Genomic DNA, 144,179 nt, shown 5'->3' on the forward strand with positions numbered 1-144,179 from the left:
ATAACCATGCTTGAGTTCTCGGCGCAGAAATTGGCGGTGAAAACTACTTAGCCTTATCGTTGGTATATCTGCCTTTAATATTTCGTATTCCGATGCAATTCAGGTGGACGCATGTTATGCATATAGGTGCGAGTATATTGGTCCATTTAATCTCTTGCAAGTTTTAACGTGTATAAAAAATAAATGTACCTTAAAGCATTCTCTATCCACAGATATGGTACGCCTAGACCAGCGATATTTCAATTCTTCTATTAAATATTTAGTTAAATAGTTAATAAATACATATATATGTATGTGTATATATACATATATATATATATATATATATATATATATATATATATATATATATATATAGTAAGTAAGACTCCTACTTGAAGAAGGCCTCGGAGAAGGCCGAAAGCTCAAACAATCTACAATGCGAGTGTTCTTTTAAGTGTTATCTATTTTACTTTTGTTCTATTTTGTCGTCCAAATATTATACTGCTCGTGTGTGTTTCTATTTCATGGATACATCAAGCTACCTAGCTACTGTTCCTGTCTCTTCTGTGTTCGTCGTGGGATCCAGCACCAAGTCTTGCGCTGCGGATTCTGCTCTATTTTGAATGTTCTATCCTTTCCCTCACCACTGTCTTCCTACGTTTCCTATTTCTTTTCCATAACCGTCTCAATCGCTCTGACATGAACCACTCTTATCCCATTTCATTTTGTACCCGATATTTTCGCCTTCACGCCTATAGTTCGCCAAATACACCAGCCACACCGAGTTCCTCACCTCATGCCTGTCCTTAGGAATCGTTCCCAACAGACTAGTCATTTCCCTACCACTATCTGCTACTCTTCCTGATATCCACCCCCAGTTTAATGCATTTAATTACCAAAATGTTTTAGAATGTAACGCACCTTATCCTTATGCAATACCAATGCATTCGTGAACAACAGATATCAACCTTATTTTCCCTCTTTAAAATAATCTCCTTGGCTGCTGCTCACCTAATTCCACAACTCAACGCCATAATTACATCTGCCCTACAATCCCTCCAACTCAAACTCTCCTTAAAAAGCTGTCGAATTAATGTATTACCTTCTTCTGAGTAGGTCTCAAAATTCTACACTCTTACCCTTTCCCACCACCTCCTCCTAAACCACCCCAACTCTTTCAATATAAGCCTGACTAACGTAGTATTTACACCCTCCCCCCTACTCCCGTGCCTCCCGAAAGGCCGCTCGGTTTTTCCAATGAACAATCACTGGTACTCCTGCAATTATGCCTCACTCCCTTCGTATCCCTACACACGCAAATTCCCACCACCTTTCCATTGACCAGTGTTTTCAGCATCCTAGAATCCCTACCCGATTTAGCCACCAACATAAAGGTGAGAACTCGTGAATCCGCCTACATATTAGCTTTCCGTTCTTTCAAAATTCCCACCCTTAACCGCCATCTTTAACATCCCTCCCAGCATTCCCTGAGCTTCACCTCCCCCCCCGCCTAGACCCCTTACCCCTCTCCGGCAAATTTTCTGTCTTACGTGAAGAAGGCCTCAGAAAAGGCCGAAAGGTTAAATAATTTACCATGGAGTGGCCTTTTAAGTGTTACTATTTAATTGTGTTCTATTGTGCCGTACAAATATTATACTGTTCGTGTGTTTCCGTGCAATCGAAACGTGTCTATACACACACACACACACACACACACACACACACATATATATATATATATATATATATAATATAATATATATACCTGTATATATATATTTATTTATTTATATATATATATATATATATATATATATTATTGGGTAATCTACCGGTTAAGGTAGGTTTTTGATGGACACGGCTCCTAAATAAAATGTTGTGACTCCTAGCAAAAAGCAACATCCTACTCTACATCAGGTCCCTCTTCATCTCTGAGTACCTTCTTCCTCCCTTCATCCCGTCCAACATCCCTATCCGTTTCCTTCCCTTTCCTCGTTTGCCGAGCATTCTCCCCTCTATCACAGTCTTCAACATCCCACTGCCGGTCAATACCCCCTTCATCCACTTTTCCTGCCTCCTTGGATTTCTCCCAACAATCCCCTCTCCTTGCCCATCATACCAAGTACTTCCTCATTTGTTTTCTGCTCTGTACATTTAACCTTCTCCATTCTTCTCCACACCCACATTTCAAAAGCCTCCAGTCTACCTCTATCCTCCTGCTTCAATGACCACGTTTCCACACCGTAAATAGCTACGCTCCATATCAAAGTTTTTGCGAGTTTTTTCTTAATATCCTTACTCCCTGTCCCTGTTTCTTAACATCCGTCCCTGTCATCAACTCCCTCATCCTTGCCTCTTTGCCTAGCGCAATTCTTCTCCTTACGTCCCTAAACCTTTGACCATGTTGGTCCAAAACACTTCCAAGAAACGTAAACTGTTCTACCTGCTCTAGTTTCTGCCCTCCTATTTTAATGTTTATCTTAGCCTTTTTCTTTCTAAACAATCGCATAACCTTTGCTTTATTAATATTGATTCTCACCCCATCCATACCTGTCGCACTGAATTTCCAATTCTTGCAACCCCTTGGCTGACTGACAAACTAAAGCTTGGTTATCAGCGAAACTAACTAATTTTACGAATTCCCCGTCCACTTTCATTCCTACCTCGAGTTCTTCCCATGCCTCTTTAATCATTTCCTCTTCATACAGGGTGAACAGCAACGGTGATAATGGGAACCCCGCCTTACACCTCTTCCTAAAACTGCCCATCCGGACTCCCCGTTCCAACCCGCACCTGAGCAGTCTGAGACATGTAAATGTTGCGGATTAGTCTCCTTTCCCTCCAATCTATTCATATTTTCTACGCTTTTTCGAAATCTACGAAACAGGCAAATGCCTCCTGGTTGTATTCTATATTCCTTTCGATTAAAAATCTCATTACTGTAATGGCATCACGCGTACCTCTCCCCTTCCTAAACTCAAACTGACCATCACCTAAATAATCATTTGCCCTACTCTCTATCCTTTTGTTTATAATCCTGAGAACAACTTTAGCTGCGTGGGATATCAAACTTTTTCTCCTGTAGTCCTCACATGATGTAGCTTTTACCTTTTTCGGAATATTAACTAAAACTGATATATCACACTGAGTCTTCCGGCCAGATTCCTTCCTCATAGATACTACGAATGAGCCCATATAGCCTCTTCCTCCCACTTTATCCTAAACATTTCAATATTATCCACTCCCACGGCCTTACTTAGCTTCATCTCCCTTAATGCCCTTTCTATCTTATCGTCGAGTATACCTGGACCTAGGCTATCTTCCCCTACGTCATATTCTTTCTCTATTCTATCTTTGTTGGTTTAAGCTCTTTACTATACAGTTCTTCTATATACTCCTTCCATCTCTCTTGGATCTTTCCTGCATCAACTATTACCTTACCCGCCTTATCTCTAACTGTTAGCATATATCTCCCGTTCTTACTACCAGATAAAGAGTTAACTTTGCTGTACAGCGCACCAATTTCACCCTTCCTCTGCAGACTTTCAATTTCCTCGCACTGCGTCTTCCGCCATGCTTCTTTTGTTTTATTTGTCACCCGCCTCAATTTATTGTTTAATTCTTTGTACTCCATTTTGTCTAACTCTGTATTTACATTCTTCCATTTTCTCCGCTCACCCATCTTTGTAATCTTCTCATCCGTGATCCATGGTTTCCTAGTCCTTTTCGCATTAACGGTTCCAATAGTGACTTTTGCGGCTTTGGATAACCCTTTCTTGATACTTTCCCATTTTTCTTCGATTGTACGAAGCCCTTTACCATCCCCCATGATTTCCTCTACCGCCTGCTTGTACTCCTTCCTTTTCGAACCATTTAATGCCTCTACGTTCCATTTTCTAACCCCTGCCTTATCTTTTTGAAACGGACGCTACATTTCATAACAACTAAATTGCGGTCAGAGTCCGCATCCGCTCCCGGGAAGCTGTGCGAATTTATCACACTGTTCCTAAACCTTTGTCTAACCAGGATATAATCTAGCTGATACCTTTCTGAGTCACGTGGCATTTTCTATGTGTACCTGCGTCTTTTGTAGTGTCTAAACCAAGTGTTGGTGATGACTAGCTCCCGTCTTCTGCAGAACTCAACTGCTTTCTCCCCGTGGTAATTCCTCGTGCCTAAGCCGTAGTCCCCCACCTCATCACCATCTCTTCCTTCGCCTACCGTTGCATTCCAATCCCCCATCACTATCAAATATTTCTCTGCAGGAACACACGCGATTATGTCCTCTAACTGATCGTATATCCTATCGACCTCTTCTTCCTCATGGTTGCTCAGTGGCATATACACATGAATAATAACCAAGTTCGTCGGTTCTGCTTTTATCTCTACTAGTAGTATTCTATCCATTACCTGCTCTTTGTTGACTACGCTTCTTCCTACCTCTTCATTTAATACTATGGCAGCCCCTTGTATTTACTCGTCCCCGCCGCTGTTTATTATTCTATACTGATCACTCCAATAATCCCCGCTATTCTTCCATCTCTTCCTTACGTATGGAGGTACGGACCCAAATGGATTTTGGGTGCCTTTAGGGACCTAAAATCCGAAGTGGATCGTGTGTGGGAGGCATCTGGTGTGGACTTACGGTTGTCCATATGCAGCATTGTCCCGCGGACTGACTGCGGTGCTTACGTTTGGAGTCGTATTGAGTCTCTAAGCGGAAGGCTGTGGAAATTCTGTCGGGACATGGGGGCCGAGTTTGTGGTGCTCGGGTCTTGTCGCGCTCCCTTGAACCGCTCTGGGGTCCACTAAACCCCTGAGGCGTCGGTTCGGGTGGCTCATAGGATCTTCGAGCACTCTGCATATTTTTTAGGCAAATGAGTAGGTTAGGTAGTGGAGTAAATTTTAATTGAAAGATAAATTTCCCTGATAACGATATTATAAAGTGTAGGTCAATTAGTGGGTCTCACAATACTAGGTTGCCTAAAGAAATTTCTCGAAGAACGTACAGTGCTAATGAGACAAAAGAAAGAACCACTTATCAGAATATGGACCGATCGTGTATTAAGACACCCAAAAGACTTCTAAATAGCATCACCAGAAAGCAGACAGCAACGAATACAAAGAAGGTTCTAGACGAAGAAATAGTTTCCGTAGTAGTAGTTAACTGCCGAAGTTTGAAAAATAAGATACCGGAATTTCACCACCTCATTCATAGCACAGCGTCAGATATCATTAAAGGAACTGAAATTTGGTTAACAGATGATATTGCAGACAGCGAAATATTTCCCAAGTCCTTCACAGTTTATAGAAACGACAGATAGAATAGAGCCGGAAGAGGAGTGTTTATCGCGGTTAAAAACTCTACCATCAGTAGAGCTGAGTTATTTCCTGATAACTGTATAGAAAGTGTCTGGTGCTCAGTAAAAATACCCAGTGCGAAAAGAATATATGTATGTGCTTATTATAGACCACCCCATGCTGGCGTTAACTCAATACTAGACCTAGAAAGGCAGATAAAAAGCTTTGCATCCCACAACAATGAGCATAGATTAATAATCGGTGGCGATTTTAATGTTCCCACAGTAGATTGAGATTCGAACAGTTTTATAAATGGAGGTAAAGACAAGGATTTATGCGAGTCCCTCTTAGTGACGTTCACCTCAAATTCCCTACATAAATTAATCACTTCTCCAACAAGGGGAAAGAACATTCTTGATCTATTAGCTACTAATACTAGTATACCCGAAAGGGTCTTAAATGTAGGAGTTATTGATGGAATCAGTGATCACAGGGCTGTAAACGTTAAATTTTCCCTAAGCGTAGAAAAAGGTAACAAACCTAAGAGAAAAATTTATTTATCCAATAAAGCTGACTATGATGGCTTAAAACGTGAGTTAAACTGTTCCTTTCTTAGATTTGACGATTGAAGCAAAACTAGGAGTGTCGAGGATACCTGGAATAAATTTCTTGCGATAACACGTTCAGCAATACAGAGATTCATACCTAGTAAATATATAAGAGAGAATAAGGAACCCAGTTGGTACAACTCTGAAGTTCGGAAATCACTAAGACGGCAAAGGGCGTGCCATGCCAGAATGAAAAACGCGGTTAAAGATTCCTCCCCTGATAAAATCAACGGAACCTTACAGAATTACGAAGCATCTAGGTCCACTGCCAAGAAGGCCTTCCGGAAGGCGTTAGCGGAATTCAAAAGGAAAGAAATTAGCTGAGTATTTAAACGATAACCCAAAGATGTTTTGGTCCTACGTCAGGGAAGTGCAGGGAAAAAAGTCCACAGTAAACTCATTGAACAACGAAAAAGGGGATGAAGTAACAAGTAGTTTAGATAAAGCCAACATATTAAACTCATTCTTCCACAGTGTTTTCAACAAATGCTTCCAGAATATACCAGAGAACCTTTCGAAAACATTTCTACAGCCAATGCATGCAATCGACTATTCCACCCGCGGAAGAGAGTTACTCCTTAAAAACATCGACCCCAACAAATCTCCGGGACCTGATGTGATACCGGCTCGCGTGTATAAAGAACTATCGTCTGAAATTGCTCCTTACCTTAATATAATATTTAAGAAATCATTAGCAGAAGAAAGCGTGCCAAGCGGCTGGTAGATAGCTTCTGTGACACCCATATTTAAAAATGGAGACCGAGAGGACCCCAGTAATTATAGGCCAATATCGCTCACCTCCATCTCCTGCAAGATTTTTGAGCACATCATTGTTAGTTCAATGATGAGGTACCTCGATAGCCAAGGTTTATTGATTAACAACCAACACGGATTCCGTAAAGGTAGATCCTGCGAAACTCAACTCGCACTCTTTGTTCATGATATAATGCATTCCGGTGAAAACAATAATCCAGTTGATGCGATATTTCTAGATTTTAAAAAAGCTTTTGATAAAGTCCCTCATTGCAAGTTACTCGCGAAGTTGGAAACTTATGGAATACACGGGAGTGTTATATGCTGGATTAGACAATTTTTAAAAAATCGCGTTCAAACAGTCGTCCTGGACGGTGTATCATCCGATACTGTTAAGGTCACGTCGGGTGTACCACAGGGAAGTGTCATAGGTCCCCTCTTGTTTCTAATTTACATAAATGACCTCAGCGCCGTGGTTAATAGTCCCTCGCCCCTTTCTTTAAACACGTTTCTTCACTGCTGCTCACCCAACTGATGATAGTCTAAAAGTTTAGTTTATTATTATTTGTCCATGCAAGCCAGTATTCTGTGGCACTAAAATTGCTTGCCTAACCCTGTGAAAATATGTTTTCAATTCACCGAAAATATAAGTGCATCCGTTTGAAATGAGGAATTTTTTTCTCTTAATATAGACCATGTCTTAATTGCCTCATCTAATTGTGAAGATCTAAAAAACCCGTCCTTTTTAAATTCCGTGAATGGTAATAGACAATGCAAAAACAGATTTCAAAAAATATATTAATTTTTAAGAAATGGATTTTAATCAGCTCTCTTCATTTTACCTTGGTCTTCTGCTAATATCAATTTTTCTCTTTCCTAATTTATTTCCAAAGTTTCAATTTTAGTAGCAGGGCCATACAACGTATGTTCCCCATATCACTACGAAGTACTTTCAAACTTCCCCCTTCCCAATGATTATCATTTTCCTTACCGTTCAACAATAAAAATGTAATAATATATTCATATGAATTCTGGTTTGACAATTCCTTCCTCTCCTGAACTCAACATCGCTACCATATCCTTTTTTGGCTAAGTTTATTCATATGGCGGGCTATTGATAGCTAAAATCGCTATCCATTGGGGTCCAAAGGGATAGATGGGTAATTTGGTATATATAGGACTTTTCAGGCAATGGGGATGGGTTGAGAGAAACGCGGACTAGGTGGCGGCTTTTAACGAAAGACGACTTGAGATCACAAGTTCTAACGTCCAATCCGACGGACGGCACACTTCACACTGTGCTCCCGACAGCGCATCCAAGTCTCAGTCGCAAAGCCTCTGAACATTTTTTGATCGCCTGGGTCCGAACCAGGACTAATAGAGTAGAAACTCAGGCTCCAAACCAAACCGATTCCCTTATTTGTTCGCATTTCAAAGATTTCGTCAATCTCTAGACTCCCAAAATAACTTTCTGATTGTGAGATCACACTGCTAGGATTTTAAGCAGTGACAGCTGCAAAGGACATTCTGAGCATCTGCCAGAAATAAGTCCACCTTGATGGACTGATTAACTGACTCTTTTGTATAAAATAGGGTGATACAAAGTCAGACGCCACGTCTTAGTATTTGCTGGGCTCATGACGAGCGATTAATGTCATGCGATTGACTCCAGCCGGGGAAATAATTACAAATCCCGCCCCTGATGGGACGGGCGCCACTGGCACCAAGCCATGCATTTCGTGGTTCAGGAAAGAGACAAGATGGCAGAATGTACAAAAATTTAAATGCTAACTAAAAATTTGCTGTGATCATTCATTATGTGGTGAATATTTATCAGAAATTATTCAATATACGTCGGCTGGCATTTTTTACATTTATTTTGTTAGCTTCTCCAGTCAACTCCCTATTTTGAAATCCCACTCTGGGAATGCGATTATTGAGTTTTCAAATCTCAATCTAGATATGGGGAAATTTTGAGAGACTCTTCCAAGCTAACCACAAAAAATGTGATTCCTGAGATTGGGGAAGGGGGTTCTGGTTTTGGGGGGGGGTTATGCAGGGGGAGGCGCGATAAAATCTCGGAGGAGGGGAAGGGAGGGGGCGCGCGAGCGACCGAGAGGATCATGGGTAAGAGGGGAGTGGTGTGGGGAGGCGAAATTGATATTGAAGGGGATCGGGGCGGGAGAGACTGTGTGGAAGGGGGTGGGGTTGGGAAGAGGGGTGTGGGACTTGGAGGGGTGTGTGGCTTGGAGGAGGCGAGGGCTGCCGAGCTAGAATCTGGGAATGTGGCATCGTGAGAAGAGAGAGAAAATAATGGAGGGCAAATAGGAGTGCATCGATAGACAGGATGATAGATGAGGGCCTTTGGTTTGGGGGGAAATGGAGATATTTTGGCCCCCTCTCCCACCGAACCACTTTTCTAGGTGAGGATTATATAATAGCTAATTGCAATTTATAATAAATTGAAAATACAGATTTTATGAAATACAAGAATTATAATAGTTGCGTAAGTCTATAATAACTAAAAAGTATATTAAAAAAGCATATAAAAATTTCGATCAAGTGGTCAATATTTACTCAAAGGCGGAAAAATAAACATGGCACATGGCCGTACAATATTTGTAAATTAAATAATAATTGAACAATAATTTAGCGGCATCCTACTTCGATAAGGGCGCTAAGTTTTCATAACAATCCTATACGCAAGGATTTTATGCGCGTAGTAACTTAAACGTAATGGTTGAAAATAGAATAAAACGGCACAGGTCGTCTATGAACAGGTGTCAAGCAGAGGTCAATAGATTTCGAAACTCATCTTTAATTAGAGAACTATTCATACAAATGTTTATTATCAGCAGCTCTTCTAATACAAGGGCAAATAAATTAAGTAATTTCCATTTCATATGGCGCAACGTGAAGTAGGGATGGGAGTTCCACCTTCAAGAAGAATCTTCCAAGTCTACGTTCTACGAAGGCGGCATCACAATCGAAAAAAGTTCCTTTTTTAATTTTGCCCTGGAAAACCTGATGACAAGTTCATAGCTTCACAGAATTCCCAAGGTCAATAAAAACCAATGGAGGCTTCCAGATGGCCATGGACAAATTTCGTCCCATCGTTATTGTAAAATATATATAGCGCTCTTCAAATTTTAACTTTATTCTATTTTTAATTTCCATTCGAGAATGATTTTATCACTGTGATGCCTGCTTCAGTAATATGTTCCTCCGTCGGAACGCCAAAAAAACCCACAGTGTTAGATTTAAGTGCGTATTAATAGCCGTGGTAATGATTGAATAAACCAAGAACCCACGACCTCTGGGTCAAGTATAATCTGAAGCAGTCCATGTTCACTGCAAGACAGCCAAGTACGATGACATAATCACTGCACTACGGTATTGAAAACACGCTGGTTCCGATCCCGAATATATAAACACTAAATAGGGGAATGGGAGCGTTTCCGAACATCTTTACGCCGGTGAAAGTCAATTTCGTCCATTTCTGTCTTTCTGCATTCGCCAACTCCTTTCGAGCGCGCCCTCGACATGAATCAGAACTTTTACCGCGCTTTTAAATCACAACACCTTTCAGCGACAGTAAAAACCCACGGGAGAGGGATGGTCTTTGGGATGAAGGGGAGAGGAGAGGAGAGAGAGGGAGGGGGTGGGTCTGGGGTGGAAAGTGGAAAATGGGGGTAGCGTCGCGGAGTTTGGGTGGGGGGGAAGGGGGAGAAGGCAAGCAGCCCGCGAAGGGGCCGTTCGAGGGTAGGGTGAGATGAGAGATGCAAAGCATTTCGGGAAGAATGGAAGGGGAGGAGGAGGGAGTCGGGGTGGGAAATGGAGCCGGGAATTGAAAAGGCGCGATGGTTTCGTAGAAAACGGGAGGGCGGGGCTCCAAGGAGGGAGGGTGCAGGATGGGGGGGAAGAAATATGATGTAGAGAGAAGAGAGTGATATGCGGGTTCGGGGGGGGGGGGGTCCCTCGGGAGTGAGAATGGGTGGAGGGGACCCCGGTAAGGCGGGAGGTGAGAATGGAGAGAATTAATGGGAGGAACCAAAACGGTGCATCTCACACAATCAAAGAAAGCACGGCGCAGTGAATGAATGAGGTGCCGGAATACTCGTCACAGTTCCCACAATACCATTTAAAGTTTTGGAGATTTCTTGAACTCAGCATAATTATATTCACCAGGATTTTATAGTCATTTTTCACGGAAAAATAAAAATCGTATCCCAGGGAGTGAAACCAAACCAGACGAGCAACATCAGAATTCCATTTGCATGGACGTTAGTTGCCTATGAAATATCAAAGAATTAGAATAATGGTAATTGTTTTCATAGCAGATTATGAGCTATTTTTCATCTGCGTTTTCATTAATTCCGCCCAAATGCGAGACTAGCTCCTAGCAAGGAATAATAATTTAAATAGAATTTGAGGAAAATGATGAAATCCTAACCGACTTCAAATAAAACATTTATTTCCCAGTTATTTGGCAACATAATTTATGGAGGAGTACGATATTGACAAAATATCTGTTCGACTGCATCTTTAATTCATTTTTTATAGACCCCTGCCGCAGTGCCACTTTCGGTTAAAATGTAATAATAGCTCGCAGGTAAAAGAGACCTGCTCCCAGATTTTGCAAAAGATTAAATGTTAATTAATTCATCGATTCACGAGTGATTGCATGCCTAGTCATCTTATAACCTGGGATGCATTACTAAGGTTTTCGCAATGATTTATCCACCTATCCTTTCCTCTCAGGATATTTCCTAATTCCACCTTCACACGGACTTCGGGGGGACTTCCTTGGTTTTTGAGGCGAATTCCTAATTGAACATGCTACAATGATCGAAAGAAGAGATAAGTTAATTCAGTCCTACATATTCCTTTGCCCACTAGTATGTTATTGCCAATCTACATCACACTCCAAGAGGCGGTCTTTGGTGCTGCAGTTCGGTGATTCGCTGCTGAGTGTAAAACATTTTTGTATTGCCTTATTGAAGACATTATTTATTCACAAGGTTTTGGCGTGAGGCTACATCTTAAATTGAAAATAAAATGAATTAAGTTTTCAATACAACAATTTCAGAGTGTAAAAATCATTCACCTTGACCGGGATTCGAACCTGGATCCCTCAATGTCCGGTTGAGTACTTAAGCCAGGTAAGCTATCGAGGTCTCCTCTTAAATTTGAGGGATTGAGGTTTGAATCCCAGTCTAGGCGAATGATTTTTGTACTCTGAAATTGTTGCATTGAAATGCATATTAGCGGATGACTCCGTTAAAAATTACTCTTACAACACCTCCCGCAGTTTCTTGGGAATTATTTTTTGACATGTATGCCACCTTCAAGGGTTTGATGAGGATTTTTTTTGCAAGAGAGAAGAGACAAGGTTTAAGGAGTCTAGTAGAATACCGTCACCAGCCTCATTCCGAAGAATATACGTATAAATCCAAAACTTTTCTGTAGTTTACGACAGGTGTCGATGCTTAGCTTAGAGCGACGTACACTTGGAAAATGTGGAAATACGAGCATAGCGTGGCATATAAGCCACTGAATTTTTCCCTCCATTGAAATTCCGCAATCTTATTTCTTTCTTTATGATGGCTCTATTATTAAAATGAAATCCATTTTTCCATATCACCTAGAGTTGCCGCGGCAAATGCCGATTTATTCAAGCATATAAAAAGCTTTCGTCGAAGGGGATTTGAGACTCGCAGACTTCAGATAATCCGAACGCATTGCTACCCAACTCCTGCGGTTTTTATACCTTTATCGGATTTTCAATAACTGGGAATGGATACCGCACGACAATGTTTACGTTTTGCCAGTATTACATTTTTTTATGCGTTCGTCGAACATATTTTGGGTTCACATGGTGCAGAGCGCCGTATCCAGTCACTTAAAGAGTGTTTATTCTGGAGCCGTACAACAACAGTTCTTCAAACATGACCCCGTCAACTGGTTGGATTTGTTTACGAAAGAAAGATCAAAAGGTAACGTGAATAATAAGTTAATCATTTTCTCCAATCGGTGTTCCTGGCTTTTCTTCAAATTGAAATGCGAATTCCTTGCTCGAATCAATTATAGGATCGATTTTTGCAGCTCAATTTTTTCCTGATTTACTTCTGCATTATCAAAGTTTTTCAAAAAATGCTTCGCTTTGCTCGCTGAGATAGCCCTTAGGGGAGGACGCCACTTAGAATTACCAGCCTTGTTAGTGTGTAAAACCCTAAGAGCTTCTTATAAATAAAAAACAGCTGAATCGCAGAACAGTCAGTACTGACATCTTGGATAAGATAGCGAATGGCCGTGATTACGACCGTTCTACCCAGATAACTAATTCGAAGGATACCCATACTTACGAACGTCATAAGAGGAATTAGAATGTGAGCGAGCATTTTGAAAATTTTCGACAATGATTCAGTCTTCAATGGGCAATTGACCGGATGCCAGAACCTTTAGAAAGATTGAAACTGTTGTGACACTGAAGTAAGGACATTTCAAAAAACGGATGCATAGTAGAATTTCCATTTCTTCTTCTTGCATATGAAACACGAGCTGTTACAGAATTGCACGGATATTACAGAATAAAAACTTATTCTCTTGATGAGAAAAGTGATGTCCTCATCGAAATTAAAAGTATTCCAAAAAGTTGAATAGAATATATTACTTAAGTCCATAGAGAAAAGGTAGAAAAACAGAATGATCACAAAGAGATATTAACGTAAAAACGAAGGTTATAATAATAACAAATGAGTTTAATCTAGAGTTTGGAAAATAATGAGCGGAATCCTTTACTGTCTTAGCATGACTTTTAGGACCGACTACTTTCCCTGAAAAGATCGTCAATTGAGTTCCAGTTATTGAACCGAATAGGAAATATGATATATTATTTGTGGACTCAAAAATATAATTTCAATAATTCTGAAAAGGAAATCAGCCCGAGGACTCATCAATGAAGGTGGAAAGAAGAGAAGAATGGTTGTTCAGGTGAGGATCAGTTTCAGTAGACGAAGGAACGGAGGGCATGTGATGGCATTAGTATACATTGGGAATATTGATCGAAAAGAATACGGCATGAAATCATGTTGCTATTGTTTGGTTTGCCGAAGGAGAACAACTTGGGCTCTATGCGTTTAAGGCTATAGGAATTACGGGAAAATAAAGCAATTTGGAGAAATTGAATGGACAGTTTTGACAAATGACCATGGGATTGGGAGAAACAGAGCAACTGGAAGCCGATTGAGTTTGATTTGTTGTTGATTAAATCGAGAAGGGGATCGAGATGGTGCGGGGGCTAATGTACTGGCTTCCCACTCAGAGGGCCCGGGTTCAAATCTCGGCGGTGTTGAATATTTTTCAAAGGTATCTCGATCCCTACTTGAGGTGCTTCGTGGAGGGTACTTTGAGTGAGTACGCCGTCCGTCGGATGAGACGTTAAGCTGCGGACCCCTTGGCGGCCGCCGGGTATCTCTCCACCCTTCATCCTTTCCTGTCCATCCCCTATGGTGAAAATGTCTCGGTCACCTCCCCTAAATACTACTACTACTTAAATCGAGAAGGCAAAAGAAGAGCACTACATGAAAGAACCATAGAGAGAGCCTGTAGAGTTTTGGAATGATTACAAGATAGACGTATCAAATAACTAACTGATAGTTATGAGATTCTTAAAAAAGTAGGAATCATATGTTAAAAAGGCAATTTATTTACCATTTAAGTTTTTAAACACAAAAGCCGCCGTAAATTAGCAGAATTGTCTCAGCAAAGATATTATTTTAAAATACTAGTTCTGTCCAGAAACTAACTTACTTTTGCAAGTATCGAGCAAAGAAGTGGGGAAGCCGAATGTTTGCTGTATTTGACACACGCACCAGGGTAGTACGCCTGAAGCTGCAGTGTTTTGAAGGCGTGTTTGTTGTCTGCCTGCAGTAGTGAGTCATAATGAACAATATAATTACAAATCCCACCAAACGTAAAATCAGTTTAGTGATAAGGTTTTTGCTGGCAATAAACTTCAAAGCTGCTTATATTCACCATCGGGGAATTTGTGCAGTGCACCGACTAAGTGATGTGTGACAGTGTTGTACTTAAGTGGTGTTTTTTGTTCAAGAGTGAACGGACTGAAGTCCATTATGTCCAAGAACGGTCCATCCGTCCGGTCATCTGTCACAAGGCTAGGCTGACCACCACTGTGGTCCTCGTCGTTCGGCCATTTTTAAACTGAATGCTGCCTCATTCCGCCTTCACTCATTATTCCGTCTCCGTACACTTCACAAAGTTGCGAATGAATTTCAATTGCCTTGAGGTTTCTTGGCAGTAAAAACCTAATCACAGATCGCAATTCAAAGATCTCGCGGGATTTTCTACTTCTGCGCAAATTTTGACTGCTTGCAATGTGAGCAAAGTATAAAAACCACAGTCCACTCACAGTACCAGAGAAGGACGTGTAATGAGCCTGGGGACGTTTAGGAACCAAGTTGACGGCTCTAGCCCCACCTCCGCTGGACCGCCCTCGAAGAATGAAGACACGGCTGAAACCTTATGTACAGAGGTATAGAAAAGAAAAGTATAGGCTTCTCTGACATGGAGTGCGACGCTTGATGATTATGAAAACTTGGTTTTGAAGGAAGATTATGAAAACAAATTGAAAGGTTTTGAGATGTGGGAAGACAGAGAGGAAAAGGTGAACGGAGAGGAGGAAGGTTAAAAAAGAAGGGGAAAGACATACTATAAGGAGAGAGGTATTCCGGCGGGAAAATACCGAAGGGGCGGAAAATTGGACGAAAGGGAAATTAAAAGGACCCTTGAAGGCCCTGACAGAGGGGGGGAGAGAGAATAAGAAGAATGGGGGGGGGGCATCGGGGCGGAATAAGAATTTTAACCAACGTTTTGGCAGATGTGAAATAGAGGAAGCTTGAAAAACAGTTGGTGCAAATAAAAGGTGACATCCGTGCTGTGAAAGGCTTTAAAAGTGCTAATTTAAAATAAACTAGAAGGCCACGTCATTCAAAATAATGTTGAAGAGACAAGCTGTTGAATGTAAATGACATAATATTTTCAAACATTTCCCTGATTCTGCCTTACATGCTTCATTACCACGTAAATAATGAATTTTTAAGTTTCCTAAAATTTTATTCCATAAAAACCTGTTGAGAAAACCTCTCACTGATTACGCATTAAAATTTCTCTAAGTGTATTCATATTAGTAATGAAATATCCAAAATATCACCGGAGCTTATCGGACCAAGTTGATGAATTAATGAGCCATATACACAAATATGAAATTAGTGTTGTGAGATGGAGTGATAGTTTATAGTAAGAAAACACTTTTCTAAATAATAAAACTGGCTCTATAATTTCCGAATCCTATATATTTCGCATAGAGCTAGGGACATGAGGGACACAACGCAAGCTCTTGTTGGTGTTGTGAAAACGTGAAAACGCTACCGTTCAGGAGTGATATTTATCTGTTCATTTAATCTTTGCGCAGTAATTTTACGGTGAAACATGCCCTTAGGTAATACAGGAACCACTATAAAAGTTATGCGCATTCTCTGGGGAAAATAGATTTATCGATCGTTCTTGTACACATGCTTAAAATTCTTCAAAATACTCTCTCCCCCTTGCATCAATAATACACTTGCTGAGACGTGTCTGCCACACCTAAGAAGGCACCCTGAAATTCCTCTAGACGGGAGGTTCTCTCTCAGGTACGTTGGGGTGACATGCTTTTGGATGTTTTCCACGGTATCCCAATGCTTTCCTTTCAGCTCTCTCTTCAGTCCGGGGAAACAAAAAACCTACCGGCCCTCCTTGAACGCCTTTTGCCACCTCCCGGACTGTGACCTTGAAATGCAGTCGTTCTTGCAGGCCTCTTGAAGCATCTGGAATGTTTCGGTTGAATTCTATCCAAGTTGAACGCTAAACTTGATGTCGTATCGCCCTAACGTAAACTTCAAGCGAACGCTCCGACACGTCGAGTTACGAAGTTGAAAAACACACTTCACGCGGAGGCACGTCTTTCCCCTCAAAGTACTCGGGGCAAACTAGCAACCGGCTACTTTGGAAGGGCAGACCCACCCTATCACATTTCCCGGCCGGTTTAACCGCGCTGACCTGGATGGTCGCGCCACAATAAAATCATGCGCATTACTTTCATAATAGACCATTTATTTATCGCGATTCCTTAAATCGCCATATAATATATTAGGTAAAAATGAATATTCATCAAAGGGAGTTCATTGTGATTGTTTGCAGTTCTGACTATACTCTTTGCATTGCAATGATCCTGATTAGAGTAGGTCTAGTTGAGTTAGGCGTCCCGATACCATGTAATTATTGTTTGATATCTTTCTGATCGTAGACTTAAAATTGGGCTAATTCACTGCATTGGCAACAAATGCAATGCTCCACCAAATTATTCATCATGGCGGTGCTTTAGGTTAGCCGGACTTCATACTCTAGAGCATATTTAAATGCTGATTGAAGTAACAGCAGAGGTGTCAAAATGTTTTTTTATTTTTTTACGGTTGGACCAATAAAAATGCATTATGAGGTATCGCATATTCCAAATAAATTTATGAGAAGGTGAATACAGCAGAATAATGATGCGGAAAAATAGCGTCCTATTGGTTATATAGATTGATGATTCTGCAAGAATCAGGAATGAATAATTTCCTCCTGCCTTTTGTATTGTCAAAGAGACCACGCTCTTTGATGTCAAAGCTGTCCTAATGGAACTTCGAGGAATCAATTGGGTTAACCCAAGCTCGTATTTCATCTCTGATTGGACTACAGATACGATGATATAGAGCTTTTAGCTCCATTAATATGTTCTAAAATTAAAGAGTCTACGTTAATGGCTACAAAAGGAAAAACAATTGTTCTTGCTTCACTTCCCGTGATATTAAATATTACTATTTCCTACGGATATTTCGACATTTATAAAAAGGACATATCTCTGATGCCTCTCGTCGACGAACGCAGAGAACACACGCATATCGACATGGAAATCATTTTTAAATCAAAATTAATTTAAGAGTCCATGCAGATGCCAATGAAGAAAGTAGTGGTAGGAAAGTTCAGGATCTTGGGGAAGATGCAAAGTGGAAAATCCGCATGTATACACTTATTTGTTTAGCGTAATCATTGGGGCGAAATTGAGGCAAGATACTCCCTTCTTCCTCCCAACCCTTTTGTCTTATGGACTGCGGTGATGGAGCATCTCTTTCCCCAGTAAACTTCTTCGATGAACTAAATGAAAACAAGTTAAAGGAATGGTTCTCCATCGATTTCGTCCATCCATGCTCAGTATTTTAGCTCACCACGCTGTGTTAATATCGTAAAAAATACTTATGAAATATATTAAAACCTTATTCAGTTTCAGAAGGTTAGTAAATACAATTCACCTGCTTTTTGTAACAAAGCGAGGGGGCCAACAAATAGTTCACGTGGCCACACGCTCGCGTGTTAAATAAAACCAATCCCCTTCGTTGATATCACGATTTGACTCACCCTTTTCCCAAAAGACTTTTATTTATGGCACGACCTTAAACGCACAGCTGCCAATCGAAAAAAACGGTAAGATCCCTTAGGCTTGGTTAAAGAATAGAAAAAAAATGTTTCCGAGCCAATTTCCAACCTTAAAGATGAATTGGGACGGCGTCGATAAAATCCATATTTCCATATTGCATACGACCCGAGTGACAAAAGACGTTAGCTCGAGTTTCGAGGGAGGAGATATGCGCGTGAGTCCTTTGGAGGGGGGAGTAGACATCGGATTCAATTGTCTGAGGTAATGAGAAAAAACACTCTATTCTTATTTGGGAGTCAATGGGAGAAAGATACGTTCCCTGGAAACAGCGTTAGGCGCCTGGGTGGCGGATAGGGGAAGAGGGAGGAGCCCACGGGCATGGCGGCTATCTAAGAAGGCGTAAACGGATGAGGAGGGTCCAAATTGAAGAGGGGAATAGTTAAGGCTTCACCTTTTTATGTCCGGGGATGTAGATATATATATAGGCAGTCGTTGAGAGGGGAGGCAAATTGGGAAGAAGATTACTTTCGAAGGGAATGACGCCGGGGCTTACATAGGGCGCGGGGGAGAGAAAGTGCAAGGGAAAGCATTATCAAGTAAAGGCGGCTCAGTATCGGAAAATGGCCCAAAACTGGGGATAAAATGAATGTACTCAAGGTCAAGAAGGGGGCAGGCTAAATTGAAAGTGAGGGGCTTAAGAGGAAAAAAAGAAGAAGACGCAAGAAGGATCCAGATTAGAAGATTGCTCTCTTTAAGAGCACGTGGCAATGGTGAGGGCGAAATTTCCACTTGATCGCATTTCCCTCCATCTTTGCTCTCTTCCGCAATCAATGCTTTGCTCTTCCTATTCGCCCCAATGGCCCTTGGTCCTTCCGAGGGGAGGGGTGAGCATGAAGGCCACTGCGCTTGCAGGACATTCGGCACGTGCGTCGTCTCCGTATGGGAACATCTTAGACCTAAAATTAACGTGAACAACTTCGATTATTGTCCTTTCATTTGACCCTAGATTGGAATTCGGTACACTTGAAGGTTTAATATCTCCACGATGCAGTAAACTAGTGAACAGGCTTTCATAAAAAAGCTCTCGATGAGTTCCTCAATTGTTGACTGGGATATTTCCAAGGCTACAGATTTTCACGGTGGCCTAGGAGACTAAAACTAAATAACTTATGCAAACATCTTACTATTTTTGCGAATAAGGACAAAAATTTGCATTTTCAATGCATCTGAGAATAATTTACAATCTAAAACTGTAATCACTAACTTTTTGGCATGCATGAGCAAAAAAGACCGGCAAATTAAGCTCCTGGCTGTAACTGCTAAAATTATGATAGCGTACGAACAGATGTAATCTTATAAAATTAAAAAGAGAAGTTAAAGTCGTTCATAACAACCAATAGGAATTTGACAATTGGAAGTATATGGTCGCTAACAAAAAAAAGAAAGTAGCACAAATTCATTCAATATCAATGCAACATTTTAATTTTCTCTTTCGGGAAATGATTCAATGGATCAAAGGATAAGTGCTCAATAAATATAAAAGTTAGCCTCATGATGAACTGTTTAATGTCGGCCAAGAGGTAATACATCATTATGCATTCTCATGAATTCGTGTTGGGTCAAACTAGTCACCTAACATTGGGGAAAGTTGGAAATGTCACCGCCCAGAAGGAAGCAAGCTGGACCCCGTGTCATTGGCCGATTGGTCTCCGAGTGTGGAGCATATGAAAATATATATTTTATTTCAATCACAGACTTTGGTCAGGCGAGAGAAAATTCCCTAGCACGGTAAATTTTCTGCTCAGTCTCCCAGAGTCAATCCTGTCTCATGATCCGTGATATTCAAGTATCTTTCGAAGGATATCAAATAAAATAAAAGGTGCCTAATGAAGCGCGTCCAGGGATTTTGCGAAATTTGGAGATAGCGTCGAATTCCTGTAATATGATGATAAGATACGAAAGGCGGACGATGGGGAGTGGGAAAAGAAGTGGAAAAGTGAAGATAATCCGAGATAAAAGGGAAGTGAGAAAGGGTGACGTTTGTAGAATGGAAATAGGACGAGGAGGGGATCCGGCGGCCTTCGGGAACACCGAAGAGGTCACCGAAAGGATCCGGAGAAACATACGAGTCAGGCGCCCCTGCAAGGGGCAAACCAGAGTCTCCGAGTAGAACCCCGGCCTCATCACTTACCTACATCTACATAATACCACTCGAGGCGCCGGAAGGGCGTGTGGCAGGGGGTATTAGGCCGCCAGCCATGAATACAAAACCATAATCATGACACATCTACGCAAATATCCCTACGATCATGCACTGTAAAAAAGACAATCGCACTAAAGAGGGTATCTACACTAAAGCATTTTCAATAACAGGATATATTCAAATCATGCGGGAACAATGATGTACAAATGGGTATACATAAAATCTAAATAACATATCGAAAAAATATATACACTTCCAATACTTATTATTCCCTTTACACCCGCAGCCATATCAGCACGAGGAAAACGCAACATTTTAAATTAATCCTTTCTACTATCTATTTCCCTGATTTTGCACACAAAATCCGATCCACTAAAGAAAATCGGGGCCTCTATTATGAATTTAACAACCTCTATTTAACAACCTCTACTATGAATTTAACAACCTCTATAACCTGTATTTCGACCTACGGTAAAATAGTGGCTCCCATTCCAATTCTTCCACTTGCGTCGTGATACTGCTACCTTGTTGATGATAACTTCTCACAAACCTGGCTGATCTACGTTACACTCGATCTATTTCCGAAACTAAGTCCTCTTTGTGAGGATTCCATTTCAGATGCATAGCGCCGATTTGCTTCTTCACCCGAGGAACTAGGCTCTATTTGGCGTCATGTCTGCTTTCCGTACTACACTGTACGTGTGTGTGTACATGCATATTTTATACACTTATACATACCATATTTTACTATGCATACGCCTTTTTATGTATGTGTGTGTATGTATATATATATATATATATATATATATATATATATATATATATATATATATATATATATATATATTCGAAATGGAACGCTCTTCGGCGACGCACAATTCGACGAATGATTCTGAAGACGACAGCCAAGCTGTCGAAACGTCAAATAACAAAACAAATTGTGAGTGCCCTTTCTTTGTGTCTCTATATTCTAAAAATCTACATATGTGTTATATATATATATATATATATATATATATATATATATATATATATATATACATCCCTCCCTGGACTACAACCTTGACGTGGTGGAAGGGCTTGTGCGTTCCGATGACCCCTAGAGCTGTGCTGGCGGGAGTAAAAACAATTGCTCCTGGTAGGGTCATCCATGCCAGATAGGTCGAAGGTTAGAAGCCAGACGAAAGGTAGTCCACGCAGCGTCTATTTCTCATCAAACAACATTGAGGAAGGCAACGGGAAACCACTTCAATTATCATTCCCAAGGTTAACATGATGGACTATACAGAGATTTTGAGTCCTGGCAACTACGGGGCTCGGCCCAATCGGCCGTGTGTCGTGCCCGGCAGCGGGGGAGGCAAGGCTTCCGCGGTCGTCATCCCACGAAGCCCTTGCAAGGGAAAACCAGCAGCAGCAGGACAGAAGACGCAGGAGAAGAAGACCACATAAGTTAGAATAGGAACGTGGAATGTTAGGACAATGATGAGGACAGGGAAATTGGAGAATGTTAAGCGAGAGATGGAAAGGGGAAAAATAGATATTTTAGGTCTATGCGAGGTGGAAAGATAGCGGGGATTACTGGAGTGATAGTTATAGAAACATATACAGCGCCGGGGACGAGGGCCAAGAGGGGTTGTCATAGTATTAAATGAAGAGATAGGAAGAAGCGTTGTCAACATTGAACAGGGAAGGGATAGAATATTACTAGTAGAGATGAAAGCAGAACCGAGGAACTTGGTCTTTGTTCAGGGGTTCGTGCCACCGAGCAACCATACGGAGGAAGAAGTCGATAGGACATAATCGCGTGTGTTCCTGCAGGGAAAAATTTGATAGTGATGGGGGATTGAAATGCGACGGTAGGCGAAGGAAGGCGTGGACTCCACAATTACAACAGGCAGTAAACGAAATTCATCATCCGAGGCCATTTTATAAAATACGCCGCCGTATTTAATTATGAATTTCCACTCCAAATCACGAAAATTGGCAAGGGTGGCATACCTATCATTACATTAATATGAATACCTTTACAGGGACAAGTGACTAAAAATATAATTGCAAAATATGAATGCACCGAAATCGTTTTCTATTCGGGGTTGGAATGATAACTGGTACGGATTTCAAGTACACTCGTTCGCAAGAATAGGCTTAATCTCCAAACACATTTAGCAGATTTTCAGCCGGAGAAAATGACAAAAAATGTTCTTTATATGTATTTAAGGAATAAAATAAGCATAATATACGAGTGTTAAATAAGTTACAGTGAAAACTTACATGATAAAGTAATTTAATTTCATCGAAAACTCTTATTTTTTTATGGAAGTATACTGGTCCATGTTTGACGCATATATTTACGTACTTCAACACGGCCTGCTCCTTTACCCCTCTCCTAATTCGTGGGAACGGGGTTGCTATGAGAGACAAAAGCATGGATGCTCGCTCTCTTCCTCACTGATTTCCCGTTGGACGCCGATACCTCTCTACCCCTCTACATCTAAGTAAATGCCCCGCAAAATCCATTAAAAAGGTTTATGGCAAGGGGTGCAAGCACCAGTTTAGAAGGGTAAAGGATAAGTGAGGATACGGGAGAGGGAGGGAATAGGGAAAAATATGTTTCTTAAGAGAAGACGGAAGATTCCGGAGTTGCGAGGGTCTCCGGAGAGTGAGTGTTACGGAACACCCTTGTACGGGACTGCCAGCACACCGATGATCGCTCGGCGCCTCCTTCCCCGGCGCCACAGCCATTCTGCCTTTACACTTCAGAACTACTACGTCCTCTTACTCTTTCAAAGATTGTATTGGCCCGACGATATTTTGACACATCACCATACTTTTTCTCCGATAAGACAGAGCTCGAGAAGAGATTTAATAATTTCATGTTTCACTGAGAATTCATTTAGCCTGAGCTTTTTCAAAAGAAAAAATATGACAAAAATATATACAAAAAGATATAAACGTACTTAATGACGCCGCTCTCAATTCAAGATAGGGAATAGAATCCGACCCTGGCGAAGGCAGAACACATCGGGAAACGTGGCGCTCTGTAAGACTCCTTCAAATTGAGGTTGGCACAAGGTTCTAATAAGTAATACTTGTTTGAAACTCTGACGTACCAAGGTTGATAAACGCTGTTCATCTGGCTTTGTACGGCTCCAAACACCAAAGCAACAACTAACCGTTGTGACACCATTCATCCAACCTCTGTTCCTCACGACTCCATGGCATTCTCACTGGTTTGAAAGGCAGCCTAAGTTGATTGAGTAATTTCTTGAAAAATGATGAACAGCAACGTCGACGATTGCTACCATCTCGCACGAGGTCGAAGGTTAGAATACGATTCACTTCTCCGCCGCGAGAGGGTCCATGGTTGGGAGGTTGGGATGCCTCGGTGGCGAAGCGGATGTCAAGCGACGAAACGATTCGAGTCCAAAGGGGGAGCACGGAAGCGGTTGTGGGAGGGGGATGTTGGAGGGTGAGGGGGGTGCATGAAAGGGGTGAGTGTTGGGCCTTGAGCGCGGGGTTTATGGAACGGGAAGAGGGCCGCGCTGGGCGATGAAGGTGGAGGAAACATGAATAGGTTGGGAAGGCGCAAAAGAGCGAAATATTTTGATTACAGTTGCGGAAGAGTGTTGAGGAGGGTGGCGGCGGGAGAGGGGTTGGATGGGAGGGGGGTGGAGAGGGGGGAGGAGGCGAGGAAGCGCGAAAAGAAGAAAGGGGAATGCGAGGAATGAAGTGTGAGCGATGGAATCCTCTTCCCGCCGAGCGGGCGACAAAGAGGGAGACGCCTACACTTCGCTCAAAAACAAAAACGTTCCACAAGAGCTGATTTCGATCTTGCTCGTTACTTGTTGTTGCTCGAATTCACGAAGGGCTCGAGGGCCTTGGAAAAAAATACAATTTCTTTTGATCGTAAATCCCTCGTAGTGGAAAAATAAACGACATTGACTAATCAGATCGGAGTCAAATCTGTGAAACTGTCTCCCATGAATGAATCCTGGGTTCATTTTCATTGAGTAGGTTTGGGTTTCGCTGGAAATATGGTGCGTAACTAGGCTTACTAAGGATGATCACATATACGGCTACTTAAATGCGTATCGAGATATGTATCTCTACTGATGAGTGCCACATAAATGGCTGGCATACAAAGGTTCGGGAAACGTTTAGAAAAAATAGGTTTATTTCAGATATTGCTATAATGCCTCAAAATTCTTCAAAGTAAATCCCTTGAGCCTTGACACACTTTTATCAGTGAAATTCTAACGACTCAAAGGCTCCCTGGAAGGCGGATTGCGAAGGGTCATCGAGGGTGCGTGTGCAAGCTTCTTTGACGGCACTAAGGGTCCCATGGTGGTGTCCTTAGAGCGAGGGAGAATTTCACTTTTGGGAATAGTAAATAGTCTGCTGGTGCCAAGTCAGGACTGTAAGGGGGTTGGGGAATCGTCGCAATGCCGTTGCAGAAGGTCTTGGTAAGCAGACACTCGACTCTGTTCTCTTGGTCGTCCATCAACACCTTAACTGAGATCTTTCGCATCGCCAAATTTTCACTGATATAATGGTGTGCACTGTCATGCCATCAATATCAATACGATCTGCAATCATGAACACACTTAACCGAAGGCCTGAATTCAGCACTTCACACACATGTCAGGGAAACATTGTTTATGATACCTCTAATAAAATCCTTGTATAGTTCAGCTTAATAAAAATTTTAAAACCACCACTTTTTATTTCTCTTCACTCAATATAGTCTCTTTCTAGTGAAAATTCCTTAGGAATTGCTGATCGCGTTTCAAATATTCTTCCACAACGAAAAATAAACTTCGTATTTAAAAAAGAGAACTTAGTGTAGTATGGCGAGTGATAAGGAATCCATGCGAAAATTTGTGTCAAATTCGTTAATATTCCTTTAATTAAAACCTTTCCAGAGTGATTCATTAATTCAATATTAATTATATCTGTACGACACAGGACTGCTAAAAGTTGTATTCCGCGACAGGCATCCAAACATACTGGCCAAAGTACAGGTAAATGTAAAATTTTAATGTAAAAGTATCTAAAGTACTGGATTAATGAGATGAAAAGGTCAAAGAGAAATGTTATCTTTCGCTGATTATGCCTCATTTATAATATGCTACAGGTATATGGGATCCTCATGAAGTCGGACTGATTACCTAATTGGATCGCATGCAGCGTAGTGGAGCTCTAGATTTGTAAAACAACTTAGTGGCGTATCCAAAATATTAGATCAGCTAGGCAGGGAATCACTCACGGAGCGAAGAAGAAATTACAGATTGAAGCTCTTACTTAAATTGGAAGAGAGTCTCTTTATCAGGGAGTTGAAAATTTATTAATCACCCCCATCGTTCCACAGTAGGTGAGATCATTTAAATAAAGTTAGAGAAGTTAAGTATACAACGGTTAGATTTAAGATATCATTTTCCCCCGCGGACGATGAGGGATCTTAATAGCATTTGTCTGAACGCAGTAGGGGTTAAAACTTTTTAGGCCAAAATTAGTCTGGTGTATATTCACCCCCTGACACACCCTATCTGTGGCTTTCAGGATAAAACAGTATTTAAAAAATATAAAAATATGAAATATCAAAAACCTTAAATATCAAAGTTTGAAAAAGTATCCATGTGAAACAAATTTCTTCTATCATACCCCAGCTGAAAATAGCAAGGATCGAGTAGTGAAAGGAGTACGTAGATATCTTGCACCCTACCTATCACTATCTATCCCGATTCTACCTCCTCTTCACTTTACTTACCACGGACCTCATTTGAAGAATTCCAAATAGTCGCATCGCCCCCCGCTTTACTCCTAAACCTGCAGCGCTTTCTTCATCTGTCCATTCCAAGCTGTCAATTGACTTCTCAGAACACACAAAGAACATTTAAGGCAGTCGGACTGCATTTCATATGTTCCATTCCACCCTTTTAGTACTCTCGATACTGCAATAAACTCACTTCATTCACAGCAATTCATGAAATCAACTGATATTCTTCTGGAATGGTGTCGGAATTAATAAATATAATTCAATCGGTAATTCTAGCGTGTACATGAAATAAATTTATTGCTCCATAGTCTTCACAGTCTGCCGTTTAATTATCATCGGGATGGGAATTTACACTCAACTATTGTGATTATCCGTACAGACTTATTCCTGACGAATCTTAGGTGACCAGTGAAGGCAATTATCATTGCCCGTGGTGGAACAGCTCAGTAGTTACTGTAACGGATGCTTTCTACTTCCACCACAACGGATTCTTAGTCCACAAAAACAGACGTGTATATTCGACAACTGCCGACAAACATTATACCGTAACCTGAGTAACCAGGCTTTCACGTAAAAAAACTTGGATGTAAAAAAAGTCCTATACGTCCTCATTAAACACCGTTAGACTGGCAATTAAAGCCGCCATTTATTAAAATAATACTTTCAAGAGTATTCAAGTTTTCTAGTTAAATATAAACTGGCAGTTAAATTTACAGCCCTTATAAAAAAATATACGATATTCTTTCCAACGAGCGTAACCGTGAGCCAATATTTTCTAGATTAATTAGCTAACAATTTCGGTTAAACCTTGGGAATTTCCTCCAAAATAATGGAAATTTATCATGTGTCCATTTTTTTGCATGAGAATAAGCGCCTTGGCAAATATTAATATTGATACATCACTCATAAAGCTCTATCCCTCAGCAGGGTGGATGCATAGGCGCTTGACCCCAGCAGAGCGGCCTTGCAAATGAAGGTTTTTTTAAAAAAACGTAAAGCAAGGGAAACGACCGAAACTATTTATTCAGCTCTAGGCCCTTCTGCCTGTGGCCTTGGAGTTGAATGAGTTGCCCGATAACAGGGATCCACGACGGGGATCACACAAAATCCTCGAACAACTTAGCCAAACGAAATCCTCAAACAACCGAGCTAAAAATCAGTGAAAATGAACACCTAGAATAGTCTTGCAACCTATAGTTGCATGGGACGTTCTGATGAGGATGAGGACAGGGAAGTTAGAAAAAATACGCAAGGGAAGAAAGGAGGTTATTTTACGCTAGTTGGTTTGAGGAGGGACGAAGAGGCAGTGGGGATTAGTGGAGGGATGTGTGCGGAGTCAAGGGAGAGGAGTTAGGGTGGTGTGGTCGTAGTGCATAGTGGGTGGCCTGTACAGGAAACTCGGGAGAAGGTGATATAGAGCAGGTGGGTGATTTAACTTTATCGTGAGAGATAAAAGCAGACCAGAAGAATTTCAAGTGTACTTGCGAAAAAGCAGCCACCGTGAGGAAGAAGTAGACAGTTTCTACCGTCAATAAGAAGAAACATTTGGGAACGTGTCTCAGGTAGGAAGCATTTAATAGACAGCATTTAAAGGAAAAGGCGAGTTACGTGGCATAATGAGAAGAATTGCGTTCGGGAATGAAGTATTTAAAAGAACAAATACGTTTTTAAACGGCGTTAAAATCTCAACGATTATACTTATAAGATCCATCAATAATTACAAAGATAGCCAGCCAATCGAGTTCCGTAGTAGCTGAATTCTTTGCATAAATCTTTCTATAAGTTTGAAAATAAAATTATGAAGCTTTTAAAAATATTTTAATGGCTGAGAAATTTACTTCAAAATAAACACCATATAATAAGATAGACTGTGCTAGTCTATGAAGTAGATTTGACGTAATTTAGTGGTAAGTGATGAAAAGCGCTCTGAATTGAAATATCGTTTTGTTACCAGTCAACAAAAATTATCCTCATCTGCCTTTTTGACCGTGCCTCCGAGACGGCGAATTCGTCCCAGGGATAAGATGATTGGGGACGTAAATATTGCAAAATGGACGCTCCAATTACATACACAATCAGCTATATGATGCCATCATACAGCATACACACACACATCTCCATTACGCCGAAATGCCACTCCAGCATCAATGCCTCGCGCGGCATCGATTTTGCCATTGGAAAGCTTCAAATTTGCATAGCCATGCGTAATGGACGAAGCGAGGTGTACTCCTCTCAGCCGATCTGCTTTGTATCCGTCAGTCAAAGTGGGGAGCGCGACTGAAATACGAGTTACGAGTGTTTTCACGACTAATGCCGAGGTTTCATCGGGAGGACCCATGCACATAATTATGTAAATATACACATTTTAAAGATTCCAGACGCATTATTATAAGGGCCTAAACAAAGAGAATGTCCCCGGATACGACTACGCTCAGATTTCCATTCGGTCGATAGTAATGCATCGAAATGTACATTTAAAAAATCCCTCGTGAACATAATTGTGCTGTGGAAAAAATATAGTGTAAAGCGGTGATTTGATTTCCCGTGCAAATTGAATCGACAGAGATTTTTCTCTTCGAAACGTGAGATAACTTCGAAATCACCTGATAAAATAAAAAGCTCTAGGTATGACTGAATTAAATAAGAAATCATCATTTAAATAAAGAAGGACTCATCGGATGGAGATCAACCACTGCGTTTAGATACAGCTGATTTTTCTTAATAGTTAAGGCGAACATTAAAACGTTTGAGATGACGTTTTCAATTGGGTTTAGCATGTTTTGAAGGCTTATATAATGAGTATTTATCAAAAAGTAAATATTTCATCAAAAAATAAACTTAAGATTGCTCATTTCCTCGTGGAGTATTGCACTAGTTTCAAACAGCATACCCTTTCCTTAACGTTTAAGTAACATGAATTTCAAAAAATAAACGCCAACTTTTGGTAAAACAGGGAATAAATTATTTAAGCATCAAGAGAAGTATGAGCCTCGATAATTTTCCGTAACGCTGTTTTTTTAACTTTATGATTAGCGCCTTCTTTCCACTCATATCCTCGCAGGCGTACCCTACCGAAGTCAGTCGACTCCAAAAATGTGTATTACTCAATCTTATTACACATTCCCTTCCCACAATCGCATGAAAACATGCAATAATCCAGTTGCCAGAACGAATGGGAAGTGGGCTTGAGTGGGATCATGGTTGGAGAGTTTTGTTTTTCAAAAGATATAGGTAATATAAATCAGAAATCAACGTTAGGGACGAAGACTTTGCGTAGTAAATTTTTAAATTTCGAGGGTGGAAATTTACTCAAGACTGAAAACATAAACTTTTCCACTCCACCAATAACACAGTTATAAAACTGGGGGTTGTGTTGATAGAAGAGGGATCACAAGGCACTAAGACCTGCAGCGTGTGACATTCACACATTGGCAGGGCAATAAGGGGGGGCAGTACCTTTTTCCTGTGCCACCTATGACCCGGAAGTTCTGGCACCCAAAATCCACACAGCCCGGGTGAAGCTGAGGGTGCCAAGAGCGGCATGCCTGGGAATCCGACCCGGGCCCACTGGTCAGTCCAATCAGTCACAAGATACCAAAACGTTTCAGTGACAATTTCTCTACCTCTCCTAACAAAACAGGACCCAACGTCCAACACTACAATTAGCCCCTAATACATCGTGAATACTTCCTTCCTCCCTCCATTCCGTCCAACATTCCAATTCTATTCCAACCCCTTTCTCCCTTGCCCAACACTCTCCCCTCTATCACAGTCTTCAAAATACCCATCGCCTATCAAAATGCTTTACCTCTCTTTCATTCACCTTGCCTGCCTCTTTTTCTCTCCCAATTTCTCCCAACAAACCCCTCTCCTCGCCCACCATACCCTGCACCTCCTCATTGGTTTCCCTTTCTGTCCATTTCACCTTCTCCATCCTTCTCCACATCCACATTTCAAAGGCCTCCAATCCACAACTATCATCCTGCTTCAAAGACCATGTTTCCGGGCCGTATAAAACTACGCTCTATATCAAAGTTTTAGCGAGCCTTTTGTTAACATCCTTACCCAAAGCCCTTGCCATCGACTCCCACCTCATTTTGAAAGATTTTTTACCTAACACCATTCTACCCCACTACTTTCATTATTTTGGTACAAAACACTACCGAGATAGGTAAGCTGTCCCACCTGCTCTATTTTTTAGGTTCCTTTTTTTAATATTTAGCTTGTCCTTTTACTTTCTAGAAAACCGCATGAGAATTGTTACAATTACATATATGCTCATCCCAAACCAATCGATCGCACTGACTTTTCAATGCACTCAGGGCAGTTTGAAACCCCTTGGCATACTGATTAATTATATATTGATCAGCAGGAAATCTAATTGATTTTAACTTAAACTGGAGATGGATATGTAGGTGGGTGATTCCCCACCGACCGAAAGAAATGATTTCCCACCGACTTTCAATCTTACCTCAAGTTTAACCATTTCCTCCACATAAACGGTGAACATTACCGGTGATAAAGGACACCCCTATCTTATTACTATTCTTAAAAATACCCATCCTCGGTCGGCATACGCACCAGAACTATCTGGGAAATTGACAGATTGCTGGCATCTCCTTTCCTTCAAATCTACCCCTTTTTTGTGCGATTCATTCATCAATTTTACTTCATTCACTCTTTATATTGCCCTCTCGAAATCTGCGAAGCAAGCATATATGTACATCTTATCATTCTTTCTGTTCCTCCCTATCAGTGACCATATTACTGCTATGGTATCATGCGTTTCTGTCAACCTCCCGAATCCGTACTGATCATCCCCTTAGTAATCGTTTTCCCTGCCCTCTATTCGTCAACTAGACTTTCGTTGCTCTTTCACAACTTTTTCACCCTGACTATGCAGTTTATGAGCTATACGATGAAACAAGAAAACCTTATACTCCTTAAACTTCATGAAATATGATTTAATCGATCTTCTCGCCAAGTTTCACATCGATAGCATCCGGGATATGAAGATGAAAATGAAATTTTTTGCCGACTAAGGAACATATGAAAGTACTAGATACGGTTTCTTTCTACAGGAATTTGCAAATGTGAAATAATGTAATTTTTGTTCATGGCTCGTGAACAAGTTAATATGGCATGGAAAGTTTTGCAATTATTTTAAACACCATCTGTATGTTTAATTAAACGACAATAATGCATTTCCTCTTGCGTTAATAATTTGATTATATCAAATTTTGGCGTGCAATAAATAATTTAGATTTCCTCAAGAGTTTTCTATGATAGAGTGGATTAAAATAGGTAGATCAAGAGCGGAAGCATAGAATAAGCATAGTTTTGGAGAGAGAGAGAAAGAGAGAGAGAGAGAGAGAGAGAAAGAGAGAGAGAGAAAGAGAGAGAGAAAGAGAGAGAGATAAAGAGAGAGAGAGAAAGAGAGAGAGAGAAAGATAGAGAGAAAGAGAGAGAGAGAAAGAGAGAGAGAGAAAGAGAGAGAGAGAGAAAGAAGAAAGGTGGTTAGGATAACATGTACACTAAAAGTAAATAAATTTATTGGGAAAGTTTTTACACAAAATAGTTCCTTCAAGGCAAAAAAAACCGGATAATACGAATTAACCCGGTGCATAAAAACATAAAATATCCTATAAAAAGTCATAAAATAGAATAAATTTGAGCACAGATGAAATCAGACGACAATAATTTAGTGTTTCACCTAAACAACACGAGATGAAGCGACTGAAGATATTAACCCAAATCGATAGGGGAAAGAACTTTTTCAAGATCTGTCTGTCACTGAGCATAGGTGCACGATAAACCACTCTCTCAAGCACCAAATGCCCACTGAATGAACTGCATGTAATAAGGGTGAGAGTCACTCTGGCAAAAACGCAGCACAGACCTCTTTCGGCACGGTTGCCTGGGAGACGGATGCTGGAAGGATTCGATCATTAAAATCTCTCGGGGAGCTGGGAATTTCAAAGCGAAGGAAGATGAAGCGTGCGTGGCGGGAGAGGAGGAACTCGAGGGCAATCACGCCGAAGACGAAAGGGAGAGGAAAAGAAAGGGCGAGACGGAAGGGAGGGAGGGAAGGGCCGATATCGGCTGGAGGGCGAGGACTCCCGGCATTTTTTTCTGAAACGACGAGATACGGAACGGAATGGGCGGGAGGTAGAAGCGGAAAGGAAGGGATGTGAGGCGGAGGGGAGAAGGGGTCGGGAGGCGGTGGAAAAGGAAGACCCACTTCCCCTCGTGAAAAAGGAAAAGTATTGAATGATGGAACGGGCAGAGTGTCGAGGATGGTAGTGGCGAAAATGGGGCGAGAAGGGAGGGAGGCGTTGGTGGGTGTCCTCGGGGAAGGAGGGAGGTGTGAGGGGGGTTGGGTGGGTGCCGAGGGGGGAAACGGGAAGGTGTTGAAGTGGATATGTCTCGGGAGAGAGAGGAGGCCTTCTCGTGGGGATTACTGCTCCGTGGAGGGGCGGAATATGGGGGGAAGACGTCACCGGTGGCGGGTGGAAGAGTGCGATGCTGAGCGAAGGATATTCCACACGCCCAACTCGACAAATGTCGACTCTATCCAACCAAAAGTATGGTTTCAACTCCTAGGCTTTAGCAAAAAAATATCACCGCCGCTTAGCAATATACTGAGGCCTTATTCCAAAAAAGCATGATTCAGTCATAGTAGTATATAGCCTAATGAGGTAGACTTTGGACCATTCCCAAGGGCTTCCCAAACCGCTTATCTTTCTAACGAGCTCCCTTTTGTTTGTCCTACATAATTTTTTCTTCATTTCTGCGTAACTTCCGCCTGCCTGCACCCTTTACATACAAGTAAAGGTTCTCTTCCTTCCCTCACCCCACTTTTCCAAAATTCTCCCCGAAATCGCGTGATTCGAAATTCCACTATCTTAAATTATTTCCTCGGATCGCTCTTTCGTTATTTTTCGAATTTTTCTCTTGGTGTCTTATATTTATATTTTTAGTATTTCTGGATTTTTAAAGTTCAAAACATTATGTTCATTCATCGCATACCCGTATTTTGCAAGCCTCTTAACTACGCCCTTCCTCTCGCCTCAAAGACCAGGGTTCAGAACCAGAAGTCGTTCAAAATTGAAATTTTTACCAATTTTTTCTCCATGCCTGCAAACTGAGTACCCATTGTGCTATCAATCAGCTTCATCTTTTAAGCCCCTCTTTCACTCTCACAATTTTTCTCGCTTCAAACTGTCCAAATACATAAACTTCTATGTTAGCGTACTACGTCTAGTTAACTACATATTTCATTGGAGCTGGTATCATTCATGGTATGTCTAAGAAGGAACCAAAATCAGTGTGTTTGATGATTTTACATTTTTGTTTGGTTGAATATAAAAAATCCTGTCTAAAAGGATGTTCTGGTGCCATTTTTTTTATTTTTCACGCGGTTGGACAAATAGTTCATCTCTTCATTCTGGTTTTAATTAATTATAAAATTCTTATTTTCGGTCTTAAGTAGTAGACTTCAGTGCTTCCAACACCGAGCCATATTAAATCAGGACTTTTACGTATTAAGGGAATTTACTTAACCGGTGTGCACTGGTGCGGGATGGACTAATCTGATAAAAAATATACTCAAACTGAAATTTAACAAGGAAGGTATTTGAGAATATTATTCATCTAGGCAAAGAACTTATGTAACTTTATATAAAATAAATCTTTTAGGATAATTTGATTCCTAAAGCATAGCTCAAATTGGGAAACTGAATGTTTGCATGAAAAATCGTCCTCATTTTCAAACGTATTTTGAAGTTATGATAACTGAAGTATAGCCGATTACATTTTATTCTTGAGCAGTTTCATATCATATTAAAATTAAATGAATTCAAATGCGATACTAAACCAGCAATGTTCAAGTATTGATTGAAAAATCGATAAGTCAATTAGAGATTTTAACTAAGTCAGAATAAAAAACTGACAGTTATTATCAGTTTCAAATCGCACACTGAAATGTTCCGCCAAAAATGCAATGCAATTCAATCTATAATTTGATATTTCAAATGATATACCTTGTATCACCTACCTCATCTTTTGTGATAAATAACTGAAATCTGATAAATAATTTGATAGTTGGATTAGATTAAGGTTTAATTGCAAAGGTTTTGGCTTGGCTAGCGGTACAAAGAGAATTCGCCAATTCCTAGAAAACTTGGGAAAGGAAATTCTGCTGCAGTGATAGAATTAGGACGGTGTAGAGCATCAAATACGCCTTTTAATCCTAAATTCTATCCAATCAATCATTTAGGAGATTATTTGAGGCTTATTTTACCAATTCATTCGATATTAAGCTCCCACCCACTTTTGGACAGATTATTGATTCCTCCTCCCCTTTGATATCACATTAAAGATATTTTTGCGGTGGTATATTCGTACATATTTGTAATTGATTCATACAAATTAAATTCTTCAATATTTTCGAATGTCTCAAATGGTCTCTTATAAAAATATTAGGCCATTCTATTATTGTTAGATTTAAATTTATCAGGTAGAATTTTATTGGTAATTAGCAGAATAGTATGCTTTGTGAGCTATATGTCTATGGCCTTCAAATTGTGTACTAGGAACATGATATTACAGTTTCTCCCGACTCATTTTTTCTTCATTTCCGTGATGACGACTGGATGAGAGCTGTATTTGCATAAATGTCATTTTTTTCGATTAGTTTACAGCATCAACCAGTTGTATCCATGGCGGCAGTGATGACGTTTCGAGCTTTGAGAGAAGCTCTAGTCCAAGATGGCGTATTTCCGGAGCGGCTTTCAGATCAGCTCATTCTCTCTGGCCCTGCCCACTCGACCTTCCTCCGCCTTGAGAAGGGCCAGCGGACGTTCCGGCCCCACCCGGTGCAGCCCTCTGGGCCCAGAGAAGTACATTCATGGCAGGGAGGAAGGCGAAAGACGTGCGGGAGAGAAATGTTAAGAGAGCAGACTTGGGTCCGGGGGAGGGGGTGAAGAGGGGTGGATGGGAAAGTCCTGACGCCGGTAAGATTAGAGTCGCGCGGTTTCGGAGAAGTTCCCAGGGGGTAGAGATGCTGTCAGCTGCCGAGGGCGTGGAGGGGATTAGCTGCGGTTACTCTCGAAGGAGAGTGTAGAGAAAAAGTTAACTTTTAATGTGATGAATCTTTGCACTTCTGGCATAGGTTCCTTAGATTTCCCATGTCCTTAACCTTATATCATCGGCTGGAGTGTTGACTCACAAACAAAAGCCAAGTAACGACGATGATATGATTGTGACCTAATGTTATTTTGGTAGATTCGATCATCGAGTTAAAATAAGGTTCCGCCGTCTCTCCCCCGTTGAAGTGCTCTTCCTACTTGGCACAATGCACAGTCATTATGAAATCGAACTCAAGGCCCTAGACGCACGCTTCATTAATTACATGTATGTGTGTATGGTTCCTAAGTTATGATTACAGGTAATCTTCCGGTGTAGATAGATTTTGGATAGAAACAGCTACAAAATAAATATCTTGTCTCTCCTGACTATAAACAATACAACATCCTACTCCACAACAAGCTACTAGTCATTTCTATGTACTTCCTTCCTCCTTTTATTCCGCCCAATCTCCCTATTCTTTTCCTGCCCTTTCCTCGATTGCCTAACATTCTCCCCTCCATTGCAGCAGTCACCAACATCCCATCGCAATCAAAAAGCTTTCCATCCATTTTTCCTGCCTCCTTTTGATTTCTCCCTGCAATCCCCTCTTCTCCCTTTTCATTATTCCCTGCAAACCCTCATTGGTTCTCCTTTCTGTCCACTTCACCTTCTCTATCCATTCTCGAACACACATTTCTAAAATTCTCAAATGTACACCTATCATCCTGCTTCAGTGACCATACAAGTGCTTCCCCGCCGTGCATAACAACGCTCCATATCGAAGTTTTGACGAGCCTTTTCATAACATCCCTGTCATCAACTCCTCTTCTTTGTGAAAGCCTTTTTGCCCAGCGCAATTCTACTCCTTATGCCCCTACTACTTTAACCACTTTGGTCTAAAACACTTCCGAGATATCTAAACTGTTACACCTGCTTTAGTTTTTGTCCTTCTATTTTAAATTTTAACTTAACCTAACATTTAATTGAAATAAATATTTCGTTATCAGAAGCAATATTTTGTTTGGGTAAGAACTTGGTTTCGACGCAAAACCTTATAATTAGGTGAACAGATGAAGACTTAAAACAAGTAAGAAAACACTTGACTTGCGTAATTCGTGTCGGTTAAAAAGTGCACATTATGAATCGGCAAAATCAATCGCCAGTCACAATCAAATATTCGCTCACGCACGGCGCGTGAACACAATTCCCAAACTCCTTCGGATGTAAAGTGATTGTAGGATCTTTCGCGACGAAAAAACAGATTGAGTAGAATCTGCGGAGGGAATGGAAGAGGAATGGGAGCGTAGGAAAATAACCGAATGCGAGCGAGGGCTGGAGACAAGCGGAAAGCAAAGGCGTGTGGAATTGGGAGGGAAAGTTGGAAGAGGAATGGAATTTGGATTGATGTGTGGTTGTAGGGAGGCGCTGCACCATTCCACCCTGGCGTTAGGGGAGGAGGGGCGAGGGAGGTGGAACAACCGGGGGACAGGGGGAGGGGGTCGACGATGATGAAGATGAGATAATATTGGCGGGGATGGAAATGGAAGTTGTTCTATCGAGTGAGCGAGGAAGAGGGAGGGAGGAAACAAAAGATAGTTTTGTTTCCGCAGGAAGTGGGAGGAGAGGGGCTGCCTCCAGGGAAACACGGGGGAGTGGGGGGGGGGAGATGGGAAGGCGAGCACACCCCTTATTCCCTCCCCTCCCACACACACACACACACGCACGCACACACCTCTGGGTCTCGATTTCCTTGGAGACTCGGCAGCCACTGTGGAAGAATGGAGATTGGCAGGGGGGGGGGAAGGCGGTGGGCAGGCAGTCCGTCGATCCGTCGAGAGTGATCGGAAGGTGAGGATGATTTATATTCATTAGGTGCAGGAGGGTGGGCTCTTGAGGGGGGTTAGAGGGTGCATTCACCCTCTCCCCCCACCGCCCCTTCGCTCGGCGTTGCCATGACTACTGCCTGACATCACCGAAGCAACTTCGGACGTAGGCCTCAGTCCACATCTGCAATGCATACAGACATCCATCCGGGCGATCGTGGGGCCGGACGTTTGCGATCAAGCGTCGCAGTGATCACTCCATTTAGGTGTTCAGCCAACACCACAATCTTAATGGAAAATTATGTGGCAAACGATGCAACCGAAGCCAGAAAGGTTTTCACGAGATGTATTCTTTTTTATCACTCGTGTCACAATTTCGCAAATTGATTTCAATATCTCATTTTGGCTCTTTTGCATATTTTCCGTATTTGGCGCTTTTTGATATTATGTAACTTCGTTTAAATAAATTAAATTTTTGATGCAAAAAATACGTAAAAGATTTCCAAATTGCTTCCTTAATATTTTGAACCGTCAATCAGGGAAGAAAGTATTTTGATGGCAATTTTGTAAATAACGATCAACGGCAGAATTTTCTGCTCACTCGGAGAAAATATTCTAAGTTAACATTTCCAAGCATATTCCATGAACAAGGCAAAATAGTTTCCTCCAAATTCAATTGCGAATCTCATTCATATCCTGCTGACATTTTATAGAATAGATATAGCAAAAGTATATTGATGAGAGAATGTTAGGCAAACTGGAATGGGGCAGGAATAGAAAAGAGATGTTGGATGGGATGGAGGGAGGGAGGAAGACCACCGAGATGAAGAGTGGCTCGTTGTTGAGTAGGATGTTGGCTTGTATTTTTTTAGCAGAGACAATATATTTATTTGATGGTTGTTTCCATCCAAAACCTAACTTTACCGGTAGATTTTCAAAAAAATAGAAAATATATATAAGGAAAAGGGGTAGGAACACATGTCCACCTAACCACTGTGCATTATTGATAGAAATGAGCTCTTACGGCTAGTAATACTACCTTGATCAAAAATTTCCCGGAATTTATTCAGAAAATTAAAAATACAAGTTTATTCATCTAAATCTATATTGTCCCCTTCAAAGTAATCCCCATCGACTGCAACACACTTATGCCAGCGCTTGATCCAATCCTCGAAACATTTTTTATATTCGGTTTTCGGTATGTCCATCAGTGCTTCCTGCGATTTTTCCATTACTTCCTCTCGGCTGCTAAAACGCGTTCCCCGTAATGGTTTTTTAACTCGATTGAACAGAAAGAAGTCACAGGGAGCCAAATCAGGTGAATTCGGTGGCTGTTGGATGGTATTTGTTGCATTTTTCGTCAAAAAATTACGAATAATGATAGCACTGTGCGACGGTGCGTTATCATGGTGCAAAATCCACGAGTTTTCTGCCCACATTTCTGGTCTCTTTCGGCGAATTGCTTCACGCAAACGTCTCATAACGCCCAAATAATACTCTTTGTTTACTGTCTGGCCTTCTGGCAAAAATTCATGATGCACTACACCGTTGTAATCCATGAAAACCGTCAGCATTGCCTTCTTTTTTGACTGAAAACGACGTGGTTTTTTTGGTCTCGGCTCATTTGGTGAACGCCATTCACTTGCCTGATGTCTGGATTGCGTGTCGTACTCATAAACCCACGTCTCGTCTCCAGTAATGATCCTTTTGATGAATGTGGGATCGGATTCAGCCTCGCAAATCATGTCTTTTGCGACGTCAACACGGTCTCTTTTTTGCATGAAATTGAGGTCTTTTGGAACCAACTTTGCTGCTACACGACGGAAACCCAAATCATTAACCACAATGTCTTGGGCGGATCCATAGGCAATGTTCAAGTCCTCCGCTATTTCTCTGATGGTTAATTTGCGGTTATTGACCAACATTTCTTTTACTTTATCAATTTTTTCACCGACTTTCGATGTCGATGGTCTGCCACTGCGTTCATCATCTTCGATTGACTCACGACCACTTCTGAACCGCTCGTGCCACTGGTAAACGACCGTTTTTTTTTAGAGAATCGTTGCCGAAACACTTTTCCAACGTCCGTGCGCCACTAAATCCGTTTTTTACGCAAAATTTAATACAAGTTCGTTGTTGCAAATTTAAATCCATTTCTGCAATTGTAAAAAATCGCCAACACACACAGAGATAGATGTACTCTTGGCTACGTAACTTTTGCAAATGTCAAGTTATGACACTAAGATTTAAAGGGAATATCAACAACAGATGTACCAATTTAACAAAAAAAACAGAACTCAAATCGGAACGATGGGAGCGCCACACGGTGGTTATTCCGGGAACTTTTTGATCAAGGTAGTATATAATAAATGTGAAACTCCAATAGCCGTAAACAGTTTACCTTTCTAAACAAAGTAAAAATGAAATTAGTTGGCTAACGCCACAAGTCAAGAAGGGGTAAAAGGTAAAAGGTTTTTTTTTTTAGCTTTTTACCCCTTCTTGACTTGTGGCGCTAGCCAACTAATTTCATTTTTACTTTGTTTAGAAAGGTAAACTGTTTACGGCTATTGGAGTTTCACATTTATTATATACACTGTGCATTACATTTACACTTACAAACACCCGTACCCTAGCTGGAGGAAAACTTACCTCGTCAGGAATCGAACCGGGGGAGTTGACAGGCGAGAGCATTACCCCGCCGCCACCACGACCGTCATAATTTAATGGGATTATCAATGCATTCTTTTAGCATTTTAAATTTAGACAATATATTTGAGCAGCTTGAAAATCTCTCAAGATAATACGAAACTGGTAAACCGTCCTCAGTGTTCAAAAACTTTGCAGAGCTTGAACTGAGGAATACGGACGGCCCTTCGCAGCGAACCGTAAAATAGCCCCCTTCTCGTGAATGCATTGCGTGCTCATCTGTGCGCCATTCAACTCGCGTTTCCCAGCCAAATTCTTATCGCGCTTGCTATAAATAGAGAGCGCCATCTCAGGGTGTGGTCTTCATTTTAATGAACCCTCAGGAAGAGAGAGAGAGACTGTCCTCCGTCCTTTCTTCGACTGCGCCGCGGGCTGCCCCCATCCCGACCGAGAGCACTCGGACGGATTCACTTTGGTCCACCTCCGTGCTTTATTCCGGAAGTTGCATTGGAATGCGGCGGAGTGGCCTAGTTACGACGGCCGTCGCTTGTTGATGAACCTGCGTCGGACCTCGCTCGCACACAACGACCGCGACGCCCCTGGATTCGCTTCGCCGGACTCCCGCCCCCGAAGACAGGCCGGGGACGAAGCGAGGAGACAGTCCACGATTGGGCAGCATCATTCAAGCTCCACTCATCGCTCAACTTAGTTAAACTTAAATTAATTTGGAAATTACCTCTTCAAAGAAATGCTTCCCTAGAGCTCTATAAAACATTAAAAACATGTAAATGGCAGCAGATTCAGAAAATTTCCACTATAGGACATTTACATATGAAAATATAATTGTCTAGCATCTTTGAGAATGAAGTTTAAGTCATTAATTTCACGAGAAATAGAAAGACTAAGTTGAACAGTAAATTTAAGGAAAATAAACGGGAGTAGGTAGAAGGAAGTTTAACTATTTACTGTTGCTACTGAGTAGGTAGAAGTTCAACAATGAGGAGAGAGTTAAAGAGCAAAGTATTAAGGTTATTATAGTACAAGAGTGATAAAAAGAGTGTAAGTATCAGCAGTACAAAACGGCGATATTTCACTATGCAGTAATATTTGAGTTAAGCAATGGTTTTTAATGATCTAATTTGTCGTTGAACCTAAAAACCTATCATTAACTGAGCCAAATATAAAAACGATTTTACCAGACACGAATTTTAAATAAGTAACATTTAGATAGGATTTTATTTCGGCCAAAAGTATTCCTCATGAGGTTCCATGCGCTCCTTCCTTGGACATATCACTGCACGTTTTTGGTCTACAGGAAAAATGGGTTGCAGACCCGAAAATGCGTGCCTACATTGTATCCATGGCACGTTCCGATACATCTTCAGGCAGATATCGACATCTTTTAGCTCTCCATTTGTATCGAATCGGTTGCAAACCAAATATATTTTTTGGCTTAAGTTCAAAATATTCTAACGCCCTTTCTACTGCAGCTACGTAGTTTTATAATTGCATCATAACTCTCTTTCCACAGTAGATACGTATATCACCATATTCAATTAAATATAAATGTAATTTAATTACCAAAATATAATATTTTCTCCAGTCTCCTTGAATAAACGATAAGCGATTCTGGCCAATGCTATATACTAAAAATTACTAGTTATTTCGTTGATGACATAAACTACACGTGATGACCTTTTCTCACACTTTTCAAAATATACAGCAACGAATTTTAACTTAAACTCAATACATAAAATAGCTGAGTAAAATACAAGTAATTCCTTATTTCTCCACAAAATAAGACGTGTGCATAAATCCAAATCTTCATGAATCACAGTATTTTTTTTTGCTTTTCTGTTTCCTCCATTATCAATCGCTGCTTTTTTAATTGTCCTGTCGGGAAACCATTGATTCAATTAACATTAGCCAATTCCTTTCTTGCAAGGTAAAATGCGTGCCGAATGTCAAATTTAAGGGAAGCTAAATATTTTCTTAACCGATACGATGATTCCTCTACACTTTACGCGACGTCCAGTATTAGAAAATAATGAGAAAATTATTTTAATTTAACCAAAAATAAATTAATTAATAACCATAGCATTTTAATATAAAAGAATAGGTCGCAAGTTTCCCCAAACACTGTTGAATTCAATAAGTCAAATTTGTAACCCTCTTGTGGCTTTTAATGTCGCGTGAACTTTTTTGAAAACTTTAAATTCTATGGAAAATTACTTTAAAACAAAATAAAACTGACATTATGGTTACAACACGATTCAATGCCTTGCTCAAAAAACATTTGAAAAGTGCGATAAATTTTTCTTGACTTGTCAATTGATGTCATTTGCATTATTGTGCATTAAAAGTCATTTATATACCCTGTCTAGATTTTCTAGAGGCACTTCTGAATTCTCTGCTTTCAGCACGACACGAATTATCCTCAAACCCCGGAATAGTATATATTACGTTACAAACACTCGCTCATACGGCTCCATATTTTCTAAACCCCGTAATTCCTTCCAAAATGCCTAATTTCTTGCTTCCTCTAATACAGTTTTCTCCTCTCCGCATCACTCATTTTAGCCTCCTAGTAGCAGTACGTATACATCCTGCATCCACTTATCCTGTCTCCTTCAAATAACTCTCAAAAATCATCTTTGTCCCCGTACCCCTTGCTGTCATCCCTATTTTTTTATGCTTATGTTAGAAGGGATGTAAATAAATGAAACCATTAAAAAAACAATAAAAATGTTCGAAGGTTGACCAGTTGTGCTGAAGTAAGATTCGTGAATGACTGACGTAATGTATTTCGCTGGACCATACTAAAATAATTAGTGGAATATGCTCACACATTGAACGGTGAAAATCAAAACCTAACTAATAAATCAACAAAAAATACTATTTTGGGAAAGAAATTTTATTATTTGCATTTATAGGTTTACAAACAGTGAAATTTTAATTATTTCACGGGATTCTTCCAAAACTCTTGAACTTAATTTGAAAATGGCCGAATATTCCGAAATAATCCAGCTGCGAACATAGGTACTGCATATCTGGAACTGAAAATGCACGCGTACCGCCAATTGAGCAAATTTAAGGTCATATTTATAATATTTGCAACTATTCATTCATTTGGAAATGATGTGCACTTAGGCGAAAAAGATAAGTACTCCAAATCAGAATCGCATGTCGTACGAGGGCAATAATTCACATAGAGTGGTCATTTTTTGAGACATCCACCTTGGATACAGAAAAAATGTCAAAATGGCGGGAGTCGGTCATCTGAATGCACACATGGCGTCCGTCTCTTGTTTGCTCGGCCGTTTTATTCCCAAAGGCGATCTCGGACCTCACAGCGATATCGGGCACGGGTAGAAGAGAGGGACAAAGGAAAGGAGGTTACGTACGCTAGGTGCTGTGACGACATTCTCCGCCCGACTGAAGAAGTCAAACAGGCCCAAGTAAAACAATTCTCTCGATTGTGCTCTCGGCAGGTTGAAGTGGAAGTTACCGAGCTAATGGGTACAGGCAGCATATAAAGGTTTTCAACCTAGTTACTCCCTCTAAACATACAAACATTTAACAAATCATGGACTAGAAATATGTACTTACACCACAAGGCGCGTTTAGAAATTCCTTGTCAATTGCGACATTTCCTCTATATTTTGACCTCAATTCCCCGCGACATCTAAGTCAATGAGTTCTGTAATCACGTCTTAGATTTGAGCTATTGATTTTCAGCTGCACGTCGCTTTCAATTTGAAAATATATATTCGAAGAAAAATTATTTTTCATTTATTAAATAGTCAATTCGGTGTTCTTCAATGCGCTAATATGAGATGCCAACACCAAATATGCCCTTGAATTTTATGTCAGTTGCTTAGCTGTTACGGCGAAGTATGTGTTCCCTGAAAATAACTTGTCTCATAAGATCAGATCAAATTTTTATTCATTTAAATCAAAGTATTAGAACTTTAATCCTATATTATTGTCCCTCTAAAGTTGCCTGAACCTATGTCATACAAAGGCGGAGGTATATTTTCTAACGTACTTATTTGACGAAGAATTGGATTTTCCGAATTTATTTTAAACGATGCGTTGTTTAAGGATTGAAAACAATCGGAACCGTTTTCCGCAAAGGTTGTATTCAAAACTTAATGGTGAAAAAGTATAATATACAATATTTTAAGAGATTTTTACAATTTCATTGCTAATAATCATAGTCAATAGAGTCATTTGGTGTGATGTCAATTATTATGATCATTGACAGCATGTTTTTAAATCTGAAACATGACGCATTCAATGAGAGAGAGTATCAATACTTTGCATCTAATGGGAATATTATTATAGGTAATCTATCGGTTTTGGATGAAAAAAGCGAAATAGTTCTCTTTTTTCTCTCCTAACAAAAAAACCCCGACATTTTACTCTACAATAAATCCCCTCTTCATCTCCGTATGCTTCCTTTCTGCCTTCATTTCGTCCAACATCCCTATCCTCCTATTTCGGGCACTTCCTCGCAAGCCCAAAATTCTCCCCTCTATCACAATCTTCAACATTCCACTGCCAATCGATATGCTTTGAATCCATTTTTCTGTCGTATTATTTTCCCCCATTAATCTCCTATCTTCCCCACCCAGCATTGCTTCATTTGTTCTCCTTTCTGCCCACTTTACCTTCTCCAAGCACGCATTTCAAATGCATCGCCTATCATACTGCTTCTATGGCCATACAAGTAGGTGTATTGCCGCACCGTAAAAAACTACGCTCCTTATGAAGGTCTTGACGAGTCTTTCTGAGCATCCTTACTCAATTTCCCTCTCATCAATCACCTCCTACTTATAAATGCTTATTCGCCAAACGAAAATTTTCTTCTTACGCCCGTAATACTTTGACAATTTTGCTCCAGAATACTTCCGAGACGCGTACACTCTTCCACCAGCTCTACTTTTTGCCCTCCGATGTTAACTTTTACCTTAGCTGAGCTTACCTTTCCTCTTTCTCTTAACCTAACTACCTTATTCAACAAATGAAGGCGTCGAATGTACGAGTATATTTCTATACGTAAAAATGAAGTATGTATGCCATCCTATTTTAATGTTAACCTATGCCTTTCTCTCTCTAAAAAATCGTATTACCTTTGTTTTATTTATATTTATTCTCATCCCATTTCTAACACTCTGAATTTTCAATTCACTCAGCTATCCTTGCGACCCCTTGGCTGTCATCAACAAAGCTAACTGATTTTAGGAATCCCCATCCGATTTTCATTCCTACCTTAAGTCCTTCCCATGCCTCGTTAATTATTTTCTCCAAATATATGTTGAACAGCACCACCATGATAATGGAAAACCATGCCTTACACTGCTTTTTGAAATCAACGAAACAGGCAAATACTTCCTGATTGTATTCTATGTTCCTCTTGATTAGTGATCTCATTGCCGCAATGGCACCACGCGTACATCTCCCCTTCCTAAATCCAAACTAAAATTGTATTTACTAAAACATCCATCATAAATATCTTGGGAATAATAATTGAGGTGTTTTCCCAACACCTCAATGTTGTTTTTATCGTGACACATCACTCAATGACCACCCCACTTGGGATAGATGCCATTGCAGCCGCCTCACTGAGGAACAGACGCTGCGTGGAATACCTTTCGTCTGACTCCTAACCGTCGACCTATCTGGAATGGGTGATCCTACCAGGATCAATTATTCTTACTCCCGCCAGCACAGCTCTAGGGGTCATCGGAACGCACAAGCCCTTCCACCACGTCAAGGTTGTAGTCCAGGGAGGGATATATAAGGTTGTAGTCCATGGGAGGGGACACACACATATATATATATATATATAAACACAGATGTAGATTTTTAGAATATAGAGACACAAAGAAAGGACACTCACAATTTGTTATTTTACGTTTCAACAGCACGGCTGTCGTCTTCAGAATGTTTCAGAAACATTCTGAAGACGACAGCCGAGCTGTCGAAACGTAAAATAACAAATTGTGAGTGTCCTTTCTTTGTGTCTCTATATTCTAAAAATCTACATCTGTGTTTTTATATATTTGTGTGTCGCCGAAGAGCGTTCCATTTCGAAGATATTTTATGTATATATATATATATATATATATATATATATATATATATATATATATATATATATATATATATATGCCCTCCCCGGACTACAACCTTGACGTGGTGGAAGGGCTTGTGCGTTCCGATGACCCCTAGAGCTGTGCTGGCGGGAGTAATAATTATTGCTCCTGGTATGGTCACCCATGCCAGATAGGTCGAAGGTTAGGAGCCAGACGAAAGGTAGTCCACGCAGCGTCTGTTCCTCAGTGAGGCGGCTGCAATGGCGTCTGACCCCAGTGGGGCGGCCAGTAAGTGATGGTGTCACGTTAAAAACACTATTGAGGAAGGCAACGGGAAACCACCTCAATTATCATTCCCTAGAAAAATATGATGGACAATAGAGATATTTTGAGTCCTGGCAACCACGGGGCTCGGCCCAATCGGCCGTGTGTCGTGCCCGGCAGCGGGGGAGGCAAGGCTTCCGCGGTCGTCATCCCACGAAACCCTTGCAAGGGAAAACCAGCAGCAGCAGGACAGAAGACGCAGGAGAAGAAGACAAAATTAGTTAGAATAGGAACGTGGAATGTTAGGACAATGATGAGGACAGGGAAATTGGAGAATGTTAAGCGAGAGATAGAAAGGGGAAATATAGATATTTTAGGTCTATGCGAGGTGAGATGGAAAGATAGCGGGGATTACTGGAGTGATAAGTATAGAATAATATACAGCGGTGGGGACGAGAGCCAACGAGGGGTTGCCATAGTATTAAATGAAGAGGTAGGAAGAAGCGTAGTCAACATAGAGCAGGTAACGGATAGAATACTACTAGTGGAGATAAAATCAGAACCGACGAACTTAGTTATTATTCAGGTATACATGCCACCGAGCAACCATAAGGAAGAAGAGGTCGATAAGATATACGATCAGTTAGAGGACATGATCGCGTGTGTTCCTGCAGGGAAACATTTGATAGTGATGGGGGATTGGAATGCGACGGTAGGCGAAGGAAGAGATGGTGATGAGGTGGGCGACTACGGTTTGGGCACGAGGAATGACCGCGGGGAGAAAGCAGTTGAGTTCTGCAGGAGACAGGGGTTAGTCATCACCAACACTTGGTTTAGACACCACAAAAGACGCAGGTATACATGGAAAATGCCAGGTGACTCAGGAAGATATCAGCTAGATTATATCCTGGTTAGACACAGGTTTAGGAATAGTGTGATAAATTCCCACAGCTTTCCGGGAGCGGATGCGGACTCAGACCACAATTTAGTTGTTATGAAATGTAGCGTACGTTTCAAAAAGATAAGGCAGGGGCGGCGAGTTAGAAAATGGAATGTAGAAGCATTAAATGGGTTGAAAAGGAAGGAATACAAACAGGCGGTAGAGAAAATCATGGAGGATGGTAAAGGGCTTATTACTATCGAAGAAAAATGGGAAATGATCAAAAAAGGGTTGTCTAAAGCCGCAAAAGACACTATTGGAACCGTTAACGCTAAAATGACTAGGAAACCATGGATCACGGATGAGATGATTACAAAGATGGATGAGCGGCGAAAATGGAAGAATATAAATACAGAATTAGGCAAAATGAAGTACAAAGAATTGAACAATAAATTGAGGCGGGCAACAAATAAGGCAAAAGACGCATGGTGGAAGACGCAGTGCGAGGATATGGAAAGTCTCCAGAGGAAGGGTGAAATCGGTGCGCTGTACAGCAAAGTTAAATCGTTATCGGGAAGTAAGAAAGAAGAGCTATGCTAACAGTTAGAGATAAGGCGGGTAAGGTAATAGTTGACGCAGGAAAGATCCAAGAGAGATGGAAGGAGTATATAGAAGAACTGTATAGTAAAGAACTCAGACCAACACAGTTAGACATTGAAAAAGAAAATGACGTAGAGGAAGACAGCTTAGGTCCAGGCATACTAGACAATGAGATAGAAAGGGCATTAAGGGAGATGAAACTAAATAAGGCCGTGGGGGTAGATAACATTCCCGTGGAACTTTTAAAATGCTTAGGAAAATGTGGGAGGAAGAGGCTATATGGGCTGATCCGTAGCATTTATGAGGAGGGAATCTGGCCGGAAGACTTTGTGAGAGCAGTTTTAGTTCCGATTCCGAAAAAGGTAAAGGCCACGTCATGTGAGGACTATAGGACAATTAGTTTGATATCCCACGCAGCTAAAGTTGTTCTCAGGATCATAAACAAAAGGATAGAGAGTAGGGCAAATGGTTACTTAGGGGATGATCAGTTTGGGTTTAGGAAGGGGAGAGGTACGCGTGATGCCATTGCAGTAATGAGATTATTAATCGAGAGGAATATAGAACACAACCAGGAGGTATTTGCCTGTTTCGTAGATTTCGAAAAAGCGTTTGATAGAGTGAATTGGGAAAAACTAATGAGTATTCTGCAGAAAATAGGAATAGATTGGAGGGAAAGGAGGCTAATCCGCAACCTGTACATGTCTCAGACTGCTCAGGTACGAGTGGGGAACGGGGAGTCCGGTTGGGCAGTGTTAGGAAGAGGTGTGAGGCAGGGTTGCCCATTATCACCGTTGCTGTTCAACCTGTATGCAGAGGAAATGATCAAAGAGGCATGGGAAAAACTGGATGTAGAATGAAAGTGGTCGGGGAATTCGTAAAATCAGTTAGGTTCGCCGATGGCCAAGCTTTAGTTTGTCAGTCAGCCAAGGGGTTGCAAGCATTGCTGAGTGAATTGGAAATTCAGTGCGACAGGTATGGGTTGAGAATCAATGTTAATAAAACAAAGGTTATGCGAATTTATAGAAAGAAAAAGGCTAAGATAAACAGTAAAATAGGAGGGCAAAAACCAGAGCAGTTCACGTATCTCGGAAGTGTTTTGGAGCAACACGGTCAAAGTATTCGGGACGTAAGGAGAAGAATTGCGTTAGGCAAAGAGGCTTTCACGAGGAGGAGGGAGTTGATGACGGGGTCTTTGAGTAAGGATGTTAAGAAAAGACTCGTAAAAACTTTGATATGGAGCGTAGCTATGTACGGCGCGGAAACGTGGTCATTGAAGCAGGAGGATAGACGTAGACTGGAGGCTTTTGAAATGTGGGTGTGGAGAAGAATGGAGAAGGTGAAATGGACAGAGAAGAAAACAAATGAGGAAGTACTTGGTATGGTGGGCGAAGAGAGGGGTTTGTTGGGAGCAATCCTATGGAGGCAGGAAAAGTGGATGAAGGGGGTGTTGACCGGCAGTGGGATGTTGAAGACTGTGATAGAGGGTAGAATGTTGGGCAAAAGAGGAAAGGGAAGGAACAGGATAGGGATGTTGGACGGGATGAAGGGCGGAAGAAAGTACTCAGAGATGAAGAGGGACCTGGTGTAGAGTAGAATTTAGGGTTGTGTTTTGTTAGTAGCCACAAAATATTTGTTTGGTAGTTGTGTCCATCGAAAAACCTACCTTAACCGGTAGATTACCTTTAAAAAAAAAAATATATATATATATATATATATATATATATATATATATATATATATATGTGTGTGTGTGTGTGTATGTATAAACAGTTAAAGTTGTACCGTACTTCAGCTGTTAGCTATAAATGTTTAGTTGATACATTAGGTAAAATGCTCTTCCACAGTCAAATAATCATCGAGAGAAGTTTCGTATTTTGAAAAATACAGATATCGACCACTATGCGTGGCTTATATATTTCCAACCATAAAAAATTGAAAGTTTTTCTTGATTAAGCGATATATTGACTTATTGATGTCCGATTTCTCACTACTCTCTGCTAGCGTCAACTTGGGAAAGGATATAGGTGGTTGAGCAATCGGTCTCGTAAAGGGCGGAAAATATTTGCTTGCATGAATCCATAGGTGGCGTTCCGTAAGGGTCGGGTCATCAATTCCAAAGCATTGGACTGACGGATGAATAGCTAACGACTCCATATCAATCCAAGCCTGGAAATGGGGGTCGAAATAAATGTTGCTTTTCATTGGATTTCAGTTTTGAAAAAAAACAGTTGGCAGGGGATTGACGATCCTATTAAATGACTTCTTCTATGTAATGGGAGGAGGTGTGCGGGAAACGCAACCATCGCATATTTCCGACTTCCTCGCTGCATTCATTCATAATGGGCAAAGGTATCAATCGAAAAATATGGGTTCAAGCGTTTCCGAAGAAATCAGGAATCTGTTTACTTGAAATAACATCCACTGAGCAATATTATCAAATATCCATCCGTTTATTTTCATTTTAGGCACATTTCTCTCGATGAATTAAAATAGTTTTTCATGGAAAAAAATTTAGTTTGCATGACATCGTCACAAGTTGGCGGAGTTTGAAAAATGGTAATTCTTCCTTCATGACTGAGGGAATGTTTTCACGTGTGAACGAAAATAAAAAGAGATCAAGAAGCAAAAACTTCCCCGGTGGAATGAATTAAATTCTCTTTCATGGCGTAGTCATGCTTATTTAGTTTCTTTTTTAGTACCCTTAAAAGTTGGCTTGAAATTTAAAAAACTTTTACGATAGGTCAAGCAGAGAGCACTTCTCCAGCGGTTTGTTCGAAATAATTTACGTTCGTGATATCAAATGAAAACTGTAAATACAGATATAAAATTTAACAGCGCATAATCAATTCGAGGGTCACTTCATTTTCAACAGTTTCTATCTTTAAATATTTGCCACCGAAAATACCTGCTGCATTTAGCAACGCTGAATAATAATAATAACAACATTATTATTATACATAGAAACGGTATTCCATTTGCGGTCAATAAAAGCACTTCTCTCTCTCTCAATCTAATCCCGTTTTTCGAAATTGTTTTAGTATTTCAAGTCATAATTCTTACCTTTTTACCAAAAGTACGATTCTGAATGAAAAAAAATGTCATTCGCTAACATAGTGTTGCTGTTCGTTTTTTACCAAGTCTGTGTTCGCCACGAGACCTTTCCCGCGATCTGTTGAATAAATTAACCGCATTTACGAAGGGAATATATGCATAATATCTATGTCTACGAATGGGTAGAGATTCCTGTAAAGGCTTCAGTTTTTTCTGAAACACTGTATCGACATCAGAATGTTGATTCCTACCGAAGATTTTATTCTTCAACGCACACGTCTATGATTTTTCCAGCTCTACGATATTGCTACAGATCATCGTCGTGAATACAGGTCTATTCTCAAAAAACACTACATTTTTTTTAATTATACAAAACATTGAGAAATAATTATCACGGCTGTATCTGGAAACAGCCGTGAAGAGCGAACAAAGATCATAGAGTATAGCTATCAGTCAGGCTGACAGGGGTCACACAGAAATGACAAAGATCGCAAACACGACTTCAACTAGTGGTAAAATAAATATTTTAAGAATGCGATGTCCCAAAAGGGAGATAAATTCGATTATATATAAATATATTTATATATAAAGAATTACAACATATTTCTGTAAAATAACTCATATATTGTAGGATTCTTAGAAACTGTGGGAGATGTTGCGATTATAACTTCCAACGGAGTAATCCGTTAAATGCGAATCAGATTGCAACAATTTTAAAGCGAATGATGTATAAATTTTAAAATTGTTGTATATTAATGCAAATAGTGTAGATCATGTTAATTCATCACTTAGGTATCTAAGTTGGAGCTTTGAGCTCTAGGGTCATGAAACCATTGCAATACATAAGTCCTTCCACCACGCCAAGGCTGTTGTCCATTCGGAGATCAATGTCACCTAACTCGGTACTTTAATGTATTACTAGATATCTTCCCTCGAAGAAGAGTCCTTTTGAGTTAACTAGGGGCCAGGTAAATGAAAATTAAAAGGTGTTAACAGAGGGTGAGTTAACATTACTTCCTTTTTCCAAACGCAAAACGCTTTCAAAAAAGAAAGTTATACAGGTTCGCACCCAAAAGTGGTGGGACTGATTTTCTCTGGCGCGAACGGAGCGGTGGAGGGGGGTCTGCCTGGTAGGGTAAGGTGTACGGGGCTCTTAGCAACAGACCGACACCAACCTCAGTCGCCTGCGGGCTGTCGTTGAGTGAGGACACCGTTTTTAGTGAAGCAAGTTTTTTGTCCGCGTCGAAAAACAAAATTAATCTGAATTTAGAGCAACGTTATTCCGTGAAGTTTTGTGCGAAACTCGGGAAGACGGCAACTGAGACCCTCGATATGATCAAGCAGGCTCATGGGGACACTGCCTTTAGCCGTTCCACAGTATTTGAGTGGCACAAGTTGTTTAAAGAGGGTAGGGAGCTCGTTGAAGACGACCATCGCTCTGGACGGCCGCCGACGGCAAGAACCGACACGAATGTGGACAGGGTGAGGACACTGCTGAACACAGACCGACACTTAACCAGTGAAGAAATTGCAGACCAGTTGGGTCTGTCTGCATCCAACGTCCAACACATTATTTCACGGGATTTGGCCATGCGCAAGGTGTGCGCCAAGATGGTGCCGAAAATTCTAAGTGTCGACCAACAGCTCCTGGCCAAATACGGCGTTGCCACGTTGCCGCACCCGCCCTATTCTCCCGATCTGGCACCACCGGACTTCTTCTTCTTCCCCCTGATGAAAAGACAGCTCAAGGGACGACGTTTTGACTCGATAAAGGCGTTCAAGAGGCTTCGACGAGGGTCATCAACGACATCCCCAAAGAAAATTTCCAGCGGGCGTACGGGGAATGGGAGCAACGTTATACTAAGTGTGTAGCAGCTAAAGGAGCATACTTTGAAGATTATTAAGTCAATGTAAGTATACCGTGAATAAAATTCTTGTAAAAAAATCAGTCCTACCACTTTTGGGTGTGACCCTGTATTTCCGTACTCTGCAGGGTATAAATTAGATTGAAGACAAAAATTGCCTGATTGGCTCTAAGAATTTCAAAACTAGCGCATACATTACAGTTACACAATTGGTTATCACGTATTCCACAATAAACTAATATCTTTCAGTTGCTCACCGACAACTTCCCGACCATCGCTTTCATCTGGGCCAATTTTTCGTTCCCCTCGTGTTCTCCACGCGCCCACTTCAAAATCCTCCTCTTCACACCCTTCTTTTTTTCCCAATGGTCAATCCCTTAATCATACATCTTCATTTAATTTTCAATGGTATTTTTCTTATACCTTGACGAAAAGGTGACTCCATCTTCTTTCTAATAACGTTTCTTCCTTAAAAAAACTCCTCAATAAAAATCCTTATAACTTTGAACACATTTTTCAATAATATTTTCTAAGAATGTGAACCGTACTATCAGTTTTAGTTTATGCCCCTCAATTATAATGTTTGCATTAGAATTCCTACTACTTGGAAACTCAATTTAATCAGTTCTCTTATCATTTCTTCACCATTTCTACCAATCAAACTCAGTTTCAATGCGGTAAGCTACAGTCGCAGTTATTTGAGTTACAGGCTAACTGCAGCTTAATCATTTGAAAATCAACCCAATTATTTGAGTTATCCATTGACTTTCGATCTTGACAAGAGCCATTTCCATGCCTCACTTACAATTTTCTCTGCACAAATAATTAAACAAAAGGCAAACAATACTTTCCTCTTGCAACTCGTGATAACTCCCCAAGTGCCAAAGGCACACTCGACAGGGGGAGGAGTCGTGGTGGCAGGGCAGGAGGAAGGAGGAAGAACAGGAATGGTTAAGTCAGATAATGTTGCCATTATTACGTATCGCAAGAGGATATAATGAGTACTGTTTATCCAGTGCAGGAGCACTATCTTTCTTTTTTTGCCCTGGTAGTCTTATCTGTCAACGTGATGAGAGGCCATACTAATTCCTTCGGTACAACAGTAACCTGAGAGTTTTGGGTACATAAGAGCGGAAGGACTAAAGGGGCTGCAACCCTAATATCCGTATCCTCGCCAGTTCCATTTATATTGCATAGAAATATTTAAAAAATCTACAGAATTTTCTTTTAATGTTTTTCGTTCACTTATTTGAAGAATGCTCCCATGGATGCCTTATACTGTGAATTTGGTAAAATTAATGAATGTGTTGCAGAAAATAGGGGTAGTGTGGAGGGATGGGATATTTGTCTGCCTTTCTCAGGTGCGAGGGGCGAATGGGGAATCGGTATGAGTAGTGCGAGGAAGAGTGGTGGGTCGGATGCGTGTCCATCATCAGCCTTGATTGTCAACTGAACACTCGGAGGGAATGGCTGGAGAGGGGTTGGAGAAATGGCGATGGGGGAGAGCGTCGATAAAAGATAATTCCACTAACAATAATTCTGGACTTTGTTCACCGCACAAATTAGATATCTGATCTCGGTCGCTTGAGAGCCGTCCGCAATCTGACAGAACCCTATCCTATGTAAATCCAAACCGATTTACAGGGTTCGTCCGGAAAATAAGTGTACTGACTCCTGGGCTGGGCGCGCCGCTCCAGGCGCGCCCAGCACCGCTCTGACGGGCTGCGATTGGAGGGGGGTATGTTGGCAAGCGACGCTGAAAAAGGCAGTCGGCTCTGAGCTGTGGTGTAGTGAGGAGCTCTGTTAACGCGAACCTCCACGCTCGACCCACGTCACGGAACGCGATGCCGAAGTTTTTGGAGCAGCGTTATTCCATCAAATTTGCGGTAAAGCTTGGGAAATCGTCTACCGAAACTGTCGGTATGATTAACCAGGCTTACGGGGAGTCAGCCATGTCCAGAAACATGATCTTTCGGTGGCACAAGATGTTCGTGGAGGGCAGAGAAGAGGTCGACGACGAGTCTTCGAGAGGTTCCCGATGATGCCTTCGCGGGAGCGTTCCAGGAATGGGAACGCCGCTGGAACAAGTGTATCGACTCACAAGGGTCCTATTTTGAGGAATATTAGCTTAAGATATGTAAAAGTGTAATACATTTTTTTTCCTGAGCTCAGTACACTTATTTTCCGGACGAACCCTGTATATCTGCACACTTCCAAAAGCCGTCAAAAGGACGTAAGGTAGGAGGCTTCAGGAAGCCAGTCATGAAATGAGTTAAGGGAGAGTTTAACTTGTATGTCTCTAATTACATTCGCCAGTGCTTAACCACTTCTATCTCGTGCCTCCTCTGGTGTTGATGTCGCAAATTTATTTTTTATTTAAAAATTTATCGTTGCAATTAGGCAATTTTCCTGTTGGCAACGGTCAAGTCTGATCAACTGTCACCCTTATAATGGACATACACACTGAAACAAGACAGAGCAGATACGAGACCAAAAGCTCTTTTACGCAATGACACTTAAAGATTACCAACCACAACTATACCATCACACATGGGCTAGGCTCACACCGTGCGAGTGAGTACTCGTACATACCGTACGCACCGTCCATCGCCGCACTCCGCCCATAATCACGTACTCTTCAATTTCTCATACCGTTCAAAATCACGCACCGTCAACACATCATTCACTTTTGCAATACAACTTTTTACACCGTCCACATTACGCACAAACAATATTTTAATAAGTACAATAGTATGATAATCACTGATCAATAAAGTTTATCAACCAGTTTACCCTTATTCTTAAAACTCCTAAAATTGGATGGAAAGGGCTCAAACAAACCTCCAGAGGCAGCTGGTTCCAATCGACAATAGTTCTATTTAAAAAAGAGTATTTTTTCTCATTTGTTTTTTGCATCCTTATTTTTATTTTGAAATTATGGTCGTTTTTTCCCTGAAATTTTGGCTTTTCTATCCCTTGCCATTAATCTTCACACGCTTCGTCCTTTTTAACATTTCTATACATCGCGCCTATCCTACTCCTTTTTCTTCTATTTTTCAAACTCTCCCATTTCAGTATATCTAACATTTCTGTGACACTATCTGTTCTTTTGTGCCTTCCGAGTACATATCTTGCTGATTTTCTTATCTTTTTAATATGCCCCACCTTAGATGGATCCCATACTAGTATTCTAGGATAGGGATAACCAGTACCTTATATGCTTTTTCTTTTGTGGCTGCGTTACTTCCTTTTCAATTTCTCATTACCCAATGCAGTAATTGTAATACCTTCCGTGTCATATTATCTACTTGGACTCCCTGCACAAGATCCCTAGTTAAGTAAACGCCTAAATATTCGTAATTACTGCTACATGGGATTCTTTCTCCTAAAAGGGTTTATATATCTTTTCCTGCATTTTTTTGACTTGAAAAATTTATTTGCTTGCTCTTACTAACAGTGATGCTCATATTATTATTTGTAACCCAGTCACCAAGGCGATCGATGTCATTTTGTATTATTACGCGGTCATTTACATGCTCTATCCGTCTGTATATAATTCAATCATCAGCAAAGAGCCTTATTTGGGAATTTAAATTGTTTGTTAGATCGTTTTACTTTTTGAATTCTGCCTGTTAGAAAAGTTTTATCCATTGATTTACCCACAAATCCAACTTTAACGACTCCAACTTGAACAGTAATTTATCGCAAGGCAGTCGGTAGAAAGCTGCCAAAAATCAACGATAACTGCTTCAACATCACGCCAACATTAAAGAGTAGCAGCAACATCAAAATAGTTCGCGGGAAAATCGAATGGTTGAATTTCTTCTCTCGTCAGTCTATTCCTCTTATTATGTTGCGATTTTCGGCACTTAACATATATATATATATATATATATATATATATATATATATATATACATATATATACATATATATATTTATATATATATATACATATATATATATATATATATATATACACACATATATATATATATATATATATATATATATATATATACATACACTCGGATGTGATTGGAGGGCTTAATTACATCTTCTATGTCGGATGCAAAACCACACGATTGGTATCCTTGCAATTGCTTTGATCTTGATTTAAATCATCGGATATCTAAGGGTTCCAACCCCAGATCTAATAGTTTATACGTGATGCTTTGTGGTATTTCGCAGAAACTTATCACCAACCTGGCCGCCCTTCTCTGCGCCTTCTTCAGCTCTGTAGCCTTGGATTTTTTTTCAAGGATCCTAGGCGCCCGGCGCAAACTCCGTGCGTGGCCCCAAAGAAAAATCCTTCACTTTTTCGGAGCTACATTTCCCAACTACGCAGCATCCTTAGGGTCCCTCCGCAAATAGTTCATACGCGCTTTGAGAATGTAAGGTCTGATTCAACGGTGACAAGTGTGTATCCTACATCTGCATAATACCCCTGCAAGCCGCCGCGAGGACGTGTGGCGGGTGGGGGGAGGGATGGTGGTGTTGAGTCACCAGGTGTCCATACACTAACGTAAATATTAGACGTTGCCTGCGACGTTCATCCGGACACCTTCGAGTGAGCACGTGGTTAAAATGTGCCGGGGCTTTTTTTATTATTTAAGAAACAAATAACTGAAAAGGTTAACTCCTAAATTACAAATACCATTCTGTGCGCAACTTTTGAATGCTGTGCAAATAATTTTATAGTACCTGAAGCTCTGTACTGATTTGAAGTGTCGTCGGCAAAGAGTCTTATGCCAATATTTAATTTTAGGTGTAATCCTTAATGTGTATGAGAAATAGTTAAGGACCCATGACGCTATCCTGAAGGGTGCCAGATGTTAATTTTACATATTAAGAGCTTGAGCCATCCACTACTCCTCATTGTTAGCGGTTGGTAAGAAAGTCATGCGTCGAGATTATTACATTACCGTTTATTCTGTAACTTCCAAACTGTGCATCGATTTGGCCTGTGCAACTTTATCAGAGGCCTTTTTAAAAACCAACAACATGGATTCTTTTGGTCCTTTTTTGACGGTCATAGGATATAATAAGCCCCAACTGCGTTTCACAAGATATCTCCTTTCTAAATCCGGGTTGTTCGCTGGGTCTTAGGTTGTGAGTGTCGAGAAATATCATTAGGCTGCTAATAATCACATGATCTAGGAATTCACGGGAGGGTGAGGAAAAATACATTCATCGATAATTAATCTTAGGTAACTTACATAAATAATCTAAGTCATAAAATGGCGTAAGATCGCTGCTACTTTAGGAACTTAGGTAATGGGCAACGTATGTGAATAGCGCCGAAGCTGCGTCGCTTAAACCTCGGAGCGTATGTGAGTGAGAGAGGGGACAGATCCTTGGTTTGCCCGCCATTTTGTCCCCCCCCCCTCGGCCCCAGCATGCAGTTCGCTTCGGGCCGAGGAGGAATAATAATCTACAGTCTGGGAGATTGCGATGATTGCCCGGCCTGCTCGCAAAACGTGATGGAGTGGATCCACGGCCGACTGACTCCACTCAAATCAAAAACGTCGCCGGGGTATAAACGCCAAACGGCGGGAATAAATAAAAATTGAGCATGAAAAAAACTAAACGTGAGAAGCGGAATCGAATTTTCTTTTTTCAGCCAGCGAGCATTATCTCCCGTGACGTATGGCACGCAATCTGCAGAGTGATACTGCAGTTTCAAAGCGTGATAAATGATTGCGCTTAGCGGCTGAAGTAGAGAGATAAAAATACATATATATATATATATAACTAGATATATATATATATATATATAACTAGATATATATATATATATATATATATATATATAAGAATGTACAACTCTGGAGCATGGAAAAAGCAGCGCGCTTCGCCCGGGCGATCCAATGATGGGAGAGGGTCGTTATGGCCCCAATGCTTAATTGGCGTCATTTTTCAATTCCCTGTTCACGGTTATTGCCGGAAAAAAATTTTTCAAACAAACATCACGACAGAGGCACCGATATAAATGAGAGCGATGTTTTCCCATTTGACGTCGATTTCTAGAATCAGGATTTTCATCAAGGCGTGGCGGGATTGAAATTGGAAGCGAGGCACTTGATTTGACTCAGAGGTGACTTTCGACACCTGTCGTTATAAGGGTGTCCTTTTGATCCCTAATTTAAAAGAAATCCCTAATTAAAAAGAAATAGTGATAGCTCGTCGAAAAGACAATAAACTAGAACAAATCCCCATTTATAATAATAATAAAAGGAAAACGTCATTTGCAAGTCTTCTACAACATGTGCAGGCGCAGTCCGATGGCTGAAGTACTACTAATTTCCACTTTATCAAATGGAAAGTAAATCAACGCTCCATTTAACGCATTAATTTTGGTTTGGTCATTGTTATATTAATCATATTTTGCAGTATTGCAGAGGAAAATTTACGTGGTAAAGGGGAAAGTGGAATTAAACTTTCGCAAGAGAAATAAGAATGTACTAGAAAAGGTATTAAAAGGTATCGGCGGAGGGAGGTAATATTTTCAACTCGCTGGGCGTTAAAGTCTAGGATAAAGGAGAATTTTTATGGAAAAAAAGTCTCAGGACGGAAGTTTATTAGCATTTAGCATGAATGCAGGCGGAAGTAGCGTTGAAAAAAAGAAGCTTAAGGGCAAACAAATGGAATATCATGCAACATCTAGAAGATAACATTTGTAATTAGCCCTCCGAAACCCACTGCAAGGAGTGCTCAAAAAAAGACAGGACTGATTTTATAACTTGTTTATTTCGACGGATACAGCTTAATCGAACTAGTCGCCCTCAAAGTGCATGCCTTGGCTGACGACACACATTTATCAACGTTTCTTCCAGCTCTCGAGCCCTGTCTGGTAAGCCGCCTTAGGGATCCTCTTCAGGTCCGCCGTACCATTAGTCTTAATGTCCGCGTTATAGTCGAATTGGTGCCCTTTCGAGGTTGATTTTAACTTTGGAAACAAAAGAAAGTCTGATGGAGCCACTTCTGGAGAGTAGGGTGGCTGCGGGATCACGGAAGTTCCGGTTCTGGCGAAAAACTCGCGATCAGCGCCGTGTGAGCCGGCGCGTTATCGTGGTGGAAACGCCATGTATTGTTTCTCCACATGTCCGGCCTCTTTCGGCTCACTGCGACCCTCAGCCTCTTCATAACCTTTAACTAGAAATCTTTGTTGATGGTTTAATTTTGAGGGACGTTTTCGTAATAAATCAACCCTTGCCAATCGAAGAAACACACCAGCATGACCTTCACATTGGACCGGGATATGCGAGCTTTTTTTGGTTGCGGGGAATGAGGACCTTTCCACTGAGAAGACTGGGCCTTTGTCTCAACATCATAACCGTAAACTCAGGTTTTGTCACAAGTTACGATGTTTTTAAGAAACTCTGGGTCGGCAATGGCTCGCTCCGGGAGTTCCTGACAAATTCCCAGACGTTTTTGTCTCTGTTTATCAGTCAGCAACCGCGCGACGAATTTTGATGCGGCGCGCGTCATGCCAAAAAGTCTGTCAAAATTGTCTGACAGGATCCAAAACTAATGTTCATTTCCTCGGCTATCTCCCTAACATTTAAACGGCGGTTTTCCTGTACCAAATCGTTCACCAAATTGACATGGTTGGGATCTGTTGAAGTGGAAGGCCGCCCCGTTCGGGAATCTTCATCTGTCGTGGTTTTGCCCGATTTAAAACGACTCTACCACTCAATACACTGGCGTCGACTCATAGCTTCATTAAAACAAAGGCTCGCTGAATCATTCTAAATTTCTCCGTAAATATTTTGTCAAGTTTGAAACAAAATTTCACGCACACACGCTGTTTCTCTAGCTCCTTCATTGCTGCCGTTGCACGCGGCGACGAACAGGTTAAGACACGTACAGCTGCTGCTGCGTAACGACTTGGCGTAAACACAATACGCCATACCTCTCGTTTTAGTCGTCACATGTGTCACTAGACGGCGCACTGTGTCTCGTTCAGATCCGTTGAACGGTTTGCGCAGAATAAAATCAGTCCAGTCCATTTTGGATCACACCTTGTATTTTTTATTAGGTATAATGCCGTGATTAGATTACTACTCGCGTTGATTTGAATGATACGGCTACTGACTGATATTTTTAGCCGTTAGTGCTAAAAAATTACCAATTTATCAATACCCAAATCATTAAAAGTATAATTATTATTTAGACAATGCATAAAGAAAAACCTTTAGTAGATATTAACGTCATCCCGTCTCGTGAAATAACATTATTTTGGAACGTCATATAACCTATGTCTGCATTTTTTTTACACTGACAACAGTAAACAATTAGTTCCGAGAAAGTAGTTGCTTTGTCAAAGGAAAATCTGCGGAAATATGCCTACATTTAAAAATTGGATGCATTAATAGATTTTAACTTTTGTATTCTTTGCAAAGCGTATCGATTAATTAATATAGAATGTTTAGTAAATTAATATCAAAAATTTAACTACGTTCAGTTATATTCCATCAAAATATTGATTAACATGTATTGCCCAGAACGTATTATGATCTTAAGTTAAAAGACGATAAATGTTCTCATTAATTTCATTGGCATTGAATAATAAAAAGTAAAATTATTCAATTCATGTTCGTTTCCTGGCCGTTTTTAATGATTTCCACCATTTCCTCAGTCGCTCCTTTCTTATTTACACAAAGGCGGACTCGACATCAATGAAGGGAAGGGAGTTCAAGAAGCAAATAAACGGCTGCAAGGAGTCTACTCACCAAAGAGAGAAAAGAAGAAGAATGTAGCTGACTTGGTCAACGAAGTAATAGGTGATAACTGAGTCGAGTATCCTCCTGGAACAGTTGAGAAGAAAATAGTGCTATTCTTTCATTCTTGAAATCAAAGGCAAAGAGGAATAAAAGTGGGAATGATAAGAATAAAAGAAATATTATGGATTAAATTTGTGGAAACATCGGGAGTTGTGGCGATGAACAGGAAGTGAATAAAACGAAGAACGAAAATGAACTTCATGCCCTCCTTATTTCCTCCGTGAATTAGTAAACGCAATTGATTAAGAACTTGTGCTGCGTTCGACTCTTATTTTGGCAAGTGGAATCAGATGAAGATGAAGATGGAATCAGATGAAGATAAGTGATCATTCGCCTCGTTACTGCAGCGGAACTATCGTATGCCGAGGCTCCCAGAACCCAAGGCCTCGGTCAAACCATTTCATCCCACACAAACTTCAATGGATGCTTTGATCGTTCATCCATTCATTGTTTTATTAATAACTTAATTAATAACTAATAAATTAATAACTTAGTAATAAATGTCTCCTGACTACATGGTGTTTAAGAAATTTAAAAAAAATATGACATTAATACCTGCTCCTCTGTTCTTTTGTTCTACATCTCAACTCTTTTATTTACTACACCCTTCGCTTTTGTACTTGTATTTTTTCTTGTAAAGTGAAAACACTCAATGTTATTATAAATTTATCAATTAATAAAAGCCCAAAAAGTGGTCGATCATAGGTGGCACAAACAGTAACATTCTAGTAGCTAACGGTTCATCCAGATCGGATACTCATAACGATGGCTATTGAAATTGCATCTCTGAAGATGCAATTCAAGACGAGTGATAAAAAAATGAAAAATTAATCCAGAAAGGACGCACACTATTGAAAGGAAAAAAGTAATTACCAGCATGTCTAGTCTTGTTCTCCTCAATCATTTCCAGAAATTCACACGCAATCGCCTTGAGAAATTGATTCCTGAATTTATAGAATGCTATGCTTTATTTACATTTCCTGGGAATGTTGTCTGACTTCTGTCCGGCCATAAATGATCAACTCGTTCAATTATGCACCTCGATAATTGTAACGTATTTTGGTTTCATCTACGAGTATGACTAGTATTTATGGGAAGGATAAACTTGCTTCCATTAATGTTTTATGAAGAATTCCGCATCTATTCGGATCAAAGCTTTATTTATTCCTAACCCATCCGTACATTGTCACTGCACTCGAGGAAGAGACAATATACGTTTAACTCAGGAGTCTTGTGCTGCAATTGAGAAAAGTCCTCAGCGCTCTACTACACTTATTTTGAAGGAATGGCCAATGTAGCTTTTAAAAATAAGCCCACTGTATATACAGGGTTCGTCCGGAAAATAAGTGTACTGAGCTCAGGAAAATAAATTTATTACACTTTTACATATCTTAAGCTAACGTTCCTCAAAATAGGACCCTTGTGAGTCGATACACTTGTTCCAGCGGCGTTCCCATTCCTGGAACGCTCCCGCGAAGGCATCATCGGGAACCTCTCGAAGACTCGTCGTCGACCTCTTCTCTGCCCTCCACGAACATCTTGTGCCACCGAAAGATCATGTTTCTGGACATGGCTGACTCCCCGTAAGCCTGGTTAATCATACCGACAGTTTCGGTAGACGATTTCCCAAGCTTTACCGCAAATTTGATGGAATAACGCTGCTCCAAAAACTTCGGCATCGCGTTCCGTGACGTGGGTCGAGCGTGGAGGTTCGCGTTAACAGAGCTCCTCACTACACCACAGCTCAGAGCCGACTGCCTTTTTCAGCGTCGCTTGCCAACATACCCCCCTCCAATCGCAGCCCGTCAGAGCGGTGCTGGGCGCGCCTGGAGCGGCGCGCCCAGCCCAGGAGTCAGTACACTTATTTTCCGGACGAATCCTGTAGGCTTAAAGCTCTAAACTTAAAATGCTGATATTAATCAAAAGCTATTGCAGGGCGGATGAATTACTGAGGGATATATTGTAAATGTCAGTTGTTACACATGTAGCGTTAAAGGGTATTTTTCATAAATTTTATATGGGCTCGACTGCAATATTCCATTTAAGCGGTTCTTTTCGACTATTGGTCTAATTCTATTTTCTGTAAATGTTAACGACTACAAGTATATTCTATGTCAAACGCCTGACCAATAGAACAATATAATAATTCAATGAGAAAACATTCACCGCGAAGCCTACCTTGGCATTTAATCTGTATTTTGCGTACACGAAATTTCATCTTAATTCGCAATTCGATTCGATTCGATGAGGCTTTCGTAGGAAATTCGCTATTGTCTTCACATTTCCACCGAAAGACGTAAAGTCCATTAGCCATAAAAATGCTAATCGCTTTCGAACACTTTATTTCCATCATCTCAGGGAAAATTTTCATCAGTTTTCAGCAAAAGCATCTCAAAAACCCGTTAGTTTATGAAACATTTTGACCGGCTATAAAGGAAAATAGCTATACGGAGGCAGAGATAGGCATTTCTTCATGTTGAAACAAATGACCACATTTCTGTTCTTTCTCAGACGCATATTAAAAAAATAGAATTACTGATGTCAACACAACATAGCTTACCATTTGTTGTGAATTGCCGTTTAGAGCGTGGGTTTTCACAACGAAGACCATACACACACCTATTTATTGTAATGCAATCAAATGTCTAAACCTTCACAAAATCGAGCGATTCCATTCACATTCAGTAATTTTCCTCAAATTCATCTTGTTCTGTTGTCTTGTAGAACATTCTTCCATGTACGTTTCTTCCCTCGACCACAATTTCTTTTAATAGCCATTAACAGCTCTTAAAACCGTGCCAATCACTAGACTTCTTCGCATCTATTCCGTTCCAACGCGTTGTTTTTGTTAAAAAATATTGTCCTCTCATTCTTTTTCATTTCCGCTATATGTCGCTGGTGAACTTTAAAATGTATTTTTATCCTCTCAAAACAGTTCTCTCGCAAGACTTCAAAATAGGGTCGAAAGCTCCCCTCGAAAACTCCTAAAGAGATCAAACGACGGTACATCTCTCTTTCTCCCTCTTTTACCCATTTCAATTACCTCGCACTGCAATAGGCACATTGCCCATAGAGTGGAAGGTCGAGGCTCGAGAAATAGTTTGATTATTGGTAAATCATAGATTCTGCCCATGATTCATTTCTAATCCAAGTTAACCCCGTTCTCATTTCATTCCTCTTTGATTTCAGAACAAAGAATTCAGTCACATTCGGTGTTGGGGTCTTCTGCATACTCTTGAGGATAAACTTGAGTTCGATTCACTCACGGGTTCTAAAGATATTTAATTTGCTTTTATAACATTAATGTTTTATTTACATAGTACTTTGCAAACCACCACAAGGGCTGTGTAGAATGCCATAAAAAACCATAAACATAGTAATCAACCCGAAGGTCGATTTAGTAGGTGATGGTAGAGATCACCCAGTACTAAGCCCTATACGGCGTGTGATCAGGGTATCACAAATCAGGGCAGGGGGGCCAGTTCCTTTCCCTCTGCCGGTTATGGTTTCCCAGGAAGATCTGGTACCCGAAAAATCACATAGCTTGGGTGTAGCTACAGGTGCCCAGAGACATGTCCGGGAATCAAACCCGGGACCCTCCGGTCAGTAGTCCAACGCTCTACCACCTGGACAACCGCGACCCGTGTAGAATACACACTATACTAATTTTTACTTGAATATTTTAACCCCTAGGGCGATCGGACAATGATATAATGATCCCTTATCTTTCGTGGAAAAAATGGCATCTTAAATCTATTTGTTCTACACTTAATCTCTGTAATTTTATTTACGTGATCTCTCCGACCGTAGAACTATGGGGGTAATAATGTATTTTCAACATCTCTGCTAAAAAGACGTCCTTCCAATTTTTGCAAGAGATTTAATCTGTAGTTTAACCTTCGTTCCGAGGGTGATTCCCTGACTAGCTCCTCTAATATTTTGGATACGCTACTAAGTTTACCATAATAGCGATTTACTAACCTAGCTCATCCACATAGTACGCGATCCAATCGTAAATCAATCCAACCTCGTGTGGATCCCATATACTAGCAGCACATTCTAAATGAGACCTAAACAGCAAAAGATAACATATCTCTTTAACCTTTTCATCACATTTCCCCAATACTCTTCTAATAAGTCCAAATTATGTCTAATTTCTGTTTTCTGCTTTTACTTTCATACTTAAATTCTTCAGTACCCCATTTTTTAGCTCACTTCTGAAAACATTAACATTTCTTTGCATCCCCCACATCTTGCAATCTGTTTCCAAAGTACAAAGTCAATGACAACCACTTAATATACACTCACGATGTATACCCACGGCGAATGCGACTCTACACGATAATACAGATATTGATCGTCTTTATTAGTTGAGCAACATAATGTATAATAAAATTAATTATGTAAAAATAGAGAGGATAGATTCAGAATATGAACAAATTAGAACATGAATATACTCTATGATTCCGGAAAAATTTAAGCCAGTTAAATATAACGACCCCGAGGAAATAGACTTTTCTTTGGCACATTTACTTTACCACTCTCTCTCTCATTAATTTTCATCCAATGTACCAGTGAGATGTTGCCCCCCCTTAGTGATAGGATGCTCACTTTTTAGCCGTGGACCGTACTGTTTAAGTAGAATTCACGGTTGGTAGAATGTACGTATCAGAGCGCAGTTCAATCTATCCTTAATTGCTCTCTTCAGGAACCCTTTACAATTGGGCCTCTAAGGGTAGCATTATGTTTAGGGTACTAATGTAAGGTTAGCTGGGCACTGTTAATTGGGTACTGAGGTTTACGGAATTGGTACTGCACGACCTTTTGAGCATCATTCGGTGGATTATTTTACCTGGGTATGTGAAGTTGAATTACTTTTTGCTAACGGTATTTGTTAGTGGTATTTGAAACTGAATTTAATCATCAAATCAGCTTTAATTGGACGCACAAGGCGGATAATGCATATGAAACGTGTTGAAGGTGGTTTCAAGATAAAGAATAAAGTGCTTAAAAGATATATTTCAATTTTCAGGGCTTAATGGACTCTTAGTCTAGTACACAAGAAGAAAAAATATCATAGGGCAGAATTACTTTGCCCGGATGCGATGAAAATTGGCGTAAAATTCAAGTGTCGCAAGGTGTCGACGAAAATATTCGATTTCAATAACAGCTTTGAGGAAAACTGCGGGCTTTCAGAAGACGAACGAAATAAGATGTGATTCCCCGTTCATCGCGTAGTGTTTTTTACATATCCGATATCGTTAGGCACTCGTAATGGAACGAATATTGAAGTTTTCACTGGACTTGAACGGTTGAAATTAAATATTTTGAGAGAGGATTTACAAATAGGACAGGCGTAGTTGGTGGGAGAGAGAATGATGGAAGATCTTTAGATTTTTTCTTAAGTTCAGTTGTAAGGTAATTTCCCTGGGCGATTAGGGGGCATGAGCTCTTCCTGCTGCTTTAAATTTGCTGGTTAAAATAATAGAGTACCGGATAAATTTTATTTTGTTATGACGATGGCGCTTTTAAATTTTATGTATGGGACTGAAGAAAATGGGATCGATGTTCTGAGTGTGATGGGAAGCTTTTAAATTCGTAATGCCTGTTTTGAATGTAGTAATATGGTTTATTTAAGAAGTTTTCGTGGGATTATCTTCAATAATACCCATGCCGTTTCGTTTGGTAAAGACATCTACATTTTGGGTGGAATAACCGAGAATTCTTATGATAATTAAGAATCTCTTCCGTCAATTAACGCCCGGCATCATCAATTTCATAAATGATTACGCACCCATCGGCGCTAATTGACGAATATGATACCCACCGCAAGGAATCTCGCCTCACTCTCACCCCCCCCCTACCACCGCGAGGGACGCAGGCGTAAATCGCTCCTTTCCTCAGACAGGGGCGGCAGAAGGGCCTCGCCCACTGAGAAAGAACAACTCCTCATGACGGAGCCTCATTCGGTAACATCCCATCCAAACATCTCCCCTCAACACCCTCAGGGAATCCAGAGTGGCCAAAGGAACGAGCACTAGGAAAAACCCTTCCCACGTCCTTCCGCCTGCCCCTTCAGGGTTCCAGGGATCCTCTTTTCTTCCTCACGCCCCTTGCCCCTCACCCTCTAGGCACCCACCGCCCAAGCAGCAATCAACACGCTAACAATCCAGCACACGTAAACCTTTAACAGACTCACGGCTCCCATTCCGGGGCGAGGCTCGTTACCCAAGCATGATTCCCTCGTAATGTTCCCCCTTCTATCACCTTCCATCTACAACACTAACTCACTTTGAAGAGCACGTAAGTGTAAACAGTTCTTGTAAGTAAATAATAAGTAGAACATCAATGAGCCATTGAACAGCAAACGAAATCTCACCCAAATTCATTCATCAGGGTCCGCTCTATCGCCAGTGTCTCATCGGGTGGCCCTCCCTAATACCCTTTCCTCGGACTTAATAATTCCTTATTCCCCGAATACTACATGCAAGATCTACATGCGATATAAGCAAGCAAGATCTGTAGATATTCTATAGGAGAGACCTATTGAAACATAAATTTGGATAATAATCCACGACATTGGCAAAGCGGGAGAATCTAAAAAAGTCGTAGAATAAATATTGTAAGATATTAAAAAAATCATTAACTCACGTACTGATACCCTGATATATTTATTGCGACCATTTATAATCCTTGAAAAAATACTGCAGTTCGCGAATTCCTTTTTAAAAGCAAAATGACGAATCAATTCCTATTATGTTAAAACCTATTTCCTATTTTGTTAAAACAGCCTCTGGCATTAAGCTGGGACGTCTGTGCGGGGTCCATTATTTTCTCATTTCTACATCCATACAAATTGCCAGCGATCCGCTAAAAAGGTGTGTGTGGGTGTTGCAAGTATGGGGAGGAATGGGTAAAGGGTGCGGGAGAGGAAGGGGAAAAACAAATAACGGAGCCAGGGATTTGCATGATCATGGGACCCAGAGTATTGAGCAGGCAGGAACATCCGGAGCTAGATAATGAAACATAGGCATCATCAAATTAAGTGTCGAAATATACGAACAAAAAGTTGAGGAGAAAAATTACGAGTATTACACTTTGGTTAATCCAAAACTTGTAGTGTTTGGGAACCGGTGTATGAGGACCTGAGTCTGGAATTAAGCCGATACGAAGACCGGATTACCGTTTGACAAAGGAATCATTAAATGGACGGAAAATAAATCTGGGCAATAAATATAGCGTCTCATTTTTATTGGAAAGTTTGGATTTGGCGGCATTAGGAAATAAAAATTACATACACGATGAACACATTAAGGAAATGACCAGTCTCTGGAGTTTACCCCTGATTCAGAAAGAATTGTTCTATTGTACAATTGCAACTGTGTTATTCCACTGAATTGTTACTATGCATGGTAGAGAGGCCATGGTGGCAAATCGAGGAGCACCAACTACGGAACCGCATGACACATGAAATAATTTCTCCCTCGCGGAAATTGTGACTACAGCGTTCGAAAGCACCTAGATCGACGACTTGATCTCCCACTAAACAATAGTTTGCAGGATATCATTAATAACGTATCGCTGTATAGTTTTCGATCGTCGTCCCAAACCTCGTGACGACTTGTGGGGTATTTTCGTATATGCGGGGATATATCGGTTACCACAGGTCATTAAATGTGAAAATGACATTTACCTAAATAAATGTTGACTTAGAAAACAAAAAAAAACGAACTATATTGGAGAGTTTCGACATGTTCACGTAAAGACAAACAAATTGATGAAATGATTTTTCAGACAAAATATGTACTTTGTTTCTTATGATAACAATTGACATAATGACAATAGGTCATGGGAGGGACAGAAAGGGAGAACACTCACAAACAATAATTAAGGAAAATTTTCTTGCCACTCGGGAAAATTCGTCTGACTTATTTTCGTGAGCTTCTTAGAGCTTAAGATTGCAGTATTGGCCTAGCATGTACAATCGCTGTCAACGCCTGCTGACAAGTTATCATGTACCCATCGCAAATCAAACTGCCAGCACCTCCAACTGAACGACCGCGTATTTCGCTGGACACATTTCATTGCGTAGGGATGGATCATAAACGGTGACTGTGCCCCTGGAATTACCATAAAGTTAATTACGAGCCCATCACTCAGTTTCCAACTGGGGCATCTGCTTCACGCGACCTGGGACCTGTCAGGGCGCCCTCACATCCACAACACGCACCTTTAAACGCACAAGCGAAAGATATATTAGATTGACGTTCTTTTCATTTCTGCGGTAATTCATTTAAAAAGGACTCTATGCCTTGAATTTTTAAATTCCGTTTCAGGAATAGTTCAAAGCTCAATCGACGCACAACCGGTAAAGGCGGCTCGGGGAACGTGAAAGTTCCAATACGATCAGTTTATCGGCTGTTATCTTATCTGGCGCCAATTGCATATTGGTAAATCTAGGAATCCAATTACGTAGCTGCGAGCTTACGTAATTTAAAAGTTCTTACGTAGGCTATGAACCTGGATTGGATAAATAGCCCGTGCCCTGGAAAAATGCGTGCAAATTTAATTATAGCACCTATGAATTTCTATAAAATTGCAAAATGATATTTATTTTAAGCCTGTGGATGTATTACGTTTTGATAGACATACATTCGCAATTTAGAAGGTTTTATATACTCATACCATGGCTATCGCACTGTATCGACCATAGTTTGCAACCTCTTGGCTGACTGAGAAACCAAAACTTGATCATCAGCAAACCTGAACTAATTTTAGCCAGAACTTCAACTGGCGGGAGAGAAATGAAAGTCGGTGGACTATCCAAAATTTACATACACCGCAAAAATACGCTTTTTCGAAAAACTGTAAAAAGTGGAAATCTTTTATGCTCCATAAATTTAAGTAAATAAGAATGCAAAATTTTAGTCGAATAATATGATACTTGCTGTAAAAGTTTTCACTGCTTTGCGATTCAATTTGGGATCATGGATGCATTTTTAATTAATTCCACTACTGCTGGTATCCTAACCTATAGTTAACCGAGGAGTAGTCTCTATGTTGGACTTAAAATGCACAAATGCCCACAGGAGAAATATTCAGACCGAAGAATATTACTGCAGTAATTAATTGTAAATCCGTGCATTGATTTCTCGTAGAAGCACATGCATGTTCCAATTATGAGAAACTCTCCACTCAAGGGAGATTCATGAAGTTTACCAAACTCCGAGCCAAGGCTCCCGAGGGACTGCCCCTGGTCCGGATAACGATTCACAGGAAGATAGACCCCTTTACTCCTTCGCGTATTTCCTACGGGACTTTCACGGGGGCGGGTCGCGAAAATTTACATATTAATTCAAAGGTGGCGTTGCGAAAACAATTCGCGGTTACTACTTGGTTGGCGTGGTCGACATTGTTCGCGCGAATTTCGCTGAAAATATATCCCCCGCTTTGATTTCTATGGCTGTAGATCCTCTCAGGCGTTCCAGTTTTCCGCCTCTTATCTCTTCCTCGCGTCCCTAGTTTATTGAGAAGGAAGACCGGCTTCCATTCTTCTGGGAATCGTCCATTGTTCGATGAAGTAGGTTTCTCTGTGACTTATAACTTTTTTCTGGAAGTCCTTGAAGTCCAGAAACCAATCGGATTTGAGAACTATATCCTCTATTATGTGGTCAAAATTCCCTCGCACCGGCCTTTTTTTCATTGCCGGGGATTGTGATTAGAGGCACTTCTGATTTTACATTGAATAATGTCCGTTAAACTTAAAACTCAAAGTACATACAATCCCTGAAACCTATCAATTGTTTCCTATAAAAATCGTTATGTTGGAATTGTACTATTAGCATTTACATTTCATTAAATCGATATTATATTTATATTGTGTCACTTTTTACGGGCTGTGAAAATAAAATGTTAAATAAATTGGTATAATTGCGTTTCATGCATACTCCTGAAACACATTCCTGGAAAATGATTCCTTCACATCCGCTCAAGGTGATAATAAAAAAATATGCACTGAATGGTTGAGGCCTTAACTTTGTAGAATTCCATTATTAACTTAGGAGAAAAAAACACAATTTTATCTTTGCTTTTCTACAGAATAGACTTTACTCGTCGACTAGTTTCGTTTACACAATAAACATCATCAGCACTAGTCCTGATGATGTTTATTGTGTAAACGAAACTAGTCGACGAGTAAAGTCTATTCTGTAGAAAAGCAAAGATAAAATTGTGTGTTTTTTTCTCCTAAGTTAATAAAAAAATAAGTACACTCCATCTCCATAGTTGCTGAAGTAAACGTATTTATATTTGGAATATTAATTACTCTTTACAAATATTTGTATTATCTTGTTCCTATTTATTCCTTTATTGTTTATATTTTTTCTGAAATCCTACTATCATTTATGTATAAAATAGTAAAACTAATAGTGATATCAATTGGCTTTTCATTTAGCCATACACGTAATCCACATAGACAAGAGACTGCGATTAGGAAAGTCACCCAATGAGTTTTACCAGCAGTTCCTCCTATCTTAACATACGCACGAGCAGTCATAGGTAATTGGAAATCAGAAACAACGCCCGACTAAAACTCAGTTTCTAGTTCCAACTACAAAATATTAATTGATAACGAATGGCACCATCGTACTAATAATTACCTTAGGGAAGTTTCTCGATTTTAAATATACGCTGTTTTTTTCCGCATAAGGCTAAAGATGCGCCCTGCTTCCACGCACGCAATTATTCCCTTAGAAAATACACAATTATCAACAAAATCTGACGTAACCAACCCAAAATTTTAAATTCAAATCGCATAAAAAACGGCTTTTCTCTAAAGCACCCAATATTTGCTGAGATGCATGTTTGTACCTTTTATCGTAAGTGCGTGTGTTCACGAATGCACTTACATCCAATGTTACCATGGCTACACATGATTGCAAATTATGCTTAAACTGCTTTTTCCCTGCCCGTCACCGGCAAGCCTCCGCTAGGGTGTTTGGTAAACGGTGATTCCAATTTTATCTCAATTTTTAGTGAAAATAAATGTGTAAAATTATTTAAAATTATGTTGATAACGATATCCACATGTACTACAGTATCGAAGAGGGAAATGATGCTCTATCGTAAGAAATGAGATGTTAGTAACAAGGAGAACAGCAAACTAAGTTAAGATGAAATAATAACAAAGTGGTTGATCATACATTATATTAAAAATTTGAATTGCAATGCATGAAACAAGCCTTCAAATATCTGGATAATTTATTTTCAAAAATGTTAACCGCAAAACAAACCTAATAAACAAAAGATACTAGATAGCCATATTTTTTAAATGTATACAGGGTTCGTCCGGAAAATAAGTGTACTGACTCCTGGGCTGGGCGCGCCGCTCCAGGTGCGCCCAGCACCGCTCTGACGGGCTGCGATTGGAGGGGGGTATGTTGGCAAGCGACGCTGAAAAAGGCAGTCGGCTCTGAGCTGTGGTGTAGTGAGGAGCTCTGTTAACGCGAACCTCCACGCTCGACCCACGTCACGGAACGCGATTCCGAAGTTTTTGGAGCAGCGTTATTCCTTCCAATTTGCGGTAAAGCTTGGGAAATCGGCTACCGAAACTGTCGGTATGATTAACCAGGCTTACGGGGAGTCAGCCATGTCCAGAAACATGATCTTTCGGTGGCACAAGATGTTCGTGGAGGGCAGAGAAGAGGTCGACGACGAGTCTTCGAGAGGTTCCCGATGATGCCTTCGCGGGAGCGTTCCAGGAATGGGAACGCCGCTGGAACAAGTGTATCGACTCACAAGGGTCCTATTTTGAGGAATATTAGCTTAAGATATGTAAAAGTGTAATAATTTTTTTTCCTGAGCTCAGTACACTTATTTTCCGGACGAACCCTGTATTTGGATTTATGGATATTAAGAAAGAATTAAATTTTGGGTTTGAGAGACACGAGAGTTTATACTGAAATTCACATATGATGTGGGAGTGACACCATATTTCGTGATACATGGACTTAATTGATGCAGAATTTGCAACATTTGAGTACCCAGACATGTTTTCAGTCTATTCTGACGCAAGTCTGCAGCGATTCTATTTTCATATTGTGTTGTAGCACTGGGGTAAATGGCTAGGAGGAATAATCCGGAATAATTTGAGTCAACGACGCATGAGCTATGTCACAAATATGTTCCTAAATCGATCAACCGACATCAAATCCAGAGCGGATATTTTCACATCTCGAATCAACTATTTAAGTCCAAAATATTTGGGATAATCCTACAATTCAAAAAAGTCAAAAATAGAATTGGTATCACCTGAGCTCGCGAGGTGATTGGCTAGAATAGCAAAAATGCATCCCGAAAGGATCCAAGCTCAAATCTAAATTAGGTGATATTTTTAGATTCCTCGGGGAAAAATTGGGAAGCGTTTGGATTTTCTGCTAATTAGAGGCCTTCGGGGATCAGAATTGTGGGACAAAGAATTAAACTAGCCTCCATAGTTAACAAACGAGAATGTCACAACCCATTAGACTTAATTCCAGGAGAGCTCTCTTGTCAAGCACTATCTTCAAGTTGCCACCGCCGCGTAATCCATCTAGTGGCGAGACAGTTATCCATCGATAAAAGAGGATTTACGAACGGTCCTTCTAAATCGGAACTTAAAAAGTATCGCCAGCATTTCCTACTTGTGAGTCTATCTAATAGGTCAAATGAATTTCCCGTCTCTAAAATAACTAATAACTTCACTTTTCGTCAGCGTGGTATTCTGCAAGCCACCGACAATGTGAGATTCAACTCTACATTGATATGAAGCATCTAATACTAGTGTTTTTTTTAATTTTATAGTCGCAATGTACATACGTGACACAGTTCAAATAATGTACATCATAATAAACATTGGTACATTCACAAGGGCATCCAAGTGAGACGTACTTCTCTAAATACGAGAGGAGCTGTTCAATAAAATGATAATAAACATATAAATAGCTTGGAGACAGACTTCACATGAGGGCCAGTCAAATGAAAACCGTACACACGCTAAAACAACCAGTCCGCGCACCAAGATGGACAGTGCTACCCAGCAACTAACTGCGTTCGCCTCTGATTAGTCGCTATTTATCTACACTTCTACACTCAATCTCTCTAATTTTACTAGCACGATTTCGTTACACTATGGGACTAACAATACATTTTCACCATCATCGCCAAAGCGTACTGCAATACTCCCCACATTTTCCCCCAACACTCCCAACTTCATTTCCCAATCAACCTTTCTTCTCTCACCCCACTTCTCCAAGGTTCTCGCAGCCTCTGCCACGCACCCTTAACTGTTGGTCAGAGCACTTGTGCCGGCATCGGGAAATGTCACACTTAACATTATTACCGAGGCGGCCATGACCGCTCCCCCCATAAATCCCCTAAAATCTCTCCCAAAACATGCGTGATCCCCGTGATCCTCAAACTGCATCCACACACCAACCCCTCGACCCAAAACCCTCCGCTATCAAGCAACGCCCACACGCCTCACCTTGTAGGACGCCTTGGCTCCCAAACCCCCCCCCCCTTCATCTCCCAAGCCAGCCAGCCCCTAGACCCGCCACAACCCCCTCCCCATACCCACCATTCAAGACTTCCCAACTACAATAGGAGACCGCCTCGGGCGCCTCTAAACCTTGACCCAGGCCCACCGCCATCTTCCGCCCCCTACCCCGCCACCCCCGCCCTAAGCGTCGAACACACTCCCTCCCACCGGGAGGGAGCGCGGAAGCGTAGGACCGGAGAGGTCATAAGTCATCAACTCGTTAGTACAAAAGGAGAGTTTGGGAGGGTCGCGGGGGAGAGGAGAGGGGACGAGCGAGCGGGAGTCGGCCGGCTGCGGGAGAGGTCTCGAGGGGGTGGGTTCCCGCGGGGGCGGGCGGAAGACGTGCCCATGGGTCTGTGTACAAAGTGGCCTGTTACTTCAGAGAGTGGAAGGGGGTGGGGGGCGTTTTCTTTTCTCACGGGGCGTGGGAGAGCGAGCCATCCCTGCGCGTCAGGCATGAGGCTAGACAGGGGTCTTGGAGGTCTGAAAAGATAGCGGTTGACCTAAGAATCTAAGGTTGAGAATCGGAGAGCGGTTTTCTTGGAGGTAGATGCGATTAGATGGAACACATACAAGTACGAGAACAGATAGAATTACATAGGGACATGGAAATATGATTTGCTAAATTGCTTGGACTTAAAGAAACCCCCCGCGCCAAATTGATGCGCGAGTTGCGTGGGCACGAAATATACGATGATGAAACCAACTGGATCAGGAACTTCGTCACTGAGTAACTGCTAGCAAAGTAATGTACGTAACAGATGGCCCAAGCTCTAATTATGTACGGATAACATCCGGCGACCTTCAGGGTAGAGTCATAGACCATTTAAAGTGTCATTTTTGCATTAACGATATCATTTTAAAAATAAAAAAGGAAACTAACAATTTTCGGCCGACGATGCTGTAATCAACAGGTAAATGGTAACCGATCCAGGTCATTAGATACTGCACGATAACTTAACAAAGATTAAAGAACCCAATTTCTCCGAATTAAATCTATTTATAGGAGTATGTGCCCTCCAAGGTCACATATCCAACTGTATGAGGCAAATTCAGCTAATTACGATGGATGCATATATTTCTACCATCTCAAAGAGAACAACCAGAAAATAATCCCTGAGGTTGTCTTCCTGAGATAGCATTCCATTTCTATGAGGTAAGTGTTTTTGTTAAATTAATGTATTTATCATAAAATTACATTGTGTGGCGCCCGAACTTGGAAAATTAGTTTTCCCGAAGACCGCTATCATTATTTTAGCCGTAAGACTGGTTTACTGCGTCTGATCAGTCTTCTTAATTCTAGCGTCAACTCCCTCAAACCCTCTTAGTTTCTCCATTTTACTTCCTTCTTAATTTTTTTAAGAGTTTGCGTGTTGTTCTCTTCAACTTTTCCTTCTTTTATATTTTTAACTGATAAATTGAGACTTAGTGTGAGTACAAGTCATTTAGTTCTCCTATGCCGTTTAGTTCTCTATTTTGTCCTTTGAATATTCTATAAACTTCCTCGTTGCTATCTTTGTCCATCCATTTAATCTTCAGCATTGTCCTCCAGCACCACATTTCAAAGGCTCTTTACTCTTCCTCCCTGGTCCACTGTCCTCCCTCCTCCATGTCTCTGGTCCTTAGGATGGCATGCTCCATACGAACGTTTTGACGAACTGCTTCCTAGTTTGAAGACTATGGCTCTTTGAGTGTCTTTAGTTGCCTCTTCTTCATAACCGCCTTCTTCGCTTGAATCCATTCCAACTTCTTCCGTTCCAAGATTTACTTCTGCCCAGGTTAGATTAAAGATTAAACCTGCTCTAGTTTTACTCATCAAGGAGTGCTTTGGTTTAATATGTAAAATATATCTCATTTCAAAAATATGAAAGTACACACCATGAATGATGTCGCAATGAAATAATTCCAGGTGTGATATCCACCATTTCTCTGAGATAACAAAACAAAATATACTCTTGGCTTTGAAACGTCAACGTCAAATTAACATTAGATTCTTATGTTTCCTCATAATTAACTTTATCAAATAGATAGATAGATAGATAGTGGTCTTTATTTGGGCGAAATTGAGACCAAATGGTCCCTTCTTCCATTTAACCCACATACTACTATTATTACATATTATATTAGCCATTAAACTTATAGTTACATTCATATGTACACATAAATACATATAGACAGACATCAATTCATTTAGAACAGATTTGCACATCGAAAAGAAAAAAGTATATACATATACTATATATAGACACACACATACACGTAGATACACATACACACACATACACACACATACATACCTATATTCATACACATACCTACACATATACATACATATCCACACACACATACATATACACTCATAAACATACATACATGCATTCATACACATACATAAATACAAACATAAGTACGCACATACACACCCATACATACATACATATACATATATAAATTAAGAATACACCTACATATACTCAAATTAAATGACAGTGAAGATAATAATAATTAATCAAATGGTCTCGTACATGAAAGAATTTGAACCGTTAAATAGTTTATCTTACTGTAAAGGGGAAATGGAAATGTGTACTTTTTAATCATCAGTAAACTAAATCTAACGAGAAGCAGTACTGGGATTATGTTACTGCGATTACAGACATGAAAAAATTACTTTCCTTGACCCAGCACCTCCGATTTCTTCCTTTAGACTCATTTCCAAAGATGAACAAAGGGGAAAAACCCGAGTTAACTTTATTTCCAGCGACCCTCATCCTTAAACGAGCACAACTGATCAAAGAAAGATCCGAATTCATGCCTATTTACGAATTTTTGACGAGAAATCTCCCCCTTTCCTTTACACCATTAGCGTTCACAGATGCTATTGGGCAACGGCACGCACAATTAGCACCTCGGAGCCTGATTAAAACGTTCTCCAGTCAAGAGGTTGACGCAGGGGAGGTTGGAGGAAGGGGGGGGGGGGTAGAACGCGGTCAAAGTGATTCCGCGGGCAGGGTGAGGAATGCACCCCCTCCCGCTCTGTTACCCCCTATCCCTCCTCACACATTCCTCGGCCTAATTAGTCTAATGCGAGGGTAACTGGGAGGGTGTCGAGGGGCACTTTGAAAAGAAAGACAAAGGGGAAAGACGGACGGACGAATGGATCAGTGAGGGAGACGCGAGTAATCGGAGCGTGTCCGTATACACACACACATCAAGATACTCCTCCCCCACCCCCTTTCTTCCCTCCCTCTCCCCCTTCTTTCCCTGGGAAGCGGAAGAAGAGGCGATCCCTTGAGCTGTCGGCATCTCTCCCATCGCGTGCCCATTGTTTACAGAGAGCCTGCAGACTCACACTATTTCTTCCTCCCCGAGACGGGCCATTTCAACCTCCGACCTCCCTTCTAAATCCTCCCTTCCTTCCCGCACACCCCCTGACGCTCGCTTCCTGCCACGCCGTTTCCGAAGCAACAATTGATAGAACCCCCTTAAAAGCCTCACACCCCCCTCCCTCCCCCCTAACCTTCCCACCCCCACCCCGTTATCTTCCCTCCAAGGCAATAGTTTATACTCCCACTCCGCATGCCGCCAACTAAATAATCCTCGCACGCCGAGGAAAAACTTTGTTCCGGATCCGTTAAAAAGTCTTTAAAGCACGTCTCATGAGCGCACTTGGGACTCGGAGGCCTTTCTCACGCTACGCGTGGACGCGAGCATAGGCAGATTTGAGCACAGGCTCTTTCCTCAAAAGGGATGCATTCTAAGCAAAACCAGACCTGACCACTCCTTCTATTTCTAATTAAAAAGAAAAATGTCAATACTTAACCTGAACACAACAATTATTATCTAACGTTTTGGATGCGCACATGTGGACGTGGAATTGAATCGCGTGCAGTGCAGAGGAGCTAGATTGGTGAAACGTTTCTATGATAAACTTAGTAAGCAGCTAAGCTATCCAAGCAGCTAGACTGGGAATGACTAACGGAGCGAAGGTTAAATTACACATTGAAGCTCTTGTATCAATTGGAATGATGTCTCTTTATCAGTGATGTTGAAAATATATTATTACCCCCACCGTGCTACGGTCGGAGAGATCACGTAAATAAAATTACAGAGATTAAGTGTAGAACAGATAGATTTAAGATGTCATTTTGTCCACGAACGGTAAGGGATTAGAATAGCATCGTCAGACAGCGGTGAAAAATTCCCCTCAGCGCTCATCCCCCTTATTTCCTCTTCTTCTCAACTCGCAATCCCTGCCACACACCTCCTCTCTCTTCACCCCTTCACCCTCATTCCCATTCCTTCTCCTGACTGGTGGTAGTCCTCTCCACATATCAAGAAGCCGAACATTTCCCGATAAGAATGCAATTGGTTCAATGCAGAGAATAATAAAGATCAAGTAATACCCTTTAAGACCATTAAAGCGAAATGATCCCGGCTGTGGATAGCTTCCTCTGACTACTGTCAAGAGTGCTGGACATTAGGAAATTGCTGCACATGAGTACAGAATGATTGGATTGTGACAGTATGCATTAGAAATGGAGGAGAGCTACTACGTACTACGGTGATTGAAACAAGTACTTTTAAGCAATTGAAAATTTTATGATGGCTTTAAATGGGAGAAGATAAACCATCCATCCGTTTATGACCTTTTTAAAGGGCCGGCCTGCTACTCCATTTGCACAGGCTCTCCAGGCATATTGTGTGGTACACATATAATGTGATTCTATTACCAGTATATATTTTTGTTTTAAAACTGAAACAAGGTCGTCATTTGGCGAAGGCAAATGATGGCAGGCCTCACGCGCCTATGTGTTCCATATATGCTCATCTCCGGGCCATCCCCCGGCCCTTTCAAGCCCGGACCCCTTGCTTGAGCTCACCCACCGTTCCTCCGCCCCGCCTTGAATATTTGACAGGAGAAGGAAAAGAGAATGGCTATAACTAAATAAGTCGTACGAGGTTACAATCTGACACTTGCATAATTCAAATTAATGTTAAGGAGACAATAAAATAAGTTGAACTAATGGGAATTGATGGAAGTGAAGTAAATACGTAGAAAAACAGCATTTTCATTCTTATGACAATATCCCATCAAAATAAAAATATCCCCAACAGCTTGAAATATCCTTTATTTAATTGGAACATGCACTTTAATGTTAAAACCCTGAAAACAATAAGGAAAAATGTAAATTTTCCATGCATTTAAGAGAGGTGGTAATGGAGAAGGAAGAGTGTTCAATGAAAAGGCATGGAATGGAATGATTTAATGTGGAGTTACTAAGTGTTTTAAGCTCTTTCAAACGCTGGAATGCTTAAAAGGAGGAGTGGAAGTCATGGAAACGTTGCGTTGGAGAACTGCTGTCATCATTAGAGGTACTCTGCATATTACAAGAACTGTGCCTATGCACTGTGGCAGAGACCAACAGAGAAACATACCCAAGCCGAATTCTCGCTTGACCCACATTTCTCCTTTTTCGCACATCTATAGTTTCGTCCGTGCATCGTATTTTCCATCTTAATGTCTTTATTACTCTTCCTGGGTTACTTAATATTCTTCCTTCATTCACGGACTCTAGCATCCCACTATCTCTTCTGAACACGTATATTTTTTCATTTTTGCAGATTTTGACCGGAGACATCCGCCCTTTACCAACTGCTCGTTTTACCTCGCTGTAATAGTCATCCTTTCTGTCCAAACTATTCAATTAATATTTCTCAAAACTCACAATTCACAAGGCCTCCAAATAACACCAACCGTCTTACTTTGGGGCCATACCGGTTCATTCACGATCCATTAAAATATTCACTACTGTGTGACTCGTATTTACAAAAATTAAAGTTCACAGAGAGAGTTATATTTTCAAAAGTAAATATATAAATGGGCGAAGAAAATAAACAGTCATACAGACTATGTAAACGATGGAAATGGTAGTATTACACGTAAATGAATGGCATGTATCTTGAGAAAGAGAGATGATTGTATTATTATAATATACTCAAATAAAATGAACTGTTATAATCGATAAAATAGGCAAATGCCTTAACGGACCAGGAAATAACTTTAGCGAGACGAATTGTACAGTTAGTTCCGTGTATCTGATGTAAGCACTATAAGTTCTCGTGATCAGCTGCTTGTGAAGTCCATTCTAAGATTCTATGACGAATTTTATAGTTAATATTGAATGAAAGAACGCCGAACGCCAAATGGTTAAGTATTTCCACTCCACTACGGAGAGTCGACGCTTCACACCTCTGAAAACAATAGACCTTAATGGTCAAATGCACTGTATAGATTGTGTAGAACATTACTGGCAATAACCCGCTTCGAATTTGACGTGCAATTTTCATGCGCACTTCAAAGACTTCATCTTTAATTATCTCTCCTCAAAGAACGCATTTTGCGAATGCAAGAGATAGATAGTCGTAATAGTTTTCACGTCACCTACTCGCAATGTGTAATTTGATGAAAAGATGAAATTGGCGTTCTCCCGTCATGCTAGGATAAATAGATGATGAGTGAAAATTCTACAACGATTACGACAAATAGTATTGGCAGAAAGCAAAAGTAACTGATACACAGGATAAGACATGGCCGTCGTAACTACCAATGGATCGATGATTGTGATTCTCTCCCGTTTAGACACACACTACTTCGAACGAAATTGAATTACAATTTCCAATTAGTTTTCACATTAAGACTGGTATGAAATTCGGATGAGTTAACTCCTAGAGTAATTACAATCCGATTACCGTTGATAAATGAGGTGCTTACAGAGAACGAAATGTGACTTGATAATAGTAGCGGGTATATACATTGCTGTTCAATGTGTTTGTAGAGATACGCTTGTGACACTCACGAGCGGCGCAAATTATTTTAAAATAAGTGAGCCAAACAGATGTCCGATTAACTAAGGTGAATCACAATTGAATTATTTTCTGGGATCCATTACTTACTTTCTGGAAAAGGCGTCGTGAAAACCTATGAATTATTTTAGTGAACAATAGAGAGATTCATTTGCCATTCTTTTTTGTTTAGTGGGAGTGGAATCGGTCAAAGGATGAATCCATGAAATAATCACCCCTGCGCTTCTTAGACTCAGTTCACAAGTCACTAAATAGCCCACCATGTTAGAATTAATTATTGTTCAGCACCACAAATATTCCATCTCGCTTCGTTCCCGGTCCAGCATGCCTCACTCATATTTCCCTCCCACTAACTCGCTTGGCAAATATTCCTCGCGCAAGAGCAATCTTCAACATTCCACTGACTCAGAGGGTCTTCAGCGCCCGCTTTTCCCGACCTCCTCCGGATTCCAGCCAGCAAACTTTTCTCCTCGCATTACGTGCCTTGCACTTCATTTCCCTCATTTTTTTCAAATTTATTTTTTTCAAATATATTTTTTTCATTCTCCTCCGTGTGTATTTCTCAAAAGCATCCTATATCCGCCACTATCCTCTTTCCCCAACGACCAAGTTTTGAGGCCACGCATAACTGCGCTACACATTACATTTTTACTAATATTTCCTTTCTATCTTTTCGTAAGATCCTTTTCATCACTTCTCAGTTATTTTATTGCCTTGGGTAAACTATGGAGGTTCTTAATATTACGTGAAGCTTTAAAGAGTTTTGTATGCAACGCTACCGAAGTAATAAAACTCCATAGGAAAATATTTATGATGAAATCAATGATAATCAGAGATGAATTATGAATTAATTACCAGTCGATTGCAAAAAATTAACTATAGGTAAATTTCATATTTGCCATCAATACTTGAATAGCTATTTTAACGCCTTGAGTGTACATTTGTTTAACTATGAACGTACTTTTTGCATGTTATTCAGTGTTTGCTATTAAACATTACTTGAAATCAGCAAATGAAATTATTGTGTGTACTAATTTTTGATGGACAAAATATTCATTATGATACTGAAAAACGCAATATTTATTTATCATTCGACAGAGGTATATGTTCCATTAGTTTTCTGACCACAATAATCCATGAGAATACATTGAATCATTGAATAATTGATATTCTCATTACATTCTTTCATAATGGAAAAGAGTTTTCTATTCATGCGTATGAAATGAAGCCATAATTATTGTGTTTGATTTACTATTTACTGAGTTTATAGCTCTTTTTGCGAAAGATAGCTGGTAATTTCTGCGTTGCTCAGTCGTCCATGCGTGCCCAAAGATGAGCATAAAGTAATTCGGTCCATTATGAAGCGCAGGCGATACGTTTTCATTATTATTTTCACAGGCGAGCGCAGGACTGAAACTAATTGGCGCCCAAACTATTTGCTATCGTTCCGCACATAACACCTGCACTCGCGATCATATGAATTAAGGGTTGCTACCCCAAATGCATTCGCAAATGAACGCAGGTGGCCGGAATAATTACAGATTGATACATCTGCCAACGGCGTCGTGAAAAATCGAAACAACTTGAAGTCAGTAACGCTGAAAAAATAAACAGCGGCATCAAAAATACGTTCCGTCAGGCTCCGTCGGACCTTTTCGCAAGTGTAATTTATCTGACGGGGTGTGGTGAAGGAGGGGGGGAAGGGAGGAGGGGAAAGGGGAGGGCCGGCGCAGTCGTCGAAACGGTAACAAATGATAGAGTCCTCAGGGTCCCGTCCCCACCCATTCCCTAATTGGAATTAATTTTTCGACTGATAAAACAAAAGGAGGGATAGCTCGGGTGCTCCTGAAATTATGACCAACGCTCCTTAATTGATTTAGATGAGTTTGCCTACGTGACGACGGAAAAATAACTAAAAAAAGACCGGATGAAAGTATTTGCCGGATGCAACTGGATGCAACTTGCTTAATTAATACAGGTCGGGGTTCCAGCGAGTGTTTGCTTGAATAGCAACGACAATGAACACGGGCTCGCTTCATTAGTGGAGAAAAATGGACGGTGCGTAAATTCATTCATTAAAACCTAACACCCGTCTGTGAGCTGCGGTTTTGCGAGTCGGCCATTGACGCTTTTTTTCCACCAATCCCCCCCCCACTCCCCGGACCAGTTTTCATTTCACTCTTATTTCAGCGAGGGGAAATTGAATTAGAGAATTTCGAAATTAGTTCCCAAGCCCGTTGAGTCCCAGCTAGAAAACGGTTAAAAATGTTTCCCGATGCACATATTCTTTTCTGTTACTTTTATTTTTAAACGAATGTGATTATTTCAATGTTTCATTCGCCCGCTTAATTTTACACAATTCAGGAAGGCTTCAGGGGATACTAGAAAGTGGTTATTCAGGAAATTATTTTGTGCGCCATTCGTAGTTGGATAAGGGGCCCTAGGACTTGCTCTTTACTCCCAAAATTCGCGCTGTAGTGACGATAAAGGCGGAGTTTTCGATTGATATTTCGTACCAGAAAAGATAATGTGATTTCAACGTTAAATAAAACCTTGATCCGAAAATCTTCTGATTTAGATTTTGCAATTATAACATATATATATATATATATATATAAAACTTATAACACTAAGCACTAGTGGACACAGACAAAAACACAGAAACATACAAAAAAGAGACTCACTGTTTTTCGAATTTTCGGTGGTCGCAGCCACTTTTATCAAGGAAGAGAAGGATAGAACTGAAGGGAATACGAGGGCTGAAGCGATGGATGGAAGGGAAAGGTGGGGAGGGAATTCCGAAGGGATGGGTTTGGAGGGGCAGCGTTAGATGGGTGGGGAAAATGTGTAAGGTGAAGGGGGATGAAAATATGTTTGGAGCAAGGTAATTAATGTCTAATATTGATTTCTGGCCAATACCTGGACTCCAAGAGCCAGATGAAGGATTGCTCTCATGTTTTGAGTTTCAGTGGAGGATCAGAGGGTGGGAGGGATGCTAAGATGGATACACTATAGCATTTATCAAAGGGAGTGTTGTGTTCGGAGGCGTGTTTGGGGATAGGGAGCATATCAATTAAGGAAGAGTTTTTGCATGATGCCCGCTGTTTGTTATTTCTAATATAAAGGGGCGTGGTACACTGCCCAATATATTAGGCAGGGCAAATTGGCACTTCAACAGGTACAACACATTGCTAGATGTGCAAGTAGAGGGGGGAATTGGTGGGAGAGAGTTAAAAAGCGAGTAGGATAGGGATGGGATTTTGGTTTTGAAAATAGGGCATGTTTTGATTCTGGGTTTTTTGCAGGGCGTGGGAGTGGTTTTGGGACGGGTTGGGGATTGAAAGAGTGGATTGGTTGATTTGAGGAGATCAGATAGGTTGGCAAGGCGTTTGAAAGTAACAGAGGGACATTTGGAAAAAGGTTGGTGGTGGCATTATAATTTTTGAGGAAAGGGTAGAGGTCTTTCAGGATTAATTAATTCTCGTATTCCATTCAGTCCTATACCTCTCTTCCTTGATAATGGTGGCAACGGCCACCGAAAATTAGGTCTCTATTTTGTGTATTTCTGTGTTTTGTCTGTGTCCACTAGTACTAAGTGTTATACATTATATATATATATATATAAACACAGATGTAGATTTTTAGAATATAAAGACACAAAGAAAGGACACTCACAATTTGTTATTTGACGTTTCGACAGCACGGCTGTCGTCTTCAGAATGGCGTTATCGGGCGTGGAGTGGAGAGGATGTGCGGGGGAGAGGTGGGGGAAGGAGAGGTAAAGGGACCAATAGGAAATGAACAAGGGGGTGGGGGGATATGTAGGCAGCCATATGATGCATTCAGTGGGCTTGGTTCAGCCCGGGCGGTTTGAATGATTGGGCCACCCAGATATGCGCCATCTCGCGGGTTCTAACCTCTATTATACTCACAGATTTGGGTAGGATTTCAATCACCGAAACGGAGAAGCAGTCGTCAAAAGATTGATAGTGGGAAGCGGTTTGAGTAGGGATGGGATAATTAAGAAAGGTGGGAGATTTGGTGGAATATCGGTGGTTATTCATGCGGAGGGAAAGTGCGGTCGTGCATTCGCCCACGTAGAAGGCAGGGCAGAAGTTACAGGAGAGGCGATATATAATATTTTTTGAGGTACAGGTGGCTAGTGGTTGGGAGTTGGTACTGAGAGAGGGGGAGGGTCTTAAAAGATGACAGCATTTGCAGCGTGGGCGGTTGCATGGTGCGGATAGGGGCGGGGGAGAGACGGGGGTGCTTGAAGTTGGATTTGTGGACTTGAAGATGTCTCGCAAGTTCGACGGGCGTTTAAACGAAACAGAGGGAGTGTGGGAATAAAAGTGATGTGGACTGAGTGTTATTGATAATATATATCTATATATATATATATATATATATATATATATATATATATATATATATATATATATATATATATATATCTCGGACGGCAACAAACTATATAAGAAAAAAAAAGAACACACGTTATATCTTAATAATTTTTCGGCGGAAGTACTGAAATTATTAAGAAATAACGTGTGAGAGATTTTATATTGTTTGTTGCTGTCCAAGTTTTATATTGAACACTTCCGTGTTACTTCAACGAAATCATCTATGTATATATATATATATATATATATATATATATATATATATATATATATATATATATTTATCTTCGAAATGGAACGCTCTTCGGCGACGCACAAATATATAAAAACACGGATGTAGATTTGTAGAATATAGAGGCACATAGAAAGGACACTCACAGTATGTTATTTGACGTGTCGAAACGTCAAATAACATACTGTGAATGTCCTTTCTATGTGTCTCTATATTCTACAAATCTACATCCGTGTTTATATATATATATATATATATATATATATATATATATATATATATATATATATATATATATGCATTCAAAGGTATTCCCGCGATATCATTTTTAAGATTCATTATGTGCATGCTCTACTAATAATGTAAAAACAAAATTTGATTAAACAGCATCATACTTAATGGATAATAAATTTGGTATAAAATTAGGCGATAACAGTTACAAACAATTTTTCCAATTGGGTGCAGTCACAAAATAATTATTTCATGTTTAGTTAATTGTCTTCAACATCCAAAAATTTCTGTCTGTCTGCGTTCATCCTCCTTCTTCAATGACCACGTTTCCGCGCCGTACATAGCTACGTCCCAAATTAAAGTTTTTACGAGTCTTTTCTTAACATCCTTACTCAACGTCCCCGTTATTAACTCCTTCCTCCTTGTGAAAGCCTCTTTGTCTAGCGCAATTCTTCTCCTTACGTCCCTACTACTTTGACCGTGTTGGTCCAAAAAACTACCGAGATACGTAAACTGTTCTACCTGCTCTAGTGTTTGCCCTACTATTTTAATGTTTAGTTTAGCCTTTTTTTATAATGTACACGCAGCTTGATCCTCAGATTCATTGCCCGTGATTTTTCATTTATGGAATAAAAATGTTGGAATTGAATAAGAAATAAAGAAAGAGTACGAATTTCTTTCTGTGAATGAGTTTGATGGAGCAAATGAAAGCGTTTGATATGCTGATATTTTTGTGACTATTCCACGCGACAGCGTCTTCAAAAAGTGAAAGACAATGCTGCGACGCGAGAGGAAACTTGAAGAAAACTTTTCATCTCACTCGGTCCAAGATGTTATGCGTGATTCCATCCGTTTCTTTTTCTTTGAATCTCTCTCAATCTTAACCCGACAGATAAGAAAGTTGCACCTAGTGCACTTACCTGTTTTCATTGCGTAATTTTTCACTCATTTCAGGGAATGGCTTTAACTGCATTTGGTAAATATCTTTCCTAATTTCCGACAAGCATCACTTTCAAACGCCTAGATAAAATTTTAGTGATAATTCCTATCTGGACGATAAATGCCCTATCATTTAAAGTAACCGTGATAGATCGCATTCCTATCTTCAATGGGAATATAGGTACTACTAATACTGAAATGCTGCTACGTGCTGCTGATAATTTAAAAAGAAACACTTTCGGAAATGGACGGAAAAAATCATCATTTGGATAATTTTGAAAGGATTCCCTTTCAAAATCGACATCAGTATCGTTGGTTTCATCGAATCCATGCCCTTCTCCTTATGGAGAGATTAAACACGCGGTCTTCCAACACACCGAGCACGATTATAATAAAATGAAACCTTGCTAAATCAATATTTATTCACCAAAATATCAAGCTTCACTCGAACGTAACCTTAAAAAAAATATAGCATGACGTAGACAGGCTTGTAGACGAGTATCGTGTGAGTGTTATGTATGTATGCGCTCAGTTATATTTGCGTTTATGAAGAAGTGAATATTCACATTAACGCATGTGTCTTTCGCGACAAACTTGCAGCGGCTTGAGGGTTGTCTGTATCGAGTATCGCGAGCATTTATTGAATAGTTAGTATTGTCATTGAAATTCACAGTCCACTAGCCATTCATTCACCCACTCCAGATGAATTACTTCTGTCAATCCTTTGAAATCCTCGCTCTCTCACGTCCTTTTACTCAATGACTCGCAGAATCGTGAAAATGATGGCCTTGGGGCGAATCTCCGGATAGCGTTCCGACATAATAGATATCGCGACCGGACGAGGGAGAAAAGTGAAGTTCCGCAGCGCACTCAAGAGTGGAAGAATTAAAGCTTGATTTTAGTCCACGAATAAGTGAGGTAGTTCAGACTTTCAACCAATTGCTACATCAACGTGGTACTGCCATGCAAGAAAAGTACACTATTCTGACCCCTTATCGTTCGCAGGAAAAAGGGTATCTTAAAATTTCCATTTCTACACTTGATCTATTTATTCTCATTTTAATGATACCTACCAGCATAGCGAGACGCGGCCAATCATGCATATTCAACGCCAATGAAAAAGGTAGCGGCCTCCGAATTATATTAGAGATTTAATCAATGAAGTAACCTTCGCTCAGTATACATCATAGTATATATCATAGAATATTCCAATACTTAATTTATCTAATACCTACATCCACATCTGCATCTATGTAATACCCCGCGAGCCGTCGCAAGGGTAGTAGTAGTATTTAGGGGAGGCGACCGACAGCTGGGGTCATTTGCGCCATAGGGGATGGACAGGGAAGGATGAAGGGTGGAGAGAAACCCGGTGTCGGCATTAGCCTAATCTTTAGGAAAGGCGCCAAGGGGTCCGCAGTTTAACGTCCCATCCGACGGACGGCGTACTCACTCAAAGTGCCCTCCACAAAGCACCTCAAGTAGGGATCGAGATACCACTTGAAAATATTCAACACCGTTGGGATATGAACCCGGGCTCTCTAGGTGGGAAGCCAGCACGATAGCCACCGCACCAATCCCGATCCCCGCCGCGTATGGCGGGGAGTGTTAGATCACCTCCCGTAAAAGGGAACACAGCCACATGCAAAATCAACTCATGCATGCAAAACATTACCCACAATGGCACATACGCTCGTACGAGAATCCTTTCGTTCTACACGCATGCAAATACATGTACTATCATCTAAAAAACAATGGCACCCTAGGATGAAGGAAGACATTTATTTATCCAATAACGTGTAATTTGAAAAGTAGGAAGACGAAACTCCACCGCCACACGGACATGCAACATAAAACGGTCTCCTCCCCATGGAAACAGGTAGGTAAAGTGAGCCAAAGCTGCAGGTAGCGGGAGGGTCCCCCCACGGAGGGAAACAAGGGACTAAAGAGGTCCTTTGAAATATACGAGGCAGAACAAACAATGATGTTAGGAGAACTACATTATTTAATGGCATTCTAATGAGGTCATGCGGAAAGAAAGAGTTTTGACGATAACACACACGAGGTTAGTGAAAGTGCTTGCAATTGAGTAGACCTAATTATTCCCTAGACCCAGAGGGTGGCCAGGGGAATTTTTTCCATCTATAACCCTGCATTTGCTATCCCGTATTGTCTACTAAATGCAGCATCATCCTCCAATCAATCCTCGCGTCACATTTCCAAAATATTCTTCCCATAAATTTTCATTTCTTGCTAGCTTGCCCACAAGCTCTATGCATATCCTTGACTCAATTGAGATCTTGAGCAAGAGTCAAAGGCACGAAGTGCTCTAGGCTGCAGGTCGTGGCCCATGTGGGCACCAACGACGTCACGGACCGTGGATCCGAGGAGGTCCTCCGTTCCCTTAGGGAACTGAGCTCCGAGGTGAAGCGCGTCCAGGGCGTCGAGGGGGTTCGGCTGGGACTAACGGTCTGCAGCATCGTTCCGAGGGAGGATCGCGGGTCTCTGGTTTGGAGCCGAGTGGAAGGCATAAACCAGAGACTATCGAGATTCTGCTCGGACATAGGAGCCTCCTTCGTCGACCTGAGGCCAACCCTCCGATCTTGCAGGACTCCCCTTAACCGTTCTGGGGTCCATTACACGGCGGAAGCTGCGAGTAAGGTAGCGGATAGGATACTCGACCACTGTAGGCCTTTTTTAGGGTAGAGGGCAGGTCACTTAGTGGGTCAGTAGCATCTGGGGATAGCGCGTATAATATTACTTATAAAAATATAAAAGTCACCGACAACACTGGCATTGATTTAGAGAGACATGTGGCACGCACTTCCCCACAAAGGCGTCCTAAATTACAGTCAGGCAAAAATAAGGACGTTATTCAACATCAAAATAATTTAACTATACTTGTTATAAATTGGAGAAGCCTCAAAAATAAATCAGCGGATTTAGAATACATAATCCAAACTCATTCCGCTGATATAGTATTAGGCACAGAGAGTTGGCTGTGCAATGACATAAACGACCAAGAAGTTTTCCCAATAGATTTCAAAGTTTACCGACACGATAGAGATACAAGACCCGGAGGAGGGGTTTTCGTGGCAGTTAAAAGTCATTTTGAAAGCAGGCAAGTTTCATTTGAAAATAATAACATAGAAAGTGTTTGGTGCACCTTACTACGGACCAATCAACCCAAAATAAATTTATGCTCTTTCTACAGACCTCCAGACTCAGATTTGAAAACACTTCACACCCTCAACGATCAAATTCACAAGTTTACACGTAAATATAATAACAGCATAAACATAATTGGTGGCGACTTTAACCTCCCTGGTATAGATTGCGACAGCAATATCGTTAAATCTGGGACCCGCGATCGCGAATCTTGCAATTCCATGATAAAATTGGTTCAAAGAAACTCCCTCCATCAAGCAGTACGCATGCCCACCCGTGGAAAGAACATATTGGATCTATTTCTTACAAACACGCCGGAACGTATTATTAGTGTATCAACTGATGAGGGCTTGAGTGACCATAAAGCAATTAATGTCCATTTGGACATAGCAATAAAAAAGATTGTTAAACCAAAAAGAAAAATTTATAATTACCATAAAGCAGACTTTGAATCTTTTGCCAATCAATTAAACTCTTCACTACCCGAGTTCAAAACCCGCTTAAGTCATGTCAACGTGGAAGAAACTTGGACAGAATTTGTCAATATCATGCAAAAAGGAATCGTAGATTTCATACCTATAAAATACGTTAAAGCAAATCGCGACCCCAGGTGGTACAATAAAGACGTTAGAAAAGCCCTTCGAAAGCAGAGAATGCTACACTCTAGGGTAAAGAGGGCAGGCGTGAACACATCATCTCCTGAGAATACACAATTATGGGACACATATAGATCCTCTAAAATTGAAACCAAAAAACAATTACGTAGCGCCTTACTGGAATTTAAACGCAAAGTACTTTGCGAGCACTTGGACACTGACCCCAAAGCTTTCTGGTCATATGTTAGGGAAGTAAATGGGAGTAAACAAACCGTGGCTTGCTTAAGGGATTGTAGCAATATAATTCATACAGACAGCGAGGTTAAAGCTAACATCTTAAATTCATTCTTCCAAAGCGTTTTCTCGAATGATGTTGCCACCGCATATCTCCAAGAAACAATACATACTCCATTCATGGAAAAAATAACAGTGGACCAACAAGGAATTCTAAAATTGCTTAATGAGATTAAACCCAACAAATCCCCGGGTCCCGAAAATATACCAGCTAGGGTGATAAAACATTTAGCTCCAAACATTGCCCCGTACCTTGAATTTATATTTAACAAATCCCTCACAGAGTGCAAAGTACCTAAGATTTGGAAAACCGCGCAAATAACGCCTATTTTTAAAAGTGGTGACAGGGAGGATCCCAGTAATTACAGACCTATATCTCTCACTTCTATCTGTTGTAAAATCTTAGAGCACATAATTGTCAGTTCAATAATGAGACACCTTGACAATATTAACTTTTTAAGTGACAATCAACACGGATTCAGGAAAACCCGCTCCTGCGAAACCCAATTAGGATTATTTACACATGATTTACTTGTATCTGGTGAGAGAGGTAGGCAAGTGGATGCCATCTTCTTAGATTTTCAAAAGGCATTTGATAAGGTCCCACATGGTAAACTCATTCATAAATTAAAGGTCGCGGGTATAAACAAGGGCGCTATAAGTTGGGTTAAAGATTTTCTTTCAGAGCGGGAACAGAGGGTAGTCCTTGATGGCGCTAGTTCCGACAGCGTTCGAGTCACGTCGGGGGTACCTCAGGGAAGTGTGATCGGGCCGTTACTTTTCTTGATTTTTGTTAACGATTTGAACCGCGAAGTGAAAAGTAACATTAGGATGTTTGCGGATGACACGGTGATCTATCGGGAGATATCTGGGGATGAGGATCGTTTTATTCTAGCGCAGGATTTAGATTGCATTACTAAATGGTGTTCTAACTGGGGATTGACTCTAAATTATAATAAATGTTCAGTGGTAAATTTCTTTAAAAGATCAACGGGATTTGCTTACAAATTAGCTGGAGGTGACCTAGCAGTAGTTGATACGGTAAAATACCTAGGTGTCACATTCACAAAAGACTTAACTTGGGGGACTCACATACGTAAAGTCTGCGGTCAAGCAAATAAAAAATTGGGATTCATTAGACGCATTGTCGGCAAAAGTGACTCAAAGGTCAAGGAACGTTGTTACCACGCTCTTGTAAGGCCTCATTTAGAATACGCATGCAGCGTGTGGGACCCGAGTGAAAAAGGTCTCATTCGGGAAATTGAGAAGGTTCAACGCCGGGCAGCCCGTTTTGTAAAAAATTCCTACGATAAAACGCAAAGCGTTACCGAAATGCTCATGGATTTGGGGTGGGAATCATTAGAAGAGAGACGATTCAATGCAAGACTGAAATTATTAAATAAATTCAGATCCGCATGTTTCAGCACCGAGGTCTCGCAGATTATTCGTACTCCTGCATACATTGGTCGCTTGGATCATGTATATAAAATTCGGGAAATAGATGCCAGGACTAGCCGACTCAAGGACTCCTTCTTCCCACGGACAATACGGGATAGCAACTGTAGGGTTATAGATAGTAAAAATTCCACTTGCCACCCTCAGTGTCTAAAAAATAATTAGTTCTACTTAAATGCATGCTCCTCCACTAACCTTATGTGTTTTGCTATAATAACCCATTCTTTCCGCATGACATCATTCGTGTTCTGTTCATCTGTTTTTAAGTTTCCCTTTCAGTCCCTCTTCCCTCCCGGCGGGGGGAAATTCCTGCTACCTGCAACGTTGGGTCGCATTCCCTTCCTTTTACTGTCTCTTTGGGGGGTAGAGTGTTTTGTGGAGCATTTTCATGTGGTAGTGATGTTTCACATTCTTGCTTGTTGTGTCCTGGCTTGCGTGTTTTAGGATGGCTTTCGTGCTGTATCCTGGGGTGCAGTTTTTTGTTGTTTTGCAGTGTATGTGTTTGCATGAGTATTGGATGGAGGGAGTTTTGCATGTGGTATTTTTCGTTTTTACGGTTGGTGACCTAACATCCCCCGCCACACGCCCTTGCGGCGGGGTATTATGTAGATGTAGATGTAGATGAGTGATATCTAGGTATGTTACTGATTCTAAAGTTCTTTTTCCGATATTTTTGATGTGGTAGGTGCTCGGGGGAGGACTACTTCTATTCTAAAAGGTCATTTTTATACACTTCCACCCTATTTCAACGGTATTCTGAAGCAAGGGGATGTGAAATCATCGGAAGCATAAGGCAAGAAATATTTTAGATGAATAAAAGCCCAAAACAACTGGTAGCGAAATACCTGATCCATATTGCGAGAATGATTCAGCATAAACCACATAACATAAACCACACCGTTCCAAATTCTTCCATTAGTCAACGGCGGCCGGATTCGTTTCATTCACAGTCTATCTTTGAAGGAGAGGAATTCTTCTGATTTTTTTTCCCAAACAGCAACATTTCTCATCTACATCTACATCTACTTAATACCCCACAAGCCGCCGCAAGGGCGTGTGGCGGGGGGTGTTACGATGCCACCCGTAATTAAGAAAGAAAAAACGACCGCATGTAAAATCCACAAATTTTTACCATCCACAAACAAAACATGGCATACACTCTTGCAAAAACACTTACACCCCACACATATTCAAACACTGAAACCAGCAACTAACATACACATGCACCTACAAACATACCTAACATCTTTGCAATGTTTAATTTTGTTCCGACTTGTTAATTCAATGTTTTCAATATTTCTAAAGAGACTTCGGTTTCTTACTATTATGATTTCTGATTGTTCGGGCAAAGAATGAGTATTTGTATCTACCTGTCCTGGAATCTATCTCCCTTATTTTATCTTTGTGGTCTGATCTACCTAAGTAGTGTGGGGCTATTATAATTCCTTCAGTGTCATAGTTAAACTCGTTTGTTTTGAACTTTTCTAAAAGTCTAAGCCTTGCTTGTTCTCTCCGCACTTAGAGTGGTTCCCAGCCTAAATCCCCTAAGAGACCTGTCACACTTGTGTTCTTATCATAACAATTTTTAACGAATCTAGCGGATTTTCTCTGGACTTTATCTAATTCTTTTTGCCAAATTTTCTCCCAAGGATCCCAAATACTTGTGACATATTCCAAATGAGGTCTAACTAGAGCAAAATAACACCTCTCTTTAACTGTCTCATTACATTTCCCTACCACCCGTTTAATGAAGCCGAATTTCTTTAAAGCGGATCGGCATATGGTACTGATATGTGCTCCCCAATCTCTCCTGTATTTAAATTATCAACGTTTTTTCATATGCATATATCTTGTTTTGAAACAGGTATTTTGAGCATTTTCCTTTTGTAAATGAGTACTGCTTTTTTCCGAGGGTCTTGACCACTTACACCTTCCAAGGCAAGACTGATGTGCGAGGCTGACTTATTCGCCCGACTGGATTTCGTCCTACTGGGGACAAATCGCTAATTACCGATCAAAGCATTCCACATCCCTCCCGATACGCTCCAGCTTTGGTGTCATGGTGCACGTTCCGATGACCCCTAGAACTCTACCGCAATGATAATCTACCAGTATCTGACACCCGAGGAGCGGAAATTTCATTTACAATGTCACTTATGAGAATCCATCATTTTAGAATTTGAATGAAAACAGTTTCACAATCATTATAACGGATTTCCATTTTGCCAGCGTTGAGGGGAAACCACTTCAGTAATTAATCTCCGGTGGAAGGTTCCCCCAGAAACCAGCTTTTCCACTAATTAAAGTTTCCTGGTTTCTCTGCGTGGCAATTTGAATATCCACAAAGATGCTCGCTTATAAGTTGGGCAAATATGCTCTTAACGCAGAAAAAAATATCAATCTGTCGTGTTTACGGTACAGCACCCTTTTCAAAGCTACAAGTTCCATTGGGCCAAGTTGAAATGATAGCGTCGGCAATGGATTGCCATGAGATCACGCATTGCTACCAGTAGCAGAGCCAGCGGCCGACGACGGAGGTTGCGAGGTACTCCACCCCCCTTCAAATTAATTACGGGCTCACGGAGGGATGCGAATTAACGCGGGATGAAACGCATTCAGATGAACTGTTTCTTTTTAGAGAAATAGGAGAAGAGAAACGCGGTCGTCCACAAAGGGAGAAAGTCGACATTTATTTACATTAACGCAGTACAATAAAAAAATGCGAAACTCCCGAAATTAAGGAGAGAAATAATGTTGAGCTCACCCCGAGTATTAACTCTCACGAATCCGAACCTTTGAAGGAGTCTTTTGTTTCGCCCTCGCCCTACTCGGAGGGAAGGGAAACTATTAAACGAGAAAACGCCTCCGAATTAATCTGCGAAAACGCGCTAAAATTTCGAGACAATTAAAGAAAACGCTTTTCTCTCTCCCTCTCTCTCTCTCTCTCCCTCCTGGTCTGCGTTAATTGAAACCTATCCTCGACGGAGTCATAAAACAATTGAAGCTCGAGGAAGGGGCGAGCGGACGAGACGAAGAAAAAACAAAGCAAAAGCGGGCAGCGACGTGCTGAATTCAAACGGCGCCTCTCTTGGTTCAACGACGCGGACACTCCTTTGCGTCTTGTTATTTTGGCACATTTCAGAGCCAAGCCCTTTCACTCCTCCCCCCAACCCCCCTACAGCCTCCGATTTCCATTTCCTTCGGCCGCGAAGAGATGGTCGGGGCGAGCGAAGAAATGGCATCAAGGGGGGGGGTCGCCGTTTCAAGGATTTCGCGAGGGGAAAGCGGGGGTAAAGTGAGCGGAAAGGCGGAGGGAAATGGAAAAAATGTATCTCCGAGGCGTTCCATGCTTTGTTTTACCTTTTAAATTCTTACCTCCCCGCGTAAACCTGCGGCGAAGTAGGAGAAAGTCGTTGGAGAGCGGGATGAACCGGGGATCGCATGCGAGAGGGGGAAAGTGGCGAGACTTCATTAAGGGCAACGGGTGTGCGTGCGTAGGGATATGAGGAGCAAAATGGGCACTCCCTGACAACCGCGCATTTTCAATTCATCCTAGCGTAATCATTGAGCGAATGGAACACAAAATTTTGTGTCGGGCTTCTCAAAAAAAAAACCACCAAAGACTGTTGTAAGAGAGATGTAGTTATCCAAAACGTAATGGAAGCAAGATTATTTGCATAGCATGAAGAATGGCAGGCGAGAGTAGTAATGTTTAATCACCGATCAGACACTGGATGTGGCCACGAAGGCCTTGGTGGGTGGGTGAGTCAGCAAATCATTAAAATGTTTATTGATATTTGTGCCGGAAATTTTGTTTCTCACAACTCTGGTCACGACCTGTGAGAGGGATTAATGATTCCCCTGACCGATTCAATTTCCTTCGACTGCTGTCTTCTCGCATACCAATGCGATATTACGGCGATAGTATCATTCTTTCCGTTTCTGCGTTTCACTCGATATATTCGCCCATTTATAAAAGTTTCTAACGGCTTCAGTCGTGATTATAATCTTTGCAATAATAATAATAATAGTTGCAAAACAAATATAATTTACCTGACTGACAGGTCCTTACGTAGAGTGAAATCCATATAGCTTTGACTGAATTAAATCAAATAGAAATCATATCAAATAAAAGTTTGAGGAAAAGCTAACGTTAATGCCATGATTATATTGTGATAAGGATTAAGGTAGGACTCATTCCAATTAGAGGAATTAATATATATATATATATATATATATATATATATACCACGATTGTACGGAAAAACTCACACGAGCGGCATAATAATGGGCTGACACAATATAACACAAATAGAAAAGAATAGACACATTTAAAAGAACACTCACACGGTAAATTGTTCGAGCTTTCGGCCCTCTCAGAGGCCTTCTTCAAGAGAGACTCTCTTGAAGAAGGCCTCTGAGAGGACCGAAAGCTGGAACAATTTACCGTGTGTGTCCTTTTAAATGTTGTTATTCTATTATATTTGTGTTATATTGTGTCAGCCCATTATTGTGCCGCTCGTGTGAGTTTTTCCGTACAATCGTTATATATATATATATATATATATATATATATATATATATATATATATATATATATATATATATATATATATATATATATGTTCATGAAGGGGCTAAAGGGCGCATTAACACAAAACGGAGAGAATAATATGAAATTGCCTCAATTTCTGTACAGTCACATGCACACAAAAGCTCAAAAATCAACGTTAGGGCATGTGAACACCTGTACCTGATGAATGCATCTTTACTGTGTACTGCACCTTTCTAATCATCTTATTCTTGCCTTCTCAAAACCGGGAATCCAGGGACCTCAAACGTGTATCCCTCCAACGCACTCGCCGCGGTTACTCTTCCTTCGTCGTAATTTCTAACGAACTTGGTTGGCTTCCTTAAATGTTTTTCAATACAGTAATTAATATTTATTCTTGTGAATCATCAATACTTGCCTCGTATTTCAAATACGACCTTCAAAACTAAAGAGGAAAAAAAACACTCCCCTTTTACGATGGCCATTAAGAGCGGTTCAAGTGCATCTGGTGACGACAACAACTTCAAATCAATATTTTCTTATCTACTTTATTTTAACTGTTTACTTTCCACTTCTTTTTTTTAAATACACCATGCCTGATGTTAAGCCAATCTCTTGCAACACCGCAAGGATGTTGGAGTCAAGGATGATATTTTTACTATGTTAGACCAATTCATTTATAATTACCTTTGCATAATTTGACTTTGCATGTAAACAGTTTTTAATTCATATGCATGCAGTATTTCCCTTGTTAATTGTTTCGGCACTGTATACTAAATTCTGGGTGAAAAAGAACAGGGTTATATTTCCTGATGACGTACGGCGCTTGAAATTTCGAAAAAATATGAAATTAATGATAAATATAGTCATTTTTAAAAAAAACTTTGTATACATTCTTTTTGTATAGTTTTTGTATACATCGTAACCCCGCAGGGCTGTGACTTAACATATTTTAATATTGCCCTGACTCATAAATTCAATACCGTCATTTAGGAGTTATTGAAATCAATTGCAGAACGGTATAAGTTTTTAATGATTAAGTGAAAATGACGAATTAAGTAGAATTTTCGTTTATCTGTTGCCATTGCGTTGTATATATGCCTGCGTGTTGTAGGATGGCTTTCGTGCTGCATCCTGGGGTGTAGTTTTTTGTTGTTTTGCGGTATATGTGTTTACATGAGTGTTGGATGAAGGGATTTTTGCATGAGTGTGTGCGCTGCTGTGGGTGTAATTTTCCACACTGTTGTTTTGCACGTGGTATTGTTCCTTTTTACGGTTGGTGACCTAAAACCCCCCGCCATACGCCCTTGCGGCGGCTTGCGGGGTATTATGTAGATGTAGATGATTCCCGTATTATCGTATACAGACGCTGATCATGGGCGAGGGAAAAGGGAGTCGCTGCGTCTTCAATTCCAAATTTAGACATTTAAACTCATTCTTAACGGATGCACACGAGCTTAGTGAACCACTCTGGCTCTGGTATGGTTTCGAACGTCCCGAGTGGTTCTTTTAATTTTCCTTTCCTCTCCTTGTTCCCCAGAAGGATGATATAAATTGAAATATGGAATCCAGGTTCTTTGACGTGACTAGTATCGGAAAATTCATCCCCGGAAATAATTCCCGATAATCCGAATCTTATCATCCGAGGAACCGACGCCATCCAGATATGCGAATCCCAGAGGGGAGTAAATCAAAGGAAAAATGGAGATTTGCAATAACATTTTAATGAAAAAGGACGAGGCCACTCTTATTGAATATGGACAATTTTCTTGTTACTCATATATAATAATTTTCAGCCATGCTTGCTGGCGTTACGGCGTTTGATATGGACATATGACATGAAGTGAGCACGGTCGAGTGCTGGTTGCAGAAACAACTATTGCATGGTGTCAATATTTCACCTGCGTTTCATGTCACTCTGCACATCCCTGTAGAATATGTATATGTATTTATTTTCCATTCGGATAGGAATATGTAAATCAGTCATTGATATTCTACTGTCTGTAGAACTCGAATGTGCGGTTTTTCTAGATTTTAGGATATATTTCGACAAAAAACCTTAGAGTAAACTACTCACAAAACTAGAAGCAGATGGTACAGATAAAAATATCCGGAGTTGGATTAAAGACTTTTTGAATGGTCGGGTACAAAGAGTAGTGATAGATGGAGTTAGCTCAAATTCAGTGGAAGTTACTTTAGGTGTTCCACAGGGAAGAGTTATCGGACCTCTTTTATTCCTACTTAAAGTTAACGACATTTACACGTACTCCTCCGTAGTCACTAATAATATACGTTTATTTGCCGATGGTGCAGTGGTTTACCGTGACATTCGTGATCCTGGGGACACAGCGGCTTTATCAGATGACCTTAATGTTACAAAACTCCGGTGCGACACTTGGCAATTAGAATGACACTGAAAAAAGTGCATAGTCATAAATTTTTGGGAAAAGAGCAATTCCCACCCGAACGCCTACTGAATCGGGAGCACCGGAATGGAATATGTAGGCTCAATTAAATATCTAGGCGTTAACTTCACTCACGACCCCTCCTGGGTGAAACACATACGGGGAATACATACGTAGACTAGCTAACATAAAATGAGGATTTATTAGAAGAGTATTGGCTAAATGTGATGAAAAGGTCAAAGAGAAATAAATTAAAGACTAAATCTCGTGCATAAATTGGAAGGATGTGTCTTCAGCAGTGAAAATGTTGAACATGTGTTATATCCGCATCGTACCACGGTAGGCGAGATCATGTAAATAAAATGACAAAGATTATGTGTAGAACTGATAGATTTAAGACGTGATTTTTCCATAAACGATAAGGGATCAGAATAACATTTTCAGACAACGGTTAAAAATATTCGGGTCGAAATTAGTCGTGTGTATCCACTCCCTGCCACACACCCTGGCGGTGGCTTGGAGTTACAAAAAAAATAAAACAAAAAAGTGTCTCTACATGCATTGTAGCTTAAATATTAATGATAAGACTTAGATTTCTTTGAAGCCCATTTAGTGAACAGAGGCCAAATTCACAATGCGCTAGAGCTGATTAGGTGACTCAGATAAAATTACAACGTCGCGTATGACTGTGAATGCAAACTGCTTTTACCTGAACATGCATCGACTTGACGGAAGAAGCATGCACGTGTCTTGTCGCCAGATCCGCGCATTTGGACGAAGGTGTGCTTCCATGCAAGGAAGATCCATACGCAACTGGAAGATCTTTAACGGGACCAAGAGTCAGGACATGAGACAAGCTTCGAAGGCGGGATCCTCTTTCGCGGAAGGAAGATTAGCTTCCCATTAGGGCTGAGATTATTTCTGGTTAATTTGAGACGCATTGAAATCAGTACATTGCACAACGATATCATCTGACGAACAAGTATAGAATGGAAAAGCATTGGTTCCATTTATGCTACACACTTGGAAATCATACTTTACATAATCAGTTATTGGCGCGGCGCGGCTCTTCTACAGGGCATTTGTACACCACTCTGTGCGTATTATTCTCCTTCTCCATCTTTGTTTTCGCGTGACCACAAGTAAAAAACTTGACTTTTAAATCAATTTATTTGATTTCTTGGGGCCATATCAACGAGTTAATATGTGCAAAGACAAGAATTCGAATTCGGTACCAACGTCATAGAATTCTTATGTCACAAGTTTTCAGAAAAAGTGAATGTGACAGAGATCCTGATTACTCTCCTACCACTTGAAGTTTCATGTTTTCCGCGTGGGTTTTAGTACCGTAGTTATGAAACTGCTAGTCTCCTGGAACAGGACGAAATTCCATCGAATATAGGAACTAAATAAATACAGAGAGAGAAAGCATTTACACATTATAATTGTTATGCTCCAAATCAGCTCCAAAAAAAGACAACCACAAGCACCTATGGCTTGGGTGCTTGTGGTTTTCTTTAATGTAAATTATGTATTGGGGTTATGTGGAAGAAGGGACAATGCTTAAGTCTTAATCTCGCCCCAACAAAGTCGTGGAATAAATAAAATTATGAGACGTTATTACGTATAAATAAAAAATAAATTCGAGGAAGCCAATTCACCGCAACGATCGTTGAGTTTAAAAGAGACCTAAGAAATGTTTTCTATATGATACATCTACATCTACATAATACCCCGCAAGCCGCCGCAAGGGCGTGTGGCGGGGGGTGTTAGGTCACCAACCGTAAAAAGGAACAATACCACATGCAAAACAACAACGTGGAAAATTACACCCACAGCAGCGCACACACTCATGCAAAAATCCCTTCATCCAATACTCATGCAAACACATATACCGCAAACCCAACCCAACAAAAACCGGCATGGCGAATATCCACACCAAGCACACAAAGCAAGCTAAGTTGTACGGCGAAACCCAGTCGTAAAATAAAATTTTATCAAGCGGAACAGTGCTTCGATCAGTTATTCAACAAAAATTTTATTGGTATGGAAAGAAATATTGCAAATTTGTTAATGTTACTTAATGTTTTAATTTGACGCCCCGTGTTTCAATACATAGTATCACCTTCTGTTACATTTTCAAACTTTAACTTGAAATGTACATAGGTATAATTGGGTCATGGGACAAATATGGGCGAATGGAGGCGTTTTGGGATTGGACAGGAGTAGCGGTTGAGGGAATGGATGCAGAGGAAAAATTTTGCACATATCGATATTGGAAAAACATATTGCATAGCCCTCTTGAAGAAGTCTTGACATTCATTGTCCTCATATGGAAGTTACCCCGCAGTCACATTCTCAACTAATGGCATAGCTTTCCTGGAAAGGTAGTCTTAAGGTGGTGGGAGGAAATTAAGAAACAGCCTGGGAAAGGAGGCCTGTTAAAATAAGGGCGGAGTTCAGGAAACAACTGTGGAAACCTCGAATATCTAGGTCTTGAATAGGCATTTCATGGCATAGGTGTTGTATCGGAAGGGAGTACTTGCTCATTATCCAATTAAACATGCATGTTCTTGGATTGCTGGACGATCTCTCCAGCGCCTCCAATGCATCGAGTCTTCTTCTTTTGTGATTCGAGTGGAGGATATCGCCACATAGATGACCCAGGAGATGCCCGGCGGACATTATTTCTCTCAAAGCACTCTTTCTCATCACTCAAATTAACATTAACACCTCGCTCTGTCCTAACAGTGTATTTTACAGAGAAGTCATCGCAATGGAGTCATTAAATATCGCTTTTTAAACATTTTAAGTGGAATTAACAAAATTGCAATTTTTTTATTTTTTCTTATTCATAAGTTCTACAAGGTCAAACCTGATATTATCGACTATTATTTCGTGGTAACCTTTATAAGTACAAAGTTTTCCCCAAACCAATACTTTCGTAAAAATGGCTCGGAATTGTGTTTTTTTGTTCAATTGCCTAGAAATTAAATTTTATGAATACTGGTCACTATCATTTCATTTAATTTTTAATAAATTTATGTAACTTTATCCAATGTAAAATTTTGCCGATATCACTGTAGCGATGAAAGTTATCGAATCGTAAATCTATTTGAGTCGTTTAGTGGAGAAAAAATGAGTGTACGTGACAATGGAACGGGCGCTGGCCGTGGAGTGTGTGGCCATCCAACAAATCCTTCGGCGACGATTTTTTGTCGGGCCGGTTGGACTGCACGCTCTGTTGATGTCGAAATTGAATTTCACGCAGGTGGAGGTCGGAATGCAGGGTGCGAGGGGCGCTTTCGTGGGGGGGGAGTAAATAAAGTACTAGGAGAGCAAATAAACAGGGATGAATGGGTGATGAGATGGCCTTTGAGGCGCGCGATGTCGCGAGTGTCAATGAGATGGTGGTCACCGTCCTTTCGGGCCCATTCCTGGACACTTTCCGACCTGAATTCGTGACGACCGGCCGTTATTATTACCTACGGAGACCGCGTTGCTCTGGGAAACGTGCCCTCGATCCCCAGTCGATACGTCAATCATGCAAATGACGGGAGTTTTCAATCCAAGCCCCTCGGACACATCGCGCATACATGACTGCGTATGCATCTGGTATGTCTTTCGCGTCCGAGTGGGCCGCGATGCGGATCGCGGATTGCATTACGGAAAGTGCTCATTGACAAAGTGAATGTCCGCCGGAGGGAAAGTCTAAGTGCCCCGCGCCTTGGTGCCTCCCCCCTTGGAACCTCCCCTGATTTCTGAAATCAAAAAGGCCCTGGGTACGTACGTATTATTCCGTTCGTCTCGCAAAATTGGTCATCTCTTTTGAAATGGAATCAACGTCAGTGATTGAAGTGTAAGGGAAACGTTTTTACTTTCATCAACCAAAATAATAGGAAAAAGTAAACGACTCAAGAGAACAAAAAAACCGCCCTTCAGAGAGTCCGTCTTTTAAGCATACATACGCGCTCACATACGTACACGCACACGAGCGACATTCATTCCCTTTTTTGCCGTCGGCGTGGCAGGGAGGCGTTTGAACATTGGCCTTTTATTAATCCGATTGTGCACTAACGGAAATACTTTGCAGAACAATCGCACTCTATTCACTCACTTGAATGAATAATTAATATCATTGGAGGGTCATGGAAGAGTATTAATTTTCTCTAATACTAGCCTTTATAATTCAAAGATCGCAAAAGAATGGTGATACGTCATCATTAGGGCTTCTTAATCTCATTATGTTAAGTCCATATCGGCAAACGTATTGCTATTTCATTTCCGGATCATCAGAGCTTACATCACACTTTCTGGCTCACATTATGGCATTTTCCGTACTCGCAAAATATGGAATAAATAGCAACGCTAAGTATTCTTTCACTACTTTTTCTTTTATCAATTGTGTATTGTAACTTTGGAAAATTTCTAGAATAATCCATAATATATCTTTTCGAATGTGTCGGTATTTTGATTTTTCATATATTATTAAATATTCAACTTACAGCAGTTGATATTCGTCTCTATCTTGCTTAATATCCCAAAAAAGGAATTACAAGTCTTTTTCCATTTCCTACTCTCTACTAATGGTGCTTATTATTTTTCCAATGATTTGACGGTTCATTTATCGTGACGTAATATCACAAAAAGAGGCACGGCTAAACATTAAAATGGGAGGTCAAAAACTACAGCAGGTAGAACAGTTAACGTATCTCGGAAGTGTTTTGGACCAACACGGTCAAATTAGTAGGGACGTAAGGAGAAGAATTGCGCTAGGCAAAGAGGCTTTCACAAGGAATCTACGAAACAGGCAAATACCTCCTGGTTGTATTCTATTTCCTCTCGATTAATAATCTCATTACTGCAATGGTGTCACGCGTATCTCTCCCCTTCCTAAATCCAAACTGATCATCCCGTAAGTAACCATTTGCCCTACTCTCTATCCTTTTGTTTATGATCCTGAGAACAACTTCAGCTACGTGGGATATCAAACTTATTGTCCTGTAGTCCTCACATGATGTAGCCTTTACCTTTTTCAGAATAGGAACTAAAACTGATCCCACAAAGTCTTCCGGCCAGATTCCATCCTCAAAGATACTACGAATCAGCCCATATAGCCCCTTCCTCTCCCATTTTCCTATGCATTTCAGTAGTTCCGCAGGAATGTTATCCACCCCAACAGCCTTATTTAGCTTCATCTCCCTAAATGCCCTTTATATCTCATGGTCGAGTATGCCTAGACCTAAGCTACCTTCCTCTAGGTCATGTTACTTTTCTATGCCTAACTTTGTTGGTCTGAGTTCTTTACTATACAGTTCTTCTATATACTCCTTCCATCTCTCTTGGATCTTTCTTGCGTCAACTATTACCTTACCCGTCTTATCTCTAACTGTTAGCAAATCTCCCGATAAAGATTTAACTTTGGTATACAGCGCACCAATTTCACCCTTCCTCTGCAGACTTTCCATATCCTCGGACTGCGTCTTCCACCATGCTTCCTTTGCTTCATTTGTTGCCCTCCTTCATATATTGTTTAATACTTTTTACTTCATTTTGCCTAACTCTGTATTGACATTCTTCCATTTTCTCCCCTCATTCATCTTTATAATCATCTCATCCGTGATCCATGGTTTCCTATTTCTTTTCGCATTAACGGTTCCAATAGTGCCTTTTGCGGCTTTAGACAACCATTCCTTGATATTTTTCTATTTTTCCTCGGTAGTACTTGGCGTTTTACCATCCTCCATGATTTCCTCTACCACATGTTGGTACTCCTTCATTTTCAAAGCATTTAATGCTTCTACGTTCCATATTCTAACCCGCCACCCGTGCCTTATCTTTTTGAAACGGACACTACATTTAATAACAACTAAATTGTGGTCAGAGTCCGCATCCGCTCCCGGGAAGTTGTGCGAATTTATCACACTGTGCCTAAACCTGTGTCTAACCAGAATATAATGTAGCTGCTACCTTTCTGAGTCACCTGGAATTTTCCATGCATACCTGCGTCTTTTTTGGTGTCTAAACCAAGTTTTGGTGATGACTAACCCCTGTCTCCTGCAGAGCTCAACTGCCTTCTCCCCGTGGCCATTCCTCGTGCCTAAACCGTAGTCCTCCACCTCATCATCATCTCTTCCTTCCCCTACCATCGCATTCTAATCCCCTATCACTATCAAATGTTTCCCTGAAGGAAGACGCGATTATTTCCTCTAACAGATCGTATATCCTATCGACCTCTTCTTCCTTATGGTTGCTCGGTGGCATTTATACCTGAATAATAACCAAGTTCGTCGGTTCTGCTTTTATCTTTACTGGTAATATTATATCCGTTACCTGTTCTATTTTGACTACGCTTCTTCCAACCTCTTCATTTATTACAATGGCAACCCCTCGTTGGCTCTCGTCCCCGCGCTGTTTATTATCCTACAATTATCACTCCAGTAATCCCCGCTATCCTTCCATCTCACCTCGCGTAGACCTAAAATATCTATTCTTCCCTTTTCCATCTCTCGCTTAACATTCTCCAATTTCCCTGTTCTCATCATTGTCCTAACATTCCACGTTCCTTTTCTAACTAATTTGGCCTTCTTCTCCTGTCTCTTCTGTCCTGCTGCTGCTGGTTTTCCCTTGCAAGAGTTTCGTGGGATGACGACCGCGGAAGCCTTGCCTCCCCTGCTGCCGGGCACGACACGGCCGATTGGGCCGAGCCCCGTAGTTGCCAGGACTCAAAATCTCTGTTTTGTCCATCATTTAAATCTTGGGAATGATAATTCAGGTGGTTACCCGTTGCCTTCCGCAATAGTGTTTTTAACGTGACACCATCACTTATTGGCCGCCCCACTGGGGTCAGACGCCATTGCAGCCGCCTCACTGAGGAACAGACGCTGCGTGGACTACCTTTCGTCTGGCTCCTAACATTCGACCTATCTGGCATGGGTGACCCTACCAGGAGCAATTATCATTACTCCCGCCAGCACAGCTCTAGGGGTCATCGGAATGCACAAGCCCTTCCACCACGTCAAGGTTGTAGTCTGGGGAGGGCTATTATTATCATTTTTAAAATTCATTTTATTCCGTATTTCCTATGATTGCCGAACAATTTCCTTCACTTTCTTTTAATGCTTTTTTGACGCATTTACATGTATATGAAGAGTAATTAGGTGGATGGAGGCACTATCTTATTTCTATTTCCCCCCCAATGAAAACATTTTAACATGATTAGTATTCCCTTCACAAAACTCTCCATTGACCACAATTCGGCTAAATATTATTCAGAACTGTGAGCGTATTTCCAGTTATCTGGACTTTACCCTGTCAATTTACAAGTAATTGCAACTGACCACTGTTACGTGAATTAAGAAGTGCTCTCTCTTCCGCGATACTCGGTACATGATCAGATTTCAATACGGTAATTTCCTGTTTCATAGGTTTGAATGAAAAGGAAAAAAAATTAAAGATGTTCAAATAATTATCCGGCAAACCGATCAAAGGCTCTCTTGTGCGTTTATGAGGGCCAGGGCCCACAAGGTTGCATGTTAAATCTACTCTGAATTCTGCTACGAGTCAGGGAATAATATGGGCATTACACACACAGTTGAAATGAATGGCGAGTTTTGCAGTCAGCATAGCCAGTTGCCTGCCTGTGTTTAAAGCCGATGTAATAGTTATATGGCATACTGATTACAAGCTGCACTACTTGTTTATGCACTGAAAAATTACATTTACTGCAGTATGATGTGGTTTGCGACAAGTGATCAATGTTTTATTTCATCGTCACACAGCTCCTCGGAACGCAGAAGGCATCTTCTTCCGAGCAAATGGCATCTACAGACGTCATTTGCTCCTTACGATCGCACGCCCGCGAAGAATAATCCGACGAGACGAAATTAGGACGCGGAAGTCAGACCCAACCAATCGGGAATCTTAACGCGTCACGAAATCCCCCGGGACTGCCGCCTCATGCCATTCCGTGAAATGCGCGGGCCTCCTCCGGAATAGGAGTAGCTGGTCATCGCATTAGGGTGAGCACACACGCACACACACACACGCACCACTGCGCTGACACGCCATCGTGCGAGCGAGATGAGCAGAAGATACGCAGACTCTCGTACAGATGCGCCCGCGAAAGATTAATCCCGTCATTCGGAGCTTGACGCGTGGCAAATGAGGCAGGCATGAAAGCCTCGTCAGAGGATGCATTCCAATCCAGGAATTATACGAGTTTCGGAAAACTTAATATATTTTTTAATCGCATTACGCGCAAACAGCTATGTCGATAATATGCGACAGATTTTTACAAAATTCACTTCACAAGCAAAAACACGCAGCGGTCATTCTTTTTTTTTATTCTGAAATTTTCGTTACACTGACCGCAGAAGCCTGGACTTCATGAAATTTCTTACCGTCACTATGCGGAAAGATTGAAGTCCAGCGTTAAATTTTCAAATGGATTATGACGTCAAAAGGTCGAATAACCCGCAATGCTTATAAGTGAAATGAATTATTTTTCATGACTTTCATGATTCTTAATGAGTTTTGATGATGTTTTATTGGGATTTATAACCCACTCAGAAAAACATTTTAGCCCTTCCCTGCCGGAGCTCGCATTTTTTGGAGCATTTAATTCCCAGCGTTCTATGGACCGAGCGTGATAAAGGCACGCACGAGATTCTACCGCCATTGATTCATAAATCTCGACACTACAGGATGCTGACCGGGGCGATCAATTCATTCTGATTGGACTATATGATGTACGCCTCCTGCTCATCGAATTCGTATACGATGCATTTCCCATAGGGTTGGCAAAAATGTATCATGCTTCGGGAAGTATTGGAACATCTACAAATAAATGTCATTCAATGAATGAAATTAAAATGTTTTGCCTATTCTAAAAATGTAACTGTGCGCTTAGTCGGACAAATATCTACCGCAAACTTACCGGATAGTGAATACATCCAAATTCAAATGCTAAAGGAAAGTAGTTGCGGTAATAACAGAGGAGGACATTGTGGAAGATTAGGTTATTCCTAAAGAGTGTGTAAATTAAAGAGTTCAAATAACTCCACCATTTCGTTCAATAATTAGGAGTTAAGGGGGACTGGATAAAAAATAAAATCATTAGACATTAGAATAATTAGCCATTGTTTTTGGTACTATGCATTCACATAAAAAACTTATAAATGAAGCTTGGACCTCATACATGAATTTACCCTTGTGGAATACGAACCAAAAATGAAAGGAAAAGGAGTGACAACCGGCAGACGCCAGAGCAAAGGCTATTTTTGAAGAAAGATATATTTAATGATAATGAGGCCGTGAGATGGAATACGGAATTTGGATGACAGAGAATTGCATAAAAACTAAAAACATAATATCACGTTATTGTTTATTCATAAGATATTAGTTCCCAATTTGTGTTTAATTATTTTTTAATCATTATAGGGTCACACATGCATCGTAAAATCTCAATAATCAACTTATTTAGAAGCAAATTTCAAATCACTTTTGGGTATGCTTTGATTGAAAAATATGATCTATCATAAATATCCAACTTTATCAAGAAATCATTCGATTATACCGATAAAATTAATAAATATACAAATAAATGCTCTGCCATAGGCATTTCTTCTGCGAGAGGAATCCCAGAATTATTAATTAGGAGATTATATATGTAAATTTTAAAAGAATGATAACAAATAGGAAATGGAGGGTTATTAATGGAAATTAAATGCTACCTAATTCTTTTCATGAGGTAATAAGAACTCATTAATGTGAACTCCTAAATGGTTATTTTTTCAGAAAAGGGAATGCATTGAAATACCTCCATCATAAAAAACTTAGCCTCCTTTTTGAAACAGAATAAACCATCCAACTCGAAAATAATACTAATTCTTAACCAGAAATGGACGATGCAAATATATAATACATTGAAAATAACACTGATCCCAACTTACTTTGAACGTTGGGCCACCAAAATAAATAACAACAAAGGAGTGTGTAAGCAATAACTTAAAAAGGGTATTAAATATTTAATAAAATTAGGATTTCGCGGAGTAGACATGAATTTCATTGAGACAACTTAATTTTGAAAATTGATGCAGCTGTATTTTATGAACAGCTACGCCACTCTTTGGATGATATTTATTTTGAAAATGCAACGAAAAAAATCAGGAAATGTTGAGGGTGTCAAAGGAATTCAATGAGTGCGCAAATTTTGGAATTAATTTCACAAAGAAACAATGTGCGTGGGAAATGGAAAATCATAGAAAAATGTAAATTATCCTAACACATCTACGTGTATTAATGATTAGACTCCCTCAAAAACTAGGGCCATCAAAGAATTATTACCACAGCAAAAAATAGGATAATTTCAGAGATTAATATTCATGAGTGTTGAATTAAATAATGGGCAGATATAGGGGAAAATATTGCTGAGGAAGAACTTTTATTGAATAATGCAGTCATAATTGCATAGCAGTGAAAAATTTCAGTACAGGCAGTTTTTAGATAGTTAAATTTAACTCCAAAAGTAAGTTAGAGTACAATTATTTTAATAAAGTTAGCAGTTTACATTCCTGAAGTAACCCTGATGTATATTATGGAAATAATAATTAAACAAAATGAAGCTAATGGGTACGATACTATTTGGTTGTATACAAAAAGGCAACACGGCAAGTGAAAAATGAAAAATAGTTGTGAGCGGAGTGATAAATAATATTCTTCTGCGTGAAACAACTCTAAGAGGTCCTTTTCATTACTTGGACATTATAACAAATGGAATTACAACTTCTCAAAAATAAAGCATATTTAGCCAATTCGGGGAAAAATTTTGAAAGAACTCATAAGATTCAATTGTGATCGGGCAATATGCCCAAAAAAGGGATATTTATACGAAATTTAAATGAAGAAACGTGATGGGCCACTATAATAATCGTATTGTGAAAACCTAATTTTTACTTATCAGAATTAACACACACAGGCACCTTTAGAGCGTTTGACAGAAGGCCAAATAATGATGGAATATATTTGGCAAAAAATGAATATGAACTCAACTGTAAAATATTATGAAAAAAATTGACGAAAAATTCAAATCAATGTCAAACATTCTTCTGAGTCATGCTTACGTGTCGTATTGCTAACCTTAAATATATAATGGGGAAAAGGACGAGTGAGATAAGAGCATAACCTCTGGAAATCCTATTCGTTGTCGATGTCACGTTATTTTATGCTCGCAGATGCATAATGTTATATCTCGGAAGAAAGTTTTCATATTATGAGTACCTTAGCCATAGCGGATTTGGACTGATGGACGTGTTCGGATTTGTGGAAATTTAGTCTTCTATATCTTAAATAGGCATGGAAAAGGGGATAAAATATGATACTCAAGTCAAATGCTACGCATACACAAATGTTACCTATCCGTTTCGCATTTCTATGCGTGATACATCGTGAGATATAATCAGGATTTCAAAAAATTACGGTTTCCATTTTAATAAAATATTAATTGCAAATTGTATTTCATCTAACTGAGACATCATCATCAGGTGCAAGAAGTCACATGTCATCATCAGGTACAACAAGGTTAGTTTTTACCCAATGATGGCAACATTGTCAATTTTTAATCACTTTTAATACCTAAATATACTGCAAAACGGACAATTTAATCTTCTCATGTAAGAAAGAAACGAACAAACACAATGGATTATAATTTCCCTACCACTGGACATTTGCCCAGGATGAGAATGTCGGCTTAGTAGGATATTATTCCTCTAAAATTGTTCAAAAGCCATTAGCGTTAGTAAACTTAATCTATATTCAAACCCTCTACACCGAAGACAGTTAACTACCAAAGGACATAAACGCTGCCTTGGTTTCCAACTGTACGAAATTTCGCATGAATATGAAAGAAATATTTAATTACCCCGCAGCAGGCAAGAAACCACAGCGCAGAAGAGAGGTGAGGGCCCACTCTTGGAGAGATAAAATGGGTGTGGAGGCGTCCTAATAAAACAACCTTAATCTCGGTTTTGTAATTTACGTTAGAGCTCACATTACGTCCAACCTCACGGCGTGTGAAATTCACACGTTCGGAGTTGCTGGGGAGGAGAGAAGCAAAATATACTTCTCGAATTTTCCCTCTCTCTCTCGCCAGAGAATTACTTGTTAGATCTACTACCACGAAACACAGATTGCCTTAATATGGCTGTTTATGAATTCATTATTATTGAAAACTTAGTCACCAATGTCATTTAGAAACGATGAAGCTTTTTTACTCACCTCGAAAGGATTTTTGAATATTTTCATTCATAAAAAATGCCCTTCCTTTTGCCGAATTTAATTTTGCATCAAATAATGGTTCAAGAAATAATTTATGCTGAAGATTCCTGCCGATATATTCACGTGCTGACTAATATTACAATAGTGTCTGAACGTTTTTGGTCGGACGGTTAAATAAATATGCGGGTAATATGAATAAAACAAAGTTAATTTAATAATACGGTGGTTTATATTTTGAAGTTTTGCGTAAATTCTTTATTAAGTTTTTAAAAATTATAATATATTTTCTCTAAATAAAATATTATGCTGTGCTGTGAACTACATTAAATTCAAATAATTCTGCTTAAAAGATTTTATTAAGGTTTATACTTTAATATTTTTCCTCAAAGCAATTGATTAAAAAATAATTTGTCACGAGACATCGGATAAAATATTTTAATAATCATTGTAAAGAGCAATTTTAATTAAACAAATTACCTCGTAAATTTTGTTTCCAAAAATTAACGCCATACTATATAATAATGAAAACATTTGGTTCCATCGAGATCGATGACTAAAAACGTGTCACCTAATAGTTAACAAACAAAACTTGATAACTGAAAAAGTAGAAGTTCAAAGACTGAATTGCGAGCGAACTAAAAAAACATGAATATGAATGTAAAATTTCATTTACGAAATACCTTATGTTAAAAGGAATTTTTAATAACAAAATCCACTCAAAAACAAGATGGAAATAATTTTATCCCGTTTTTTACTTGTTTGAAAGCAAAAAATGACGAAGGGTAAGTTAAAAGCTAGAAGGAAATTAAGTTAGGGCATATTATAGAGAAAGACAAATAATTAATGGAAACGCTATGAAACTACTTGACTCATTTTCATTCAACTGTCGATTGCTGCGTACTTATTTGCAAGTAAAACAAATGAATGGTGACCAGAACTACAGATGAATAAGATGGTTACAATAAGCATGAAGGGGTGTGTGGCCCAAGACAGTAAGGCTAAGGCCATATTTGTATAGAAATGCATGCTTTATCTTCAAGCCTGTCTTAAGCTTTACTTTTCCTGGCATGAAAATGAAGAGAGAAAATTTTATGGAAGAAGTTTCGTGGGTTTCATCAAGTGAGTATGTATGGTAAATTAGTTATATTTAATAGACGTCATTACATTTCGCGACTCAGTTATAAAAAATCATTGATTGTGTTCTCATTATTTATTAGGGTAGATATACAAGTATTTCGTATTAATTGTTAATTTTCCAACGTTTCATCCTAAAGAATAGATTTGGTTTAGGCAATAACGACCAGGTTAATCAGCCATTTTAAATGCCCAACGTTAGGGGTAAAATTAGGAGGGCGATTTGAAAAGCAAGATCTCATATTTGATTTCATGAATAATCAAATTTATTCAATCAACCAACTTTGTCTATATCGTAGGAAAGGCTGAGCATTTAGCTATTTTTCTACATAGTTGCCTTGACGATCAATCACTTTTTGCATCCTTGTAAGCAGCTTTTTAATAATAGCGTCGCACCTTTCTCCCGCCGCGTCACGAAACTGACGACTGCTTCTTGCACTTCCTTGTCTGACTTGAATTTCTGTCCTCCAAGGTGTTTTTTGAGAGCGGGAAGCAAGTGGTGATCGCTGGGAGCACCTTCTGGACAGTAAGGAAGGCGATCGATGATGTCCCAGCCGAATTCATTGAGCAGGGTGGTCGTTTGATGTGAAAAATGTGGACGTGTATTGTCAGGGTCGCGGTAGTCCAGTGGGTAGAGCGTTGGACTGCTGACCAGAGGGTCCCGGGGTCGATTCCCGGGCAAGGCACTCTGAGGTCCTGCATCTCCACCCAAGCTGAAGTGATTTTTCGGGTACCAGGTCTTCCTGGGAAACCATAACCGGCACAGGGAAAAGAACTGGCCCCCCTACCCTGATTTGTGAATTTTCACACGCTGTATAGGGCTTAGTACTGGGTGATCTCTACCATCACCTACTAAACCGACCTTCGGGTTGATTACTGTGTGTTTATTGTCATGATGCAAACACACTCCTTTGGTGAGACACCTTGTTGTAACCGAGGACCTCCGACACAATATTCTGCACGGAGAAGTAGCCACTCTCTTCATTAAGGCCTTCCTTCATCTCATGAAATGTAACTCCGGTTATTGCACACCATCTCGCCAATTGGAGCCACCGTTGATTCCGGCAAACTCGGCCGCCCCGACCGCTGCTCATCGTGGACGTTTTCCCGGCCATCAAAAAACTGCACCATGGCACCAATCCCGCACGTTTTTGATGTCCATACACTTCTCACCGTACACCTCCACTAAATGGCGATGAATTTATATCGGAGAAGCAGTCGTCAGTTGGTTTCGTGACGCGCCGGGAGAAAGGTAAGACGCTGGTATTAAAAAGCTGCTTACAAGGATGCAAAAAGTGATTCATCGTCAAGGCAACTATGTAGAAAATTAGCTAAATGCTGAGCCTTTCCAACGATGTACGCAAAGTTGAGAATAAATTTGATTTTTCATGAAATAAAATATGAGACCTTACTTTTCGAAGCGCCCTCGTACAAAGAGTCGGAGGATGGGATTTTCGCTATTTTTCTTTGAATTGTATTTGATTATGATGCAGCAACCATTGCAAAATACTCGTATTTTACGCTGACAACAGAGCAAAAAGTTGCGGAAATGTATTCTCCATGCACAAATATTCATGCATCCTGGGTGCTTTATGATCATAGTACTAAAGAATCGTTCGTATAAATAGCCTCAGGTTTGATTTCAGGAGTTGGGTACCATTGGAGAAATTAAACATCAGAGTTAGAGATGATGAAAAAATTAACAAATATCAAGTGCAGAACCGATAGATTTGAGATATTCTTCGCGAAAAAAAGTGATTGGAACGGCTGCAAACCCCTGCTCTTGGACCTATTATCTTTAAAATTTTAAGTAGCCGAATATGATGGAATTATATTATCCAAATTATGTTTTATTATTCTTCGTGGGACTAGCACCTCTTCGCGCATGTGTAAACAAGTAATTTACACTTGTAAATAAAACTTTATTTCATGGTAGTCAACATTACGTTCATATTCTCAGTATTTTAAAAACCTATCGGCAACGCATAACCGAGCAAACCTTAATACTGACGCGTCATTATGAGTGGAATCACCACCTGCCACTCACATGGAGGTTGTTTGCAGGGCAACATACATGATCTGTCCAAAATTTAGCAGGACTTTCCCGGGTAGACCGACAGACGGGTGGCGGTTTCTCTGGTTGGGTTTCGAGGGAGGGGAGTCTCAGAAAGGCTCTCAGCCTTTGACGAATGGGAACCGTCCGTTTGCGAAACCTCTATAACGTGATCTCGTTACGCTCCATCATTTACCGGCTTTTGAAACACGGCTACACTATCAAATTGCGTGAAACCGGGAAATAGACTCATGACGTGCGCAGGGTTGATTATGGTGATAACGCCATGGGTAGATATGGTTTTATCGAGTTTCGCACGTTGTTTCGGGAAATGGAGATTTTGAACATGACGAACGCTAAAGGGCGCCCTTTAACCTCAGAAAAGGAAAAAAATCTTGCAAGTGTGAAGGCTTTGTTGGACAGTACTAGAGAATTCAATGCTTTCATTGTTTCTGATGATCCATGCATCCCTAAAAGTAGTGTGCATCGACTTGTGGCCGTAAACATACGAGTAAACATGAGAACGTTGAGTGTGAAGTTGGTGATGCTAGTGTTCCGTGAGTAACGGAGTGAGTAACGGACTATCTAGCCCGGCACAAAGTGACCTTGCCTCAGCCATCCAAGAGCGTTACTCCCCCAGACCTTTTCTTCTTCCCCGCTTCAAATGCGTGCTGAAAGGACGTTACCATGGCTTGGTGGAAGCGTTACAACAGGCCGTGACTAGGGAGCTTAGCACCATTCCGGACTCAGCCTTCGGTGAGTTCGTACGAGGCGTGGAAAACCCGCTCACATCGGTGTGTGGACTCACAATGGTGCTACCTCGAAGAATTCTGAGTGAATGTATCAGTTCTGGCAATATATTTTTTTAATCTTTAAACTCATTACTGCTACATCTGGGACAGATCTTGTAAATATGCAATGTAATTTCATCTACATTAGCTGAAATGGTTTGGAGAGTATGCGCATAGAGCAAGACGCCTCTCTCATTTATTTGCTAGGATAGTATTATGGTAGTTTTAAGGCCCTATAGTATTTAACTTATCTCTTACCATACATATCTTCTGCGTCGGGTCCATTGGCGGAAGCTGGCGCAGGTGTGGAGGCGCGGTGATATCAACGTCCGTCCGCCTTTCCACGGAGTCGCCTCGGGGTGGATCACAAAAGGCCTTTATGATTGCCGTCCCACGCCACCCCCCCTCCCTCACCACCGTGTTTTCCAGGGGAAGCGGGGGAGGGGGGCGGGGATCAAGCGAATGGTTTCAGTCGGAGAATGGAATGAGTGGTTTTAGCGGGACAGCGGAATCGACTCAACAGCTGCGCATCAAAATTCAATTCGCGTGTCATACGGTGTGAGGCCGGCCAACTCTCTCGCCCGCCCACCCACCCTCTGCTCCCACTACGCCCCCTACTCACCCCCTTCCCTCCCTCTCCCGTCCCAAACCAACCCAGTCGCCACTCGTCTCCAAGTCTAGAGTTCATCCCCGCATCGCCGTTCACTCAAACCAATCAAAGCGGCGCGAGTGATCGTGTGGCCGGAGGGAAAAAGAGGCCAGGGGGGGAGGAGGGGGGGGGGGAAATGAGGGCATGGACGAGCACAGCGGGGATGTGGGTGCGTGTGTGTGTTCCCCTCGCCTCTGTCGCGTCGCGCCCGTTGACTGTTTCCCAGGACTGCATGAATTATTGCGCGAATAACACCCACTCGTGAGCCGACTCAAACTGCGAAGTAAATTTTGACTTCAAAAGGGAGGCGATTGCGGCGGCGCGTGTACTGGTAATGGAATTTGGCTGAAGAGGTCACTCAGCTCGACATTAAAGACACGGGGAGATATTTAAATGCGAGGCAACGGAGTGATATCAACGCGGAGAATATTAGCCGCTCTCTCCCTCCATTCATCCCTCTGCCCTAAGCACGACGTGCGGTCAAGGGAATAGGGAGGCACAACTGATGCTGGCTTGTTACTTTAACAATGTTTATTTGGAAATCAATTCCCTGAATAATTGTGATACTGATTTTTGCGTCTTAAGTGTGAGCCCCGATTGTGAACTTAATTTTAATAGGTAGAAAGGAATACGGTGTACACTACGGTTTCGGGCTTCACTTCGCGGAAGTATCTGATATCCATATTAAAAGATTTAATCCTTTCCGCAGACTTTATTTTTTGATACAACGCGTTTCATCTACTTGAGGTATCATCAGGTACAAGTTTCATTTGAATGCAGTACTGGAACACTAAGGACAGAGGGGAGGGAGGCGGAGGAAGGATGTGGGATGCTGAAGGTGGGGGTCGGAGTTATTTGGGTAAGGAAAGAAAGAGACGGTTGTGCCGTGGCTCCGACGTGGCATGGTGGTGGGGTGGAATAGAATGGGGAGGGAGGAGGCGATCAGATGTGTTTAAGGGTTGGTTTTTGTTTTTCCCCCCCTCGGGGAGAAGTGGGGGTGGTTGTGGAGGGTACATTCAATTGCTCGTGGCAAAGGTGGTCGTGTTGGGGTCTGCAGAGGGCCTTCTTATCTCGAATTGCTCGAGAGTGTCCATTTCGGATCTTTTAGGGAGGATGTGCAGTGGTGCGGGAGAAAAATTGCCACTTTGGTAATATTCTATGAAGTCTTTTGCAAAGTAGGAATTGGAAATATGATTTCTGTGACACCTAGTATGTTCTTTGGTTCGCGTCTTGAAATGTCTCCCTGTCTGACCGACGACTCAAAGAGACGTTGCGTCCCTCGCATATCAGTTTATAAATGCCTGTCTTGAGAAGTAATTTATTCCTTCTCTGCATTATTTTATTAAATGAACGAATACATGAGTACATTTTTCGACAAGTTACTTCTAATAAGCCTTACTAAGGAATATGAGGATATTTTTTCCGTTTTTGCACAAAATAATCGTATATGGTCAAGTTCAATACGATGTGGGAACGAATTATGTCTTTAAATGTGTCCATATAACCAATGGCAGACTCTTTGGGCTCTAAAATATAATAATTGTTAGTCGTACACGTCGACTGTTCCCCAGGACTGAATTAATTTGCGAAGCAATTTGGACTGGAATAAAGAGTATTTTTCTAATCTTTTCAAGTGTATACCGGAATTCCAAGTGTATAAAATGAATGAATACCTTTGTCTCCAATCGGGTCCATTTGTTTTTAAACCACTCGTGTCAATTATCGTTCTCGCTGCGGGAGCATTAATTATTCCGCGTGTCATTCGAACACTTTACACTCAATTCCATTAATTGGTGTTTCTGATAACCCATCAGTAATCAACGCCATTCGGCACACTCACATTCCACCCACAGTAGACTCGAGTTTTCCAACCGTCACAAAACCAACAGCGCCCGTCAAGTATTCAATTGAAGCGCATCCTCTATTTTCAATCATTACATTTCAAGATCTAAGAATATTTTCAATCGATCATTGCCAATAATTTTCGCAGCACCATTTTGGTAAAATCATCCTATATTATCCAAATATTGTAGATTAGAGAAGCCAAATTCCATCCCTTTTTAAATATTAATGACACTTTATTCGGAGTAAAATACGGGTGGCGGATCAAGATTTTAATGAATTTCTTTCATTTGAGCACATTTATTGGAGAGACGGACATATTTACATGTAAGGGTGTATTTATTCTATATAATTAAAGCAGCTGGTTTGGATTACAATTGATAAAATGAGTAGAGGATACGTATCAAGAACATACAGAAAACAATTGGAGGCACGCATGTACATTTTCAAACTGCTCGACCTTCTCCAGGGCAGTTCAGGGATTGCGAATGTTAACGTTTTTTTTAGTTATTGTTATAGAAAACCTTCCTTTGCCCAAAGGTGTCATATAAAATGATGAAAAGAAAACAAATATTTTTGCGTTATTTCGTAAGTTTTTCCACGTTTATAATTGAAAACGAAGCGAGTCTTATTCTAAATAGACGCATATACACACACACACACACACAACTCAGCTTCCGCACGTGAAGCAGTGGCCAAACAGGCCGGAGGATACAGGGTTTCAAACGTGGATGGCACAAGATGCCAAACCAATTTCGAAAGGTGTCAACGAAATACATTATGCTAATTCGCATGAAAAGAGAGCAGGGAGAGAATGACGATGATGATTGGCGTCATGTGACAAGATATTAAAATGCCATTTCCGGAATTTTGCACCAACCATTATCGCATCTCTTACCTGCACAAGCTAAACTTAATTGCATGTAACGTATGAATAGTGGGCAAAACAAAAGGCCGTGAGAGGAACTCACGTTTCACGAAAATAAATTCCATTGTCGTGTTCCATTCAGCATATTATCTACAGTTCAAAAGAGCTCGTTTACGCATTATGAAAATCAAGCAGACGCAAAATAAATGGGGTAAATGTGTGAATAATTATCATATTAATTATGCAGCATGGGACGTTGAAACAGCTAAAAAAATTGTCTACAGTAATAATTTAGTCCACCACGTTTTTTACCAATTATACCACGTTTACACTTTATTATTATATACCATATTTACAATTTATACCACGTTTTCACTTAGTCCCTGAGTTTACGGTGACAGTCAAATATGTCCATTATATATTTTTCCACAGTGAATTAAACGTGCAGCGATTTGACGTAAATCTAATATGACCATATTCCATACTCAAACGACCGTTAAGAGCGGGAATCGATAAAAATACGAGTGAATGAAAGACGCGGTGTTTTTATTCGCTCCGCCTCTCTTGGATCGCATTGCAAAGTTTAAGGGAGGAGTTTCGCATAGTAGCGGGTTATCATGGAAGTTCATTCGTTTAGGTATGTTAGCGGTGCCAAACATTTGATGCTCGATATTTAGAAAAGAACTTGCGGTCGGGAGTGACCCTCACATCACTCGGGGAAACATTCCTCGTGGTCTTTCGAAATAAAAGTCATACTTTGCAGTTCAACCGGGAAAATAAATTGCACTCCAAACCCAGGGTCACTTGAAATCTCATTCGAAAATTCACATTCGGAGCCCACGTAGTAATTTGTTTCGTATAACGTACTTCAGGATTGACTCGTGTTGACTCTTTCCTCTCTTGCAGAAAAATCTCATTGGTTTGACGAGAAGCATCCTATTCCCGTGAGAGGGTCTTGACTTCATGAACTTCGAGTGAAAGAACGAGGGCCTTGCTCGATGACATAGTCTGGTTAGGAAAACAATTCTCGAGTGCCTGAATCCATTTTCTTAGTGGAATTTAAATAAACCACGTCATTGAGACACTCCAATGATATTTTGAGTTACTTACCGCGTATAAGTTTTTTTAAACATTGAAAAAGAAAATTGTGAATAGCATCACTCAGACAATCCTTTCTGAGAAAAATATTTGAATGGATTGATTTTTAATTATTCGCGCAATTGTAATTAGTAAATTCGATACTAAAGGCGTATGCATTTTTGTTTCATGAGATATATAGGTGAGCGTGTTCGATTTCCGCCTAAATTTATTTAAATTACGAAAATAAAGTTACACTCCTTAATGTTCCATTCCGTACTGCCCTTTCACATTGCCTTCGCGTACTATGTCACTTTCATAGAGTAGGAATACTATAATGGTATTATTTTATTTTTCCTCACAGTCGACGTTGTATCAGTTTCAATAATAACTTACACACGGCAAGGATAGTGAACACAAGATAAGTTTTTGATGGCATTCGCCTTGCAGCGACTTTTATGCAGCATCGAAGCTGAAAACGTCGATAAATGAAATAGTTTTTCAAAATAAGCACCAATGCAATGAAGCCCAAATGAAACATGTTGCACATAAGAAGAATGACGGAAGAGTCGTTGAAAATAGGGAAAGAAAGAAATATAATTGGAATTAAAATCAATTCTGAGTATCACCTGAAAATGAAAGAATATTAAATAAAGATAGATTCAATGTAAATGAAGCGATGGATTCATAAGTGCCATTAGCGGCACAGTTTTTGAGTAAAAAAAAGATAGTTTAAATTGAGATTGAAAAATTTTGAATTGGACTCGAAATTATGAAATTAAATTTTTTCACTGCATTATAATTCAATGCTGATTATTTCAATATGGGCGTGTTTGCGTGTAAAAAAGAATGAAAAAAGGAAAAAAGATGGGAAGGAATAAAATGGCGGAAGTCTTAGCGATGGAGGATTGAGCTACATGTAAATTGTAGAATGCAGGTCATATATTACATGCACCCACGTGTTTGTAACAGTGATGGACTGTTGACGGCTGATGGGGAGGAGAATGCTGGGCTGGATATGCAGGGAAACAAAAGGATGAGTCATGCCGGACGGATTGATTGGAGATGGAGAATATTATGATCACTGTTGTCGTGTAGAATCCCGTTCAAGGTAGGTGTGGGACGGACACAGAATGGACAGGAATACCTTTCTTTGCCTGCGCCACCAAAATACTCACTACCATCCGAAATTAAAATTAAATCTCCTCCACATTTTCCCTTCCTCCCTTCATTTCCTCCAGTACTGCTTCCCGTTTCCCACCTTCCGTTCGCTTGCCTAACGTCCTTCGATCAAGCACAGTCCACCACATCACATCGCCAATCAGGTCATTCTGCATCCACCTTTCCTGCCTCCTTTGGATTTCCGCAATTACACTTCGTATCGAGGTGTTCACTAATATTTCCTTCGCATCGTTACTCAATGTCCTTGTCATCAAATCCCTCCTCCAGGTGAAATCGTTTTTCATAACGCTCTTTACGTAGCCTCTATTGCTCTAACTATTCTCATCCGAAAACTACCTTGAAATGCAATCTGTTCCACCTGCTCTAGTTTGTCCCTCCTATTTGAACGTTCGGCTGAGCCGTCTTCTTTCTCGAAAACCTGAGAAACTTCATTTCTTACAGTTTGATGCTCATCCCATATCCTTTACACGGATTTTGTTATGCGCTTAGAAACACTCGGCTGGCCAGTTAACTAAAGATCATTCCCGAACCCAACTGCCACAATACTTGTTCTATGGATTCTATGCCAGCTTTCATTCCGACTGGTTGCTCATAAATTACTTATCCTTCAAACCTGCTCCTATTTTCCGCAGCATATTCATTATATTTATTCATAAAATTCATCTCATTCTTGGAATCTACGAAACTAACAAATCTTGGTTTTACTCTGACTACCTCTTTATAACCTCATTACTTTGATGGCATCATTACCAGCACCTTCCATTCCTAAATCCAAACGTGAACCCTTGAGTAATTATTTTCTCCATCCTCCGTCTTGTATAAGTTATATGTAAGTTCTCACTTGCATATACCTTAAGTTTCCTCCCTACCTTTCTCTTTTTTGGAATGGGAGCCAACACTGATATGAGGAAAAATTCCGGCTAAATGCCCTCCTCATAATTGCTAGGAATTATTACATTAAAGCCATTCCCTTCACGTTATTCTAAATAGAAGTTTTCCGGGGATACATTTAATTCCCACGGCTGTATTTGATTTCAACATCCTTCAACGCCTTTTCTATCTTTCAATGAAGTATGCCTAAACCTATGCTATCCTCATATAAGTTATATTCTCTTTTAATGTCTAAGCTTTTTCGTCTAATGCCTTCCCCTAATCGATTTTCAATGTATTTTGCAGAAGATATGAGGACTGAAAAAATAGTTTATTTTGGTGCGATGTGTCAGGTTGTATCATGTTTGGTGAGTTTTGAATGTGGCGGAGGTTGGTCATTGTATCTAGACAAATACCATGGTCTTCTATAAATAGCATTCGCACAACTAACCAACGAGAGTTAGCGTGGATGGTGGGAGACGATAAATGTTAGGGCATCTGAATGCCCGCATTCCAACGGAATGAGAAGGGAAGAATGAGCGACGAAAGATGTGCCCGATGGAAAGCAGCTTCGCGGTTCATGAGCTGGCAATGGTGACATCACGAATACCAAATTTTCGGAAATTGGAAGGGCAAATTTTTTCAAAGGCAATCATTTTCAATCGTGATACAAGTTTCTGAATCCGTCGAGGCATGCGGTGGATGGGACAGGGAGAGAATGGGCTTGAGGAAACGAGGCCGAATATTTTAAAACTAGCGCGAAACAATTCGTTAGGTTAGCCCTTCATTTTCGTAAAAATATAAGTAAAAAATGTACATACTGTGAATTCTTCCATGAGGATTAATTGTTATTCGATTACCGCTGTCCCACAATTATTTGCTCTCCATATATTTTTCCAATTATTCCGCAAAATGTCTTTATTCCGTTCGTAGGCTGACACTTTTGGCTACAGGAAACCGTTAAGCTCGATAGGCCTTCGCGGGTTGTGCGAAAATATTTACATCGCGTAGACCTCATATCTACACCATTCGTCTTCTAAAATACAGATTTAATGAATCTGCAGGAAAAACCCCATCATTTTTCAAAGACAACTTTTCACTCCGTAGTTCACTCCATAAAATATCTTAGATTTATGTAGAGTTTTCAAAATTGTCTTTGCGTTTGATTCACTGCTTTGCGAATAAATTGTGAGAGGTTGACCTGGTCGCTGAAATGCCAAATAAGAGTCACGATCAGAGAGTTGACATTCACCACAGTTAAGTGAATTTACGTTGCAAACATGACGCTTGAAATCCACCAAAACCCACCGATAGGATTTTTAAAGAACCTTTCTCGCGTGTGTTGACATTTTGAATTTCAATGAATTGCCTTGAATAAACTTTGAGGCTCATGAAACGAAAGAGGAACGAGAAATGGCCGGAGTACCACAGACGACTTGTAAATAATTACTCTTTACATGGAAAGATGACTCTAAATTATCTAAGCAACAGCTCTGTTTTCAATGCGTGGAGGGTGGTAGTGGAGGAACCAGCAAAATTAGCGCAGAAAAAGGCTTATTAAAAACGGATGGCGTTTCAAGAGGAAGAATAAATATTTTTTAGATCTCTGCATCGATTTGCTGGATAGCTTTTCTTTCAACAAACCTACAACTGACAGAATGTGAAGGCTGGTATCTGCTATTTGAAGCAAATTTATCCAGTGTAATTTCCTTTTTTTGGTTCTCTGCCGTTTTTCGGGGAGAGGAGGTGGCGGAGGCAGGAGGAGGCGGAGAGAGGGAGAGAGTGGGGACTTAGAAAGGGAGAGGCAGGTGGAGGGGGGGCGAAACGTCGGTTTTTCGATACATTTGGATTTTTGGAATGCCGGTATGTTTTCCGGATCGTTCTTTTCGGGAAGAGTGATAAATCGATCGACAGAGAGAGGATGTAAAAAGCTCAGGAGGGAAAGGGGGAATCTGGAAAGAGAGAGAGAGAGAAAAAGATGGTAGGAGTGGAATTTCGATACTTACGGATTTATGAAAGCAGCATTTTTTTATTAGGTTCATCTTTGCAATGAGAAGAGTAAAAGGGAGAGGGGAAGAGGGCATGAAAAACAGAGAGAGAATGCAAATCCATGGGAGGGGGAAGAGGTTCGGGGCGAGGGGAGGAGGGTGCAAGAGGGGGGCGGAAATATTATATTTACGGAGCAGACTCCCAAGACCCCTCTCCTCACTTCACACACCTCCTCCCTCCCCCCGAATGCTCCGGGGAGGGAGAGGCCTGGAACTGGAGGGAGCTCCGAGAGGGTGTGCGTGGGTAGGGAGGGAAACATAGGGGTGGGGGGATGGGGGAGGTAATGGAACTGTCACTGACAGGCTGTGAGCAGCAGAAGCCGAACCGCACTCCACCTCTTCTTCTTTCCACCCCCCACCCCCACCCCCACTCCGCGCGCCCCTCCCCCTGCGGTGCGAGTCACCCTCCTGCTGTTCCCACCACCCCACCCCCTTCCCATCCCACCCCCCTCGCCACGTCCTTTATCGCGGTTGTTCATCCAAACACACTCTCCCTCCCCCTCCCTCTGACCCATTCCCCCAACCCTCTTCCTTTCCTCTTTCTTTTTCACTTTCTCTCTCTCTCTCTATCCGCACTCCGTTAAGTCATTACTATTTTTAAAGATGTCTTCTTATTCAAAGTTGTTGGCGCTTTCTAGAGTGGCTTTTTTAAAAGTCACTTATCACAGCCAGGTGTTTTTTATCAGCACCATCAGTTATGAATATATATATATATATATATATATATATATATATATATATATATATATATATGTGTGTGTGTGTGTGTGTGTGTGTGTGTGTGTACCTATACATATAACCATAAAAACAGTAATGAACCCGAAGGTCGGTTTGGTAGGTGATGGTAGATTTCAACCAGTACTAAGCCCTAAACGGTGTGTGAAATTCACACATCAGGGTAATAAGGGGAGTCAGTTCCTTTCCCTGTGCCCTTAATGATTTCCTAGGAAGATGTGGTACCCGAAAGATCACATAGTTGTGTGGAGCTGCAGGTGCCCAGAGAGGCCCGGGAATCGAACCCGGGCCCTCCGTAGTTTAAGACTCTACACCTGGACTACCTAGACCCTCATTTATACTTATATATATTATAAATATATATATAAATATATTATATATATACATATATATATACCTGTATATATATATATATATATATATAAATATATATATAAATATATTATATATATACATATATATATACCTGTATATATATATATATATAAATATATATATATATATATATATATATATATATATATATATATATATATATATATATCTTAAATGAAAGTCTCATGGTTGTGAATAATAATTTTAAACTGATGGGATCCTGCCGTTTACTTTAGCGCTGAGGCCACAAGGTCACTATTCATTCAATCCATAAAATCAGACCGATAGCCATTTTCTCCCGCCTGCACCGCACTTCACTGCGCATATTCGTATGCATGGGTTGCCACCAGCAAATAGTAAACGGCACTTATTGATTGAAGCAGGTGAATGGGGGAATTTATCTTGTTTGTTTGTATTCAATCATTTCTATTTCATTTTATCACAATAAATTTAAAGCTCTTAACAATTCCATTCAATATTCCATTTACCAACGTTAGTGTGCTTTACATTGACGCATTGTACCATGGACCCGCATGTGCTAACATTAAGGTGTTGATGTACATCTAATTAAATAACGTTCAAATATTATGAAGACATATTTAGAAAAATGAACATGTGTTCAACCTTCTCTGACATGGCGTGTGTGTGCAATACCCACATCAATTATCCCACTCTACATATATCTCACTCGGTCACCATCAGCCAGATATACAAGATATGACACACACACAAGTAAAATAACGTTACTCAGACATTCAGGAACAAATAATATACCCTGTCAGGGAAGTCCTACTAATCATGGGTTCAATCCTAAGTTTAGATATTGATAACGACCACTCCGCAGATGTAATGAGCTCTTGATGCGTTGAAATAATAATTTCGTTGAACACGCTTGCTGGTTCCTGACGCGTTGATGACAGTGTCCCCATAGACGAGGTATTTTTCACTTCTCATCTCTTTTAATGCTCTCCTTTTTCTCTCGTCGATATTTTTCTCAAATTCCCCATTGCATTGCATTCCATTTAGCTGAATTCGCAAGTTTAGAGCCGTACTGATTGCTTTGATCTCACACCGAGACACTGCAATGGATAGAGTGTAACTCCACTATCCCCTTTGGGAGAATCCGGTCGAGGGCCCACTGATTATCAAAGAGAGCAGGCAAGACTATGACATTCGCAAGTGCACGAGCCCACTCGTTACACAAATAGAATTACTATGGCCCTCAATTACTTTAGCACATTAAATCACCAGTATTAACTAAAAGAAGTGCACACTGGTATTGCAATATTCAATTACTCGTTCTTCCCTCGTACAACACACAAACATAGCAAGTGTCGAACCCAAGTGCCTTGGCATTTAATTATTAAGTCTAGCATACACGTCATCATTTATGTGTGTAAGTTTAGGCGTGTCTACGTATGCGGGCAATTAAACGATATATTCGCACTTGTGAATGAATGAATGGCTGGAGCTCTTAAACTGCCAGCCACGTGCTCTTGCATTTTGCTACAAGTAGTTGGTACAAGAACCCACGGCAATTAATAATTTGTTGTTTCAACCTGATTCTGCGAGTTCAAGGTCATGGCATCTCCAGGGAATTTCGGAGCCAGGGAACTAGGCCGCGTCACTAAGTATACCCTGGAGGAAGAAATCCACAGGGCCAGCTGAATGTTCTATGACGAGGTTGCTCCAAATCGGAAATTGCACAGATAACACCTTATGCCACCATACACTAATTCTTGGTGCAAACGAATTTATATCGAGTCCAAAGAAAAAATAAAAATATTAACCGAACTGAAAATAACTCACTTCAATACTGCGTTGGTCCTTGAGCATAGTAGTCGCAAATTTCACGGATACTTGTAGTTTTTGTCATTCACTATTAGGTGGAATTAATTAAACATATATTTGAAGGTTGTTTAAGCATGATTTATTTCGTAATGTGACCATTTCAGCAACTCAATAGTGAATGAGGTTTCAAAGAGTTATGCTTCTTTCTCGAGAAGTCACTCTATTCCCTTTACCTTCTCTTTTTTCCATTCTTTGTCGCTCAACGATCCTTATTCCCTATAAAATGCAGAGTTGATACGAGAGACGATATCGGAATATTTTAATAATTTATCGAAGGGGGAGCGATTACAAGGTCCTTTGCGTTCGCCCTGCCCAATTCAATTGCATTTCAACAATGGCAGCAAACGCGCCGATATTTCATTTCGGCCCCAAACAACATTTCCAATTACCCATTCCCTTCGCTTCTTGAAATCTCTTTAATCTTATCTGGGAGTAAAACATTATTTTATTAAACTTCCGTAAAAAAATGCGAGTTCTCAACCAATGAAACTTAATCAATGTAACTTTAATCGCTTGGAATAATTTATACGTACATGTGGAATATGAAAAATAATTGTTAAATCTCGTTCGTTTTCTTTAACAAATTCAATTAATAATTATAGCGACATGTTTCTTTGTAAAGGATATGCTATTTTTTAATGAGGAACTATACCCAAATAAGTCATCAGTTGGGTATTTAATGTGTCGGTGGTAACGCACAACAAAGGCTTTTATCGTCTATATCGTTTTGAATTCAAACCATTTAAAAATTCATGCAAGCTTATACATTTTTTAAAATATGACCATGGTTAATCTCCGTCATAATATTTAAATGGGGGCTTAGCTAACACTGAGGCAGAAAGAACAAAGCTAAGGGACTCCATATCCTTTATGTTCGAATAATAAGGAACCTACTGGTTCCCAATTCACAATCGTTCTAAAAATGAAACCCTGGGAATAATTGTGATTACCTAATCGCCGGTTCCATTCTAGGTGCCAAAAAAAGAAATTCAAATCTAAATCCGTTCCTGTCTGCAATAAACTTCATGACCTGGATAGTTTGTGACTAAAGTCAGCAGAATTCGATGTGAACAGAACAGCAATTAGATTGTCAGCCTCCTAATATCATCTAAGCACTTAACTTTTAGAATAATTGAAGCTTTAACTTGAGAAATGTTTCCGCAGAGAATTATTTGTATTGCGCTGAATATAATCTGACAAACCCATGGAATCCATCTCATCGGTAATAATTAAGTGCAAATATTTGATTCCTCGTCCATACTCGTACCTACGCCTTCCTTCGAGTGTGGGAGTTTAGCACTAAAGTTGGACGGTAAGACTACCAATAGTTTCACGCCCCAAGGGTTCTTAAGGAAGATATGAAATGGTCTTCAACTTTAACATCCAATCGGACTAACTAGTTAACACAGGTGATGTCGTCTTACGTGTCTTGGCCACAAATGGGAACACCATCACCACTCAAGCTTGTGGCGTTCACATTTCAATCCATTTGAAAATCTTTTCTCCAAACTGGGATACCAAAACGTTATCCTATCCCTCAAGGAAGATAAAACCGCATCAGCTTTTCCGAAACTGCAACTCTTTTGCGATTTGATTCCTTTCCAGCGTTACACATAGCACTTGAATTCTTAAAATTTCATGGAGGGGGAATACAAGTACAACTTTAAGGTGGAATAAGGCTGGAATAGGTAGACATGTAAAAAGCACGAATCTTAAAAGCTTTCTTATGAGTGTTTTCTGGATCATAATCTTGCATGGTTCATTACCTTAACCACCCCCTTAAGTTAAGTAATGAGTGTCACCATTGAACATCCATACTATTTAGGACTTACCGGATTCCAAAGAAGGATTACTCACCATCGCCATCAATGATCAAGTTAGGGTGCGCATTTTAGTTGCGGTCGCAGATAAACAGCGGTAGTGTAAATGAACTAGGAAAAACCATGGCCATTAGTTAGTACGTGATACCGTAAACATCGCAATTGTATGATAGTATGCCAAACCCTCAATTAAAGCGTCCCTTTCGCCATCTTTTCCTTCCTCTCGTAATTACGAGACAAATCGAAGCTCTAAGAACAGGAGCGTCTGGAGCATTTCGACCTCCCTATTGATATCTTATTTAAGGGTATATCCCATTTACTTGGTAAACCGATATCGAAATATAGAAATAAAAATTTCCCAAATATACACACACCATTCTTTTAGGCCGTGGAATTCAATTTCCGTTCGTTGACGAGGATACACGAAGTAGAGACGAGAATTCCAGAAATTTAATCTTTGCCGTTCCATGAAATTCTTCTTTGAGGGGCAAGAGTATTGATTAGGTTTGGAAAAGGGAAAAAAATTAATGAGATATCTAGAAATTCACTGCGGTGCTTTCAAAGAGACGTGAGATCGCGCAATGCGCTCACATGACAACATAAGGTCGTTTATAAAAGAGAAATCTCACTGAAATGGATGGCGGAAGTAATATAACTCTTTTCTATCCAACGATTTGAACAATCTTGGAAGAAATATTCTATGGAGGACTGCTGCGAACTATCAAGGACTATGAAATGGAAACGCGTCTTTATGGCACCGACATGCTGAGACAAGAGAAGGAATATGTTCTCGAAAGACTAGAAAATTGAACAAAAGAAATTAGTGCGTAAAATTAAATTTTAGACTTATTTTGAATTGATTATCCTGCAGAACCGTGCTTTATAACATTGCCATAAATTGATCTTGCAATTGTTTATACTGTATTCATAATTAATTTTTACTTAAAGCGTGTAAGACTTCACACATAGGTTACAAACGATTTCAATGAAATGTATTCATGACGATGTTAGAGGAACGATCGTTTTGACACTGAATGCATCTACGGAATAAATCACTCGCTGAAGACGGAAGGAAAAATAATTAAATTATGGGTGTTTGTAAATGGGTGTTTGTAAAAATGGGTGTTTGTAAATGTGTCCATTGTTATCGTTGTTAATAGTTCGATGTAAAGGCCAAAATGTGCTGTTTTCGGACTTATTCTGAATAAATAAATAAATAAATAAAATAAATAAATAAATATCTGCATCCATTCCCGTATGGATGAGGAGGGCTCATAAATTATTACGAGTTACCCCAAAGGGAAGGAGTGAAAATAAGCTGAAAATGAGCTCGAATAATTGAAGGGCGCCCTCCATGCAGGAGGCTGAGGGAGGGGGTCGGCCTTGCATCGCACTGCTGGCACCGGCCGCTTCATCCCTGCTAGCCCGCCCGCAGTCAAGTGCCCGCCTTTCCACCAATGGAATACATCCCCCCCCCTCCTCAATCACTCGGAAGATGGGGCACAGTGGCGACAGTCAATGACGGCGATGCGCCGAGGCTGCGGTTGCAATCTTCTCCACCTCTCCGCCCCCCCTGGGGATTGGCTCCCTTCCTCCGCGACCCCCCGGGGATCACTTCCATCCTTCGGCCTATTGCAGCCGAGAGCCTCATCTGCCCCGTCGCCTGCCCTTACCCTCCCTTCCGCCGTCAATGCCCTGACCTCCGCAAGTGACCAGGGCCGTACACGCACGCCGCTTGACCCTTTTTCCCCATTCCCACGTCGGCAACATTTGCTCTCCCGTGTCGAATATGCGCACCAGCCACACATAGTGGCATTGGAAACCGGATGAAACGAAATATTAAGGGCCGACAAAAGCCAAACATTTGGTGTTACCTAGAAATCACGCTTGGTGGATTTCATGCTAATGTTTTCTCATCACTTTTGGATTACTTAGCTACAAATTTACCATCTCTCAATGCAAGATTTTTGTAGTGTATGGTAAGATTGGAGGTTTTTAAAATTTTGGCGTGGAAAAGAATGAAAGAAAATAAATGCACGGAAATAATTTTGGAAGTAAATTTGAGAAGATCCTGGTAGTAGTTTTTAGGGGAGTCGACCGACAACTGAGGTCATTTGCGCCATTGGGGATGGACAGGTAAGGATGAAGAGTTGAGAGAAACCCGGCGTCGACATTAGCCTTCTCTTTACAAAAGGCGCCAAGGGGTTCGCAGGGATACTCACCCAAAGTGCCCTCCATAAAACGCCTCAAGTAGGGATCGAGATACCTCTGAAAAATATTCAAAACCGCAGGGATTTGAACCCGCGCCCTCTGGGTGGGAAGCCAGTACGTAAGCCCCCGCACCATCTCGATCCCTTGAGAAGATCCTTCCTTAAGTGCAGTGTGTATGCTTCCCAAGACAATCACATAGTATTACTTGAAGGACTGAATGGACCTCATCTGCATGATGCGACAACCTTTTGCTGCTGAATTTCATGACATAATGAGTGGCAAACATTCATTAAATCGATATTTCCTCAAACACCCACGCACTTACTTGCGTAAGGCTTTTGCTTTACTCAGCTTAGAATTGGATGAGGGTGACCTCAAGTGAAGTGTTTTAGAACGGACGAGAGAAAACTTTGATTTTGAGCGTAGTTTCGTTCATCACAGAAAATTGGTCCCAGAGTAACCAAAGCGCTCAGACCGGAGGTCTTTGAGACACACCTACTCGTATATGGGTGGCATTCACTCGAGTTGTTATTTTCACTGCAACGGAATTATCGTGCTTAAAATCCAGTTGGACTAGAAACAAATGTGAATATGTGCGTGGGAAGTAATGAACAAGGTAAAATGGAAGGAAAGAAAAGAGAACAATTGGAGATGGCCATGGCTGGGGAGGAGAGATTATTGTTAAGAGAAATTCAAAGGAAGCAGGAAAAATGGGAAGAGAGTTTTTGATTGGTGTTGGAATGTTGAATACTTTGATACATGGATAGAATGCTACATTTACGAGAAATAGCAAAGGAAAGAGTGGGCATGTTGGACGGAATGAAAGGAGGCAGAAAGAATGGGAATTGAAGAACGATTGAAGAATTGGAAGATGGAATTATTGAGATGCATAGCGACAGTTGGGGATATGAAACCTAACGGCTTTTAGTCAGGGTGTCCATCGAAATCCTGAATTACGGCGGAGGAATATTATTAATAATAAAATAACATAAGAGGCGCAGTACTGTATTAACATGCTGACCTCACCCTATATATTCACCATGGTTTTCTTTTCGACAGCTGAAAAATATTCGGATCAAGTTTATAGGTACGCACATGATTGACTTACAAATTATGGCATATAGATTAATTCCAACAAGTCTGGAAGTATTTCTTTTCCGTGAATCGAAGAATGTTTTAGCACTCCGTGCAAAACGAAGAATTATGCATTGATTACGAAATTAGCTGGAAGGAACAGTATATGCACTCATGCCAACCAATACCACCCTCTTATCCATCATGCTACGAGATTTCCCCTTCTGTTGGAACAAAGATATTCAATTATGTTGAACCAAAACAAAGGCTTATCATAACATGAATCGGGTACGAAAATATGGCAAATAATTTGCGAAATGAATAAATATCATCGTGAACTCAATTGACCTATTGCTACAAGTCAGTATTATCACTGTCGGAGCACTAATATCTTGTTCCCCGAAAGTTAGCATTTTTCCCACTGAGAAGGGTAAAACTCCTGGGAAAAATTAAACCTAGAACCTGTTATTTTTTCTCCTGAGTCAAAGTTCCCGGAAAAAGTAATTGCCAATTTAACGGAAAAACGAATACTTACAATTCTAGCAGCAATCAACAAGAAATACACGACGCGTGAACAAAAAATCAAATTCATAATGAATATGTTGCTTATTCAACCTTCTCTTGTTGATTAATTGAAATTTCTAATCATTTTCATCTATAAAAATAATGAATCAAATGTAATGAATAAAAATAATATCTAAATGCCCAGTGTATTTTATAAGAATAAATATTCTAGCAATTCAAATACTATTCGAAATTTTTAAGTGGGGCACAGCTCATATTATGAGACATAAACCTTGGTAATTGGTAGTGCAATTAGTTTCCAGCTTCCTTAATTTCATTCCTTGGATTATAAATTATGACAATTCGATATATGCAGACAGGGAAAGGAACCCTTAATACCCTGCCAATGTTTGAATTTCCACACGCCGCATAGGGCTTAGCACTGGGTGTGAACTCTAGCATTCACCTACTAAACCGACCTTCGGGTTGATTACTGTGTTTTTTTATGATATATGCAGAAATGCCCGTTCCCGTGAGGGTGCCTTGAATAATAAACTTTCACATGCAAATTTTTCATTATATTTCATTACACTTGCCAAATGTTGTATTTACTTTCAATATCTTCTCATTAATGCCAAAAAAAATAAAATAATAATGAAAATATTGAATCGCTAAATGAATCTCCAAAAATAATTATCGGTAAAATATTGATTATTGCTATTCTTAAGATGACAATGATTTACATCACCTGCCTCTACTATTGACCAAATAAATTTACTTCCTGGATTGCAACCCCTTCCGTTTCACGCATTGAAATACCGGGAATGCAGTATCAATAAAATAAAAACGAAATTAGTGTTCCTACTGTAAATACGTTTAGTCCTGGCGCAACATTTTGATTCGACTTCACTCAAAATTTCTCCCAAGTCTTCTGAACACTATCTTAATTTTTTATAATGATGATAAAAATAAACTTTCTTCACGAAATTTGAATTCCGCCAGTTTAGCGTTGATAGTGCATCCCACCATGTCCTGTCGCGACCGACCCGAAACATGGATGCATGTTCGCTTCGGTAATATGTTTCGAAGCATATTGAGCATTTGATGGGCAGTCCAATGAGGCAAGGGGGATGAAGGAGGTGTATTGGCGATCGATGAGGCCGCCAACCAGGGCCGCCAAGGGAGTCCACGTTATCGGTTTGCGTGGAGGCGTGCAGCCGGCGTCCCCCGAGCCGCCGACCCTCGGCCAGTTGGCGGTCAGCCGATGTCCCCCTTCGCACCGATTGCCGTTGCGTCAGAAACTGGCGTGCGACTGCGGCCCAATGGACGGATACATACACACACGCGTACGCACGGATGCAAATGCAACACTCTCTCCCACACCCGAAAAATGCAGTGCAACAAGTCTGCCCGATTCAGGGAACAAAACGAATGGTTTCGCCTGGCTAACTCGGGGTTCCCACATTCGCAATGCTCGCGCAAATCATTAGTGCCCCAATATTGTCCAACGCATGTCGTGCAATAACAAACTAGAGTTGAGTATATGCTTCTATCTTCATTTTATCAGACTCCATGCTGGAGTGCAGCTTGTTCAGTGCACTGTTTCAGATAGGAATAATTTGCTTCTCTTACTAATACGTTGCAAATATTCAATTTTTTATCATGATATGCTCAGAATTGCTTTGAATAAACATTGTAACCCTATGTTGATTTTTTCGATCGTGCGATCACGTTGGTAGCTGAAATTATATCTCAATCTTAGGCTTTATTTTTCACTCAAAGGTTCCACTCAAATGTGAAAGTAGGCGGATAAAATATCTTTACTTAAGAGATTTCGGGATTCTTCATTTCCATGAAACGAAATGGACAGCAATAATAATTTATGACTGAACAGGATCTTAACCTAGTGTATCCCTTGAATCCCTAGTTCAACTCATTAAAATTCTGAAATCTCATATTTACGTTACGCGAAGGCGAGAGAAATGCATTTTCATTTCGAGAAATAATGACTGGCTTCCTCGGTAAATAAATAATGTAACGAAGATGGGAAGATTAAAATAAACATTAAAAGATTGCACATGATTGCCAAATTCACAATTAATTATGAAGAACTCTGAAATAATGTGAGTAATTGAAATGTTTATCGCACCTAAAGATTAATGGAAATGCGTTTAACTATAACAAATATTTTAAACTTTTCTCAAAAATTAAAACAATACTCCGTCTCTTCTTGTCATTCAGTTTCTTTTTTGGAGTGTAAATATCATATCTGATTTTAGAATTACATACATATTTAATAACTTGAGCGCTAGGAATGGAAAATTGCTAACATGATCAGCAATGGTGTGATTTAATAGAAGAATATCGACAAGCATAAAATTAATCATCACATATCTTCAATTTTTTTGTCTTTTGTGTTTAATATCTCTGCGTCTAATCCAATCTGATATTTTCTATTCATATTATTTATTTTTTGCAATTAATATTGTACATATAGACTTACCAATAATACTAATGTATTATGAAAAAACGCCACTTCCATGCAAGCCTTTTGGCTTCCTACATCGTAGCCCGCAAGCCGCCGCTGAGGAGCGTAGCATGGGGTGATTAAAAGCCACGCGAGCAACATCAAAATTTAAGTTTTTCTTAACTGATAGCAACAAAAATATGTATATTAATTCAAACATGTGTATGATGCTAACGAGAGGTGTATGCTAAATGAGATTTACTTCTCTCTGTAGGCGAGATGAGCTGATAGTAACATGAAGGCATCAATAAAAAAGGGTTATATGAAATAACTACAACTTACTATGCATTAAGATTAATATAAAATGAAAAAGGCAATATAATTTTCTCGTATCGCGTTCGTTTGCATTTATTCTGATCCCATATCGTTCGTGGGAAGAATGGCAACTTAAATTTTTCTGTTCTCCTCTTGATCCCTCAAATATTCCTACCGTAATTTCTCCTGCCGTTGTACAATGGGGACAGTATAATCTTTTTCATATCATCCCTAAGAAACCCTGTTTTTAATTATTTCAAGATATTAAACCCATAATATCACCTTTCGCTTTGACTTTTGGATTTGAGGAAAGACGATTTGTAAATCTACATATAAGACAAATTATAATAATTATCAAACATAAGCCATCCTTTTTCCAACTTTTCCATTTTAGGCCATTTTTAAACAATGTTACTTGTTAAAAAAGGTATGCTTAAATGTTTTGACTTACAATTTCCTGCTTAAAATGTATTAGACCCCTGGCTCAATTAGTAATCATAGTCGTTCTACGCAAACAGGAAAATTACACGTGCGTAAAAAAGTCATTCTAAACCTGTCAAAGAGATGCATACTTAAAGCCTCTTACCAGCAGTACCAAGTGCATAGTTAAGGGATCAATTCTTCGTATTTTTCTGGCCAAATTATGATTCAGCAGAATGTCACTGATCCCCATCTATTTCCGGATTTTCTTTACCACAGGTGTGCGCATTGCCTGTGCTGTAATCCATTTTAACTGCCCCAGAGTACCACAGAGTACCTAGCAGGTATGTAATGCGAGAGGTCTCGGTACACATATCCAAGGCCCCGTTTCAAACCCACACGCCTCTCTCGCTCGAAGCAATCCGAAATGACCCCTCATTCGTTCACGCTCCCTCCCCTTCCTATTATATTAGTTCAAAATCTCCTCGCAGGAGGATGCTGAGGTCAGCCCCGAGTCAGGTCGTATTTCACTTCTACCCTGGCGGACGCAGCGGCCATTAAGTTTGTCTAATCTTAGGAAGGGTTGGTGATCATGAGTAACGTCCTTGGACGCTGTCCGAAGATCGAAGCCTCGCTATTAACGCTCCGCCACTTCCTGTCCACCTACGTACGCAGCATTCAGTTAGATCTACACATTATCACGTCGCCACTCGGCAAGATTATTTTATACACTACGCTAAAATTCAGAAAATTATGCGAATGGTCCGACTGGTAAGAAGAGCTGCTAGTTTATTTACACGAATATGAAATGCAAACGGAAAATCAACCACTGTGAAAGTATTCGAAAATTTTATCATGACAAATCCTTAAATCCTTGTTTTCGTTGTATTAATATACATTAAAAACATAATTTCTTTCTCTTAGTAAAACCATTTAGATACATCAACGTTCCCTTTCAACTTACTAATGTTTTTCCTCAAAAAATAATATTTACTTTGCAATGAACTAAATTCAATTTAATTGGAGTTGCATTTTGCATAAAGAACAATTAAACCAAAAGTGTTCGATCATGAAATGTTAATTGGCGCAGTAGTTTTTTAATAACTATAATACTAATATCCATTCCAGCATCCAAAATTTAACCTAATGATTTCTAGATCTCGGGCATAGCAGGTACTTTTTCAAAATGCTTTAAAGCCCACCTTCTAATCTCTGGAATTCTACAAATTTAAACGATTCTATTTCTTCCAAAGAGACCGCGGGAGATGCCGTAACAGTAACTTTTAACGGAGTCATCCAATTTTTTGCATTGATTCTATCTCTTTTTCCTGGCGTAATGCCTTTCAATTCAGGATCGGCTGGCGGGCAAATGTTTCTTGAAAAAATCTCAATTTAAAGATGATATTTAGGTAATAAATGTTAACACCACAAAGAAAATCATAACTACACCCAAAATGATATTAGCATAAGATCTTTTAATTAATGAATCCTAATTTTCCTGAAATTAAACTACAAGCAAAAGTTTTACCTATAGCAAGTATGTCTTGTCTTTTATTAATTTTTTGAAGTTAAATATGTATGTATGTATATAGTATGTATGCTAATTTATATTTATTTGTTCATTCCCATTTTTTCGGGTATTTCGGGAAGACCCCATTTGCTCGTTAAACGTAGACCGACTGTTATTTTTATAGTCCATATAAAAAAAGCATATTCTCTTATTTCCGTGGAGTGCAATTACCAGCTATAATCTTCTACATAGGTTATCAAGACGTATTCGTGCACGCGGAAAATTCAGAATAAATAAACATTGTTTTTTGGGGTGATCTAATTTTGCATGTACCCACCAGGTGGTAAAACGAGATGAAGATGCACTTGAAAAGATACGAGAAACAAAATGCAACTCCTTAAAACAGTGTTTCTACGCCCGTCCACCAGGGAACTCCAGTTGTCCACCGGCATAAGTCAGAGTGCAATCTCCTTTGCCCTCCGGACGAAATATTTTTAAATATTTAAGTAATCGCGAATAGAGGTAGAGAATTTCAGGTATCAGTTGATTAAGCAAAGTAATGTAATTTATTTGCTCCGATGCTTTCGTAAATGAAATGTCCCGTGGGATCTACAAAAATTTGAGAAACAGGACTATAAGGCAATTGGAAACGAAATTTGCAATATAATATCGTTTAATGTTAGCATCATGGCAATTTTCCGAAAATGAAAACATTTATGAACCTAGTAGATAAAGGCGTAAAACGTTCGAATCAATTTCAAGGGATGATTCCAAGCCAAAAAAACTTCCAAACAAGCCCAAGCTCGCACGTACGAGAATATTGCAGGGTTATAGATAGCAAAAATTCCACTTGCCACCCTCAGCGTCTAAAAAATAATTAGTTCTATTTAAATGCATGCTCTTCCACTAACCTTATGTGTTTTGCTATAATAACCCATTCTTTCCGAATGACCTCATTAGTGTCCTGTTCATCTATTTTTAAGTCTCCCTTTCAATCCCTCGTCCCTCTCCACGGGGGGAAATTCCTGCTACCTGCAACGTTGGGTCGCATTCCCTGCCTTTTACAGTCTCTTCGGGGGGTAGAGTGTTTTGTGGTGCATTTTCATGTGGTAGTGATGTTTCAATTTCTTGCTTGTTGTGACCTGGCTTCCGTGATGTAGGATGGCTTTCGTGCTGCATCATGGGGTGCAGTTTTTTAGTTGTTTTGCGGTATATGTGTTTGCATGAGTATTGGATGAAGGGATTTTTGCATGAGTGTGTGCGCTGATGTGGGTGTAATTTTCCGTGTTGTTTTTTTGCATGTGGTATATTTCCTTTTTAAGGTTGGTGACCTAACACCCCCCGCCACACGCCCTTGCGGCGGCTTGCGGGGTATTATGTAGATGTAGATGTAGATCTCGCTTTATCTTTGGTCACCGTGAGCAATGGGTTTTTTCATCGTGATATTTTCAATTGCAATACATCCCTCCTCCAGGTTCACGACCACTTCGTTGACCAAAATAACGGAATAGGATTTAGTGTATTTCAATTCAGATTACGATTTTTCTTTAAAATATGAATATCTTAAAACATTTGGACTCATATATTTTTTATTCATATAAGACGCCTAATTGTCATTTCTAACGAAGAATATTATCTATAAAATTATGTTTCATAAATAATATTTCTATTTGCAAACTTTTAAAAGTTATGCATGCATTTTTCACCACCGCGAATTATAAGTCCAAGAAATGGATCGCAGTAGCTTCCCTGGCTACCCTGTTTCCATTCCCTCATATGTACCTTGCACCGATATTTTCCATTATCTGATCTGTTAGTTCAAACCTTACCTTTCTTCCTCAAAACCCTCCCTTCCTGTTTCCGTCATTTAAAGGTTTTCAATTGAGAAATTTTACTTCTGGACAATCAAATTTCTTCTCTTCTTTTTTATTCATAAGTCATTTTCTTTATTAGCGTCAAAACTCAATTATTTTAAGCACATCAGAACAGCAAACAATCTTGTAAGAAGTACTTTTAAAATTTCACCCTTGTTTAGAGATTAGCTTTTACCTAGATGAAAGACACCTGGAATCGCTAATAATTCACCCTTCTAACGCATTAATTCCTTCCCCCATTGCCAAAATTAAGCCAATACCCTTCGTTCATTTTTCATGAAGGCATGCATATCGTGAAATTAAAAGAAAGTATTGCATTTCCGAATCTACTGAGGAATCGATGAGGTTTGAATGCGGTCCACGCCACCGGAGACGTCGAATAAGACATGTATGGCATTCCGCCCACGCCATGAGTCAACCAATCCTCGGCCCTCTTTCTTTCTTTCTTTCTCTTTTGAAGGAATGGCGGAGATACTTAAAGTTATGACATTCCTTTTGACTCTCATCTTGCAAACTCTTTCCTCGGGAATAACTTCTCAGTTGCGGAGAGAAATCTCTTCCTCGCCTCTGGCATTTTCCCACTCCCTCCCTCTCCCGCACCCCCCTCCCTTCCCGCCTCTTTCTCTCACTCACCGCTGTCTGAAGAATTGTCTCGGAACGGTTCGACGAGCAAACTCATCTCCCGAAACAGATATGTACGTCAGAGCATTTCACTCTTTCACACATCCCGGAGGTCGTGACTCGAGATTAGGTCAATAATTTATTATTTTATTAGTAACTTCCAGTGATCGATGCATTTATGAAACTATTATACATTTCATTACTTCGATCTATAATAACATTTTTGATAGTCGTTCAATTAATGGAAGTGTTCGATGGGAAAATATTTTACAACCAGCCACATTTCTAAAAGATAAGATTAGGGAGATAGATTTCAGTGAAGAGAGATACTCACTCAGCGTCTGTTCCTCAGTGAGGCGGCTGCAATGGCGTCTGACCCCAGTGGGGCGGCCAGTAAGTGATGGTGTCACGTTAGAAACACTATTGAGGAAGGCAACGGGAAACCACCTCAATTATCATTCCCAAGATTAACATGATGGACTAAACAGAGATCTTGAGTCCTGGAAACTACGGGGCTCGGCCAAATCGGCCGTGTGTCGTGCCCGGCAGCGGGGAAGGCAAGGCTTCCGCGGTCATCATCCCACGAAACCCTTGCAAGGGAAAACCAGCAGCAGCAGGACAGAAGACGCAGGAGAAGAAGACCAAATTAGTTAGAATAGGAACGTGGAATGTTAGGACAATGATGAGGACAGGGAAATTGGAGAATGTTAAGCGAAAGATGGAAAGAAGAAAAATAGATATTATAGGCCTATGCGAGGTCAGATGGAAGGATAGCGGGGATTCCTGGAGTGATAATTATAGAACAATATAGAGCGGTGGGGACTAGAGCCAACGAGGGGTTGTCATAGTATTAAATTAAGAGGTAGGAAGAAGCGGAGTCAGCATATAACAGGTAACGGATATAATATTACTAGAAGACATAATACCAGAGCCGACGAACTTGGTTATTATTCAGGTATACATGCCACCGAGCAACCATAAGGAAGAAGAGGTCGATGGGATATACGATCAGTTAGAGGACGTGATCGCGTGTGTTCCTGCAGGGAAACATTTGATAGTGATAGGGGATTAGAATGCGACGGTAGGCGAAGGAAGAGATGGTGATGAGGTGGGGGACTACGGTATAGGCACGAGGAATGACCGCGGGGAGAAAGCAGTTGAGTTCTGCAGGAGGCAGTGGTTAGTCATCACCAACAGTTAGTTTTGACATCACAAAAAACGCAGGTATACAAGGAAAATACCAGGGGACTCAGAAAGGTATCAGCTAGATAATATTCTGGTTGGACACAGGTTTAGGAACAGTGTGATGAAGTTCCACATTCTCTATTATGGGTGATGACCTAACACCCCCCGCCACACAACCTTTCGGTGGCTTGCGGGCCATTATGCACATGTAGAACTCTCGTGGGTGCTTTTTTCATTTTTTAACTTGGCGGATCACTATTCGCAACCTCCAAGCAGCCAACCTTCCGATTGAACAGGGTGGTTAGGCTCGGGAGTTTCAATATAATATGCATGACAAAACCCTTATAATGCATCTGAGGTTAGGGACTTCAATGAAAATTAAGAAAATAAAAAGGTGACAAGTAAGATGACCTCAACTCGATTAACTTTGGACTTTAAATTTTTGTCGCCCACCGCGACAAAAATGTAAAGTTGAATGCATTTTTAGAAAGATCTTAGGAGATCTCGTATTCCATAAGATAAACGAATGTTAGCAACTAGGGAATGGAATAAATACCTACGCATTTAATCGAATTGTTGGCAGAGGAAAATATACATGGTCTGTGCAATAAATGCGCGAACTGGTGCAATCTGGCGGCCGTGACGCGGACTATAGCCCCGCCCACTAACGGCACTATTTGCCTCAGACCCAATGAGCAATCTGTGTGTGCTTGGCGGATCGTCGAGCTGTGCGTATGTTGCCACTTATATTAGTTTCCGTTGACCTTGTTTTGACTGTTTGTCGAAAATGGAAATTGACGTAATCACGGAGCAACGAATCAACATCAAGTTTCTTGGTGAAGTACGGTAAAAGTTATCAAGAAATGACTGAAATACTGACAGCTGTTTACGGTGATAATGCTCGGAAGAAATCATCCATTTTCAAGTGGTTTAAGTGTTTTAAAGATGGCCGACAAGACACCACGGATGATTCAAAGCCGGGAGGGCCTTGTTTGACTTCAAACACCTGTGTTGATGACAACATTGATCGTGTGCGGTCCTTTGTCCGATCGTCGAAAATCTGTCCGAATGATAGCTGATGGACTGAATTCAGGAAGATCGATATTACACAATATTTTAACCGAACATAATGGATGGATTCTTCACCATGGCAATGCATTATTCAGCATCGAGCATGGGAAGATGTGGATATATATTAAAGCAAGAAACGAGGAGAAAACTAAAAAGCCTAACTTCCGAGGACTTCCAAGGGTGCTTTAAACAGTGGAAAATAAGATTGAATAAGAAGTGCACAGCAATGAATGGAGACTAGTACTTTGAAGGGTACAAAATCGATGTAGGCTAAATTTTGCAAAATATGTAAAGCTTTTATGGCCTCAGTTCGCGCATTTATTGGACAGAGTGAAAGATGGTCAAAATAAATGGGATTCCTCATCGACAGGAAAGATAATTGTGAAGTATTAATCCAAATGGGAATGTTATGGAGAGGTGAGTGAAGTATTTCGAAGGAAACTATTTCAATATTTATTTAATATACCTGTAATATCATTTTCAAGAAATGCGATATCGTGTGTCGGTCATAATGAGAATGAAAGATGCATGGGAATATATGAGGGATAAATTTAATTTCTCAGATACAATTATTATTCTCTAGCTGCTAGCTTACACGCGCTCTTCAATATGGCGTTGGAAAGAGAGATTACAACTTGTCAAATGCAGCACTGGAAACATTCTTAGGAACTTGGAGGGAACATAATGATAGCACTTTCACCTTTCTTCAGTTTCGATAAGATTCTGTTCAATTGGCACGAGATGGAAGATGCCGGTGGCGGCGGCTTTCTCGACTTTCGATGAATGTAGCTTTGGGAAATGCTGTTCACAAGTAGTCATTGGCATGAAGAGGGCCTGACCTCTGACGTTATTTAACGTTTACGACTTCACACTAGTCAAGCAGTATACTAAACGTGTTCCCATTGAGCAGAGAATAGCACAGGCGAAATATTCTGAAGAGTTCTTTCGGAAATGTCGGTCTTTTCTCAGTGTTCTCTCTGAGCAATGTACTTGGTTGATACAATTTGTTTCGTGCCTTCTCTCGGTCATTAAGGGTCGAAAATTTAGAGGAAGTCAAAGTTACGCTCAAATCTAGGGGACGCTTGAGGAAAATTCTTGCCGGATGAATCGCATATTCTTATCGATAATAGAAGGTTTGAATTTCCCTCGCGCGCTGTGAAGAAGACATCTGACGGCATGACGATCGATTCGAAGTCGTGAAATGAGCCTTCCGCATCTACTCTTAGCAACCACCACCCATTTTCAGCGAAAAGGTCCTCTTCCACGGGAAAGCTTCGAACAAAACGCTTGGATTTCACACGAGGAAGTGTTCTCTGTACGAAAACCGCTCCACAATA

Source organism: Hetaerina americana, unplaced genomic scaffold, assembly GCF_022747635.1.
Source record: "Hetaerina americana unplaced genomic scaffold, ioHetAmer1.1.p SCAF_9, whole genome shotgun sequence".
Classification (NCBI taxonomy): domain Eukaryota; kingdom Metazoa; phylum Arthropoda; class Insecta; order Odonata; family Calopterygidae; genus Hetaerina; species Hetaerina americana.